This window comes from Cuculus canorus, chromosome W, assembly GCF_017976375.1.
Source record: "Cuculus canorus isolate bCucCan1 chromosome W, bCucCan1.pri, whole genome shotgun sequence".
Lineage (NCBI taxonomy): Eukaryota > Metazoa > Chordata > Aves > Cuculiformes > Cuculidae > Cuculus > Cuculus canorus.
Window position 1 is genome coordinate 4,722,732 of NC_071440.1, and position 144,179 is coordinate 4,866,910.

The 144,179-nt window shown below is 42.4% G+C and overlaps 1 protein-coding gene across 1 annotated transcript; it reads right to left on the reverse strand.

Moving 5' to 3' along the window:
* Positions 1-15,074: 15,074 nt before the first annotated feature.
* On the reverse strand, positions 15,075-110,728 carry LOC128850277 (E3 ubiquitin-protein ligase UHRF2-like). Its single transcript, XM_054053293.1, has 16 exons — positions 110,576-110,728; positions 89,239-89,481; positions 75,181-75,443; positions 63,546-63,764; positions 51,026-51,135; positions 47,341-47,527; positions 43,374-43,497; positions 42,158-42,265; positions 37,576-37,680; positions 27,492-27,598; positions 24,839-25,001; positions 20,290-20,427; positions 19,326-19,449; positions 18,792-18,952; positions 16,535-16,633; positions 15,075-15,221 (listed from the first exon to the last, which is right to left on the reverse strand). The coding sequence occupies exons 1-16, from the start codon at positions 110,726-110,728 to the stop codon at positions 15,075-15,077; spliced, it is 2,451 nt and encodes an 816-aa protein (XP_053909268.1).
* Positions 110,729-144,179: the final 33,451 nt, after the last annotated feature.

Genomic DNA, 144,179 nt, shown 5'->3' on the forward strand with positions numbered 1-144,179 from the left:
GTCCATCCTGTCTTCCTCTATATTAGCAATTTCCTGTTGAATATTGTTCATTGCATGATAGAATCTATCCAGCTCTGCTTTTTATTCACACTCTATTGATTCAATCATAAGTGTCCCTGCCGTTGGCCAGGACATGGTTGGAGCATGAAAAACTGATAAAGAACAAATCCAGCCACTGATTACAGGATATGAGTTAATGTAAGCACTAGCAGTTGACAACCTTATTTTTCCTAAAAGATGAAAAAACAAGTTCTTAGGCCTTTTCTGTAACCCTTTTCAGGACTGAACAGACAGATAGGTAATATACTGGACGGGGAAGATTGTTTAGTTCCTTAGTAGGAACCTTACTTCCTACCTAAAGGAGAGTATCTCATTGTGTTATTGATAGTAGAGGAAAGTGTCACACACAGACATTATGGAATGATCTTAAAAGTTGCACTTTTAGATTCTCTCTGGTTCACAGCCCAAAGGATAGACTTCCTTCCAAAGTTATTGGGATAGAGGTGAGGTGCTTTCCCTGGCTGTCAAGAAAACACTTGAAGAGACAGATGAAGCATCCCAGTGTCACCATATCAGCACCTATTCTTGGAATGATGGCATTGACAGCAACCCAACACTTTCTAATATCTGGTGTAGTTGGCAGGTTCCTGATCCAAAATCGGCACAGAAGGTACAGTTAGGAACAAAGCCTTGGCTGAAAAGGGAAATGGACCTCAGTAGGGGGAAACCTTGGTGCTTGAAATGGGTAGGAAAACTAGTTGGGGGTGTGATAATAAATGGAAGCTTTGGCTGCAGTGTCCATGAACTAGCAGAGCTGAAGCTCCTGAGGGTAATGACTGTATGGACCCGGCATGGCATGGGTTAATGGCTTAAAGCAGGTGATGGGCCCCAGTGGAAAGACTGGAAATGCTGGAGAGCATGAATGGATGTGCCTAGTGGGGAGCATGAGAGAGTGTTACTTGTCCCCCGCACCTGATCTGGTAAGGGGCAGGGACAGAAAGCTTAAAATTCCCGGCGAAAGCCTGCAACCAGGTCTTGTCTTGTGTCTGGTGTCTGGTGTCTGGTGTCTGGTGTCTGTGTCTTGTTGTGTCATGTTGTGTCGTGTTGTGTCGTGTTGTGTTGTGTTGTGCTGTGGTGTGTGTGGACATCCACCACCTTCTGGACATGCTGGACAAAGAAACACGTGTTGTTACATGTGGAGTTCCTAAGGTAGCGACTATCTCTCATCTTTCCTGTTTCTCTTGTAACTATTTGTCTCTTTTCTCTCTCCTTTCTTTTCTCCTTTTCTCCTTTTCTCCCTTTTCTCTTTGCAACACGTGCAGATATAGCGGGCTGTAGTGGGTAGTTTTGTTTTGATTTCGGTTTCGACTTGGCAGCATTAGGGCTCTCCGTGTTGTTCGGTTAAGCAGATTGTTACAATGTTGCCAAGCATTGCTGACTGATGGGCTCTTCTGGTAACTTTGGCTGCTGTGGGTTTTTCTGTTGGTGCTCTGTCGCATAGGGGTTGTTTGATCATTTGAATCCAGTGTTTTGAGGGCATGCATCTTGTTTAGTAAAAAGTATAATTTACTCCTCCTCAGTGATTTTGGATCGCTCTGGCGCTATGCCGGGATAAAGAGCTCACCTTTTTTAAAATGGGCCATGACAATGAGGAGAGCAAGTAAGAGAGTACAGGCCCTGGACTTCGGAAGAGCAGATTTTGGCTTATTCAGGAAACTGGTAGGTGGTAGATAGTGCTGAATGGCGAAGGAGGTCAAGAAAGCTGGAAAGTCTCTAAGGACAGCATTGTCCTAGGAAAAATGTGGTCCATCCCAATACTCAGGAACACAAATAGATGTACCAGGAGACCAACTTGGCTAAGCAGGGAAGTCATAGTAGAGCTCCCATTCAAAAAGATGGCACTGAGTAGGTGGAAGCAAGGACAGGTGCCATAGTTTAACGCCAGCCAGCAGCTGAGCACTGCACAGCCACTCACTCCCCATTGGGTGGGATGGGAAAGAGAATCATAGAATCATAGAATCACAGAATCATAGAATAGTTAGGGTTAGAAGAGACCTTAAAGATCATCTAGTTCCAACTAAACCATCCAGTAAAACAGGCTGCCCAAGGCCTCATCCAACTGGTCATTGAACACCTCCAGGGATGGGGCATCCACAACCACCCTGGGCAACCTGTTCCAGTGTCTCACCACTCTCATGGGGAAGAAATTCTTCCTAATGTCTAGTCTAAATCTGCCCCTCTCCAGTTTATACCTATTCCCCCTGGTCCTATTCCCACAAGCCTTTATGAATAGCCCCTCTCCAGCTTTCCTGTAGGCCCCCTTCAGGTACTGGAAGATCGCTATAAGATCTCCTTGGAGCCTTCTCTTCTCCAATCTGAACAGGCCCAATTCTCTCTGCCTGTCCTCATAGCAGAGGGGCTCCATCCCTCTGATCACCTTGTAGCCCTCATTTGGACCCGTTCCAAAAGTCCCATATCCTTCTTAGGTTGGGGATTCCAGAACTGGACACAATACTGCAGATGAGGTCTGACAAGAGAGGAATAGAGGGGCAGAATCACCTCCCTTGACCTGCTGGCCACACTTCTTTTGATGCAGCCCAGGATACTGTTGGCCTTCTGGGTTGCAAGTGTGCAGTGCAGGCTCATGTAGAGCTTCTCATCAACCAGCACTCACAAGTCCTTCTCTGCAGGGCTGCTGTCAAGCACATCATCCCCCATCGTGTGCTGAAAATGGGGATTGCCCCAACCCAGGAGCAGGACCTTACACTTGGACTTGTTGAACCTCATGAAGTTCTCACAGGCCCACATCTCCAGCCTGTCCAGGTCCCTCTGGAAGACATCCTGTCTTTCCGGTGTGGCAACTGCACCACTCAGCTTGGTGTCATCTGCAAACTTGCTGAGGGTGCACTTGATCTCACTGTCTATATCATTGATAAAGATATTAAACAGCACTGGTCCCAGTACGGACCCCTGAGGGACACCACTCATCGGGGATCTCCATCTGGACTTAGATTCATTGACCAATACTCTTTGAATATGACCATCCAACCAGTTTCTTATCCACCGAACCGTCCACCCATCAAATCCATATCACTCCAATTTAGAGATAAGGATGTTGTGGGGGACCGTGTCAAATGCTTTACAGAAGTCCAGATAGATCACATCTGTCGCTTTACCTGTGTGCACTCCTATGGTTACACCATCATAGAAAGCCACCAAGTTGGTCATACAGGAATTGCCCCTGGTGAAGCTGTGCTGGCTGCCATTAATCACCTCCATGTCCTCCATGTGTCTTTTCTACTCTTTTTAAAAATGAGCACAACATTACCCTTCTTCCAGTCACCAGGGACTTCTCCTGACTGCCATGACTTTTCAAATATCATGGGGAGTGGCTTGGCAACCACATCTGCCAATTCCCTCAGGACTCTGGGATGCATCTCATCAGGTCCCATGGACTTATATATGTTCAGGTTCCTCAGGTGTTCACGAACCTGATCCTCCTCTACTGTGGGAGGGGGTCTACCCCCTTGGTCACCATCTTGCTGTCCCATGACCCAGGAGGGGCGAGGAGAGCGGTTATCGGTGAAGACTGAGGCAAAAATGTTGTTGAGTACCTCAGCCTTTTCCTCATTTGTTGATGCATGATCTCCATTTCCAGTCATCAGTGGGGGTACGCTCTCTTTGATCTTCCTCTTTTGATTGATGCACCTGTAAAAGGCCTTCTTGTTGGTCTTTACTTCCCTTGCCAAGTTCAGCTCCAGCTGTGCCTTGGCCTTCCTGACTTCATCCCTACACAACCAGGCAGCGTCTCTATACATGTCCCAGATTCCCTGTCCCTGCTTGCACTGCAGTTCCTTCTTCTTTTTCAGTTTAACCAGCAGGTCTCGACTCAGCTGTGCCGGTCTCTTCCCTTTCCTGCCTGATTTTCTACATACAGGGACTGAGCATTCTTGCGCCCTGTGGAAAGCTTCCTTAAATATTTTCCAGCTCTGCTCCGCTCCCTTGTCTCAGAGAACCACATCCCAGGGAGTCCTACCAAGTAATTCCTTGAAGAGCTGGAAGTCTGCTTTCCTGAAATTTATGGCCCTGACTATACTCCTCACCTGTCCCATATCCCTCTGGACCTTGAACTCCACCAGTGCATGATCCCTGCAGCCCAGGCTGCCACCGATCCTAATGTCACTGATTAGTTCACTTGCATTGGTGACCATAAGGTCCAGTATTGCTTCTCCTCAGGTGGGAGTCTCTATCAGCTGGACTAAGAAATTATCTTCGATGCACTCCAGGAGTCTCCTGGATTGCCTACAGCTTGCCATGCTACTTCTCCAGCATACGTCTGGGTGTTTGAAGTCCCCGAGTAGGATGAGAGCTTGCGAGCACGAAGCCTCCTGTAGCTGGAGGAAGAAGACTTCATCAGTTGTCTCTCCTTGATCGGGTGGCCTGTAGTATACACCAACCACAAGGTTCCCGTTGATTCTTCCATCTTTAATTTTTACCCACAAGCTTTCAACTTGTTTCTGGCTACTCTTCAGTGACAACTCTTCACTTTCTATCCCTTTCCTGAGATACAGGGCAACGCCTCCACCCCTCCTTCCCAGTCTGTCTCTTCTGAACAGCCTGTAGCCATCAATAGCCACATTCCAGTCATGGGACTCGTCCCACCATGTTTCCATGATGGCAACCAGATCATAGCTTTCAAGTAGCACAGTAGCTTCCAGCTCCTCCCGCTTGTTACCTAAGCTTCGTGCGTTAGTGTAAAGGCACTTCATCTGGGCTGCTGGTTGCATCACCTTCCCAGTGGACCTTCTATTACCTATAATGTGTTTTGGAGAAGTATCCTCCCTAACACCTGACCCCTGACACCCATCCTTCCACCTCTTGTTAAGGGCTAGCTTGATGTTATCCCCCTCCCGCTTCGTATCTTGTTTAAAGCCCTATCTACAAGCCCTGCAAGCTCCCGGGCAAAGATCCTCCTCTCGCTCTGAGAAATGTGGCTCCCATCTGAAGCCTGTAACCCTGGTGCCATGTACGCCATCCTGTTATCAAAAAACCCAACGTTGTTGTGACACCATCCATGGAGCCATGTATTAATAGACTGGACCCATCTGAGCTGTTCTATGTCACCACCTGTTACTGGGAGGAGGGAAGAAAAAATCACCTGGGCTCCTGATTCCCTCAGTAGCCATCCCAAGGCCTTAACATCAATTTTAATCTCCCTTGGGCTTCTTATAGCTGCTTTATCGCCTCCCACATGGAGCAGCAGTAATGGATAATAGTCAGTTGTTCTCACCAGGAAACAGAAAGGCAGAAGTGCAGAAACTCATGAGTTGAGATAAAGGATGTTTAATAGGTAAAGCAAAAGCTGTGCGCACAAGCAAAGCAAAATAAAGAACTCATTCACGACTTCCCATTGACAGGCAGGTGTTCGCCCATTCCCAGGAAAGCAAGGCTCCATCATGCATAAAAGTTACTTGGGAAGACAAACACCATAACTCTGAATGTCCCTGCTTCCTCCTTCTTCCCCCAGCTTTTATTGCTGAGTGTGACATCATAAGGTATGAAATATCCCTTTGGTCAGCTGGGGGTCAGCTGTCCCAGCTGTGTCCCCTCCCAACTTCCTGTGCACCCCCAGCATATTCATTGGCAGGGCAGTGTGAGGAGCAGAAAAGGCCTTAGTGCTGTGTAAGCACTGTTCAGCAATAACAAAAACATCCCTGTATTATCAACACTGTTTCCAGCACAAATGGAAAACACAGCTCCAGACAGGCTACCATAAAAATTAACTCTATCCCAGCCAAAACCAGTACAGACAGGTTACAAAGGAGGAATAAGGAAACACTGCCCAAGCATGTAGGGATGGTGTCAGGAAAGCCAAAGCTCAACTGGAGGACCATCAAGAGCAACAAGAAGAGTTTCTACCTCTACATTACCAATAAATGGTTGAACAAGAAAAATGTGGATCTGTTCTTGAATGGGCCAGGAGATTTAGTAACAACACATCAAGATAAAGCTGAGTTACTTGATGCCTTTGGTGCCTTCGCCTGCAAACTGACTTGACTCACCTTGTCCTTCAGTGGCTTCTGTGACTTGTTATATAAGACTCCACACAGCATCTTTCCATTTCCAATGGATTCCTACCACATGACAGAATCCATCAGTAAACAGGTCATATTGCCATTCATCTTCTATAATTTATTGTATGGTGGTGCCTCTTGCCACTTTCTCAGGCAACACTCCAAAATCTCTGCCTTCTGTACAGTCCATGATCTCTTCTAGGCTCCCTGGGCAGTTGGGATCCCTCATTTGAGCTTGTTGTATGATCAACGCTACCCACTTATTTACCCTCTTATCGTCTGTTGTGTGATGTATAGAGGAGACGTTTCCTTTGAACATCCAGTGTAGCACAGGCAATCACGGTGCCAAGAGGAGCTGTGCTTCTGTACTGACTACTTCTGAAGCATCTTGAACTCCTTCATATGCTGCTAGTATCTCTTTTTCAGTCAGAGAGTAGTGGACTTTTGAAACTTGATACCCTCGGTGCCAAAATCCTAGAGGTCAACCTTGAGTCTCTCCTGATGTTTTCTGCCAGAGGCTCTAGGTGAGACCCTGCTCCCCAGCTGCAGTGTAAAGCACATTTTGCACAGCTGGTCCTCTACAAACAGGACCAAGAGCTATCTCATGAGCTGTCTCTTGTTTGATCTGCTCAAAGGCTTGCTGTTACTCAAGGCCTCACTCAAAATAGAACTTTCAGGTCACTCAATAAAGAGGGATCATAAACTGACTATAACCTGGAATATGCATTCCCTAGGTTAAGACAACCTAAGCCCTCCATCAATTGGCTTCTGTAAGGAAGAAAAGATGGGTTATTTTCATAAGACACTCCCTTCTGAAAGGAACAGAAAGCCTGATCTGCAGACTGGACCCATTGCTGCCTACCTGGGGCCTCAGTTAGAGATGTAGAAAGGAAACTTCCAACCTTGGTCAATCCCACAGATTATTATCCTCTGTTGATTTTCCAAGTAGGCAGGAACAAAATCCCAACAAGAAATCTGAGAGCAATTAAAAGGGACTTCAGGGTCTTGGGACGAATGGTGAAAGGATCAGGTGCACAGGTAGTGTTCAAATCTGTCATTCGAAATACAGAGAATGATGAGGGGAGGTATAGGAAGATCCAGGAAATAAGTACCTGGCTCTGAACTCGGTGTGAGGAGCAAAACTTTGGGGGGTTTGATCATGGGCTGGCTTGCTGACCTTATCCCTGTCTACAACTACCTGAAAGGAGTTTGTAGCGAAGTGGACGTTGGTCTCTTCTCCCAGGTGACAGGAGACAGGATGACAGGAATTGGCCTCAAGTTGAACCAGGGGAGGTTCAGATTAGACAGTAGGAAAAATTTCTTGACCAAAAGGGTGATCAGGCACTGAAACAGGCTGCCCAGGGAGGTGGTTGAGTCACCACCCATGGAGGTATTTAAAAGATGGGTGGATGAATTGCTCAAGGATATGGTTTAGTAGTGGACAGATATGGTTGGACTTGATGATCTCACAGGTCTTTTCAAACCTAGTGATGCTATGATTCTAAAAGCCCACCAGTACCCTTTTGGGTCCATGAAGTACCCTCTCCTGAGGTAGCCTATGCCAAGGATGCAAGGGGCATCTGGGCCAGTCACAATGAGGTGCTTTTGTCTTCTGGGAAGTTCACCTCAGCCTCCAATACAGACAATTTTTGGCACCTCCCTGTCACTCCAGAAATCCAGATGGGTTTTGTGCCCCTATACCCTGATGGTGCTGATATTTGCTGTGCACCAGTGTCTACCAAAGCCTTATATTTCTGTGGCTCTGATGTGCCAGGCCATCTAATCCACACAGTCCAGTATATCCCATCATCCCTTTCCTCCTCCTGCCTGAAGGCAGGGACTCTCCATTCCTGTTCCTTGTCAGAATATTCACTGTCTCACCCTTGCAGTGCCAGACCATATGTCCCTTTACCAGAATCAAAGAAGGTGATCTCAGTTCTTCCTCTATATCTGGGAGATCACTGATGCCTTCTTGGGACTCAACATCAATTAAGCTGACAAACTTCTTGGGTGGCCCCTTCTTAGCAACTGTCTTCCCCCTCAGTTCATGTTCCCGGGCTTCGACCTTAAAGGTAGGTTCACCATCCCACTTCCTCATGTCCTCCCCTGGTCACACAGGAAGAACCAGACTGTGCCATGTGGCATGTGCCTGGGGCTCTCCTTCCCTCTGACCAAGGCATGAGGGGACTGACACTGCAGGGCACCCCTGACAGCCAAGGTTTTGGCCCACAGGGATGAGGAGGGACAGGGATTTTCTTCAAAATTTTGGAGGTGGGAAGACACTCTCTCCATGATTGGTGCATCCATATCTAGGCAATATATCATTCCCAAGCTGTTAGAATACGACGCTGAGGTGTTTTGGACTGCCTTCCTCCACATGACCTGTATGCATGGGACATCATCTGGATCTTGGAGACTTTGTCATTGTCTAGGTTATCGTAGATGACTTCCAGCACTGCTAATTTTCTGAGATACTGGATGCCTTTGTCAGCAGTAGTCCACATTCCTCGGTAATTTGCAAGATCTTCCTTGAACAGATGTCTTGCCCTCACAGTTGAAAGAAGCCACATCCAGAGACTGCAAATTGTTGCTTCTTTTCCAGTTCCTCTGTCAATTCCCTGGTTTCTAGCAAGGGATCCCAGCTGTTTAGCTTCCTTACCTTCCAGTTGCAGAATGTTGGCCCCGCTATCCCAACATCAGAACAACCAGGCAGCAACCTGTTCACCTGACTGGTAGCTGTAATCTTTCCACATGTCTTGGAGTTCATTCGAAGTCAGGGACTGAGCAGCTTCCATCTCTTGTCCGATTTCTCTAATTTCTTCCTTTTTCTTTGCTGAAGAAATGGCTTCCTGATCAGACCCTTCCTCCTCCTTCCTTACTAATCAATGATATGGACCCCTTGACCTCCTTGTCCACTCTTTCTTTTTCACTACTGAGGCAATTACTGTAGTTGACATTTGGGTTCCTTGTCTCAGCTATCATGTTCTTATATGCAGTTTTGGTCCCTGTCCAAACTATTGTGTTCTTACATGTAGTTTTGTATCCTGGTCTCTATCAATCATGGCATTCTCAGAAGTGTTTTGGGTCCCCGTTTTAACCACAGTTCTCTGATATTGCTGAAATGTGACTCGACAGGTACAGTGCTAGAAGCTGCTGGTCATCATTGGGATAGAAAAGGCACTCTTCTATCAGGTGGCATGCCAATTCAACAGGATTACTTGCCTGTTCAAGTGTAAAATCCCCCCCTATGGGAGGGGATAACCACTCCAAGCACCCGCCCAAACCCTTTCACACACACTGTCACCAGGGACTGGCCACTTCAGGGCATGTTTCAGTATCATCTTACCCAAAAGTTGTCTTTCTTATGCTGGGACAACACCAGACTCCACAAAACGGACAATAAGCTGACAGTGTTAATTAGTAGTATTAAGCAGCTTATGTAAGGGTGGACAAGGACCTCAGGAGCCTGCACAATAAAACCACTCACATCAGTCCTGGAGGATGGGATGAGGGAGGTTTATTCCCTCATCCACTCTACAAGACAGCTCCCCCACACAAGGGAGCTGTCAACAACCAGAAGAGACTGTGCTTGTACACAGTTCAAGGAAAAAAAACCCTTTTTTTCATCCTGAGGGAGACTTCTTACTTCATCCCTAAAACCCCGGCCCACGACCACCAGGAGGCACTACGCAGGCGCAAGACTGGAGTGAACTTTCCAGAACTAATTATAATACGAAGCAGGGAAAGGTTATGAATATGTAGTAGGCGCTTATACCTATGCATGTCTTTACACTATAAGTAGCTGCTTGTTAAGCTATACAGTGTGCAAGCTAGGAGGAGAACCCCCTTGCACCCCAGCACTGGAAATAAGAGAGATGGAGTCCAATGATGGGACATCTTTGGTGGTCCTAGATAGCCCTAATTCCATTGCTGTTCTGAATTTCCTTTTACAGCCAGTATTTGTTTTGTCAATATTCTTCTGTTGTTATTTCCAGTAACCACTTTTTATATAAAATACTTTCTTAGCTGAACGGTTTACTAGTATAATCTGTAATTTATAATAACCTTGGGAAAGGTAAGCTGTATGTGGCTCAAGGGGTGGAATGTAACGACCCTGACCAGAAGACCATTGTGCATTGAGGAGTTAGTGATCCATAATACAGTTAACCCGAGGGTTTGGCCACCTCACTGGAGGCATGCAAAAGCATTTTACTTGCAGCTGATGTGTGCCCCGATGCTAATGTAAGCAAACCTGGACAAAATGACCCCCCTTGATTAGAGGTTTTCTGACTCCTTAAGGCTTCACAAAATTTCACAGAGTCAGTTATGGAAAGAGGGTCTGAGAAAAGATGTTCCTCAATATTTAATGGATGACCTGCCCCTATCTGATGTGCATTTGTTGGTAAAAAAGTGGAAGCTCCCCAATAAAAGCCCTTCTTGAGCAAAGGGAGCAACAGTTTCTTCAGCTCCTGTGAGTGAGATTACCAACTCCTCCTGGGCCAAAAACATTCCCAACTACTGGAGAGGTACCTCTTACTCTAAAAACCTGTCTTAATTTGTAAATGTGGGTAGCCACTGATGTGCATGAAAAGGAACATAAAATAAACGCACAGTGGATTGTTCTTTCTTTTTAAAACCAGTCCTGTTTAGACCAAGATTTCTTTTTCTTTATTCTTTTCCAGGGAAAAACAAGAGGATCCATGATGGAGCCACATGGACTGGGGACATGTCCTGCTATGCCCTCTGCTGCTGAAGATGGGCTGAGATGCTTTTTGTCACACCTGTTGATTTGTCTTTTGTGTTTAGCATGACCAATGTAACTGCCTTTACTATCATTGCAGAGGGAGCAATACCTGTGTTACAGATTTTTGGTTTCCCTGATTTTAATGTTTCCTTTCCTAAGGAATTTGTATATTCTCCGTCAATACTATTGTTGCTTCTCAGGAAGCGAGGTCTAGATCCACTGATCTTGATTGGGAGCAAGAAAGTGGTGGTGAAATGTACGCTTTTGAAGACATCATCACCACACAGTTTTGCGAGTTCTATCCTTGGGATCCAAAATTCCATCCTTTGGAGAGACTAGATTATTATGAGACTTCATATGTGATTAAGCTGATTGAGAACTTGTGCCTCAAGCTTCCTAATACTCTGTTTTTAAGCTCCCAAAATTTATCTGATACAGTGTGATTCTGGTGACAAAATTTGACTTTAAAACTTTTGGAAGAACAAGTGGCACCCTTTTGAGCACTCAAAAATTATTGCTTCTGTTCTACGGATTCAGATTGGAGTCATGTGTTTACCAAGGCTACTCATCCAAGGGATAGAAAACCAAGGATAAGAACTGTAGTATCAACTTTCTGAGCTGTTATTTGTGAAAGTATTATTTTTGATTGCTGGATTTATGCTTGTACTGATTCACTTGGCTATTGTTATATTAATCTTGATTCTGGTTTCGTATTTATACTGGTACAGTTAGTTATTGATCCTTGTATGTTCATCAGTGCCATCCTGGTTGTCTTTTCCTTCCCTTCTTTCATCCTCTATCCATTATATCTCTTCCTTCTCTCTCTCTCAGCCTTACTCTCCTTATCCTCTCCCCTTATTCTGTATAAGGGTCACCACCACAGACAACTCGGATTTGAGTTCCGCGACGAATGTTTAAGGCATGTGGTGGAATGTAAAGACCAACTCGTCTATTTGTGTTGTGTCTCAAACATTGTCTGAGGGCTGGCTGGCTGTATGTTGCCTTTGGCGTCGGATTCAATGGGAGGGGAAGGTGTAAGAGCAAGCACCACTCCCCCCTTCCCCCCTCTTCCCCTGGCCAGATGGGCTCACTGTCCTGGGTGGGCTTCTAGAAAGGGGGGAGGAGGCACAGCAGCAGGCACTGCCCCCACCCCCAACTTGAAAGGAGGTACATGGCGCGTACCCACCATTCTCAATTGGACCAGCCTGGAAGAACTACTGGACCACGCAGCCTTGAAGAATTGCTGCTGGAGCTGGTGCTGGATAGACCACATGTCCCCAAGAAACTGCCATAGTCCATTGGAGTGGTGACACCCCCCCTCTTCTTTTTTTTTCTTCCTTTTGCCCACGCTCTCTGTTTCACTTATCTTACTGTGTTTTCTCTCCTTTATTGGCATAGTGGAGTGTGTGTCAGATTAAATCCAAGGTGTCTTTTTTTTGTGACCTTGGTTGTGTTCAAGGTATCCTATTGTAATTGGACCAGATTGAAATCTGTTTCTGCAGCTTTCGGAAGTTGCCTCTTGGAGTGCACCCGAGTTTTTGGTCTGTTATTTTGGCTGTGTCCAAAATAAATGCTGCATTCAATTTTACCCTGAGAGACTTTTTGGCCTCTGAATTGCCAAGCAGATATCAAATGAACCTCCTTTGACTGTGCAGGTTGGAGAAGGCCCGAACACTAGTCATGTCGGGAGTGGGCCCTGACAAACTGGCATCCTATGACCTTATGCCTGGAGAGATGTTGCGTGCACTATCAAGGCCAGAGAACCAAAACTGTCTACATGGACTATTATTCTTGCAGGAGCATTATTGTTTTTAAGTGCACAAGCACACACACATTTGTGGACCCCTTGAGTATTGGCACAGCTCCCTTTGTCCACCTGGTATCCCTGCCAGGATCTCAGGTCCTCTTACCCATTTCACAGGTCCCCTGGTCACTGGCTAGTCCAGCTTGATGCTCAGTGGTGCGCACTCACACACTTGTCTCATAGCCATTCCACACTCACAGATCCCCCTGGGCATATCAGCATAGCCCCTTGCCTGCCTGATACCCCGGCCTGGACCTGAGGCCCCCCGCTACTTGCTGGCTAGTCCAGCTTGAAGTTTGCTGGTGAAAACACACGCGCACACACACACACACACACACACACACAGAGGTTTGCGAAGTTACAGCTACTCATGTCCCGCCCCCCCAGCAGCCAGCTGGTAATCTCTGTAGGAAGGAAACCATCTACAGTTCTCAAACCACATGCTTAATATTAATACGGTTGTTGCATAGAACCTGAAACCTAATTTCCTAGGTAGTATACAAGAAGATTAAAAGTTGAAGCTTTAACTTCTTTTTGAATTGTTCAACAATTCAAATTCAGTATTAAATGATCCAAGATGCTACCAACATTAAAGCGTTAGTACAGTGTAACTGAAATTCTTTAGCTAAAATTAAATGAAAAAAAATAAAAGAAAAAAAAGAGCAATTACATTTATCTGATTCATTATAGAGTCGAAGGCAAGGTTTTGAATCTGTCATACTGCACATACTTCTCAAATATGAATGTACATGTAGATAAGCATTCAAAAGGGGATTATCACTTTACATAAAACTATTAACAAATCAAAGATACCTTACTGATACCTTACTGTAGTACCTTACTGATAGAATGCAACCTCAATCAATATTTAACACTAAACAATAAATGGTATTTCAAAGGTCTGAAATGAGAATTGACACACATGAAAAATATCTAGTTGTTATTTCCCTCCAACTTCATGGCATATCTCCTTTGCAGACTCTACACAGTTGGTACCACCCCATGACTATTTAGACAACCCTTTTACTGATCACTGTGCTGGGATCCCACAGCATACAGTGCTAACAGGAAGGAAAGGCTCTCTCCTGCAGCAGATCCCAGGACTCCCGCTCTGATATGTAAAGCTAGGGCTACTCGTGCTTGTCTCAAGCAGAAGCCTGAATAGCTGCACCTGTAGCACAAACACTGTTGCACAAGAAATATGATATGAAAGGCCCTGAAACATATGAATTATATGAGAAATAAGGCCCTGAATCAGGTTAGAATTTTTTTCTTAAGACATGGTTGGAAGTGGGTGGGCAGCATAGTGGCTTAGAAATTAATTCGAGCAAACATTCTTCTGTTTTCTTGATGAATGACTTCAGGTATACAAAGACTCAAGTTTGAAGAACAAGAAGCCTGCCTAAAGGAAATGTTATGCAGTCTGGAAAAAGTATCTTAATTTTAAATATCATAATTTGACAAGTTTATATAATACAAAACTCACAAAATTAGCAACATTTCTGAATCATAAAATATTTAATAATGTATATTTTGGGGGAACATGTATATAAAATTTCAGGTCACCATATGAAGCAATTTAAACCCTTTTCAAGCTAGCACTGTCTTAAATGCTGTATAGATTTATTGGCACTGATACAAGACCTACTAAAAGCATCCATTTTAAACTAATACAAAAGTGGATTTTTATATGATTTTTTGTACACAACTACTGTCTTGAATATCCGCTAAGTGCAAAAAATCACAATCACTTTATACTACTGTTGCAACAATGCATTCCTATTGTTCATCAGTCCATAGTAGTCAGCTTGCATAAGATACAAGAAAAAGCACAGTGAAGCTCACAAGAACAGACTAAAAGCCTGTTCTTGCAAAAAAAAAATACACCATAATGAAAGACAGACAAAGAAAGGACTATGCACACCACAGATTTTGCTGTTCTTTAATCTAGCTGACTTAAGTGCTGTTTGTTTTTTGTTGTTTTGGTTTGGGTGTTTGGGTTTTTTGGTTTTTTTTTTGTTAAATCAAACCACATAGACTAGACAAAGGTAAAATTAAGAAAGCACTGGGTAGCTATAATTTTATGTACTGATTTTCCTCCCCACAATTTGTTTTCCTCTACCTGAGGTAGTTACAAAAAACAAATCATAACTTAAGCATCAGCTAGGACTCACCACTTAGACCTAAAGCTTCTGGTTTGTTTGGTTAGTTTTTTCTCCCTTTAAAAATTATTTGTCAGCTCACCAAAGCTATCTTTGATATTCAAGACAGCAGAGATTTAGAGTTCTCACTACATGAAGAAAGATGGTGGTGGGGAGGAAGAGGATTAGTTGCTTCAAAATGTGACAATAGATTCAGTTTCATCAAGCTGGCTGGTTCACTGGTTTTAGATGTTTATTCTCCTTTACTGTCTATAAAGTCAATGGGAGAAGTATGAAAGTATTTGAACACATCATCGTCCTTTACTGTAACCAGGGAAGAACTGGTCGAGTAGTGTCTGCAATATCTTGTTAGGAACCATGGTGTAGCTCTTTCCAAGATCATAGCGGCAGGCAGGACAGGTAAAGACTTCAGCTCGAAAAGAGCGCTGTAAACAGCTCTAGGGCATACAAAGACAAAGAAGTAAAAGTGTTACAGCTTTTGCTTTACATTGAAAATTTAGCTAGCAAAAATTAAGCAATTGCTAGGAACCAAAGATGTAGTTTCCCACATTTCCAGAAACAGCAAAATCTTACTGAGTTCTCTTGCCATATTTCTGTCTTTACAACTAAAATGATGTCTGGCAGGGATGAAGGTAATTTTCTTCATAGCAGCCTGTATGGTGCTGTATTTTAGTGCTGATAACACATCAATGTTTTAACTACTGAACAGTGCTTGCACAGAGTCAAAGACCTCTCTGTTTCTCATTCTGCCTTCCCAGTGAGTAGGCCAGGTATGGGCAAGAAGTTGGGAGGGGACACAGCTGGGACAGCTGACCCCCAACTGACCAAAGGGATATTCCATACCATATGATGTCATGCTCAGCAATAAAAACTGGAAGATGGTCTTTCCAAAGTAGCTGGGCATCAGTCTACTTGTAAGGTGGGAAGTGAATTACTTTTTGCATCACTTTTTTTTTTTCCTTTCTCTTATTAAGCTGTCTTTATCTTGACCCATGAATTTTTCTCACTATGCAGAGGACTGAGTGAGTGGTTGGTGGGTGCTTATATGTAGAATAAAATAGGCTTCAAATAGGTTTCAAACTACAGTACCTAAAAGATGATTATGAATGTTACATTTTTGTTTGTTTGTTTGTTTTCCCAGACTGCAGACAGTCCAAACATATAAGGTAAATATGAACATTTTATGAGGGCCAATCTTTGCCCAAACACCACCACTGTCTGTCAGTCTATACCTTAAAACAGTAATTGGATGTTACTTTATAATTAGTCATTGATAGCTTCAGATTCTATATTTTGAAGTTGTTGCCAATAAACAGTCTGCATGTTTTTTCCACCACTCTATATATTAACCCCTCATAATATTTTACCTCTGTGTAGCAAGCAGCTCTTTGAAGGAACAGTCTTGCTCTATTCTCATTTCTTAACTACATAAAATTAACTTAATATTATTTTACCAACATCTAGCTCCTGGAACAAATAAATTCCTAGCATAGCTCCACTAATTACAATGAAATTATAAACTTGATACATCATGCCTATAAGAAATTATACTAAATACTTTTCCACTAATTGTTACATAAAATTAAGATGGATTATATGGCAGCCACACAATTGGAAGCAGGCATGTTACATTTCTTGCTCAGACTGCTAAGCAATAATTATTGTCTTCCTAAAATATATGTTGGTTTTGGTGATCGGTGTTGGTCAAGGCCAAGAACACAGCCCAGAGCAATACAGTGTTTATTCTTACTTTACAGACATTGTGGAGGCACTCTGTTGTCACTGGCTGGTAAACCAGCTCCTGACAGCAAACACACATAAAAGATTGTTCCAATTTCTTCAGGAAATTCTAGTATAGGGCAAAAGAAGAGAAAAGTAGAACTATTAGAGGCACATTCACAAATATGCAAACAAAAGAAGGCATTTTTTATTACCTATATTTAAATTATAAATTCACAGTCAAATTCACAGACCTAAATTGAGCAAAAAATTTGGCCTTCATAGCATTTGGTAAATGCAGAGATACATTCATGAGATACTTGTTTAACATCCTTGTTACTCTTCTCAAACTCACAGTTAGCATGGTCTAATAATGATACGCAATTGCTAGGAGTTGTTAAATTCAGTGTCATAGGACAACTTAACGTTGCAAAGATTGCTTACACTGAAACTTTTCTAGTGCGATCAGGTCTCAGTCCAAGTTACAGATTTCCTTCCAAAGCCTACTGCCATTACTTCTGTATTTATGGACATCATGCCTAAACATACATAAAGACATTCCCACACCATCTGCTATTACCTCTATCTTCTGCTCAGTCCCTATTATCGTTTACAACTTCTTGTTCATTCTTATTCACTCAGAAGTGAACCTCTATTGTGTTCAGTGTAAAGCACACATTTAACAAATTATGTTTATTACATTAAAAATTTTTGGAAGGCTCATCTTATATCCTTCACATCCATGAGAAGTAGTGTGGCTAACAAATTGTTTAGAAAGCAAGTTCATGAATAATTAATTTCCCTGCTTTTCCAGAAGTCAAAGAACTAAGAGGTAAGGTTTTCAAGGTTATTTGTTTGTACTTTATTATCATTAAAAACAAAGCAGCAGGTCCATCAAGCATGATTCTTAGCACAAGTCAGAGGATTTGGAAGCTAATATCTGTATTTAGTGATCATTGCTAGAATTTTCCACATCCATGATGGATAAGTGATTGCTGCTGCTGCTCTGCAAAGGGAGAACAAAGGGCTGTATACTTGTTTCACTGAGAAATTCACCTCTGCATCTGCTGGAGGTATTTAATTGGTTTCTTGAGTTCTCACTCTGAAATACACTGGAACAGGCAAAAGAACCTCCCTGTTTTTCAGTCTTCTCAGAGCAACTCTGAAGAATGTGGGATAAATTTTGTGCCATAGATCTTACACACACAAGCATGCTTAGAGACACATAAATTTCTGGTATTTCAGTAAAGTTATTCAAAATAGAGTTATTTTCAATAATTTTAGTAATATCAGATTAATCTCAACCCAAAACATAATTAAGTGGAAAGATTGTTTCAAGCATTAAATTTATATTTTAACTGCAGCTATCGAATGGTAGTTGTGTGATTCCCATTGAAATTTCTATATGGCTATCATCAAGGGCAATTAAAATTATGGGCAGGAATCTATAGGAAAATAACTTTGTAGCAAATGGATTCCTCATAAGATACTGTTTTCTGTTGCTTTAGAAACACATTATCTACTGTATTTTGTCACATAACTAAGAGACGAAAGTTAATTATTTACAAACATTGGACAACCCACAGATTATTTATAACTTTACAGTATCATCTCCTATACAAGTGCAGTAGCGTTATAGCAATAGTAGTACTGTAATTGGAAGAACAAGGAGTTACTGGATGCTCTTTCTGTCAAAGAAACAAAGTAAATAGCCCATGCCAATTCCCAAATACAGTGCTTTTGTACATTCATTTTTAGGCATCCATTCTCCATCTAATATTTTGTTCTTTCACTGACTTGATAGTGATCTTTACCATTTTGATATCTTGATTTATTTTCTTCTGCAAAACAGCTAAAATAACTATGAATTGGCACATCAATAAAGCTAATTAATATTCAAGGACATAATATTTTGGAGGATATTCCATCAGATACTAATAAAAAAAATTCAACAAGTGTCTTCAGACTTGAACTATCCTTGCTATTTTCTTGACAGCTGAGGAAGTATTTCCTCTTTTTTTTGCTTAAGGTTGTCTCTGTAGTGAGTGGAATAATCTGCTAAACTTGTGTTAAAAATATTTTAATTTGGCTTCTAAGTCTCAATATGATTATATTTCTTCTGTCTCCTTAAGTGAATAAAATTACATGCCCCATCAACTGCTTCTAAACAGATAGTATGTATTCAGCAATTTTAAGCAAGTGAATTAGGTTTTAACAAAGCCTCATTTATCCTAACTCTATATAAAGAAAGGTTCAAAACGAATAATTCAAGCAAGGTGCAAGCATACTGGTCCTTCCTTAAGAGAAGCAAGTACTTCATCCCACAATTTCTGGTTCATACAGTCTTCTTTAATCAGCCACTGCTGTTGCTGGGTCAGTTGGAAAGCCTCTCCTTTCCCTCCATCTCCCATTCTCATGGCTTTGGATGTATTTTTAGTCTCCTCTATACCTGTTTAAAATTAAGACAAGATACAGTAACAGTGGCAGTGTGAAGGGGAAGACAAAATTATTTCTAGAAAGCTAAATCGTGAATCATATCTATGTAATGATTTAATAAAGCTCCAATTCAAATTACCCAGCTTTATTTTGAACTATAGCTCACAACTACATAGAAGATTGTTCATTTTTCTGTGTAGTTTGAGAAAAAGAAACCTTACAAATATGGAATAACACCATAAGATCTCCACCTTCCTACTTTATTACTGAACACTTAACACTGTACATTTGAATTCCAAATGACTTCCTACTTCCTTGTAATTTTCATCCTATTGGCTTACATATAATTTGACAGAGCTCTAACACTAAGAAGTAAAAAGAAATACCATCATCAATTGTCCTTTTCTGGTTTCCATTACTCTGGCTGGTTGGCTCCTTTTTCACAGTTTGCTTCTTAATCTTATCCTTTTTCTCTTTACTAGCCATGGCTTCCAAATAACCTTCTGGATACTAAAAAAAAAAAAAAAAACCACTCAAAAAAACAGATCTAAAACAAAATCCACTAGCATCTGGGAATTCCTTAATGCTGACAAGTCTGTTTTCTGAAAGAATATAAACCCCTATGACTACATACTGAAATAATATAAAAATATTTTTTAAAACCCTATATAAACAGGAAAGCTTTTAAATTAATATATGTTTAGAAAACTGTAGTTAGGACAAAGGCTCTGATCTAGAATAGATTTTTATTAAAAGGCACCTTATATCCATATCTACAACTCCAACTATACAAATCAGAAAGCTAAAGTTGAAGATGATGTCATGTAGCAAAAAAACTCATCCAAAGGAAATGATTGGTTTGCTGAGGAAAAAAAAATACTACTTTGAGTCTTCTCATCTGACACAAATTTCACAATGCCAAATTCCCTGCCTGAAATATGCTATATATAATAGTTCCTCAATCATAAGCTACAATTAGAGAAAAATGCGTAAACCCATATATATTTCTTAAATTCTAAGAAAAGATTCAACTATTACAAGAGTTACTTTTATAAATCTTACGCAGCATAAGGATCATAAAACTGTATTCAAAGTCATAATTTTCTGATCCATATATATAGAGTAATTTCCCGTTAAGGCAGAAAGCTTCATCCACAATTCTTTCTGCTTTACCAATATCATAGTTTTTCAAATTACAGATTCTTTAAAATATTTTTTATGTTAGACCCTGCCTCATTGAAGTATATGAAAAATAGAGTTTAAATTTAATTCACATTCCTAATTTTAAAATTTAATACTCGATTTACTTGAACAGAATATCAGAGCAACTTTATGAACACTGATTCTGACCTGTACACTTAGACCCAGTTTCTTTGATCGTTCCATCCCTTCTGAAGTCCAAGGTGCAGGTTCATTATCATCTCTCCTCAGAAGATAACGCCAAACTAAAAACCCACATTTCCCAATTTCTGGCCAATATTTTACCACCTAAGGATAAATAACAAGAGGTTTATGGTTTTGCTCCTCAGTAGCTCCTCAAATAAAATTTAAGAAATTCTACCCAAAAATTCAACAAATATTCTTCTGGGTAGTCATTATTTTATCACAAGCCAAACACATGCATGGAGTCATATTTTATTGACTCAAGGCAAAGAGGAAATTTGAATGAACATGGAATCATAGAACAGTTTGGGTTGGAAGGGACCTTAAAGATAATCTAGTTCCAACCCCCCTACCATGGGCAGGGATGCCTCCCACTAGATCAGGCTGCCCAGGGCCCCATCCAACCTGGCCTTGAATACCTCCAGGGAGGGGGCATCCACAACTTCCCTGGGCAACCTGTTCCAGTGCCTCACCACTCTCATGGTGAAGAAATTCCTCCTTATACTGAGTCTAAATCTGCCCCTCTCCACTTTATATCCCATTGCCCCTAGTCCTATCACTACAAGCCTTTGTAAACAGTCCCTCCCCAACTTTCTTGTAGGCCCCCTTTAGGTATTGGAAGGTTGCTATGAGATCTCTTCAGAGCCTTCTCTTCTCCAGGCTGAACAAGATATGTATCTTTATTCCAGACACTGAGAAGACATTAAATGTATGAAAAGCCAGAAAGGGAGTTGGAAGAAGTGAAGAAATCAGTTGATTTCCAGGGCTGAATATGACTCAGTGAGCACACAAAAAAATAGCTTACATATTCAACTCAATATATCTTATTATAGACTGTGTTCTACTACCACTGCTCTGAATAGATTAATAGAATCATAGAACAGTTGAGGTTGGAAGGGATGTTGAAAGATCATCTTGTCAAACTTTTGTGGGAAAGGGAGCCTAGATGAGATTATCTAGTACCCTGTCCAATTACATCTTGAACACCTACGGTGATGGGGACCATTGTTCCAGTGACTGATTGTTCTCACTGTAAAAATTTCTTTCTTAGATCAAGATGAAACCTCTCCTGGTGTAACTTGTACTTGTTGCATCTTGTCTTTTCCATGTAGCTCCTTGTGAAGAGATTACGGCTTGACAAGTGTGGAATGGTATGATCATGTCTCCATCTCTGGTAGGAATGCCCCTGAAGATGCAGCCCAAGATCCGATTTGCTTTTGAACTCATGTTCAGCTTGTTGTCCAACAGGACCCCCAGGTCCCTTTCAGCAAGGCTGCTTACCAGCATATCCTAGTCTGTAGTGGTCTCCCATCATCCAGATAATTCATGAAGATGTTTGCATTGGGTCTGGCTGGGATGGAGTTAACTTTCCCCATAGCAGCCCTCATAGTGCTGTGCTTTGCATTTGTTGCTAGAATGGTGGTGTTTTGGCTACTGCTGAGCAGTGCTCCCACAGCATCAAGGCTGTCTTTCCAAATCCCCTGTCCCCAAAGGGAAGTAGCCTGGGGGAGTGAGCAAGAGGTTGGGAGGGCACATAGGACAGCTGACACCAACTGACCATACCATATGACATCCTGCTGAGCAATAAAAGCTAACAGAAAAGAGGAGGAGCAGGGGGCATTCATTTTTAAGTCATTTCTCTTCCTAAGCATCCACTATGAGTACTGAGGTCCTACTTCCCAGGAAGTGGCTGGACATTGCGTGCTGATGGGAAGCAGAGAATATTTTCTTTTGTTTTCTTTTGCTTCCATGCATGATCTTTTCTTTTCTTTACTGAACTGTCTTTATCTCAACCCATGAGTTTTTCATTTTATTTTCTTCCCCCATCCCACTGAGGACAGAAGTGAGAGAGCAGCTTAGTGCACACCTGGCAGCCAGCCAAGGTCAACCCACCACAATGTTGAACAATGTGGGGCCCAGTTTTGATCCCTGGAAGACCCCACTTGTGACAGGCTGCCAGCTCGAGTGAAAACCATTGATCACCACCCTCTGAGGGCAGCCTGTTAGCCAATTTCCTACCCATCTCACAGACCACCCATCCAGTCTGTATCATGCCAGTTTGTCCAGGAGAATGCTATAGGAAACAGTGTTGAACACTTTGCTGAAGTCCAGGTAAACAACATCCACTGCTATCCCCACTTTGACAGAAGGTGTTACTTTGTTGTAGAAGGTGATCAGGTTAGTCTGGCATGATTTGCCTTTGGTAAATCTGTGTTGGCTTTTCCCAATCACCTGCTTCATTAGGTTTGTGATAGTTTCCAGGAGGACTTGTTCCATTACTTTCCCAGGGGCTGAAACAAGACTAATGGGTCAATAGCTTATGGAGTCCTCTTTTGGGCCCTTCTTGTAGATGGGTATGATGTTTGCCCTCTTCCAGTCATCAGGGACATCCCCCGATCTCCACAACTTTTCAAAGCTTATAGACAGTGGCCTTGCAACAATGTCAATCACTTTTCCTAACACCCTGGGGTGGATTCCATCTGGGCCCATAGATTTATGTGGTTTGAGCCCTTGCAAAAGGCTATAGACCAGCCCTTCCACCACTACTTGAGGAATGTTGACACATATGTTGTCATAGTTACTTGATCCTGTGATCTATGGTCCAGCTACTCTGGTAAAGACAGAGGTGAAGAAAGTACTGAGAACCTCTGCCTCATCAGCATTATTAGTGACTTTAAGCACAGCCAAAAGCTGTTTGTTAAGCCACAGTGGTTTCTTGCTCAGCCTTCTTCCTTTCCCTTTGTAGGAGATGGACTGTTCTTGTGCTTCCAGGAGGCTGTTCTTGAATGACTCCTAGCACTCAGAAGTGCCTTTGTCCTCCATGGATGCTTCCCATAGAATCCCTCACAACTGGTCTCTTAGTGTACTGAAGCTTGTTCTTGTGAAATCCAGGGTCTTTGTCGTACTACTAGTCTTTAGCATGCTTGGCAGGATCTTAAACTCCACAATGTTGTGATCACCGTATCCAAGGCTACCACTGGTAGTTATGTTGTCAAGTAAGTCTTCTCAGTTTGCGAGCAGTAAATCTAGCAGTGTGCTGTTCCTAGTTGTCATGTCCAGCATCTGTAGCAGGAAGCAGTCCTCAATGTATTTTGTGGTCTCCATAACTCATCTCCATACATTCAAATTTCTCTTTTACATAAAGTGCAACTCCATCTTCTCTTCTTCCCTTCCTATCTTGCCGAAAGAGCTTGTAGCCATCCATTGCGGTCTTCCAGTCATGTGAGTTTTTCTACCAAGTTTCTGTGATTCCTATTACATCATAACTCTCAGACTGGGCATGGAGCTCCAGTTCCTCCTGTGTGTTGCCCAGACTACTTGCATTGATATACAGGCACTTGAGGTGGCTGGACTTGCATTGGTAATTGCATTGGTGAGCACTTGAGGACTTTGGGTTCTTGCCTTTGGAGAGGGTTGAGAAGCATTCATTACTTCTTGGATCTTGGCTCCTGGCAAGCAGCAAACTTCCCTTGACTGTATATCAGGCCAGCAGATGGGTGCTTCACTGCCTCTCGGCAGAGTTGCCCACTACTAGCACTCGCCACTTCTTTTTGTGACTTTTAGTATGTGCTGCTGATTGGTTTTGTCTGCTGCCAAGACTTTGTATCTGTTGCTGGTTGGTTCATATGAGGAAGGATGGGGTGTGAGGTGTGGGGAAGTGATATCTGGTTGCCACAAATCACCAGCGACCATGGCACCTCCTTCTCCAAGGTGCTGTCTGTTTGCTGCTGAAGCTCTTTGTCCTTGGAGTCTTTTGAGGTCAGTGCCATGGAGCCCTAATATTTCTTCTTGCAATGCCTCAAATAATACCCTATTTCTTGTCCCCTCTCCCTAATACAGCATAACCTGCTGACTTCCTCCTGCAGCTCTGCCACCCGCTGCCAGAGTGACTCCACCAGAGCACACCCAGCACAGCTGGAGCTTGCACTCTCCTCCACCCAGGAGTGTGGAATGCAGTTTTTACAGCCCTTCACCTGGACAGCAGCTTCTGTGGTAGGAAGCTTCGTCTGGGTGGCTGCCTCCACTCATTCCGGGATAGCCTGGCTGGGTAGATGGTTCTCGGCTGCTGCAGAGCACAGCCCTCGACAGGTCTCTGCCTCTATGCTTCCAATGATCCCAAAGCAATGCATAATAAGCCCTTCTAACTCCCTGGAGACCCCAAGCTGCTGGGTAGGCTTGCCCAGCCAACAGCTAATCAGGGTGACCATCAGGGCCACAGCCTAAGCCTGCAGGCGAGCTGAGCAGGCAGCAGCCCGCTAACTGGCAGACTGTGCAGCTCTTCCCGCATGTGCATCTGCATGAACTGCCATGCAATCTGTCACTGCCACAGCTGGAATGGATGGAATGCATCCATTCATTTCACTACAGAACAAAGTAGGCTGAACTGTCTTCATGGTAAGAAAATAATCATTACTTCAAAAGCAGTAATGAAGAGTTTGCTATGTAACACACAGAAGACACTAAAAAAAAATCTTAAGAAAAATGTAATGCTATATATGCAGCTAAATTGTAATACCTTGTAAATGCCATCATATCTGTTGCCTTCTTCTGGGGCATATTTGCTGATCCGTCGTCCTTTTGAACTACGCACTACTCGGACTGGCTTACCAGCTCTCCAGTTCTTAGACTCTGCTCCATTTTTATCATCTAATGGGGCATCACAGTTAAGGGCCAATGCCCTGAAAATCACATTAAATATCTTCATAAAACAGATTGTTTCATACAACGTGCTATTGAAAGTCAGTGTAACAAGATCAAATTTGTTTGCCTTATCCAATTATGTTTACTAAGCAGAAGAAGAATTTGCAGTGAATTCTTCAGTAGACTGAAATACCAATGAAAGCACCAAGAACAACTCTATCGTGTATGAGTATAGGAATACAATATATTTAGTTCCAAACGTTCATGATGAAAATTCATCTAATATAGTTAAACAAAAGAAACCAGTCCCTTAAGGTTCAATATTTTTTCATTTTTGAAAATAATTTTTTCTCAAGTAACATGGAAGGATTTAAAAAAGTTATAACAATGCCAAATTATCTCTCTATCTCTTGCACATTACTGCATATTTTTAGGCTTTTAAAGTGTGCATGAATTGATAAACATTATGAAAAGTAGCATAAGAATAAAGTACATAGTGCCTATCAAAAATAGTAACAAATATTACTCTTATTAGTCCATTAACTACCTAAGTTTACAAATTAAATTCCACAAACTAATTCAGAGACAAGCAAAGCATGTTTTTTTTCTATCTATTTTGATCTAGAAGAGTATAGATGGATCATCAACAGATTCAGAAAAGAATAAATATCAGTAAACACCACAAAAAATGTTCTTCCTTGTTTAGTTGCAGCATGTCCCACATCACATACTAGCTTTAAGAATGGATGAGAATAAGAATTTATATGCATGAGGAGGGAAAAGTATTGGTTTTGGCAGGAAGTGAAAATCTTTATGGATAAATTTTTATCCTTCCAAAAGAAACACAGGGGAATAAATCTCATGGAGAGAGCTGGCATTTCGTGGAGCAACATTATAATAATGTAGAGGAATATTAAGCAACAGTATTTATATTGTCTAAATTTAGCTATTTGCTCTGAGTCTCTCCTTCACTTTTATCCACTATTTATCTAAGTCCTATTCTAGACACTTGGAGTAAGATAGCATGAATCCCTCCCTGACTAAACAGTTTAAACATAAAATATTTTTATAGCCATACACTGATTTGAGTGTGGATGAACAAAAGTCTCTGGAATCAGGTTCAAACACAACCGTGGACCACAAAAGAAACAATGGCACTCAGAAAAATAAGGCAAAATCTACAGCCTGCAATATACAGAAAAGTAAGGAAAGGTGAAGTAATGCAGGTTTAAAAGGTTTTTTTTTTTCTAAAGACAAAATAAGAAAACATTCTGTACAGACAAAAAAACCAATTCTGATTCTGTTACGTGCAACCATATCTCCCTCAATCATCACAAGGGTTAAGAACATTAGACCCAAAGCAAAGACTACCACCAGCCAGTCAAAATAGATAACTGGTAGCACTATGTTATACTCCATGCACCTCAACTACTACGAAGCAAGTAGACACACACTTTGCCAGTGGCTTTCACAACCATTTGCTGAGAGCAGAGGAACAGCAAGGCTAAGGAGCCTAGGTTTTATTCCAGGTTCACTAAAAAGTTTGCTTTAATGATTAAAAAGCCATTATAAACTTGTTGTCTCTCTCCTTTCTTGTTTCTGTTACATCTATTGCCTCCTCTGTCAGTATCCCAGTCAGGCTTGTTCTTTTTCCTCTGAGTACCAGCACAGAGTCTGACAGAATGCCTTCCCACACAATTTTGGTGCTTGACAGAAGCACAGCACATCCAATGTCTGATCTGGTAGAGAAAGTCACAGTCAGCCTTAGTACCCCATAGCCACTGTATGGTTAGTTGCTTTATGTAGATGGTATACATTTAGAAATGTAAAGGTATTGAGAATTCCTAGTGTTTAGGCAGGTTATTTACAGAACATAGATATACCTTAAGCAAATGTCTAATTTATTTTTCAAACCTTTTTTTTTTCTTCAGTCAATTGTTTTTGACTAGAATTTGGCCAAAAAATAGGCCAACTTTTATCAAGGACATCAAAACACACAACCTAAAGGCAAAGCAATACTAATTCTTTGTTCTTCATACAAAGTATAAAAGCACTAAAGGTTATAAAAAATATAGAAGATTATTTTAGTATTGGCAAACAAACACACTTTCTTCACACCTAGCTTTAATTACTTGTTAAACCATTTAAGAAGAAACTTTGTAAGAACAATCTGAGGTAAACACTCAACACAGAAAATTTCAGCTTAAGAGGTTTAAGTTTGGCAAATTTCTAATCAACTGAAAATCAAGTCTTTTCATAAGAAGTGTTGGACAATTTCAACTAGATACATAGCTACCAGCTGAACCTGTAATACAGCAATATATTTTTGTCAGTTACAAATAATTCTTTAAATCATTGTAACACCATGTTTGACAAAATGCCTCTGCACAGCAGGAGGCAGCAATGTTTACAGTAGCAGAAGGTATATAAGAGGAAACAAATTTTGCAAAATATAATTTTTAAATTAAAGGAATAAAACTCAACTCTGCGGTCTGGAATGTTTTTTAAATTTAGTCTTAAAATCTTACCTGTTCATGTGTGTTAATGTTTGATCAAATGAATGTTCTCCAATTCTTTTATTTCCAGAAAGATCTCTACCTCCACTCCCAGTGTAAGTGAATTCATCTCCTCGGTCCTGTGTAAGAAGATTATCCTCCATTTTAGCATTCTGTATTAAAGCATCTGAACTGAAAACCTGCTCTTTCATTGGTTATATTTACTCAAACAAGAACAATTGCCTGAGGCAAAGAAAGGTATATGCTCAGTTTTAGCATTGTTCTCCTTTCAGAGTAACCATGACAACAAAAATCAATTGGTTCAGATGCAACATATTAATCAGAAATTGATTACAAAAAAATATACCCACCTTAAAAAGTTCTTTAAACTCCTCAAACATTAATGCTTAGTCACACAAATATTTCTGATAGAGGGAATGCATTCTAGCTAGTGTTTACTCATTCTCTAAATTAACAGCTTACAAGAAAATCCCATTTGAAAAATATGCAATACCTCACTCGGAGGCCTCGCTTCTGCTTGTTCATGGGACTGAGGACCAATATGGCAAAGCACTTTGTACTTAAATACAAGAACTTTACTTCAATAACACTATACTTATTTACTATCAAGTAAAAAAAAAAAATCATGAAAAAAAATTTTTTCACATTGCAGATGTTGCCCCTACCTTGATTTCAGTTGCTTTGAACTGCTAAGAGCTTAGAAGGCTCATTCAGACACAAATTTTGTGAACTGACATAATTCTGTAGTAGTCTATATTTGCTAATGAAGAAGTGAAATTGAATGAAGGTTGATCAAAAATTCCTTTAAAACAAAATTTAAAAATAATGAAAATATACATAGCACTTAAATTTAGCCACTATTGTTATTTTTTCTTTAATCTGTCACAAATTCAGAATACTCATAGCAAATCCAAGTATTTTAGAAATTACACATATATTTATAATAATCTCTCTCTTTTAAAATGCGAATATTTTACAAAGCATGAAGCACTGATGCAAAATGAATACTTAGCAAATTATTATTTTTTATATGAAATTTCAGAGCAAAAAACCTAAACATACTGGTATGTTCATTAATATCAACTGCTATTAAATGTTTGACATCAGCATGGAACCAATACCCACCCATTACAAGATTATTACAGCTATTTCATGACTGGCAATAACAGAGCAAGACAAGTGTCATGACACATAAATGTTGGTTGTATAGGGCCATAAAGTAATGCTGTTTACTTTACACTATGTAGAAAAATCTTAATATATTCAGCAACAGACCTACTAGAATATTTATCTTTCCTTTTTATTTAGATACAATAAAAAGAAAAAACACTAGAAGGTGAAAAAACACTAGAAGATTAAAAAAAACTGAACTGGAAAAAAAACCCTGAAAATAGAATATTTAAGGAAATGGTAGTAATCAGAAACTGGGAGGTAGTTTTACCTCTTTTACAGCACTGTTGAAACAACTATTGGAATAGCATGTTTAAAAGGATGTTAAAAAAACTGGATGGAAAAAAAAACCCCAAAGAAATGAACAAGACTGGAGAAACTCACAAGAGACAAAGGGTACAGTCTGCTTAGTTTAGCAAAAAAGATTATATACAAGTCTCAGCCTAGTGGTCCAGCCTGTTCAGATCTCTTTGGAGAGCCTCCCTACTCTCAAGCAGATCAACATTTCCACCCAGCTTAGTGTCATCTGCAAACTTGCTAAAGGTGCACTCAATGCCTTCATCCAGGTCATTGATAAAGACATTGAACAGGGCTGGACCCAGTACCGAGCCCTGGGGAACCCCACTTGTGACTGGCCTCCAGCTGGAGTTAACTACATTGACCACCACTCTCTAGGCCCAACCAACCAACCAGTTTTCAACCCAGGAGAGTGTACGCCTGTCCAGGCCAGAGGCTGACAGTTTCCTAAGCAGAATGCTGTGAGAAACTGTGTCAAAGGCTTTACTGAAGTCCAAGAAGACTACATGCACAGCCTTTCCCTCATCCAGTAAGTGGGTCACCTTGTCATAGAAGGCAATCAGGTTAGTTTGGCTGAACCTGCCTTTCATGAAACTCTGCTGAGTGGGCCTGATCACTCGGTTCTCTTGCATGTGCTGTATGATAGCACTCAAGATGACCTGTTCCATTACCTTCCCCAGCACTGAGGTCAGACTGACAGGCCTGGAGTTTCCTGGATCCTCCCTCTGACCTTTCTTGTAAATGGATATAACATCAGCCAGCCTCCAGTCAAGTGGAACTTCCCCAGTCAGTCAGGACTGCTGGTAGATGATTGAAAGGGGTTTGGTAAGCATATCTGCCAGCTCCCTCAATACCCTTGGGTGGATCCCATCTGGCCCCATAGACTTGTGACTGTCTAATTGGCCAAGCAAGTCTCTAACCACCTCCTCTTGGATCATGGGAGCTTTGTTCTGCTCTTCTAGCTCCTGGGGGTGTACACACAGAGAACAACTTTCCTTACTGTTAAAGACTGAAGCAAAGAAGGCATTAAGTGCCTCAGCCTTGTCCTCATCCTTTGTCACAGTTGTTCCCTTTACATCCAGTAAAGACTGAATATTCTCCCTGGTCCTCCTTTTACTGTTGATATATTTGTAGAAAGATTGTTTTTTATTATCTTTCACAGAATTGGCCAGTCTGAGCTCTAGTTGGGCTTTAGCCCTCCTGATTTATCCTCTGCATGATCTCACTTCCTCCCTGTAGTCTACCCAAGACGCCTGTCCCTTCTTCCAAAGTTCATAGACATTCCTCTTCTTTTTGATGTACACCCATATCTCCCTGCTCAAACAAGCTGGTTTTTATTAATATCTTTATTGACCTGGACAAGGGGATCAAGTGCACCCTTAGTAACACTAAGCTGGGAGGAAGTGTTGATCTGCTGGAGGGTAGGGAGGCCCTACAGAGGGATCTGAACAGGCTGGATCAGTGGTCTGAGGCCAATGAGATGACGTTTAACAAGGCAGAGTTCTGCACTTGGGATACAAAAACCCTGTGCAGCGCTACACGCTTGGGGAAGAATGGCTTGAAAGCTGCCTGGCAGAGAAGGACCTAGGGGTATTGGTCAACAGCCGACTGAACATGAGCCAGCAGTATGCCCAGGGGGCCAAGAAGGCCAATTGCATCTTGGCTTGTATCAGAAATCGTGTGGCCAGCTGGAATAGGGAAGTGATTGTGCCTCTGTACTCAGCACTGGTGAGGCTGCACCTCAAATCCTGTGTTCAGTTTTAGGTCCCTCACTACAAGAAAGACATTGAGGTCCTGGAGCTTGTCCAGAGAAGAGCGATGAAACTGTTAAAGGGGCTGGAGAACAAGCCTTACAAGGAGCAGCTGAGGGAACTGGAGTTATTTATCCTGGAGAAGTCTGAGTGGAGACCTTATTGGTCTCTACAACTACCTGAAAGGAGATTGTAGGCAGGTGAGTGTTGGTCTCTTCTCCCAAGTGATAGGTGATAGGACGAGAGAGAATGGCCTCAAGCTGCGTCAGGGGAGGCTCAGATCGGACATTAGGAAAAACTTCTTCACCGAAAGAGTTATCAAGCACTGGCACAAGCTGCCCAGGGAGGTGGTTGAGGTATTTAAAAGGCGGGTGGATGAGGTGCTTGGGGATATGATTTAGTAGTGGACTGGTATGATTGGACTTGATAATCTCAAAAGTCTTTTCCAACCTAGGGATTCTATGATTCTATAATAGTATCTATAAAAATGGATAGCAAGTGTCAAGTTTTCAGCTCCATAGTCAGTTCTGATGACTCACATCAGACAGATTCTCAGTGTAATGACTGTAATGAGTTTCTGATATTGGATCCTCAGCAATATAAACAGAAATTCGAACATCTCAAAGGATCTGTGCCTTTAGCAACAGAGACAGTAGGGCATATTTCAAGGCATTTATATGTGATACAGCATTTCCTTTGTACCTAGCTGTATCAGAGATAATAAATAATGGTCTGTTGTGGGACATGATATATATATATATACACAAATGATATAGATAGATATATATATCATTAAAGTATTGTACACTCAAATTTTAAAGTAGTGAATTAGCTTAAGCAACAATTCTTAGCCAGCTTGGTTGAGAAAGTATGTGACTACTTAACTAGGCAGATAACAGGCAGGGAATCAGAGAAAAAAAGTAGAAAAGTGGTTGGAACTGACTGGTATTTACAAGACCTTGAAGCAGAGCCCAAGGACCATGAGTAGCTGGGAAAGGTGTTATGAGAACAGGGTATGGTGTCATAATTACTGTTAGTGTGGAACAAACAAGTTGGCACTCAGCTGCACACACGCTGGCCATGTGAGGGGCGGGTGATGTTGCTAACCCTTTTCCAGTCTTCAAGAGGAAGATAAAAGTAGCTTGGCTGGACAGGTGAGAGTGGAGAAGGTCTATATGCATGCCTTTTACCAGGGGACACCCTGAAGGTGCAGTACCTATCGACTTTGACCGTCTGAGCACCATGTTCCATCTCCTTCTCTGGCTCAGTGAGATGGCACCAATTCATGAGTCAGTAAGCTGATAAGTTTTTATGTAGCCAGGTGTAATAGATTAAGGTGTAATAGCTTATTTGAACAATAAAACATATTTGATTCAATTTTGATTTAGTGGTCCTGTCTTTGCACACTGAGATCTATAGATGAACCTACACTAGCACATCAGTAACAGTTCTCATACTGGATGATGTAGGTATCTAGCTAGCATAGATATAGATCATACATACCATTTTGACTAGCAGTTTACCCAGACATTTGGATATAACAAGTGTTAACTCAAATCTGAAGCTCTTATTGGCACTTCATTTGTGTCAATTTCTGTGAGCAATTAATCAGTCTTGGCAATGCATCTTTGGCACTGGTAGAACTGATCTAGCATTTCATTAAGGAATAAACATTAAGCAATGGTTCAGAGGTACTGGATCTTCATCATAAGCAAATCTAGAGAGCTAAATATTATTAATGCTGCAACTGTACAATTTCAAAGAAGTAGAACACAACCATACTGACACCTTGGAACCCAAACCACAAGATTGATGTGGATACACAAATTATCCAAAAAGGACAGTGGACTGTTTCATAAAGCAGTTTATTAATGCCACATTCTAGGCACTGGATTTGAATGACCTAGATTAAAGAAAGAGTCCAAGCAACAAGTATACTAGGGTGGAGTCACATTTGAGTCACTAGAACTACCCTGTAAATAAATAAATAAATAAATAAAGTAAATGTTTATATACCTTCAGAATCTTATGCAAGAGTATGACTGATCACAACAGATACTATTCTCCAAGATATTCTAAACCTCAATGTTAAGAGGCACCATATGATTCTATTTGCAAAAGTATCTTAATGAAGAAATAAACTTTGTTAATATGAACAATACTGAATGAAAATTAACACCTTAATAACACTACTACTACTACAACAACAATACTAATGTCAGTGACATTAGGATATGAGGCAGCCTGGGCTGCAGTGATCATGCACTGGTGGAGTTCCAGGTCTGGAGGGATATGGGACAGGTGAGGAGTATAGTCAGGACCATAAATTTCAGGAAAGCAGACTTCCAGTTCTTCAAGGAGTTACTCAGTAGGACCCCCTGGGACACGGTGCTCGGGGACAAGGGAGCAGAACAGAGTTGGCAAATATTTAAAGGTGTTTTCCATGAAGTGCAAGAGTGCTCAGTGCCCGTATATAGAAAATCAGGGAGGAAAGGGAAGAGACCGGCATGGCTGAGTAGAGACCTTCTGGTTAAACTAAAGATGAAGAGGGAACTGAACAGGCAGTGCAAGCAGGGACAGGGAATCTGGGAAGAGGACAGGGACACTGCATGGTTGTGTAGGGATGAGGTCAGCAAGGCCAAAGCGCAACTGGAGCTGAACTTCGCAAGGGAAATAAAGACTAACAAGAAGGGCTTCTACAGGTAAGTCAATCAGAAAAGAAAGGTTAAAGACAACGTACCCCCACTGATGGTTGGGAATGGTGACTTCATATCAACAGATGAGGAGAAGGATGCAGTATTCAACAAATTCTTTGCCTCATTCTTCACTGATAACCACTCTCCTCACCCCTCCTGGGTCATGGCACAGCAAGATGGTGACCAGGGGGTAAAGCGCCTCCCACAGTAGAGGAGGATCAGGTTTGTGACCACCTGAGGAACCTGAACATATATAAGTCCATGGGACCTGATGAGCTGCATCCCAGGGTCCTGAGGGAATTGGCTGATGTGGTGGCCAAGCCACTCTCCATGATATCTGAAAAGTCATGGCAATCAGGAGAAGTCCCTGGTGACTGGAAGAAGGGTAACTTTGTGCCCATTTTTAAAAAGGGTAGAAAAGATGACCCTGGGAACTACCAACCTGTCAGCCTCACCTCTGTGCCTGGGAAGATCATGGAACAGCTCCTCCTAGAAGCTATGCTAAAGCATGTGGAGGACATGGAGGTGATTAAAGGCAGACAGCATAGCTTCACCAGGGGCAAATCCTGTATGACCAACTTGGTGGTTTTCTATAATGGGGTAACCGCAGCAATGGACACATGATGGATGTGATCTATCTGGACTTCTATAAAGCCTTTGACACAGTCCCCACAACATCCTTCTCTCTAAATTGGAGAGATATGGATTCGATGGGTAGACAGTACAGTGGATAAGAAACTGGTTGGATGGTCGTATTCAAAGAGTAGTGGTCAATGGCTCAAAGTCTAGATGGAGATCTGTGACGAGTGCTGTCCCTCAGGGGTCTGTACTGGGACTGGTGCTGTTTAATATCAATTATATTGACAGTGAGATTGAGTGCACCCTCACCAAGCTGAGTGGTGCAGTTGCCACAGTGACAGGACGGGATGTTATTCACAGGGACCTGGACAAGCTGGAGAAGTGGGCCTGTGTGAACCTCTAGAGGTTCAACAAGTCCAAGTGCAAGGTCCTACACCTGGGCCAGAGCAATCCCCGTTTTCAGCACACGGTGGGGAATGTCATGATTGAGAGCTGCCTGCAGAGGACTTGGGGATGCTGGTTGATGAGAAGCTCGACATGAGCCGGCAATATGTGCTCGCAGCCCAGAAGGCCAAATGTATCCTGGGCTGTATCAAATGAAGCGTGGCCAGCAGGTCAAGGGAGGTTATTCTGCCCCTGTATTCCTCTCTTGTGAGACCTCATCTGGAGTCTGTGTCCATTTCTGGGATCCCTAACATAAGAAGGATATGGAGCTGTTGGAAGGGGTCCAGAGGAGGGCTACAAAGATGATCAGAGGGCTGAAGCACCTCCCATACGAGGACAGGCTGAGAGAGTTCGGCTTGTTCAGCCTGGAGAAGAGAAGGCTCCGAGGAAACCTTATAGCAATCTTCCAGTACCTGAAAGGGGCCTACAAAGAAGTTGGAGAGGGGCTATTCATAAAGGCTAGTGGTGATAGGACGAGGGGGAACCAGTGTAAACTGAAGAGGGGCAGATTTAGGCTTGATATAAGGAAGAAATTCTTCATGATGAGGGTGGTGAGACACTGGAACAGATTTTTACTGCAACTCAAAAACAGTGACAAATGGGATATCAATTTTACAACTCAAGGAAGAAGTAAAATATCTTCAGCTGCTTCATTTGATGAATAAATACTTCACAATCATTTAACCATGCAGTTTCTGATCATATATTTCACGGTAGATCAAAGTAACTAATATCTGAGTTACAAATGTAAAATCATTCTGAAAAAATTTCTTACTTTCAAATTCACAAAATAGTTCTTGCTATTTTACAGCTAATATGCCCATTATAGCTATTATCAACAACAGTACCACTAAAGGATTTGCAGTTTTAACAAAACCGACACTGAATCTAACCACTGTAGTTAAAGCATCTTAAATCAGGTAATTGAAGTAGTTCAAGTCCTTATCACTAAAATCCTAGCCTAAACATTCACAAGAGACATTAACATATCGACTTTTCAATGTATGTAAGAATACTTTACATATGAAGCTAAATTTTATTTGGCCTAATGTTCATTTTGCAAAGTATAGCCATATTCCTTTTCAATTTTGAGGCCAAATCCTACATTGAGGCAACTTGTTATTACCAAGCATTCCAAACCCTCAGGTGAGCAAAGTCCCTCATTAGTCTATGTTTTCAGGATCATGAGATTACAAATGTGAATCATAAAAAGACAAAACCTGAAAGTCAAACAGTGAACTCTATTTCCTGCAGTATATTTTTTGTAACTACTCTTAACCTAATGGTAAACTGTTCATTCAGAGTCAAAAAGAGACCATTAAAGAGGTAGCATGTTGACAGTGAGTATAAAAAGTCTGAAAGAGATTATAAATATATAGTAAAATCACCTCCAAAATATGTTTATTTCATAGAGTTATCAAATTATTTAGGTTGGAAGGGATCTCTTAAGGTTTCCAAGTCCAACTCTCTGAAAACAGATCCAGTTAGAGTGGGTTGCTCAGGGCTTTGTCCAGTCAAGGTTTGGATATCTCCAGGGAGATATCCTATAAATTCTTTGGATCCCTGTTCCAGTGTTTGATTACCTGTATGAGGATTTTTTTTCTTATACCTAACTGGAATATCCCATGTTCCAACTTGTCTCCATTGCCTCTCATCCTTCCACTGTGCACCTCTAACAGTCTAGCTCTGTTTTCTCTGTGTGCTCCCATTACGTAGCTGAAGACAGCAGCAAGATCTTCCCAAGCCTTCTCTTCTTACAGCTGAACAAACTCAGTTCTTTCCATGTACGTCATGTGTTCCAACCTCCTGATCAGCTTGGTGACCCTCCACTGGACTTACTACATTATGTCTGTCTTGTATGTCCAAGACACAGGCATTTTTTTCCCTGCCCTCTCTAAAACTGAAATGTGATGTATTTAATTTTAGAGGTATAATGACTCCAAAAGAGGAGGCATCTATCTGTTTAACTTGACAACAGTAAAAGCAATGACCAGGACAGAACTTGAAGTACACCACTTGATATATTGGAGGGTTGTGCTGCCATTCAGAAGGATCTCAACAGACTTGAGAAATGGGCTGAGAGGAATCTCATGCAGTTCAAAAAAAGGAAATGTCAAGTCTTGCACCCAGAGCAAAATAACCCCAAGCACACTGAGTACACATTGAGGGTCCACCATCTGGAAAGCAGCTTGGCAGGAAAGGCCCTTGGAGTCCTGGTGATCAAGTTGAACATGAGGTAGCAATGTGCCTTTGTGGCAAAAAAGGCTAACAATATCCTGGGCTGCATAATATTGCTAGCAGATGAAGGGAGGTGATCCCTCCCCACTACTCAGCACTGGTGAGGCCTGTGTCCAGTTCTGGAGCCCTGTGTCCAGTTCTGAGCTCTCCAGTACAAGAGAGATGTGGATATGCTGGAGAGAGTCTACTAAGATGATTAGGAGACTATAGCATCTCACATATGAGGAAAGGCTGAGAGAGCTGGGACTGTTTAGCCTGGAGAAGAGAAGGCTCAGGGGATGATCTCATCAATGTGTACAAATACCTGAAGGGAAGATGCAAAGAGGATGAAGCCAGGCTCTTTTCAGTAGTGCCCAGTGAAAGGACAAGAGGCACAAATGGAAATGCAGGCAGTTCTGTCTAATCGTAAGGAAACACTATTTACTGTGAGGGTGGTTGAAAACTGTAACAGGCTGTCCAGACAGACTGTGGAGTCTCTATACATAGAGATATTCAAAAGTTGACTGTACACATTCCTGCTCTGGCCAACTCTGCTTGAGCAGGGATGTTGGACTAGACCCACTCAACAGGTCCCTTCCAACCTCAATGACTCTGTTATTCTGTGACTTGTAAAATATAAGATTTTAAATGGTAAATTGTAATTTTAAATTCAGACTACATAAGCACATTAAAACTTGGCTTCCAAAGACATTCTAAAATTTAAATGTAAAATAATTAATATGAGACTAAGAATATTCTTTAAGAAAAATTTATTGAAATATTTATTCTAAAAATAGTAACACAGAAAATTAGACATTGGGTAGTAGTAATTTTTGCATACTCATATTTTCATAAGTACTAATTTTAGGATCAGTAACAGAGACACTTTTCATCTTTATAAACTTTAAAATAGCACATTAGTGATTTGACTAAATGGCATACCACTTCATCTTCAAATCCTCCAGCTAGTACAAGTGAATAAGCTCCATCATTACTGCGTCCATGAATTCCACCAACATGGGGTCTGTGAACACCTGCTTCGCTCACCTTCAGTATTAAAAAAGAACAAATTTTAAAATAACATTTTGAAACTGCCCTTCGGAAATAATTTTTTTTGCTTAAAATTTATTTACATAAGTATGTTTGTGTAACAGGATTGCCATTAAAGGAAACAATTTTCTGAACTTTTAAGATTTTTTTTTAAGGAAAAAAGAAAACACAAAAGAAAAGACAATATAAAACAGTGGTGACACAAAGATGAATAGGTACATTCTGCCCCTTAGGAAAAGTCTTCATGATTCTTGCCATAAGCAACATTAAAGACCAGATTCATGATTGCTTAGACCAAGTCAAAGAAGAAATATATTATTCTTCTAATTCAGTAGTATTTTAAACTTGTGTAAATAATTATGCAAGAAAGATCATAGTGAGTCAATTTTCTTTGGTGAAAATTATGTTAAGTATCATTAAAAGTTGACCAACTTAGGAAAATGCAATCACATTTACAGCCTTCCTTAATCTCTGATCATTTTCTCTTTTTCCAGTTCTGCCCAACTCCTGTACTCCTCTCCCTTTATGCAATTTTATAAGATTTTGCATTGTTTTACTGTTGTCATAAGGATATAACAGTCATCAAACTGCATCAAACTGGAGTTCCAGCTAGCCAGATATCCTGTCTTTGACAACAAATGAAAACAGATAGCTGGTCAGTGTGAAAACTTAGATTTTCCTGAGCCAAAGGCATAATCTTTGCATTTCATGGAAGAAAAGTGACCTAATGGTTATTAATTTATTAATTTATCTAATTGAGTTCTCTTAGCTTCCACAATATCCTACAGGAAAGAGTTCACAGTATTGCTGCATATGGCATGAATTAGTACTGCTTCCACTCATTCTTAATCCAGCCCTTGATCATTTCATTTGATGCCCCCTACTTTTACATCAAAAAAGAACAGTTGTTCCCTATTCAACTTCTTCAATTTTAATAGACCTCTGTAGCCAGCTTTCACAGAATTTTTGTATGAAAGCAATTCCATACCTATAACTATCCTTGTTCTTCATAGTTATAGTTATTCCTCTTCCTTTCTTAATAACTCCTAACACTTGATTTACATCTCTAACCATTACTGAGCACAAAGATGACATATTTAAAAAATTATCTATTACAAGTTGTCTTTCCTAAATGATAATAATTAACTGAAAGCCCTTTATCAGCTATGAAAAGTTATGATTCCCCCCCCCCATCTTTACCATCCAAGACAACTTAGCATTATCACTTAACTGTCAGTTATTTGTCAACTTTTCCAGAACACTTAAGAACACGTTGAACAGCACAGGACTCACTACCACTCTCTTCTCTCCCATTCCACTAAAGGTCATTTCATTTATTCCTCTCTCCCTTCTTTCATTTTCATGAGGTATCCAGAATTTTATTTAAAATTTAGATTTCTGCCCATTGGATGCTGTTCTAAGTCAATTTCTTTCTAGGAAAAAAGAGATCTGTAAGCCTTCAATCTACATGACTCATAATATATATAAAATACATCAAATTTAAATATACTTAAGAAGTTTCTTGCATGAAAAAAGGAAGAAAACTATGAGAGAGCATTTACAGCATTTTCCTTCTAAATTATCATAAATCTGTTAAGAACCATTTTCATACAAAAGAACAGTTGAATCAGAAATAAAAGTATAACTTTTTATGTGGAAAAACACTGGTCTTCTTCAAAAGTATGCAGTTAATACGTAGCCATTATTAACTAATCATGTACAAATGATAACTCTTCTTTGAATATTTACACCTTACATTGTAAGTCTTAACTGCTTAATTTTCTGAGAGAAAACAAACCTTTTTACTTATTTTCCTGTTTACAATCAGCATTTGAAAGTTCTGGGATCTATTTGAGCTTGTATGTGATCAATGAAATCCTTAGAGAGATGAAATCCTAACTTTTGTTCTTGTGATACTGGCTGATCCAGTAACAATAAAATTTGATTCAGAGATCTTGAGTTTGCAGAACTGATTTTTAAAAACTTCTCCTATCTAAGAAAATATAGTTTGGGAACTAATTTAAAGATTTATCATTACAGAAGTACTTATTCAGAATATAAATATGTTTTGAAGTATTTATTTTAGTTTACTTCACAGAAAAATTTCTTTGACTATGGTAGGGATAAATCAAAATATCACAAAAGCATAAGAATAGACATTTTTCTCAACCAAGTAGTTGTGTGTAAAAGCAACGAATAATTGACATTAACACTGCAATTTTTCATTAGAAAATTAATTTGCTTTACTTTTTTTTAATACTTGTATTGATGGTAGTGCTTGCATTAGCACCAAAGTCAGAGAAGATTCAAGGACCTTGTTTAGAAGTCACCTGTTTCACTGTGATTTCTATTAAGGGGAGAAACTGAAAAACATTGCTAAGGGATAAAACCTCTGCTGTTGACCTTTTTAGCCTGAAGACTTGCATGTCATAACAAACCCAAAATTATTCAGACACTCATTTTCCATAAGAAAAGCAGGTTTGGGTTTTTTATAAGGACACCCTCTGGAGGCAATGGGTGGGATGAATACTTCAGAAAACATTAGAAGTGGCTTTTGGTTCTAGCCATGTACTTCCTCCCCAAGGGGAAGAAAAAAAATCTCTGGCCGTTCCTCAGGCTATGGTAGGAATACTCCTGAAATATGATGTTGTTCCCCACACTGTTCATTCCTGCCCCCTTTGTGCTGACACAGTATTTGTATAAAGAAAAAGTAAAATGGATTGGGGAAATGACCCTCCCCCCCAAAGGATGGATTTTCTGCCAGATTATGTTCCAGTATAGTTTATTATATGGCCTGAGAAATATTTGTGACAGAAAACAGAAGGGACAGTGCAATTGGACATGGCTTGGTGGACTACTTCTTTCAATTGTCAGTGCTGGCTTATACTACTTTAAAACATTCATCAGCCTAAAGGAAGGTGCTGGTGCCAGTTGTGTATGATCCAAAAGGAACAGGTAATCAATTTATAGTGATACAATAAGAGGTGGCTCTTACCCTGGGGACAGAGGGTTCCATCCCTACCAGAACTTCAGAACCCTCACTAAAATCTTATTTCTTTCCTGTGCTAAGTATGGATAACATGCACACTAGCACCAAGCCTGTCACCACAACACATTGGAAGAAAAGTATGCACTGAAACAAGAACTATATTGCACCTGCATAGTAGCCCTCAATGGGGATCCCAACCAGTTAATAAGCGTTAAAGACACCACTGGATATAGTCAAATATTTTCTGAATTCTATAAGTTATATTTGTAAGTAGGATGGATTGGTTCATGATCCTTAGCAGTAGACTTCAGAAAATATTCAACTTCCTCTTACTTCAATTGGGAGTTTAACATGCGAGATATAAGTCCATCCTAATTATAGCAGTTTCCCCTTTAAAAATAGTAAGTACAAACATCAGAAGGATGGAATGCCATCCAGAGAGACCTGGACAAGCTGGAGAAGTGGGCCTGTGTGAACCTGAGATTCAACAAAGCCACGTGCAAGGTCCTACACCTGGAGCCCCTCTGCTATGAGGACAGGCTGAGAGAATTGGGAGTTATTCAGCCTGGAGAAGAGAAGGCTCTAGGGAGAACTTACAGCGGCCTTCCAGTACCTGAAGGGAGCATACAAGAAAGCTAGGGAGTGACTTTTTACAAAGGCATGTAGTGATAGGACTAGGGGGAATGGCTATAAATTGGAGAAGGGCAGATTTAGACTAGGTATATGACGGAGTCGACGGGAGACAAGCACATCCGATGATGATCAACAAGTCTCGAATTATTGATATGATAGGCATGCTTTTATAATAGCAGTAATAAGGCTCATACATATTACAAAAGTAAGGCTCATCATTGGTCCGATACAGAGTGTCAGCCCTGCCTCTATTGCTACATTCCTAGGATGTTTGTGGTTTTTCTAGGTCCTGTTTTTATCTCCTGTTATCGCCTAACTTCTTGCTCAGGGAGACTGTGGCCTTGTATGAGGCTGTTATTATTTCACCAGCTGTATTTTCTCACGTCTCTTCTCCTCAAGCCATGTCTCTACAAAAACTCTCCACAGGTATAAGGAAGAATTTCTTCACGATGAGGGTGGTGAGAAACTGTAACAGGTTGCCCAGGGAAGTTGTGGATGCCCCATCCCTGGAGTTGTTCAAGGCCAGGTTGGATGGGACCTTGAGCAGCCTGTTCTGGTGGGAGGTGTCCCTGCCCATGGCAGGGGGATTGGAACTGGATGATCTTTAAGGTCCCTTCCAACCCAAACCATTCTATGATACTATTTTATTTTTACGACTGCAATTAAGTTATATTTTCAAATCAGTATACTTCAAATTAAAATATAGTTGTCAGTATTTTCAATATTAGAATTAAAATACACTGTCTTATATTTATTTCTAGTGAAGAAGACAATTATCAATCAAAAATCATTTTTGTGCCTAAACTATAATTATTATTCAGATTGATTTCAATTACAAATCTAAAAACATACCTGAACTCTGAATTTCCAGGTTGTCCCAACGGGGACACCAGGTATAGGACCATAGTGATTAGAAGGGACAATAGTGCATTCCTTAGTGCGACCAACACAAGCCATGCCCTAAAAAACACGTCAGAGAGAATGAATTTAAAAGAATTTATAAAAGCTGATGCAGATACCAAGGCATCCAACCATTATAGTAAAACTTCAAAACGTACTAAAATAAAAATTGTCAACAGAAGTTTTATTTACCTCTAGTCATCTTAATAATTCTTCAGATGTTTTAACTTTCAGTAGGTAGTGTGCAGGATTCACCATTGCTTTAAAGTCTGTTCAATCCTGCACTGTATTTCGTGCAATGCATATATAAAAGTAGTTAAAGATATAACACAGTTGTGGTTTGAGCTAAAGCAGAGCCAGTTCTCTAATCTTCAGCTAAGTCTCTTTTAAGTAGCTTCAGTTTCTGAAAGTTATCAACACATTTTTTCAGACAGTATCTGCCTTTAGTAGTGATAACACCTGATGTTTACCACCAAGGTAATGGGGCATTGGTATGTAGAGAGGTCATTGCTCACACCAGGTCCAGCACAAAAACAATGGAGACTAACCCTGTAGCTTGGGAACCATGTCATTGTGCAAGAGTGAACAGCGAGTTGACATCAAGTTTCTGAAGAAAATCGCAATGGAAACTTTTTAATTATTGACTGAGGCATATGGTGAAGAGATCCCAAAGATCAAGTTGATGCTCAAAGGAACTCATTTTTTGCCAGTAGAAGATGTGAAAGCAAGAACATTGGAGATCCTCAACAGCCTTTCAGAAAATGATCTACAGAATTGCTTTGAATATTGGCAGCATCATGTGCAGCCGTGTGTCACCTCAGAAGGGAACTATTTTGAAGTTGATGGTAGTTGATTTTGTTAATTGTTAAATAAAAAGTTACAGGCACATTCTTGGGGTTTTTTTGTGTTGGATGTCATATATTTTATTATTTTCTTATTAATATTATTTTGCTTTTCATTATTATTGTTTCATTAAAGATGTTTTAGTTTTAATTTCCAACCTGCATGTCTCTGTTTCTCTCATTTCCTTTTCCCCTTTCCCTGTGTGTATGTGGGGAACTGAGTTACAGCTGCCTGGTTTAGCTGCTGATCAAGCCGGAGGGGGAGTGCTAAACCAGGACAAGCACACACATGAACAGTGAGCTATTTTCAGATTAAAATACACTACCTTTCCCCAGTCTCTCTGGCTCTCAGTACTGGCAGATGGCATCTTTGCTTTCTTTTTACTCTGCTTGAGTTTTTCTCCAGCCTTTACAACTTCATTAGAATCATTTTTGCATGAAGGACAATACCTAAAATAAAAGTTTCAATAAATTCTTTATTACTTAGTTATAATACATTTCTTCTAAGCAAAATAGTGTCAAGTGTGTTCATTCTGACTAAATATTTTGAAGACAGCATATAGACAGCTTTTAAAAGCTGAAGACTGAGACTGAAAAAATAAACACAAGAACAAATACTGTCCACTTCTAAAACAAGACTTTTTTTGAAGTAGGATAGTAGAGGTGAAACATTTCGCTCTTCTTTTCTCATGTGATGTCCGAGAAGTCCCCACATTTCCTGTATTTCCTCCTCATTTTCTCTTCCTTTGCTTGCTTGTTCAGATCACATAGGGGAGAGGAGAAATGAGATTAGAGCATACTGCTGACTAATGCTCATGTTTAATTTCCACATCCTGCCCAGTCATCATCTGCTTTTCTGCACCAAAAACTCGCTTCAGATAGCTGGATGTGGAACAGCCCTAGGGTACCAAAACCCATGCATATATGTACACAAGCATCCTTATCCTCCCACACCATGCCTAAGGCATCAGGAATGTGACTCAGTACTCAACAAATGGGAAGAGTTTAAAGTCCATTCCTATATATTTCTTTGCCTCATTTGGCACTGGGTCTCATTCCACCCACCATAAAACCACTGCAGTAGAAAAAGGATAGGATAGGATAGGATAGGATAGGATAGGATAGGATAGGATAGGATAGGATAGGATAGGATAGGATAGGATAGGATATTGTAGGAAACAGTGGCTAAGGCAAAAGGAAGAAAGGAACACATAGATCCTTTTATTGCTTCTAATAGCACTTTTTCCCACTCCAGGAGTGCCAAGGCGAAGGCAACTGCCATTGCTTCTGACTTCCATGGACTGAGTTTGGTCCAAAAGTCACTAGCGGAAGAAGTCTGATCATGAAGTACAACAAGGCCAAGTGCAAGGTCCTGCACCTGGATTGGGGCAATCTCAAGCAGAAATACAGGCTGGGCAGAGAATGAATTGAGAGTAACCCTGAAGAAAAGGACTTGGGGGTGCTGGTGGATGAGAAGCTGAACATGAGCCAGAAACGTGCAGTGTGGTCAACAGGTTGAGGGAGGTGATTCTCCCCATCTACTCCGCTCTTGTGAGACCCCACCTGCAGTACCGCATCCAGCTCTGGCATCTCCAAGATAAGAAGGACATGGACCTGGTGGAGTGAGTCCAGAGGAGGGCCACGAAGATGATCAGAGGGCTGGAACACCTCTCCTATGAAGACAGGCTGAGAGAATTGGGGTTGTTCAGCCTGGAGAAGAGAAGGCTCCGGGGAGATCTTATAGCAGCCTTCCAGTAATTAAAGGGGGCCTACAGGAAAGATGGAGAGGGACTTTTTACAAGGGCATGTAGTGATAGGATGAGGGGTAAAGGTTTTAAGCTGCAAGAGGGGAGATTTAGATTAGATATTAGGAAGACATTTTTTACTGTGAGGATAGTGAGGCACCGGCACAGGTTGCCCAGAGAAGTTGTGGATGCCCCCTCCCTGGAGGTGTTCCAGGCCAGGTTGGATGAGGCTTTGAGCAGCCTGGTCTGGTGGAAGGTGTCCCTGCCCAGGGCAGGGGTGTTGGAACTGGATGATCTTTAAGGTCCCTTCCAACTCAAACTATTCTATGATTTGATGATTCTATAATAATTACAACAATTTATTTATGTTACTACTACTACTACTGCCTTACTTTTACTGTATACTTTCTGTCTTTGAGTATAAACAGAAGAATTAGTTACCACAGGGTAACAAGTCACTGTGTACAGATATTTCACTAGAATTCCCTGTGTACATTCTCTAAACCCTCTAAGAAGATGGGAGCTACCTCAAATTATATTTTTAATTGCAACCTAGAATTCATACAGATACTTATTGCAGAACACAGTCACAATTCACATTTCAGTTTAACACTTGGGGTCTTGGTACTCCTAAAGAAGTTTATTAAACCAAAACCAAGAAACAATGGAAAAGTATTCTACATGTCAAAAAACTGAAAAACATGGACTAAAACAATCTTTTCCATATCATATCTGTTCAATTTAAAGGTAAAGAAGAAAGTTTCTGCTAGGGAAACTCCACTTGAACATTGACATTCAGGCTATGTTCTCTCCTATTCAAACACATTTTGAGGGTTGTTCTTTTTTAAAAAAATAAATTTGGAGCATGTATATTTTCTTTTTTGTAACCTTGTTGTGATCGATATTGGAACATAAAATTACTTTTTACTGCTGGAGTACTGGTATAGAGTCTTTTAGGAGTAAGGGAACCTGAAGAAGAATGGATCAGAGGACAGATCTTAAATATTTCTTTAATATTCTGGATGACTGTAGTCAAGAAACTTCTCAATTCTTATACCTGAAAATCAAGCACAGTCACAAAAGAACACTGTTTAAGGGCTGTGACCAGCTCTGAAGCACTATAAGAGAGAACACTTTCCAACACATGATTAGGAAGCACCAAGATCTTCCACTCACTTCCATAAGCAATCGCTCGGAAGTTAGTAGGAAGAAGGGTTGGTGCAGATTATACTTCTGGGCACAAAACCGGAAAATCTGGGGATAGCTGAGCACATGCTGCCCAACAAAGACTGCTGAATAAAGACTATATATACCTGTATACACAATCATTTTGCATATACAAGAAATGGAAAGCACACAGACAATAATTGCTATATTTAGTCCAAACAACTCATATGTATTTGCAATATGTATTGAAAATAGTGTTCAAATTCAGCAGTTTCTCTAGAGCAAATATGAATAAAATTATTTTTAGTTCAAGATATTCAAAAGGAAATGTCTGTTTCCTTCTAAATCAGCAGAAGCATCTCAGTGTGCACATATACACAATGAAAAAACCCTCACCAAATGTCATAATTGAAGTTGCACATAGATATAAATATAACTGAACTATAAACAAACTTACTCAATATAAGGCAACGGATATAATATAGTAAACTAAGTTATTTACTTTCATAGAATGTTAAAACTTCTAAAGTACTTAAAATATTTTATTTTACGTGTGTTGTTCCACTAAAATCTGTCACAAAGTGCAATTCAAAGTTTTTCTTTAAAACATGTCTATACATATCTATTGATGCATTCAGAATGGAAAACTTAATTCTAAAGTTCTAAAGTTCTATTTATAAGCCACTTATAGAAGACTAGCATTTAATATAGTTTACTAGCAGGTTATAAGTTTAAATGGTATGAGCTGCACATAACTAATACAGATCAGATGTGACATGGAGCTCAGGATGATAAACTTCAATGGCTGATGCTGGCTCCATGCAGAGTCAGCTCAGAATGGAGTTAGCTGAGTCCACCAAGGCCTACGCGTTTGGTTTTCTTGCTGGTGGTACTAGAGTTACTGGAAATGGAGAGCAGTAAGGTAGTGGTTTTCTAACAGCAGAAAAAAATCACTCAGGCAGCTATAGGATAAGGGAAGGGCAAGGAAACAGCAACAAGGGTTGAGATTGAGGGGAAAGAAAAGGATTAAAGGAGAAGCAACAATGAAGACCAAATAAAACAAACAAACGGTTGGGGAAGCACCACTGTAGATGGTGATAATTGCATCTAATAACATCAGTTAATGTCACAGAGGTCATAAACTGAATAAGTTGATTTCTGAAATTCTGTAATGAACAATAAGGCTTAATACCAATTGTTTATGAATTATATTTATAAATATAATCTTAACATAAATTGTAAAAATGTTTACATGCAGTGCAAGGATGAAAAATATACCAGAAATATAAAAGCTCTTCAGTAATTCCTCTAGTTGCAAATAAAAAGAGGTACCTTGTGTAGAATGGAAATATACATAAGTAAATCATCCTTGTATATTTACCAATCCTCATCTTCTGGTATCTTGCTTAAGGGAGGGTTAAGGCAGTATATATGATAAGCCATATTACATTCATCACACAGCAGTTGCATGTGAGCATCCTGTTTTCCACCACACAAGTAACAGGAGCAAAAGCGACATTCCTTATCTGGGTCAGCTCTGCAGTGCTTGCATTCAGGGCCACTCTTTCCTATCAAAAAAGAAAAAAAGACACAGGTCTTAAAAAAAATATTTCAGATTTATAAGTAAAACATAATAGCAGAAGAATATGTATGTGTACCCACATGAACATGCCATGGATGTAGTAGCTTTACTATTACAATTAAGTCTAAGTTTCAAAAGACCAAGCCACCCATTTTATACCTCTGTAACACTTATGCATTGCTACATGACTAAGCAGCTACTGTCAATATCAACTTGTGTTCTTCAGCCTAACATTTATGAAAAGGTCATTGTCATTTTCCATATTAGGTTGCAACCTATCCTGTTGCTCTGCTACCCTGGCCATCAGGGGATGGGGACGTGGGGGATGTAAAAAGGAAACAAAACAGCTCTACACACTCAAACTGTGGCAACATAATTCACAGGCAGCTTGACTGCACTGAGCCCATTATAATAAGTGACTAACAATTACAATAACTGACTGGGGATGTGGTGTACCTGGACTATAGTAAAGCCTTTGACACAGTATCTCTCAGTCTCCTACTTGAGAAACTGCCACTGGCCTGGACAGGCACACCCTCTGCTGGGTTGAAAACTGGTTGGATGGCCGGGCCCAAAGAGTGGTGGTAAATGGAGTTAAATCCAGCTGGAGGCCAGTCACAAGTGGTGTTGCCTGGGCTCAGTGCTGGGTCCAGTCCTGTTCAACATCTTTATCAATGACGTGAATGAGGGGATCAAGTGTACCTTTAGCAAGTTTGTGGATGACACTAAACTGGGAGGAAGTGTTGATCTTCTGGAGGGTAGGGAAGCTCTACAGACAGATCTGAAAAGGCTGGATCTGTGGGCTGAGGCCAATGGGATGAGGTTTAACAAGGCCAAGTGCAGAGTCTAAACTTGGGACACAAAAATCCTGTGCAGCGCTACAGGCTTGGGGAAGAATGGCTTGAAAGCTGCCTGGCGAAGAAAGACCTGGGGGTGTTGGTCAACAGCCGACTGAACATGAGCCAGCAGTGTGCCCAGGTGGCCAAGAAGGCAAATAACATCTTGGCTTGTATCAGAAACAGTGTGGCCCACAGGACCAGGGAAGCAATTCTCCCCCTATACTCTGCACTTGTGAGGCCACAAGTTTTGTTCAGTTTTGGGCCCCTCACGACAAGAAAGACATTGAGGTCCTAGACCGTGTCCAGAGAAGAGCAACAAAGCTGGTGAACGGGCTGGAGCACAAGTCTTACAAGGAGCGGCTGAGGGGACTGGGGTTGTTTAGCCTGGGGAAGAAAAGGCTGAGGTGAGACCTTATCACTGTGTACAACTACCTGAAAGGAGGTTGTAGACAGGTGGGTGTTGGTCTCTTCTCTCAAGTGATAGGTGATAGGATGAGAGGGGATGGCCTCAAGCTGCACCAGGGGAAGTTTAGATTGGACATTAGGAAAAATTTCTTCACAGAAAGGGTTATCAAGCCCTGGAACAGGCTGCCCAGGGAGGTGATTGAGTCACCATCCCTGGAGGTGTTTAAAAGGCGAGTAGATGAGGTGCTTGGGGATATGATTTAGTAGTGGACAGGTACAGTTGGAGTTGATGATCTCAATGGTCTTTTCCAACCTGATGATTCTATAATTTCATCATTCTGATTTTATGAAGACTTAACACTTCATTAATGTGAATTAATAGAATCATTTTGATGGACTGGGTCATGAGAAGATATTGTTCTGCAAGTTGCCTTGGCAGGATTGTCTGTAGAAGGACTTGGACAGAACTGTGAAATTTCAGTCCTTTACAGTGTTGCAATTGAAAAGAAAAAAAAAAAAAAAAGCACAGGGTTGATAAATAAAGAATAATACAGTTTTATTCTAATTTATTCTGAAGATTATCCAATTCCAGATAATTTTTTTTAAATCTGAAAAAATAGCAAGTTTAATTTTTATTCTTAGTAATAATTTTTTTTCCTCTTAATTCAAACAGCTAAATGAAAGAATACATTTAATTATGTTGGTTTACTGAAACTTAAGCACTTGAATCAGCCTACATTAGTGTTGCAAAATGACCAGATTACTGTTTTTATGCATTTCTACATCAATAGGACTCAATTCTTTACATATATGAGCACTGTCCATATTTGAAAATGGTGCTTTTATAATGAGGCATTTAACACCATGGACTAATTGAATTTCTTCTGCCGTGCGTACAAGCAAAAATGAAAATGACCAATCAGCAGCTTCTCTGATTCCTCACCACCAGTACTCCACCTGTACACTCTATGTGCAGATCAGATCTTGGCACATTCTTCAACAGGAATTTTCTTAAATGTAGATAATAATAAATTCTAAATGGTTAGCTTAAGACCTATGAAGAGCAAATTACAACTCAGAAAAACTCCATTCCACTAAAAAAATATTATCCAGATGTAGATAAGAATTATTTATCAAGGATGACAGATCAACAGTTTTCATACAGTTTCTTTTTACAGAAATGGAATTAATGCTATCCTTCTGTCTCTGCTCATTTGGGAATTTGGACCAATGTATCCTTCATATAATAACAGCACAGATACTGGTTCCTCAGCTAAAGTAAGAAATGCCTTTAAATAAAAAAAGAGAACATTTAGTAGTCTTATTTTAGATGCAAAGGAAAGTATATATATAAATTGAATATGTATAGCAGAATCAAATATTACAGAAAGTGCCTGAAGCAAGTATAAGTTCAGAAGGAAGAGAAGATTTAGAGCACTTGACTACAGCTCAAAGAACTATAGCATTAAAGGAAAACAATTCTGGAGCGAGTATTTCTGTGTGAAAACCATCAAGAAAGAATACGGGAGTGAATCTGACAAACTAAATCACGATAATGTAATACAGGATATAACAATAATACCAACTAAGTAATGTGATGACCAGAGCACTTCCAGGAGGCTGAAAGAACATTTTTCTTATTTCAGTAAAGAAATGAGCCTTGAATCAGAAGACGAGGAGGAAGTGGAATGATCATTTGAGAGTTTGGGAAGCAGAAAGCTAGAGCAGTGATCTCTAAATTTTTTTGTTTGCACACTCCATCAGTAAAAAATTTTTGAGCATGCACACTCAATATATGTTTATTTATTTAGAAATTATATTCATGTACTACTCTACTAATATATTATGTACATTACAAAATATACACAAAAAAATTAAAAGGATGAGATAAAGATGAAATAAACACTATTTTAAACTTTATTCTAGTATATTTTATTTTTTAATGGGACCAAAATTATTTTCTTCCTGCACCCCAATGGATTGTCTTGCACACCCCTGGGGGTGCGTGCACCCCACTTTGGCATCCACTGAGCTAGAGAACCAAGATACCTTTGATAATAATGGACAAATGAGTAGTATGAGTCAAAGTTTAAATTAGCTTCTTTTTTCCCCATATGCATTTTCTTCAATCATCCTATGAAGTTCACAACTTGATCTTCTGGTTATCTGGAACTACTGCAATATTTATATCATTCAAATATTTAACTAACAGTCTTACTCATACAATTAAAAAAGCATACTTTTGAAATCTCCATCTCCAAATGTCAGTGGATAAGCTCCTGGCTTTTCAATCTTGTACATTTCCTCTGTAAAAAGGATTCTGCAGTCATTTATTGCATCTTCTGGGCCTCTGTAAAATAAAAATATAATAAAGTACATTGAACTCTTTCTCAGTCTTAGCGTCTATAATTGGCAAACCCTAAGCAAAGTAATATAGTTAATTGGCATATGTTTTATCAATGCCAAAGAGAAAACCCAGAAATATAAATATAACTTAAACTTTAGACAGATCTATATGGAAAAGTCAAAATAGACACAAATTCAATAAATTGTTGACTATTAGTAAGCATACTGTATTAAACTAGTAACTTAAAATTTTGTTGAGAAATAAAGCATATTGACAGTTTCAGTATAAATCTGGCATTTCAGCTGCAAATGAGACTATCCCTAGTAGCCAGTAAAATGGAATTTTTGTCTGGAGGAGAGAAGAGAAAGAAGAAAGAGGGGGCAAGAAAAGGATGTCTTTAGTAACAGGTTAGACAAATGCCTTTCTGAAATAACAACAGGTACAGCATATATTAAAGAATGGTCTAAGAGGAACTAATTCAGTCCCTTCCAGCCTTGCTCTTTGTGATTACTTAGATGCTGAATTTAGCTACTGTATCTCAACTAGGACCTTGGGACAGGGGACAAGCACAATGATGACTAGTTTTAAATCACATCAATCAAGGATTCCATTTAAGAAGCTTTGTTACCTATAGGGAAATAAACTACATGTGTGTGCAAGAAGTCTATAGACAGATTTTTTTTTTTTTGACAAGTGAACTTTAAAAGAGCTGAAAATTTCAGCAAATTGTTAGACCACATGCCACTATGTTATGAGAACTATTTTGAGAAATGAACCAGAAGTAACATTCCACATCTCAACAAAAAACGTGTCTTCAAAGCTCAAGCAGCAAGTACCAAGGGTGTTAGATGAAAAAAAAAAATTATCTTGGATATGGAATGATATCACATGAATATATATGAACATCAGTAAGAGATAGGGACTGAAATTCCAAGTCTAAATAGAAAAAAATATAGCATTAGGGCTGCATTAGTGTACACCGAAACAATATGATAATAGCAACTACAAGATGTTGAAGGCCATCAGACATACTGAGAAGAAAGGAAAAATAACAGTACCAGATCAGGTATGAGACCCGATGTCAAGATTAAATTTTTAGACACTGTCAATGATGATTCCTTGGAGCAGCTAGCTGGGAATCCACAAAAGCTTGAAGAACTCTTGACTTGGTCCTGAGTGACTTGATCCACTGTGCAAGACCTGGTTCATTGCATTTTTCTGTTGCTGTGTAATGATGTGCTTAAATTCAGTATATTTGCAAAATCAAGAAAAGCTAAATTACGTTCAATTTAAAAAAGGAAAATTAAATAGAAATACAAAAGCTTCCTCAAAAAATAAATAATTAAGAGTAAAATCTGTACAGGCAGTGTGAAGACAACTTGGTCAACATACTGGACAGTGAGAATAAATGTACACCACCTATATCAAGAGTGAGTAAAAGGAATCCAAGCAAGGCTAAGCAGCAGGGAAATGTAAATGACAAGAAGCAAGAAAGCATCTTACATCAAGCAGACGTTGTGTCTAAATGAGGAAGACAGAAAGGCTCAAAATCCATTAGGTTAAATATAGCAGCTTCTCACAGAAGTCACCCCTGTAGCCACCACTCCACTCCCTGCCAAACCTTGCCATGCAAACTCAATGCACCTTGCATTAATCTAAAGAGTTAAATAAGACAAATCATGGCACTGAGAGAGGCCCTTGCTAAATTCAAATATTCAAATGCCTTAAAATATTAACTGAATGAAGAAAAAGTGAGAGTTCATCAACCCTGAAGTCTAGCAAATGAAAAAGACAAAACAGCATTTTAACTTTTTTGGTACTGTGACTCTCATTATCAGCCAGCTATAGAAGTCTGGGAAAAATATGAGAGGTTTGTTTCACAGTGACCCTCCATCAACAGGTGCATTTATGCTTCCTTGAAAATACGGAGAGAAAAATAATAATATCCTAATTATGAATAATTGCTTTGATTGTGAAAGAAATACTTCCCAAAGAATGAAAAAAATATGTGAATTTCAGAAATTCTCTAAACTGAATTGGCAAGTTCTCTGGGGTATCGGATCACCAGGAATGATTGCTCTGAACTGAAAATAATGATCAGTCATGAAAGTCCTACAGTCTTGGGAAGACTTGATCTGTGCTTACCGCATCACAGCTTTGCTGATATTTGTATTTAAGCTGCATTAACTCCAGTTTGGATAGGCTTTAGAAACACTACAATGTCAACCTTTAATTGCAGTGAGTGCAGATGAAGAACAAATAGGAATTATTGATATATGGTTCGATCTACTGTTGCAACGGGGTTTTTTTGTCTTTGTTCAGTCTTGCTCTACTCTTTGATAATGTTCTCTAATTTATCTTGGTCTCCAAAAAAACGAAGTAATGATGACAATTTTTTCAAGACTTTTCCACTAGGAATTGACTGAGAAATTAGTAAAGAAATACCACATAAAAGATATGCACATAAAAAAATACAGTAAAAACTATATTTTCCTTAACACAAGTTTTATTGACTCTACACCATCACCATATACAGAGTAAGCATACTTGCCCTTGTTATTTCCTGTCACTGTGCCAGCAACTCAGTGACAATGTTGTCAAAAGCAATAAATATCAATAAAAATTTGTATTGTTTTGAATCAAATATTCAAGCCTTGTTAAACATAATATTGAAGAGAGAAAGAGTCAGTGAATGGAACAACTGCAAGTGTTCTGCCTCCCTTCACTGTCTGCCAAGGTTTTTTCTTAAGCATTTAACAAATAATTAATTACCTAAAAATAAGTCTCTCAAGATAAATTACAATTTTTATTGAAAATAATTAATAACTAATACTAACACTAAAGGACTGATTTTACAAACCCAAATAATTGAAATCAGGTAATTCCTGTTGAAGCATATTCTTTACACAGGTTTATAAATTCCAGGAAGTTTATCTTGCACTTTTACCATTAATTGATATGAATGACTGGGGTAACTCAAGTGACTCAGAATCTGGATGAATCATAAGAAACATCAGGGCTCAGAAAATTTCACTTTCTGCATACTGTCTTGATTGACCACATGTATAAACAATTAACATACCAATGGAGCATGAACACTTGGGCAGAATACTCATTGAAATAGAATCATAGAATGGTTTGGATTGGAAGGGACCTTAAAGATCATCCAGTTCCAACCACCCTGCAATAGCCATGGACACCTCCCACTAGATCAGGTTGTCCAAGGCCCCATCCAACCTGGCCTTGAACACCTCCAGGGATCCACAACTTCCCTGGGCAACCTGTTCCAGTGCCTCACCACTCTCATGACGAAGAAGTTCCTCCTTATGTTTAAGTCTAAATCTTCCCCCTTCCAATTTATAGCCATTGCCTCTAGTCCTATCACTACATGCCTTTGTAAAAAGTCCCTCCCCAGCTTTCTTGAAGGCCCCATTCAGGTACTGGAAGGTCACTATAAGGTCTCCTTGGAGCCTTCATTTCTCCAAGTTGAACAACCCCAACTCTCTCAGCCTGTCCTCGTATGGGAGGTGCTTCAGCCCTCTAATCATCCTTCTAGCCCTCCTCTGGACCTGTTCCAACAGTTCCATATCCTTCTTATGTTGAGGATTCCAGAAATGGACACAATACTCCAGATAAGGTCTCACAAGAGAGGAACAGAGGGGCAGAATAACCTCCCTCGACCTGCTGGCCACGCTTCATTTGATGCAGCCCAGTTTACGCTTGGCCTTCAGGGCTGCGAGCGCACATTGCCGGCTCATGTTGAGCTTCTCATCAATCAGCACCCTCAAGTCCTTCCCCACGGGGCTGCTCTCAATCACATCATCCCCCATCCTGTATTGAAATCGGGGATTGCCCCAACCCAGGTGTAGGACCTTGCACTTGGCCTTGTTGAACCTCATGAGGTTCTCAGAGGCCCACTTCTCCAGCTTGTCCAGGTCTCTCTGGATGACATCCAGAGATGCAGTGGCAACTGCATCACTCAGCTTGGTGTCATCTGCAAACTCGCTGAGTGTGCACTCGATCTTGCTGTCTATATCACTGATGAAAATATTAAAACAGCACTGGTCCCAGTACAGACCCCTGAGGGACACCATTTGTCACCGATCTCCATCTGGACAGCGAGCCGTTGACTTTACAGAAGTCCAGATAGATCACATCCATTGATTTTCCCATGTCCACTGCTGTGGTTATCCCATCATAGAAAGCCACTAGGTTGGTCATACAGGACTTGCCCCTGGTGAAGCCATGCTGGCTGCCACAAATCACCTCCCTGTCCACCATGTGGATCACCAGGGGCTTCTCCTGGTTGCCATGAATTTTCAAATATTATGGAGACTGTCTTGGTCACCACATCCCTCAGGACTCTGGTATGCATTTCATCAGGTCCTATAGACTTATATATGTTCAGGTTCCTCAGGTAGTCACAAATCTGATCCTCCTCTACAGTGGGAGAGGTTTTATCCCCTCATTGTCCCATGACTCAGGAGGAGTGAGGAGAGCAGTTATCAGTGAAGACTGAGGCAAAGAAGTTGTTGAGTACCTCAGCCTTCTCCTCGTCTGTTGATATGAGGTCACCATTTTCATGCATCAGTGGGGGTATATTCTCTTTAACCTTCCTTTTCTGATTGACTTACCTGTAGAAGCCCTTCTTGTTAGTCTTTATTTCCCTTGCGAAGTTCAGCTCCAGTTGTGCTTTGGCCTTGCTGACCTCATCCCTACACAACCACGCAGTGTCCCTGTCCTCTTCCCAGATTCCCTGTCCCTGCTTGCACTGCCTGTGCAGTTCCCCCTTGCTCTTCAGTTTGACAGCAGGTCTCGACTCATCCACTCTGGTCTCTTACCTTCCCTGCCTGATTTCCTACATCTGGCCACAGAGCCATGTATTAATAGACTGGGCCCGTAACTGGAAGGAGGGAAGAAAAAAATCACCCAGGCCCCAGATTCCCTCACTAGCCATCCCAAGGCCCTAAAATCTCTTTTAATCACCCTTGGGCTACGTACTGCAGCAGTAACAGATAGTAGTCTGAGGGCCTTACCAGATTGGGAAGTTTCCTAGCAATATCCCTTACCCGGGCACCTGGGAGGCAGCAGACTTCCATGTGAGTTGGGTCTGCTCGACATATTGGACCCTCTGTTCCCCTCAGCAGAGTCTCCTACAACTACGACTTGCCTTTTCATCCTCGTGGCATTTGTAGTAATATCGGGGGGGGGGGTATTGTTCCGGTCTCAATCCTTGCTCTGATGTAGATGAGTCATCCCCCACATTTTCCTCTGGTCCATCTTCCACATCTAGAGCCTCGTATCTGCTGTGCAGAGACACTTGGGGAAGCGTGGGCAAGAAGGGGGTTCGTTTTCTGCCCTGTTGATGGACTTGCTTCCACTCACTATATCCCTTTAAGCTCCTGCCTACATCCTGGTGGAGGGAGGATACCAGATCCCTGTGGTCAGGGTTTTTTTCCGGTGGCTGATTCTGCTCCTGTATCCTGGAGCTCAGGGTGTGGTTCCACTAGACTATCTCTACCTCAGACTCCCTGATGCTCCTTAGCCTGTCTGCTTCCTCTTGTAGCTCTGCTACGGAGCTTAGGAGATCATCCACCTGCTCACACCTCACACAGCTGTTGACCCTGCTGCCCCCTGTTTCCAGTGCAAGCTTGTGGCACTCAATGCAGCCAGAGACCTGGACAGCTGCATGTTTTCCTGGGAGCTCAGTCTAGGCTGACGTGTCCCTTCTGGCAGGTGCAGAGGATGCAGCCACCCGCCAGATGGACACCATGGCTGGGGTCCCTTTCACTGACTGAACTCACCTCTTAAGATTCTACTTAGAAAATGGACTTAATTTGGCCAAATAAATTCACCATGCTCTGTCCTGGTTTTGGCTGGGATAGAGATACTTTTCTTCCCAGTAGCTGCTATGTTTTGGATTTAATATGATAATAATGTTGATAACACATATTGTTTTAGTTGCTGCCATCCTGGAATACAATATTTCTCTGTTGTGGCTTTTTCAAATTTCTTCCAGAAGGTAGTGAAATAAGAATACTATGGGGAGTTATACCTACTTACCATCTTCAAAATTTAAACATAACTATCAGGTTACTTAGGCTCAAAAAAACATTAAAAATTAACTCATAAAATTTCTAATTAAAACAAAGAGTTTTTATTAGATAAAACTCCATCTGAAATATCTAACTGGTTTTGCCAATATAAAGCATATTTTTGTTTGGGGTGGGATGACAAAAGAATCTTTGCCACAAAAATGGCACCCCAAAGAGCAGTTTTAAAAACATTATCAATAATCAGAGGTTCATACCCAAGGTTCATATAAATCAATCTCTGGATAGTTTTGTTTTGCAGAAGGTCGTGAAGTCTATTTCTGCATTTCACCAAATGTCATACACATTAAATGCATTACAATAAATATTATGAAAAAAACACATAAGGACAGTCAAGCAGTGGAGCAGGCATCCAGAGAGGCTGTGCAGCCTCCATTCTTGGAGGTTTTCAAGACCAGACTGAATAAAGCCCTGAGCAACCTGGTCTGACATCATAGCTGACCCTGCTTTAAGAAGGAAGATGGACTAGAGATCTCTTGAGGCTCCTTCCAACCTGAATTATCCTATGATCTTGAAATCTCTTGACTGTTTTTTCTTTTAAAAAATATTTCTCCCTTGCTAAGTTTGTTGTTAATAATTCAAACTTCCTATTCAAAGTCTTGTTTTAGATTTGAGGGTGTTTTGCATAAGCTTGCAAAAGCTACCACCTCAACATCTTTCACATTTTAAAAATGCAACTGTTTCTGGTATGTAAGCAAAGTATTAAATTGAGGCTCATCATAAAAATATTCTGCCATTCTCTCCCAATCATGTCCTACATTAGAAATGTTTATAAAAATTCATCATTTCTCCATTCTTACAATAAAAAGCATTCTGAAATGAGAATGTTTAAAATCATTTTAAGGAAAATATTTATAGACTTACAGTATTGTTTGTGGTGGTGAAATTTAGGTGTCACCACTAAAGCAAACTTTTTCTTAGCTAAAAGAAGTGTTCACTTCAAGTTACACTGTAACAACAATTTCACCCTTCGTAACACATGCATCCCCATCCTTCTACAGAGTTGGAGACAACAGAGTGAATCCAACTGCCTTCACTTCCTTTGTGAATATGATATGTTAAGCAAAGGACTCTGTGTCAAAGGAACAAAGAAAGCTAGCAAGAGAGAAGGCTACCAGTGAATTCTTGAAGGAAACTGTAAAGTCTGCATTCTTTAAGATGGGGAAAACAAGCAATGTCACAGTCTATTTAGAGCTGACGTAGATTTTTGCAAAAACCTGCTGAATTTCTGAAGGACTATACCCAAGTTCCTAAAATTAAACAAGTGCACTGGCACTGCCTGGGATGGAGTTAATTTCGTTCATAGCAGCCCACATGGTGCTGTGCTTTGGATTTCTGACTAAAAAAGAATTGATAACACCAGAGTTTTGGCTGTTGCTCAGTAGTGCTTATATAGCATCAAAGCTTTCTTTGTCCTATGAGGAGTGGCTGAGGACTCTGGGTTTGTCTAGTTTGGAGAGAAGGACGCTGAGGGGCAACCTCATTGCTCTCTACAGCTTCCTGAGGAGGGGAAGGAGAGAGGGAGGTGCTGAGCTGTCCAGTGACAGAACACATGGGAATGGTTCAAAGCTGCACCAGGGACTGGACATGAGGAAGCATTTCTTTACCAAGAGGGTGATCAGATATTGGAACAGGCTTCCTAGAGAGGGAGTTGATTCCTCATGCCTGTCACTGTTTCAGAGGCATTTGGAAAATACCCTTAATAACATGCTCTGACTTTTGGTCAGTCTCTTCCAACTGAAATATTTTTCCTTTCCTTTCCCTTTCCTTTCCTTTCCTTTCCTTTCCTTTCCTTTCCTTTCCTTTCCTTTCCTTTCCTTTCCTTTCCTTTCCTTTCCTTTCCTTTCCTTTCCTTTCCTTTCCTTTCCTTTCCTTTCCTTTCCTTTCCTTTCCTTTCCTTTCCTTTCCTTTCCTTTCCTTTCCTTTCCTTTCCTCTCCTTTCCTCTCCTCTCCTCTCCTCTCCTCTCCTCTCCTCTCCTCTCCTCTCCTCTCCTCTCCTCTCCTCTCCTCTCCTCTCCTCTCCTCTCCTCTCCTCTCCTCTCCTCTCCTCTCCTCTCCTCTCCTCTCCTCTCCTCTCCTCTCCTCTCCTCTCCTCTCCTCTCCCCTCCCCTCCCCTCCCCTCCCCTCCCCTCCCCTCCCCTCCCCTCCCCTCCCCTCCCCTCCCCTCCCCTCCCCTCCCCTCCCCTCCCCTCCCCCCCCTCCCCTCCCCTCCCCTCCCCTCCCCTCCCCTCCCCTCCCCTCCTCTCCTCTCCTCTCCTCTCCCTAAACTGTTTTAGTTTAAGAGGTTGTATTTCTGTCTTTTTTTAGCAATTCATCTTCCTTTTCCTGCAATTATTTCAGTGTCCACCTTGCACAGTTTTTCCAGCACACAGGGAGGCTGTGCAAACTCTACAGTCACTGCAAAATGGCTTTAAACTGAGAATTTAAGACTATGTTGTTAAACAGAGTTGTCATCTCTACAACCTTAAGCACCTCTTTTCTTTTCTTTTCTTTTCTTTTCTTTTCTTTTCTTTTCTTTTCTTTTCTTTTCTTTTCTTTTCTTTTCTTTTCTTTTCTTTTCTTTTCTTTTCTTTTCTTTTCTTTTCTTTTCTTTTCTTTTCTTTTCTTTTCCCTTGCCTTTTGCCTTACCCTTTCTGATATTTACAAATTCCTTGGGGATCGCACCCTTAAGCTTAAGGTTTTACATCTTACTCTTCACAATGTCCTTTGTAACCATAGAATCATAGAATCACCAGGTTGGAAGGGAACCACTGGGTCATCGAGTCCAACTATTCCGAACACTCCCTAAACCATGCCCCTCAGCACCTCATCCACCCATCCCTTAAACACCTCCAGGGAAGGTGACTCAACCACCTCCCTGGGCAGACTGTTCCAGTGCCCAATGAGCCTTTCCGTGAAAAATTTCTTCCTGATGTCCAACCTGAACCTCCCCTGGCAGAGCTTGAGGCCATTCCCCCTTGTCCTGTCCCCTGTCACTTGGGAGAAGAGGCCAGCTCCCTCCTCTCCACAACCTCCTTTCAGGTAGTTGTAGAGAGCAATAAGGTCTCCCCTCAGCCTCCTCTTCTCCAGGCTAAACAACCCCAGCTCTCTCAGCCGCTCCTCAGAAGACTTGTTCTCCAGCCCCCTCACCAGCTTTGTTGCTTTTCTCTGGACACGCTCCAGAGCCTCAACATCCTTCTTGTGGTGAGGGGTCCAGAACTGAACACAGTACTCAAGGTGCGGTCTCACCAGTGCCGAGTACAGACACTGTAACCTCCCTGGACCTGCTGGTCACGTTGTTTCTGATACAAGTCAAGATGCCATTGGCCTTCTTGGCCACCTGGGCACACTGCTGGCTCATGTTCAGTCGGCTGTCAATCAACATGCCCAGGTCCTTCTCCTCCAGGCAGCTTTCTAGCCAGACTTCTCCTAGTCTGTAGCACTGCATAGGGTTGTTGTGGCCCAAGTGCAGGACCCAGCATTTGGCCTTGTTAAACCTCATGCCATTGGTCTCAGCCCAGCGGTCCAGCCTGTTCAGATCCCTCTGCAGAGCCTCCCTACCCTCCAGCATATCCATGCTTCCACCTAGCTTAGTGTCATCTGCAAACTTGCTAAGGGTGCACTCAATGCCTTCATCCAGGTCATTGATAAAGACATTGAACAGGGCTGGATCCAGTACCGAGCCCTGGGGAACCCCACTTGTAACTGGCCCCCAGCTGGAGTTAACTCCATTTAGCACCACTCTCTGGGCTCAGCCATCCAACCAGTTTTCAACCCAGGAGAGGGTGCGCCTGTCCAGGCCAGAGGCTGACAGTTTCTGAAGCAGAATACTGTGAGAAACTGCATCAAAGGCTCTACTGAAGTCCAAGAACACTACATCCACAGCCTTTCCCTCATTCAGTAGTTGAGTCACTTTGTCATAGAAGGCGATCAGATTAGTTTGGCAAGACTTGCCTTTCATGAACCCATGTTGACTGGGCCTGATCACCCGGTTCTCTTGCATGTGCTTCATGATAGCACTCAAGATCACCTGTTCCATGACATTCCCCAGCACTGAGGTCAGACTGACAGGCCTGTAGTTCCCTGGATCCTCCCTGCAACCCTTCTTGTAGATGGGCACAACATCAGCCAGCCTCCAGTCCAGTGGAACTTCCCCAGTCAGCCAGGAATGCTGGAAGATGATGGAAAGGGGTTTGGAAAGTATATCCGCCAGCTCCTTTAATACTCTTGGGTGGATCCCATCCAGCCCCATAGACTTGTGGATGTTTAGCTGTGCAAGCAAGTCTCTAACCTCCTCCTCTTGGATCATGGGAGCCTCATTCTGCTCCTCTAACTCCTGGGTTTGTACACAGAGGGAACAACTTCCCTTACTATTAAAGACTGAGGCAAAGAAGGCATTAAGTACCTCAGCCTTGTCCTCATCCCTTGTCACTGTTGTTCCTTCTGCATCCAATAGGGACTGAATATTCTCCCTAGTCCTTCTTTTCTTGTTAATGTATTTGTAGAAAGATTTTTTATTATCTTTCACAGACTTAGCCAATTTGATTTCTAGTTGGGCCTTAGCCGTCCTGATTTTTTCCCTGCACGATCTCACTTCCTCCCTGTAGTCCACCCAAGACGCCCATCCCTTCTTCCAAAGCTCATAGACATTCCTTCTCTTTTTGATGTCTCTCAAGATCTCCTTACTCAACCAAGCTGGGTTTTTCCCCCACCGGTTCCTTTCCCGAAGGACGTTCACAATCCATTACTGTTCAGCATTGAGTTCTTGGTATCTCCGCTATCATTGACAGAGTGTAACCTTGAGGCCCCAACCATTTTATTCTCACCTCTCTCCTTTCCCTATCCTGTAGCTACCAATGATCCCTCCAACTCACCTATTACAGAAGCCTCTCCTCACAAGACCTTGTAGGGACTATAGTGCGAGCCCATATTCCCCTTACCAACACAGTCACCACAGCTCTAATTACAGGGGTACTAAGACCAAATTTGTATGAAGGAATTCTGAAAGGAGGAACTCAAATAACTACCTCCTGCTTTGCTTGTAGCTTAGACAGGATGCATTTTGTTCTTTTCTTAGGTTGCCTTCTTTGACATTCTACTAATCTGAAGAAGAAATCCCAGTTCCCCATGACTCTTGGCTTACTAGATTTTCAGTACAAATGGGAAAATCTGGCTCATGGAATCTGCTATTTTAATATTGCCAGATCTGTGATCTATCTTGTGGATCATCGACAATGGAGCTGGCAAGGACTGGCAGGATGACAATTGGTAGATGTTGAAGCTTGCATCCTTGAGCCAGATCTGAAGTTCATATGTGAAAGAAATTATTTAATGCTCATAGCAGATTCTGTCATTTCTCAGTAGACCCCAGTGAACTGAGATGATACGTGTCTATATCTGGAACAGCTGTGAATTTTTACGAACTTCATGTCCTTCTGTGTATATTTACTCTACATATAACCATACTTTATGTTAGTTAATCTATGTACCTGTTATTTTACAACCCTATGTGGATGCCATTTTAACTATACTGCCCCAATTATCACTTATCATGTACTGTCACTAACTATACCCTCTACCACCACATCACCTCTACCCCTATTGGTATGAATTTATCTCTGACTGAATGGGTTTTGCCACATGAAGACTTACATCGACTCTTGAAATATGCAAATGAGCAGGCATGACAAACTTTCCACTGTTCCATCACAGAGACCAAAGAAATCCTGGAATGTGTTCAAAGAATAGTCAAATACAGTTGGTGGGAGTCCCTTCTAGGGTGGTCTGCCACAGCTATGGGGATGTCACACTTCATTCCCCTAGTTTTCATACTTATTTTGAGTGGTTTCTTACTTGTTCTAGTCATCATATTATATATTTGTACTTGCCTTCTGGTTCGCGTTATTCTGATGATGTCTCCATGCACCACCTTATTGACTGCTTTGACTCGAATCCTTCATCACTCCATGACCAAACTCCTCTCCACACCTGACACCCTTGGGTAGGTGGGAGGCGTTGACATCAGTCTTGGCCTTATGTCACCATAACAAGTTGACCACCTTTCCCCCACTGAGTTGCATAAGCAAGGGCTATCATTGCCTTATATGGCATTTTTGGGTCCCATGCACACCAAGGATGGAACCGACATAGAGGGGGAAGCAGATATGGGATGTGATGATTGGTTAACAAGTCCAGATAGTGCTTCCATAGCTCAGCAATAAAAGAGGACAGCCTGATCAGGCGAGTACCTAAAAGCTTTAGGTTTTGTTTACTTGTTTAAGAATGTAAATAGACTTTCCATATTAGCCAAAGAAATCTTACCCCAGCATAATTTTAGCATGAACCTCTTTGTTAGTCCTTGAAATTTCTCTTAGAGAGGTAATTTCTGCATCAAACCAGAATCCTCTTTCTTCTGGAGCCTCAACATTGTAGTTAACCATCACCACATCACCCACTTTTAGTTCACTCCACTTCAGAATGGTTCTTGCTCGTGGTCGAAGATTTTTGGTGTCCATTTCTACAATGCCATTCTCTGGATACCTTGAGGCAAAACCGAACAGATGTGGCAATTAGTACTCCTAAAGTAGTAAATAGTAAGTTAAAGATAACATTTTTCAGAAGCACAATTTTCAACATAACTTATGTAAGTATTGATGCTTAACACTGTTTAAAAGTTTGATCTAGTATGTTTTTTCTAAATTTTATATTAGTCTAAATGCAGACTAGTGACTTGACTAATCTCATAGTGGAAAAAGCATCCAGCAGTCCAAAGAAAAAAAAATCCATAGGCATTTGATGATTTCTTTTTTTAACTTCAAGTTTCTACATAGACACAGATTAAATTTGTTCTCAGTAAAGTCAAAGGATCCAATTAAGCCAACAGTGAAAAAGCAACAAAGACTAAAACTCGAATCTTCGTAACTGCTCAATTATAGTTTAACTTGGCTTTCATACATTTGTAACATTTCCATCATTTTCAATAACAACATAGATTGCATAAGTCCACATTCCATTTACCAAACAACAGTTAAAAATATGGCTAACTGCAGAAACCCATAACCGAAATCAGGACTACTTCCAAAACTTCCTAATAGACATGACAGCTAAGAGTTTTAAAGTATTTTCTCTCTTTAGTTATAAAATCAAAACTCTATTATGTTAAATCAGAGAAGCATTACTTCAGGATTTCTCTTAAAGAGATACAGTAAGAGTTGTCAAATTATAATAAATAAAGAATAGGCAGAAAGAAAAAAGTTAGTGTACTAAAAGACATTTATGAGATTTTGGGTGCTTTAGCAGTTAGTTTCTTTTAAACTAGAAACTTGATTATTCCTCCCTTCAATCTCAACTATATTATGAATAATTTCTAATGACCTCTATTCCCTTTTCAAACTGAGAGGCATTAATTTAAAAAAAATAAAATAGGACTATTATGTGGGACTGTACTACAACTAAAGAGGAAAAAAAAAAAAGAGGTGCTTAAGGTTGTGGAGATGACAACTCTGTTTAACAACATAGTCTTAAATTCTCAGTTTAAAGCCATTTTGTAGTGACTGTAGAGTTTGCACAGCCTCCCTGTGTGCTGGAAAAACTGTGCAAGGTGGACACTGAAATAATTGCAGGAAAAGGAAGATGAATTGCTAAAAAAAGACAGAAATACAACCTCTTAAACTAAAACAGTTTAGGGAGAGGAGAGGAGAGGAGAGGAGAGGAGAGGAGAGGAGAGGAGAGGAGAGGAGAGGAGAGGAGAGGAGAGGAGAGGAGAGGAGAGGAAAGGAGAGGAAAGGAGAGGAGAGGAGAGGAGAGGAGAGGAGAGGAGAGGAGAGGAGAGGAAAGGAGAGGAAAGGAAAGGAAAGGAAAGGAAAGGAAAGGAAAGGAAAGGAAAGGAAAGGAAAGGAAAGGAAAGGAAAGGAAAGGAAAGGAAAGGAAAGGAAAGGAAAGGAAAGGAAAGGAAAGGAAAGGAAAGGAAAGGAAAGGAAAGGAAAGGAAAGGAAAGGAAAGGAAAGGAAAGGAAAGGAAAGGAAAGGAAAGGAAAGGAAAGGAAAGGAAAGGAAAGGAAAGGAAAGGAAAAATATTTCAGTTGGAAGAGACTGACCAAAAGTCAGAGCATGTTATTAAGGGTATTTTCCAAATGCCTCTGAAACAGTGACAGGCATGAGGAATCAACTCCCTCTCTAGGAAGCCTGTTCCAATATCTGATCACCCTCTTGGTAAAGAAATGCTTCCTCATGTCCAGTCCCTGGTGCAGCTTTGAACCATTCCCATGTGTTCTGTCACTGGACAGCTCAGCACCTCCCTCTCCCCTTCCCCTCCTCAGGAAGCTGTAGAGAGCAATGAGGTTGCCCCTCAGCGTCCTTCTCTCCAAACTAGACAAACCCAGAGTCCTCAGCCACTCCTCATAGGACATGCTTTGCAACCTTTTCACCAGCTTTGCTGCCCTCATCTGTATGCATTCAAGTGTCTTCATATCCTTCTTAAATCACACAGTACTCAAGGCAAGGCTGCACCAATGCTGAATACAGAGGGGTAATCGTCTCTTTTGACTAGCTGTTAGGTTATGCTGTGTTTGATGCACCCCAGGATGTGGTTTGCCCTCTTGGCTGCCAGGGCACACTGCTGGCTCATACTGAGCCTGCTGTCATCCAGCACCTCCAGATCCCTTTCTGCAGGGCTGCTCTCCAGCCACTCCTCTCCCAATTTATACTTGTGCTCAGCATTACTCCGTCCTAGGTGGAGAATCTGGCATCTCTTCTTGTTGAATTTCGTGCCACTGATGATTGCTCAATGCTCCAATCTATCTAGATTCCTCTGCAAGGCCTCTTGTCTCATGAGAGAATCAACAGCAACTCCCGGGTTAGTGTCATCAGCAAATCTGCTAATGGTGTTTTAAACTCCTGCATCCAGATCATTGATAAAAATATTAAACAGTACTGACCATAGAATTGAGCCCTGAGCAACACCACTGGTGAGTAGTCACCAGCCAGATGTAGCCTCATTCACTACAATCCTTTGAGCCCTGCCATTCAGTTCTTCACCCAGCACATTGTGTACCTGCTCATCGCACAGTTGGAAAACTTGTCCAGAAGGATGCTGTTGAGGGACAGCATCAAAAGCCTTACTAAAATCCAGAAAAACTACATTCACTACCTTCCCTTCATCTACTAGGCAGGTGACCTTATCATAGAAAGATATCAAATTAGTTAAACAAGACTTTCCCTTTGTGAACCCACGTTGACTATGCCTGATGATTGCATTGTTCTTTAAATGCCTTTCAGTACCACTCAGTGTGATCTTCTCTGCAATTTTTCCAGGTATTGAGGTTAGACTAAGAGAGCTGTAGTTTCCTGGATCTTCCCTCATGCCCTTGTGGATTGGAATACCATTGGCTAGCTTCAAGTCAACGGAGACCTCCCCAGACTCCCAATATCTTTGGTAGATGATCGAGAGGGGTCCCGCCGTAACATCTGCTAGCTCCTTCAGTACTCTGGGATCCATCCCATCAGGCTCCACAGACTTACAAACATTTAGCTGATACAGCTGGCCCCTTACAATTGCAGTGTCCACAAATGGAAAGTCACTGTTCCCACAGTCGTGGTCCTCCGACTCAGGGGACCGGGCAGCCCAAGGTCTATCAGCATTATTAAATGCCTCTGCTTTTTCTTCATCCCTATTAGTCAGGTGACATTCTTCAACAAGTATTGGTCTAATGTTTTCCTTAGACCTCCTCTTGCTATTATGGTACGTTAAAAAGCCTTTCTTGTTGTCTGACACAACCCTGGCCAGTTTCAACTCTAGTAGCTTTAGCTGAGCTTCAGCCTTTCATGTCTTCTCCCTGTACATACGAACCACAGCTCTGTAATCTTCTTGTGAAGCCTGACCTTGCTTCCAGAGATGCTATGATTTCTTTTTCCGCCTGAGTTCCAAGAGGAGTCCCCTATTCAGCTAAGTTGGTCTTCCACCCCATTTGCTTGACTTACAACACACTGGAACTGCCTGCTCCAGTGCTACTAACAGGTGGTTCTTAAAGACTGACCAGCACTCGTGGACTCCTAAGTCCTCAAAGGCAGATTCCCAGAGGGCACTGCTAAATAGCTCTCTGAATAGATTAAAGTTTGTTCTCTTGAAATCCAAGGTAGCAACTTTGCTGTCCTCTTTTCTCATTACAGTGAAGATTTTAATCTCAAACATTTTGTTATTCCTGCGGCCAAGACAGTCACCTACCACCACATCTCCCACGAATCCTTCTCTGTTCACAAACAAATCCAGGAGGGCATCTTTCCTAGTTGGCTCACAGAGTACTCATGACAAGAAGTTATCATCTCCCACAAACTTCAGGAATTTCCCAGACTTGCTCGTCTCAGCAGTATGGTATTTCCAGTTGATGTCTGGGAAGTCAAAGTCTCCCATAAGTACAAGGGCTACCGATCCAGAGATTTCTCCTAATTGCCTATAGAATAACTCATCGGTGGTGTCATCCTGTCTGGGCGATCGGCAGTAGACACCCACTACAACATCTCCTTTGTTTTCCTTCCCCCTAATGCTCACTCATAGGTTCTCAATCACATCACCCCTAACTGTAATGGGCTATACAGTCAAGCCTCTCCCTCACATACAGTGCAATTCCTCCACCTCACCTGCCCTGTTATCCCGCCTGAATAGCCCTCCATCCCAGCACTCCAGTCATGGAACTCATTCCACCAAGTCTTACTAATACCAACAATATCATAGAATCATAGAAACATAAAATCAGTAGGTTGGAAAAGACCTTTGAGATCATCAAGTCCAACCATACCTGTCCACTACTAAACCATATCCGTAAGTACTTCGTTTACCCATATCTTAAATGCCTCCAGGAATGGAGACTCAACCACCTCCCTGGGCAGCCTGTGCCAGGGCTTGATAATCCTTTCTGTGAAGAAATTTTTCCTAATGTCCAATTTGAACCTCCCCTGGCACAGCTTGAGGCCATTCCCTCTCATCCTACCGCCTACCACTTGGGAGAAGAGACCAACACCCATCTCTCTACAATCCCCTTTCAGGTAGTTGTAGACAGTGATAAGGTCTCCCCTCAGCCTTTTCTTCTCCAGGCTAAACAACCTCAGTTCCCTCAGCTGCTCCTTGTAAGACTTGTTCTCCAGCCCCTTCAACAGCTTTGTTGGACATGTCCCAGGACCGCAATATCTTTCTTGGAGCCTAAGGCTTTCTCAGGAGCCTAAAACTGAACACAGTATTTGAGGTGCAGCCACACCAGTGCTGAGTACAGAGGCACGATCACTTCACTGGTCCTACTGGTCACGCTGTTTTTGATACAGGCCAAGATGCTATTGCTTTTCTTGGCCACCTGGGCACACTGCTGGCTCATGTTCAGTTGTCTATTGACCAACATACCAGGTCTTTCTCTGCTAGGCAGCTTTCAAGCCATTCTTCCCCAAGCCTCTAGAACTGCACAGGGTTTTTGTGTCCTGAGTGCAGGACTCTGCACTTGGCCTTGTTAAACCTCATCCCATTGGTCACAGCCCATTGATCCAGCCTGTTCAAATCTGTCTGTAGAGCCTCCCCGTCCTCCAGCAGATTGACGCTTCCTTCCAGCTAAACATGCATTCTATCCCCTCATCCAGGTCATTGATAAAGTTATTGAACAGAACTGGACCCAGCACTGAGCCCTGGGGGACACTACTTGTGACTGTCCTCCAGCTGGACTGAACTCCATTTACTACCACTCTTTAGGCCCAGCCATCCAGCCAGTTTTTAACCCAGCAGAGGGTGTGTCTATCCAGGCCAGTGGTAGCCAGTTTATCAAGTGGGAGACTGTGAGAAACAGTGTCAAAGGCTTTACTAAAGTCCATGTACACTACATCCACAGCCTTTCCCTCATCCATCAAGCGGGTCACCTTGTCATAGAAGGCAATCAGGTTAGTCCAGCAGGACCTGCCTTTCATAAACCCATGTTTATTGGGCCTGATCACCCAGTTGTCTTGTGTGTGTTGTGTGATAGCACTCAGGATGACCTGCTCCGTGACCTTCCCTGGCACTGAGGTCAGACTGACAGGCCTGGAGTTTCCTGGATCCTCTCTCTGGCCCTTCTTGTAAATGGGTATAACATCTGCCAGCTTCCACTCAAGTGGAACTTCCCTAGTAAGCCAGGAGTGCTCGTAGATGATGGAAAGAGGTTTGGCAAGCACCTCCAACATCTCCCTTAATACCCGCGGGTGGATCCCATCCAGCCCCATAGACTTATGAATGTCTAATTTGCCTAGCAGGTCTCTAACCATTTCCTCTTGGATCAAGAGAGCTTTGTTCTGCTCTTCCTCCCTGTCTACTGGCTCGTGAAGTTGAGTATCCAGGGAACATCTCACCTTTCTATTAAAGACTGAGGCAAAGAAGGCATGAAGCACCTCAGCCTTATCCTCATCCTTTGTCACTGTTGTTCCCCCTGCATCCAGTAAAGGATAGAGATTATCCTTGGTCCTTCTTTTGTTGTTGATATATTTGTAGAAGGATTTTTTATTATCTTTCACAGAATGGGCCAATCTAAGTTCTAATTGGTCCTTAACCCTTCTGATTTTCTCTCTACAAGATCTCACTTCATCTCTGTAGTCCTCTCAAGTTACCTGCCCTTTCTTCCAGAGTTCGTATATTTTCGTCTTTTTCCTGATTTCCATCCAGACCTATTTACTCAGCCAGCCCAGTTTTCTTCTGGCTCATTTTCCAGCACACGGGGATGGATTGCTCTTCTGCTGCCAGGAATTCCTTCTTAAAGAGCATCCAGCCCTTGTGAGCTCCTTTGCTCTTAAAGACTGTCTCCCATGGAAATTTATCAGCCAGCTTTCTAAACAGTCCAAAGTCTGCCCTCTGGAAGTCCAAGGTGGTCGTTCTACTGAGCCCCCTGCCTTGCTTCTCCGAGAACTGAGAATTCTATCATCTCATGATTGCTGTGCCCTAGGCATCCTCCAACTGTCACATCTCCCACAAATCCTTCTCTGTTCACGAACAGCAGGTCCAGCAGGACACCTTCCCTAGTCGTCTCGCTCACCAGTTGTGTCAGGAAGTTGTCTTCCACACACTCCAGGAATCTCTTAAACTGTTTCCTCTCTGTTGTATTGTAATTCCAGCAGAAATTTGGTAAGCTGAAGTCTCCCACAAGGACAAGGGCTAACGATCATGAGACTTCTCCCAGTTGTTTATAGAATAACTCGTCAGCCTCCTCATCCTGTCTGGGTGGTCTATAGCAGAGTCCCACCATGATATCTGCCTTATTAGGTGCTCTGGTGATTTTTATCCATAGACATTCAACCCTACCATCACCATCAATGGGTTCGAGGCTGTCGAAACTCTCTCTAACATTGAGGGCTACCCTACCACCTCTCCTTCCTCACCTATTCCACCTGAAGAGTCTGTAGCCTTCATAGCAACATTCCAGTTATCATAGAATCATAGAATGGTTTGGTTTGGAAGGGACCTTAAAGAACATCCAGTTCCAATCCTCCTGCGATAGGCATGGACACCTTCCACTAGATCAGGCTGTCCAAGGCCCCATCCAACCTGGCCTTGAACACTTCCTGGGAGGAGGCATCCACAACTTCCCTGGGCAACCCGTTCCAGTGCCTCACCACTCTCATGGCGAAGAAGTTCCTCCTTATGTTTAAGTCTAAATCTTCCCCCTTCCAATTTATAGCCATTGCCTCTAGTCCTATCACTACATGCCTTTGTAAAAAGTCCCTCCCCAGCTTTCTTGAAGGCCCCATTCAGGTACTGGAAGGTCACTATAAGGTCTCCTTGGAGCCTTCATTTCTCCAAGTTGAACAACCCCAACTCTCTCAGCCTGTCCTCGTATGGGAGGTGCTTCAGCCCTCTAATCATCCTTCTAGCCCTCCTCTGGACCTGTTCCAACAGTTCCATATCCTTCTTATGTTGAGGATTCCAGAAATGGACACAATACTCCAGATAAGGTCTCACAAGAGAGGAACAGAGGGGCAGAATAACCTCCCTCGACCTGCTGGCCACGCTTCATTTGATGCAGCCCAGTTTACGCTTGGCCTTCAGGGCTGCGAGCGCATATTGCCGGCTCATGTTGAGCTTCTCATCAATCAGCACCCTCAAGTCCTTCCCCACGGGGCTGCTCTCAATCACATCATCCCCCATCCTGTATTGAAATCGGGGATTGCCCCAACCCAGGTGTAGGACTTTGCACTTGGCCTTGTTGAACCTCATGAGGTTCTCAGAGGCCCACTTCTCCAGTCTGTCCAGGTCTCTCTGGATGACATCCTCTCCTTCCGGTGTGGCAACTGCATCACTCAGCTTGGTGTCATCTGCAAACTTGCTGAGGGTGCACTCAATCTTGCTGTCTATATCACTGATGAAAATATTAAACAGCACTGGTCCCAGTACAGACCCCTGAGGGACACCATTTGTCACCGATCTCCATCTGGACATCGAGCTGTTGACCACCACTCTCTGAATGCAACCATCCAACCAATTTCTTATCCACCGAACTGTCCATCCATCAAATCCATCTCTCTCCAATTAAGAGAGAAGAATATCATGGGGGACCGTGCCAAAGGCTTTACAGAAGTCCAGGTAGATCACATCTGTTTTTCCCATGTCCACTGCTGTGGTTGCCCCATCATAGAAAGCCACTAGGCTGGTCATACAGGACTTGCCCCTGGTGAAGCCATGCTGGCTGCCACTAAACATCTCCCTGTCCATGTGCTTTAGCATAGCTTCTAGGAGGATCTGTTCCATGATCTTCCCAGGCACAGAGGTGAGGCTGACAGGTCAGTAGTTCCCAGGGTCGTCTTTTCTAGCCTTTTTAAAAAAGGGCCCAATGTTATCCTTCTTCCAGTCACCAGGGACTTCTCCTGATTGCCATGACTTTTCAAATATCATGGAGAGTGGCTTGGCCACCACATCAGCCAATTCCCTCAGGACTCTGGGATGCATCTCATCAGGTCCTATAGACTTATATATGTTCAGGTTCTTCAGATGGTTACAAATCTGATCCTCCTCTGGTGACCAATGATAGGACCCGAGGGAATGGCAGGAAGATGTGCCAAGGGAGGGTTAGATTGGATATTAGGAAAAGGTTCTTCACCCAGAGGGTGGCAGAGCACTGGAACAGGCTCCCCAGTGATGTAGTCATGGCACCAAGCCTGAGAATATTCAAGAAGACAACACCCTCAGACATATGGTGTGAATGTTGGGGTTGTCCTATGCAGGGACAGGAGTTGGACTCAATGATCCTTGTGGGTTCCTTCCAACTGAGGACATTCTATGACATGAATTGAAACATTCTCTTTTAACTAAAAGGGGTTTATCTTTAGATATCTTATATTAAATCATACAACCTGGTTTTTTTTACTGCATAGATGAGTTAGGGAAACAGAACTAATACTCTGTCTCTAGTATTGTTTGCCTTCTACTGGACAGCTACACAGAATTTGTCTTGAATTTGTTGAAACAGTGTTCAGGTTTATTTGGGTGTGTGCGGGAATCCCACCATACCAGGGATCACAATAATTTAAATGGGTCGGTATCTTTCTAAAAATCAGTGTCCCAATAATAAACACGTCTATCCTTAATAACAAAGCTAAAGCAAAAATGTGTTTCCCTACCATTTACTGCTTCTTTCTAACTTATCAAACTGTAGGATATGAATAATAACATCATAAAAAAGGTACAAAGGGTATTTGCAGTAGAGCTGCTATTCAAATCTAGATCTCCATTTAAGTGGAGACCTGATGGATCTTTGGGGTTTGAAGACAGCTAGGAGAAATAGACCTGTACTAGGAAGCTTGATCCAAAGAACTAGATCTATGACGCTGGAGGTCTTCATGTTGAGATCAAGGGTGAATAGCTTTCCAGTATCTCTTGAATAAACATCACTGAGTAGTCTGTTCCAGATGTAAACAGAAAGAAAATGAATGCTTGATTCCCCCCTTCCCCCTCTTTTTGTGCGTGTGCATTGTCAGGCTGGACATGCCACAACAGCTGGGTATCAAACAATCTTTGCCATAACACGAAGTCTCAGAGACAAAGTGTAGGTCTACTCCATGTTCCCAACCCCATCTCAAAACATGACAACAGACTTGTCCTTCAGCTGTAGCCTTCTTGGTGTACAGTTTTTCTAGACTGGATAATAAAACAAGCAGCGAAGGAGAACCAGTCTAGATACTGAGATGATCTCAGTGAGGATCTGAGCAGCTGTCGGTGTAAGTCAGAGGCAAACCCCGTAGTATCTCAATGATACTGGGTGACTAAAGTTGTGAGAAAGTTCTGAATTTAGGTATTTCGATAACTTTTTAAGTAAATTTTTGCTTTCAGCACTGTAGCCATTTATTTATTTGTATTTGTGTGTGTGGACAAACATAACTGTGGATAAAAAAAATGATGGTTGTAGATATAAAACTGCATTTGAACTCCACGTTCAGACAAAAGCTATGTTATCCTCCAAGGTAAGTATAAAGTATATAAAGAGAAGTTGTATCTAATATTGCCACGAGCAGCTAAAAGATGTTCAGCTTCAGTCTTCAACATTCTTGTTTTTTTTTCCCTAGAAAGCTGGTTTAAATTGTAATTATTAAATCCAAGAAAACTTGAAATCGATACTTAAAAAAATATTTTGAAAACCTGAATTTATCCTCAACAAGCCTAATACTGAGTATGCTTCTGTGCAAAGTAAACATATGTTCCTTTACCTTTAATCTCACATGCCAAAGTGCAATAGTGTCCAGGGAAGGGCAACAAAGCTGATGAAGGGGCTGGAGCACAAGTCTTACGAGGAGCGGCTGAAGGAACTGGGGCTGTTTAGCCTGGAGAAAAGGAGGCTGAGGGGAGACCTCATCACTGCCTACAACTACTGAAAGGAAGTTGTAGCGAGGTGGGTGTTGGTCTCTTCTCCCAAGTAACAAGTGGCAGGACGAGAGGGAATGGCCTCCAGTTGCAACAAGGGAGGTTCAGATTAGACATCAGGAAAAAAATTCTTCACTGAAAGGGTTATCGGGCTACTCAGGGAGGTGGTTGAGTCCCCATCCGCGGAGGTATTTAAAAGATGGGTAGACGAGGTGCTCAGGGACATGGTTCAGTAGTGGACAGGTATGGTTGGACTTGATCTCAAAGATCTTTTCTAACCAAACAATTCTATGGTACTTTTGTAGTTCTCTGTAATAAAAACATCTCATTGGTGCCATTGGATTAGAAGCTTAGTTAGCTGCTTCAGCCAATTGAGGCATCATTAAAAAAGCTAGGATCCAATTTATGCGAGTGCATCGGTGGAAATGCTGGTGATGAGAAATCCCTGCAAATCTCACTGAGTTTATGGCACAAAGCCTCTACTTCAGCATATCTGTCATAGGTTCTGAAAGTTGCTTGTACCACAGATTTAAAAACTAAAAATAAAAAATCCCTTTGTACCCTCACTCCAGCTCGGAACTGATTTTATGTTCCCACTCACTAGATTTTCTACAAGAAACCTCTACGTGAAGTGCAGACCTGTCATCTCATGCATAAATATTACTTTTAAAACAAAATTTAAACAATTCAAGCACCAGAATTTGCTCCCATGAAACACTTGTTTAGATTTCAATGGAAGGAACCGAATATGAGCAGAGTAGTTTCTAAAGAAAATTTTAACTTATATTTTACATAGAAAAACAAGTACAGAAAAATCCAATGCATAGTTTCCCTTCCTTAGAGATAGGGATTCCGAGTTTCATAAAGTCAAGACAACATTAATACTTCACAGGAACTGGTGAATAAAAGGGAAAAAACCCCACCCTCATTACTCTCAGGATATTCATTATATCTGACTGAAAGAGGTCATGCTTTTTAATATTTCTTTTCCTTGGTTGCGATACTGAACTTGCTCTCTTTAATTCCAAGTTTCTTCAACAAAATTCTTTGTTTATACACACCAAATCATAACATATGATGTCCTCAAAACAATACCGGAAGCACTTACTCATCATACTTGATATGATAAATAGCTTCTTCATCAGTGTCCCTGCAGTCTGAGGAAGATGTGGATGGCGTACTGTCCAAATAATTTGCGTTCTCTCTAGAATGATCTTGACTTAAGTTTCCATTAGTCCTTTTGTAAGAATTGCCACTCTTTACTTGAGCTTTACCATTCTTATGTCCTTTTGTTGCTCGAGTAACGTTTTCTATATGAGCTTCAAACCAGGCTCCAATGCTGACATCACGGGCATCCACCAATTCGTTTATCTAAAAGGAAAATTTGATAATGAGTATTTACTTTCTATAATCCTGGTTAAGAACAGAAAGGAAAACTGACTAAACTCCTTAACTGTCAGTGGAAAAAAATTCTACACTGCTAGTTTCGGCTGGTTTGGGCTTGGGTAAGTTAGAGCAATGTTCAGTCATTCAAGCGTTGTGCTCTTAATAAGATCTGTTATGAAGACAATTTGTAAAAAATATATTTTTAAAAATTGAGGCTGATTTTTGTGTTTTCAACCTGCAAATTAGCTTAATGTCTCTTTCCATTGAACTTTTTCTTGCTTCGTGGTATTGTTCCTTATGACTGAAATAAGCAGGTATACCTAAAATATTAGCCCACAACCAAATTTTAAGATTTCCCTGGACTTCCATATTGGAATGATTACTTAACCCTGATTCTTTTTGACCTGCACTGCTGCTGAATCCTTCGATGTTTGAGAAAGGAAGGGGGAGGGAAGATGGGCTCGTCAAGTCTAACAAGGCTGCTGTCATAACCAGTCCAGACTGGTGCTTCCATAAATATTTCAACTGTAAGAAACAGAAGTCTCTCATGACTTTTCTCCTTTCCGTGCTCACAACAGTGCTGGTAGTAAGTGATGAAACTACTCTGTAGTAGAGCATGTTTCATTCGTTCATTATCCTAACACTTTGACTAATTAAATACACGTTACTTCAACAATACAAGGTTTTTCCTGTGATTCGAGTTAAACCTCTGAGGTATACATCACTTTGGTTATGCAGGCAGTCCTTTAAAAACTGTAGCGTGTAAACAGTATTTCTTTGAAATATTAACTGGATTAAAATAGTATCAAAAAGCCCCACTTAAGGAACACCTTTGTACACTGTACACCAAGTAGAAGAAAACATTATTGCAATAGAACTGCTATGGAGCCATACCAAGGGAAGAAGATAAGGCATATGGAAGAGGACTCCAAGATGAAAAGTTTAAAGTAAATTCTAAAAATGTTCAGCCCAGGTTCAATTGCTGTAAAATCAAATTGGGGAAACTACTTTTCACTCTCACTTTGGAAATAATATTTTAACAGGAATGTTTCACAGATATATTTTTAGTTTTACTTTATTTGCAAAGCATCCTTTTCTAATTCTATATATTTTTTTTTTCATACGGAAGGGAATTTACCTTCTAAAAAACCCAAATGCAAACAAACTACAAACAAAAAAAACCACAGAAAATCTGAGCCCAAAAGATAACACATTAACATAGCAGCCAATCTCGGGACATGAACAAACTTGTTTTAACACACGATGATGCATGCAAGAGAATTGTGCGTTTCCAAAATGTTTAATTAGCAGGCTCTGTACTGATACATAATTAGAACAATTATAAAACTCATTTTTCTGGGATACATTTATAAGGCCGAATAGCTTCAGGGGCTGTATTATGTGTTTAGAGTTTTTTTCAAATGAGGGCAGTTTAGTTTGCCACAGATGTGTATGGTTTAACTTATATCCTTAATCAGGCAGTAGGACAGTGACAGAGATGGATATTTTTTCTTACTGTGCCCAAAGACCAGCATCTATAAAGAAAACAACACGAACTTGTACAGCGGTGTGCAGTCTGTAAGCTTAAAAGTTGCCTCAGCAGCTTTATGGGCAGATTCAACGAGGCCCTGTTCCTGGCAAATAGATTACATTGGGTTGTTATCAAAAGTTGTTACAGTGCATTAAAATCAAACCAAACCAACCCAAAACTTTCTTACCTGAACGGTTTACTAGTATAATCTGTAATTTATAATAACCTTGGGAAAGGTAAGCTGCGTGTAGCTCAAGGGGTGGAATGTAGTAGTGACCCTGACCAGAGGACCATTGTACATTGAGGTGTTAGTGATCCATAGTACAGCTAACCTGAGTTGACCCAAACCTGTGCTGTGCCGCGCTGCACAAATCCCTTGGTCACAGGAAAAACTCGGCCAGCTCATTGTAACAGAGGAGCCCGCAGGCAGCTCCCACCTGGTATCAGTGATTAAGCCATCTGCATGGCCTTGCCTTTATCTAACAGTGCAGCGAGGAGTTCTCATGCAAACATCGTAGAAACGATAAACAGGTTTGTTTTCTTGCAAGAGAATCCTATAATAGCTTGAATGACCAAAAGGGGAGAATCTCTTTTGTGGATGGGGTCTGTCCAGCATGCTGTACGTGGGTTGGAGGCCCGTTCAACGCTACAACCGCTCGGGGTTCCCAACATCTAAAGGGACATTAGAGTGTCTGTGCTGTTCTCTCCTTATAGTGTTAGCTCTAATAAATAGCATTCTAAAGTGATACTTTACAGAGTCCGAGTGCCTTTCTTACTGGGATCATAATGGACCGGCACCTCCTGGTGCAAAACACTGAGGTATCAGAGATACAGTATGTAAGACAGAGTACAGAAATAGCACTGAAATTGCTCAGAAGCATGTCAGTTTGCAATAAGCGTGTATTATTTCACTAGCTTCCTTGTTGCTTCTTTCATCGTTGACTAGGAAGCCTGGTAAAGGCTGAGGGACTTGCATATCACCAGAAGATGGGAGGAGAGACTGTCCATACAGAGCAACGCGTGGCAAGATTGAAAGATGTGCATGTAGGAATGTATTAATGTCCGACATTCCAAGTGCCTAGGATGTTGGTTAAGGAGAGCAGTACTGACAAAGAGACAGACAGAATTTAATGAAAATGCCGAAGCAATCCTGGTCATCCAAGCTCAACAAATTTTGAAATAATGTTTTCGGTATTAAAACAAGTAATAAAACTGTAAATTGAGAAAAGTGAAAAGCGAGGACAGAAAGGATTTGCCTAAAGCGAGGACAGAAAGCATTTGCCTTAAACCACTCCTGATTTTATGGTTAGGGTGGCTCACTTTTTGTTCCCCAAGAATGGTGTCAGCTGCTACTAGACGCAGCTCTACAGTTACTTGATAGGACCTAGGTCTTCTCCACTACGGTAGATTAGGCAGTGCCTTCCTGGAACAAATTTGCTACTTTCAAATTCAGTAGGAACCCCATATGTTTCTGAGCCAATGCAGACCTATAGAGTCAACAAGTACTATAAGAAAATTTGACCTTTATTGGCCAGGAAACTTAGGCTAGTGAAATAACAGAATGCACTAGCAGTGACACAATGTTCTGAGAATGCCGGGCCTGATCAATCACTTCTTTATTCCCGTTTCACATTGATGACGTTCTTCTGAAATATCTGGGGTTTAGCAGTTGTTTCTGTGAGGCTTTCTTTCCATCCCCTCTGTTCAGGGTGAGCAGAAACTCTGTACATAAAGTGAAAAATGCTAAGGCATGCAGGCAGATGACTAGGCCCTGGCCTGAGGTTCAGCTAACTGAACAGGACATGGGAAAATAATGTGACATGAGAAATTGCTGGACGTGACAGATAAGAGCGTGAGAAGTTTGTTGCCTACCAGGCAGCCTCTCAGTCACGATGTCACTGAGAGGCTGCCGAGTCTGACAAACCCTACATATTATCATCTGTTCCTACTATTCCAAGCAGGGTCTAATGATACCGTGGCAACTAAGAACCATCAAAAGAGACTCTATGTCCCTCAGAGCAATGTTAAAAGGATCTGGAGCACCGATGGTGTTCTCTATCCTCCCAGTCAGAGGAAGGGTTCAGAAAGGAGAAATGAATTGAACAGGTGAGTGCTTGGCTGTGTGGCTGGTGCCATACTCAAGGTTTTGGCTTCTGTGATCATGGATCCACCTTTGAGAAGCTGGGTCTGTTGGGAGTTCATGGGATTCACCTGACCAAGTGGGGCAAGAAGGTCTTTGCCAACAAGCTGGCCAGGTTTATAAGGAGAGCTTTAAACTAGATTTAGTGGGGGAAGAGGATGCAGTTTTGAGCAACAGAGAAGAGCCAAGGGCTGCTGATGTATTAGGAACCAAGAGGGAAACCCCTGTGAAATGCCTCAAAGGAATTAGAGCTCGTGCCTCTATAAAAGTGACAAGGTAGGTAGCCCAGCTGAAGTGCCTCAATAGCAATGCATGCAGCATGGGTGACAAGCAGGAGGGGCTGGAAGCCACTGCAGCTAGAAAGCTATGATCTGATCACTACCACTGAAACGCGGTGGGACGAATCGCACTACTGGAGCTCTGCAACTGGGGAGGTCGCAGTTGACCGGAGTTTAGGAAATGTGACGCCCATATACTAGAAGGGCCGGAAAGAGGATCTAGGGAACTACGGGCCTGTCAGCCTGACCTCGGTGCCGGGGAAGCTTAGGGAGCAGATCATCTTGAGTGCCATCACATAGCACATACAGGACAACAGGACCCCACTTGGTGGCTGAGGGAAAGGCTGTGAATGTTGTTTACCTGGACTTTAGTAAAGCCTTTGACACCGTTTCCCACAGCATTCTCCTGGAGAAACTGGATGCTCGTGGCTTGGACAGGCAAACTCTTTGCTGGGTGAAAAACTGCCTGGATGGCCGGGCCCAAAGACTTGTGGTAAATGGAGTTAAATCCAGTTGGCGGCCGGACACAAGCAGTGCTCCCCAGGGCTGAGTTTTGCGCCAGTTTTGTTTCGATATCTTTGTCAGTGATCTGGACGAGGGGATCGAGTGTACCCTCAGCAAGTTTGCAGACGACACCAAGTTGGGTGGGAGTGTTGATCTGCTGGAGGGAAGGAAGGCTCTGCAGAGGGATCTGGACAGGCTGGATCGATGGCCCGAGGCCAACTGTATGAGATTCAACAAGGCCAAGTGCCGGGTCCTGCACCTGGGTCACAACAACCCCATGCAACGCTACAGGCTTGGGACAGCATGGTTGGAAAGCTGTCTGGTGGGAAAGGACCTGAGCCTGGGGGGTGCTGGTCGACAGCTGGCTGAACATGAGCCAGCAGTGTGCCCAGGTGGCCAAGGAGGACTAAAGCATCCTGGCTTGTATCAGAAATGGTGTGGCCAGCAGGACCAGGGAAGCGATCGTCCCCCTGTACTTGGCACTGGTGAGGTGGCACCTCGAATCCTGTGTTCAGTTTTGGGCCCCTCACTCCAAGAAAGACACTGAGGTGCTGGAGCGTGTCCAAAGAAGGGTAACGGAGCTGGTGAAGGGAATGGAGAACAAGAACTCTGAGGAGCGCCTGAGGGAACTGGGCCTGTTTAGTCTGGAGGACTAAAAGAAGGCCGAGGGGAGACCTTATTGCTCTCTACAACTGCCTGAAAGGAGGTCCTAGTGAGGTGGAGGTTGGTCTTTTTTCCCCGAGTAGGAAGTGATAGGGCCAGAGGAAATGGCCTCAAGTTGCGCCAGGGGAGGTTTTGAGTGGATATTAGGGAAAATGCCTTCACCGAAAGGGTTGTCAAGCATTGGAACAAGCTACCCAGGGAAGTGGTTTGGTCACCATCCCTGGAGGTATTCAAAAGACCTGTAGAGGGGGTGCTTAGGGCTTAGTGGTGGACTTGGCAGTGTTAGGTTTGCAGTTGGACTCGATGATGTTAAGGGTCCTTTCCAACCGAAATGATTCTATGATTTGGTGACATGCAGAAATGACCCAGTTTGGGGGAATAATATTGCAAGGTAGACAATGTCACAGACCCAAGGAATGTGATCGATAAGATAACAGCTATGTCTCCTGCAGCCAACAAAAAAGATAAACAAGCTTCCGTAGGTGTCGTGGGTTCTGGAGAGTGCATATTCCAGGTTAGCGTCCGATCGTAAGCCCTCTCTATCAAGTGACCCAGAAGAAGAACAGTTTTGAGTGGAGCCCTGAGCATTAACAAGCCTTTGAAGAAACGAAACAGGGGACAGTTCGTGCGGTAGCCCTTGGGCCAGACCGGACAGGACCAGCTATGCAAAATGTGCTCTACACCACAGCCAGGCAGCATGGCCCCAACCTGGAGCCCCCGTTGGAAAGCACCTGGAGACACTCAAGGTCGACGTCTAGAGTTTTGGAGCTGGTGATATAGAGGATCTGAGGCTCTATACACTCAAAAAAAGAGAGATTTAGCAGCACGTGAAGGGGTTTGAGGCACTTTCAGAAGAAGTTGGTGCTGAAGCACAGCTCCTCTTGGTACCTTGACTGCCTGTGCTGGGATGGATGTTCAAAGGGAGTGGGGGTGTCGTGTGTGTGTCCCTCCCCTGCATCATGCAACTGACACTACATGGAGTAAGTAGGCAGCACTGGTCACAGAAAGGGCTCAAATGGGAAACCCCAGCTGCCCAGGATTCCTGGAAGAGATCGTGGGCTGGCCAGAAGGCAGAAATTTCGGAGCATTGCCTGAGGAGGTGACCTGTGCTGAAGAGGGCCCACTGTATAATAAGTTACCAGAAAATGAGAAGCAATACGCTCTTTACCGCTGGGTCCTATCATACTGTGGGAAACTATCAGAAGTGGAAAGCTACTGTATGGAGTCCCACACAACAAGCCGCAGAAACCATCGAAGGAAAAAGGTGAATTGAGTCAGTTTGTAGAAGTGAAAGCCATCCAACTGGCCCTAGAGACTGCTGAATGAGCAATCTATACTGACTGGTGGCAAATGCCCCACGGAGTGGCTACAGCAATGGAAACAGACCAACTGGTTCCTCTCCTTGAGAAACACATCGGGGATTGCTGCTGGTGAGGCGGTGTGAGGAGCAGAAAAGGCCTTGAGTCTGTGTAAGCACTGCTCAGCAATAACTAAAATATCCCTGTGTTATCAACACCGTTTCCAGCGCAAATCCAAAACACAGCACCATACAAGTTACTATGAAGAAATTTAACTCTATCCCAACCAAAACCAGTACAGACAGGAAGCGGGAGGGGTGCGGTGGGGGTGGTTAACGAGGATGTATTGAATTGTGTAGGACCTGAGCATGACGTACATGGTATGGAATAAGGGGTGGAGATTGTACTGGGTCTGGATGGGATGGGGTTAACTTTCTTCCTAGCAGCCCATATGGTGCTGTGGTTTGGATTTGTGACTAAAACAGTCCTGATAATGCACTAATGTTTTTTCTATTGCTCAGCAGTACTTGTACAGTGTAAAGTCTCTCTTTTTCCCACTCTGCTCACCCGCAGGAGGTAGGCTGGGGGTGGGCAAGAAGTTGGCTGGGGGAACAGCCTGGATAGCTGACCCAAATTGGCCAAAAGGTATGCCATATAGCATAATGTTTAGTCATAACAATTGATGGGAGGCAGGTTTGGTCAGGCACATAGCCATTTTTCAGAGATTGGCTGGGCATCATTCTGCTTGGGGGAAGTAGTGCATGACTGCATTTGCATCACTTGTTTTTTCATTTGGTTGGGTTTTTTCCTTTCTTCTTCCTCTTTCCCTTCTTATTAAACTACTTTTATCTCGACCCATGAGTTTTCTCACTTTTGTTCTTCTTGTTCTTTTCTCCATCCCAGGGCAGGGGGGGTGTCTAGCTGCTGGCCGGGGTCAATCTACCACAATATCTTATTTTGACGTAACTGGACTTTTATTGGCTTCTGGACTCTTTCCTGTAGTCTGGTTAGGGAAACTAAGACTGGTTTCCTACATTGTTTTATTTGACTTTTTTCTTAATTTAATTTTCATACCTTTGTAATTTTTTTGTAGACAGAAGGTAGTCATGGTAGGAAAGAAAGTGATGCCTCAAGCACATTGGTTAGAAGGGGTCTCCTGACAAACAGTGCGATTATTGTGGTCAGAGTCCTCTGTTCTTTTAAAATCCAGTCCATTCTTTAGTGCCCAGTGTGTCGGTTTTCTTCATAGTATATATCCTTGAGCCCTAATTCTCCAGCTTGAAGATATTTCTGTATGATTGCCTGGTAGTAGTTCTAACTGGAAGACTATTGTACACTGGGGAGTTAGTGATCCACATAACAGTTGACCTGAGTAGGCGCAGGGCTGTGCTGTGCTGTGCGTATTCCTTGGCCGCAGGATAAACCTAGCCGACTAATTGTAATGGAGAAGTCTGTAGGTGGCTCCCACTCAGTACCTGGTGATGACACCGGCAGTGTGTCTTTGTCTTTATCTTGAAGTGATGCAGCACGTTCCTGTGTGAACATCCTTTTGCTTGAACAGTAGAAATGATTAATAGAATTGTTTACTTCTAAGAAAATCCTGTAAGATGGGATCTGCACAGCATGCCATGCCCTGGTGGGAGGTCATTTTAATCAATACCTTATGGAGTCTGAGTGCCTTTCTTACTGGGATCTATAACAAACACTTGCACCCACGCATTACATCTGACACAGTCTGCAGGAGAAATGCCTTTTTGGAAAAAGGGTAGTGAGGAGAAGACAGAATGGGTGCCCGGCTGGCTCCACGTGCAGCCACGAGGGACAGTCATGCAGTGTTTGGCCTGGGTGACCTCCTCAATGAGCTGGAAATCAGAGAAAGTGTTACTTGGATGTCCCACCTCAGTTGAAATATTAACTTGTCTCCAAAAGCAATGGGCGGGAAAAGGAAAAAAACCATCAGGATTTGCGTCTTATTAGGGTGTTACTAACATACTTGAAATGGGTGTGGGAATATTTTGACTAGACAGAAGAGTTACAGAAAACTAATAAGATACGGTAAGAACTAGTTCAGGTATTCCAGCAACAAGAAACATTAGCCTTGAAGGAACACGCTGCTTGTCATGCTGTTTGGGGACAGGATGGGCAGCATGTGATTTGTAAGCAGCAGGTACAAGGAAAGGCTGGGATCCTGGAATGTGGAATCCTTGGTTATGAACAAAGCAAAGGCCCTCCTCTGGGCAGCCTCAATGCAAGTTTACACCCAGGGAGAATTGTAGACCATTGCTGAAACTTATTGGCAAAAAACAGAGGAGAGACTAGGGCAGTGGCTAATGTGACCATGTAAGATAATCAAGGAGGGTAAAGGCTCTAATGCTATTAAGGGTCGAGGGGATGGGCTTCAGGAGGAGAATATATGTGTGTGTGTCAGTGTGCTGCATTATAAAGCTGACGACCGTTACGCTTCAGGGCAGAAGATGCATGGATCGGCTGATCGTCTGAATGGTTGAGGTCTCCCATGATGGGAGATCCAGAGCACTTGTAACACTTATGCCTTCAGGCAGTAAGCACACAGCTCCACCTGCTGGTTGGGATCTGTTGTGGTGGCGAGGTTTCACTGCGGCTTTAGGGTGCACGTAAATGTACCCATTACACTTAAACCTCACACCATGGTTAGGATTCGACCCTTGGCCAACTTGCAGACCAGTTTGAACCTGACCAAGATGTTTAAATGGAAAGACAGCAGTGGCTCGCGAGAGTCGGGTGGAAGGGTGTTCCCCTGCATCCTGCAGTCCTCCCCACCTAATCGCTCTGTAACAGTTCAGCAGTGAGTATTCCTGAATCCTTGGGAACAGAGCCCCTGTGTTGAGGGGATGGAGGATTCATCCTTTTCCAAATATACCCAAGGTGTTACAGTTGGTGATCAAACTATATAACTCTGAAGGAGCATATCCAGGAACACCCCAACTATTGAACCAGCAAATGGTATCGGCCACGGAGCAGACAAAGGCCCAAGAAAACAGGCTAACCCTCTATACTCTGCTCCTTAGAAGTTGTAAAAAGAGTTACATATGACATAAACAATTGCAAAAGGATTTCCTCACTTAAAAAGGAAAGTCAACCTATATGGGGCAAGACATCAGACCTCCCAGTTCTATTGAAAACCAAGCCTTAGGGAGAGAAAAAGTACCAATCCTAGCTCTACTACACTGTGAAAGAAGATAACACGCATGTCATGGCTTAACCTTGGTAGGCAGCTAAGCCCCACACAGCCGCTCACTCGCTTGCTCCCCCACAGTGGAATGGGGGAGAGATTCGGAAGAGTAAAAGCGAGAAAACTCGTGGGTTGAGATAAAGATGGTTTTATAGATGAGGCAAAAGCTGTGCACGTAAGCAAAGCAAAATAAGGAACTCATTCACGACCTCCCATTGGCAGGCAGGTGTTCAGCCATTCCCAGGAACGCAAGGCTCCATCACGCATAACGGTTACTTGGGAAGACAAATGCTATAACTCTGAATGCCCCCGCTTCCTCCTTCTTCCCCCAGCTTTTATTGCTGAGCGTGACATCATACGGTATGAAATATCCCTTTGGTCAGACGGGGGTCAGCTGTCCCGGCTGTGTCCCCTCCTAACTTCCTGTGCACCCCCAGCCTATTTGCTGGCAGGGCGGTGTGAAAAAACAAAGGCGGCCTTGGTGCTGTGTTAGCACTGTTTGGCAGTAACTAAAACATCCCTGTGTTATCAAAACTGTTTTCAGCACAAATCCAAACCAGCACCATACAAGCTACTGTGAAGAAATTTAATTCTGTCCCAGCCAAAACAAAGTACAATGCTTTACCCAGGGGGTTTGTAAGCAGCAGGTATGAGGAAAGGCTAGGATCCTGGAATGTGGAATCCTGTGTTCAGTTTTGGGCCCCTCACTCCAAGAAAGATGCTGAGGTGCTGAAGCGTGTCCAAAGAAGGGTAATGGAGCTGGTGAAGGGAATGGAGAACAAGACCTCTGAGGAGCGCCTGAGGGAACTGAGCCTTTTTAGTCTGGAGGACTAAAAGGAGGCCGAGGGGAGACCTTATTGCTCTCTGCAACTGCCTGAAAGGAGGTCCTAGCAAGGTGGGGATTGGTCTCTTCTCCCATGTAACGAGATGAAAAGGCGTCAGGTTGAGCCAGGGGAGGTTTTGAGTGGATATTAGGGAAAATGCCTTCACCGAAAGGGTTGTCAAGCATTGGAACAGGCTGCCCAGAGAAGTGGTTGAGTTGCCACCCCTGGAGGTACTTAGAAGACGTGTAGAGGTGGTTCTTAGGGACATGGTTTAGTGGTGGACTTGGCAGTGTTAGGTTTGCGATTGGACTCGATGATCTTAAGGGTCCTTTCCAACCTAGATGATTCTATGATTTGGTGACGTGCAGAAATGACCCAGTTTGATTCTAAGGCAAAACTGGATGAATCAAGGCTTGAGATGCAGTAGCTGAAGGGAACGTTTTAGGATTCTAGGAGCTTTAAACATAAATATGAACCATATCTGGAGCACTACATGCAATGTTAAGCTTTAAAATACATTTATGCTAGATCACCACCCTCATCATAAAGCATTTCTTCCTTATGTCCAACCCAAATCTACCCTCCTTCAGTTTAAAACCGCTGCCCCTTGTCCTGTCCCTACAGGCCCTGGTGAAAAGTCTCTCTTCATCTTTCTTAGAAGCCCCCTTTAAGTACTGGAAGGCAGCAATAAGGTCTCCCTGGAGCCTTCTCTTCTCCAGGCTTAACAACCCCAACTCCCTCAGCCTTTCCTCATAGGAGTGGTGTTCCAGGCCTCTGATCATCTTCCTAGCCCTCCTCTGGACTCGTTATAACAGATCCATGTCCTTCCCGTGCCGAAGACTCCAGAACTGAACGCAGCACTCCAGGTGAGGTTTCATGAGAGCAGAATAGAGGGGCAGAATCACCTCCCTCAACCTGCTGGCCACGCTGCTTCTGATGCAGCCCAGGATGTGATTGGCTTTCTGGTCTGCAAGCACACATTGCCGACTCGTGTCCAATTTTTCATCCACCAGCACCCCCAAGTCCTTCTCTTTAGGGCTGCTCTCAATCCATTCTCCACCCAGCCTGTATTTGCGCTTGGGATTGCCCCCATCCATGTGCAGGACCTTGCACTTGGCCTTGTTGAACTTCATGAGGTTTGCATGGGCCCATTCCTCAAGCCTGTCAAGGTCCCTCTGGATGGCATCCCTTCCCTTGAGCACCACTCAGCTTGGTGTCATCTGCAAACTTGCTGAGGGTGCACGCAATCCCAATGTCCGAGTGGCAGTGAGTTGTGTCAGTCATCTCACCAAGTTCCAGTGATAGTGATCAGACCATAGCTGCACAGCTGAAAGCTGCACAGTGGCTTCCAGCTCCTCCTGTTTGTTACTTGAGTACACAAGTATCACGGCATCCACATCTTTAACATCCATCAGTCTCTTACAAATATTAATTAAAGCAAAGTTTTAGCTTCCTGAGGTGAAACAAACTTGAAAGAATTATCACAAAACTGCACAAACTGAAGTCTCAAACCTGACTTTTCCTATGATTGGTGGGACTTCATTACCCCAGTGCCTGCCTTGAGATCCAGGGACTTGAGAGATGTGGGAAGAGCCAAGGGAAAACTGAGGCAAACCAATTGTTGAGTACCTCTGCCTTCTCCATGTCAGCTGTCACAAATCCCCTGGCCTATTTATCAGGGGGGATACAATTTCTTTTGTCTTTCTTTTATGGCCAATGTACCTGTAGAAGCCCTTGTGAAACTGAAGAAATCCGCGATGGAAACTTTTTAATTATTGACTGAGGCTTATGGTGAAGAGATCCCAAAGATCAAGTCAGTGCTCAAAGGAACCTGGTTTTTGCTAGTAGATGCTGTTTAATATCTTTATCAATGATATCAACAGCGAGATTGAGTGCACCCTCAGCAAGTTTGCGGAAGACACCAAGCTGAGTGGTGCAGTTGCCACACCAGAAGGACAGGATGTCATCCAGAGGGACCTGGACAGGCTGGAGAAGTGGGCCTCTGAGAACCTCATGAGGTTCAACAAGGCCAAGTGTAAGGTCCTGCACCTGGGTCGGGGCAATCCCTGTTTTCAGTGCACGATGGGGTATGACGGGATTGAGAGCAGCCCTGCAGAGAAGGACTTGGGGGTGCTGGTCAATGAGAAGCTCGACATGAGCCAGCAATGTGCGCTTGCAGCCCAGAAGGGGCTGCATCCAAAGAAGCATGGCCAGCAGGTTGAGGGAAGTGATTCTGCCCCTCTATTCCTCTCTTGTGAGACCTCATCTGGAATACTGTGTCCAGTTCTGGAATCCTCAACGTAAGAAGGATATGGAGTTGTTGGAACAGGTCCAGAGGAGGGCTAAAAAGATGATTGGAGGGCTGGAGCACCTTCCCTACGAGGACAGGCTGAGAGAGTTGGGCTTGTTCAGCCTGGAGAAGAGAAGACTCCGAGGAGATGTTATAGCAACCTTCCAGTACCTGAAGGGGGCCTACAGGAAAGCTGGAGAGGGGCTATTCGTAAAGGCTTGTGGGGATAGGACAAGGGGGAATGGGTATAAATTGGAAAGGGGCAGTTTCAAGGAGGTGTTCGAGGCCAGGTTGGTGGGGCCTGGAGGTATTCAAGGCCAGGTTGGATGGGGCCTTGGGCAGCCTGCTTTAGTGGGATGTCCCTGCCCATGGCAGGGGTTTGGAACTAGGTGATCTTTAAGGTCCCTTCCAACCCTAACTATACTATGATACTATGATGTGAAAACAAAAATGCCAGTGGTCCTCAACAGCCTTTCAGAAAATCTGTGGAATTGCTTTGAATGTTGGCAGCATCATATGCAGCTGTGTGTCAACTCAGAAGGGAACTATTTTGAAGGTGATCGTAGTTGATTTTGTTAATTTGTTAAATAAATGAGTTATAGGCACAGTCTCATTTTTTTGTGTCAGACCTCGTATATCAACTTGCTGATGGTAGTGTTCCTCTCTTTAAAGCAAGCTGTCTCTAAAAGGGTAGACATTTTTGAAACCTATTTTAAAGACTTGGTAGAGATTATGTTGAATATTATAGATGAAATCATCACTGTTTTAGTTACCCTGCAAGAATTTTAAACAAATCACCTCCTTAGGTCCTTAGGGGCATCCTTTTCCAGTGTTCAACCAATTTTAGCTTCTAACTAAATGATTTGTTAACTCAGTTTAAGTATTATTTTAATCTGCATGGTGCAAACTAATCTCGACTCTCTCAGTCCCACTGACATAAAGCTGGTCATGAAAGAAAACTGAAAATGCAGGTCTGTATAAGCAATAAAATTGAAGTGATAGATGAAAGATAAGCCCTCCCCTTCCAAAACTTGCACATACCTTGTACAATCCAATGCCAGGATCTATAAGAAACAAATGAGCTGATGTAGATGGCTGATTTGGTGATCTGCTGCTTGCTGCTCTTTTGACTTTGTTTTTACAGTTGGAAACAACACAGGAATTGACCTCTCCAGTGTGATTTGTCACAGAAGTGGTAGAAGCTTCAGATTCAGAGCGTATCAAAAGCTGAACTATGTCATTTAGTCCAACATCATAGTCAAATAAAGTGTGTCCATCTTCCAGCTGTCAAGAAAAAAATAGAATATTGGTAAAGTTCCAGCCTGATATTAGTATGTAGCCCTCCTCTTAGAGAGGATAATTTAAAAAAACAAATATTTGCTTCAAAGTTGAAGAGACACAAGACGTATTTAAGGTAAATCTATAAAATCATGTAACCCGAGTTAACTCAGCAGCAACTCATCAAGTACAGTGGACTCGTGATTTCTGCCCAATGACATCTCTTGAATACACGAGACTTTACAGACTCAAGATGGCTTAATCAGGGGACTGGACTTTAAAGAACCACAAGTATTTTCTACTCAGATCACACACAGGAAATGCATTGTCTCTTATACCATTATGGAATAAATATAGGCAAACATGATTTTTAAAATATATTTAGTAATGATTATATTGTATATATTATAGATAAGTAATTACGCAACTTGTTCTTATATAAAACAAATTGTTTGTTACTTGTTTGATATTGGCATGTCTAAACAAATGGAAGACAGGGAGGTGATTAGAGACAGACAACATGGTTCACCAAGAGAAAATCGTGTCAGACTAATTTGGTAGCCTCCCTCACAAATTTGATACCATCCCTCACAAAATTCTTATTGGAATCCTTAAACATTACTGTTGTTTAACCCCGGCTGGAAGCTAAGTCCCACACAGCCACTCACAGATTCTCCACCCAGTGGGATCGGAGGAGAATCAGAAGGGTAAGAGTGAGAAAACTCGTGGGTTGAGATAAAGAAAGTTTAATAGGAAAAGCAAAAGCTGTGCATGCAAGCAAAAAGCAAAATAAGGAATTCATTCACGACTTCCCATTGGCAGGCTGGTGTTCAGCCATTTCCAGGAAAGCAGGGCTCCATCATGCATAACAGTTACTTGGGAAGAAATATCCTATAATTCCAAATGCCTCTCCTTCCTCCTTCTTCCCTCAGCATTTTATTGCCAAGCGTGACATCATATGGTATGGAGTATCCCTTCAGTCAGTCGGGATCAGCTGTCCCGGCTGTGTCCCCTACCAACTTCCTGCGCACCCTCAGCCTACATGCTGGCAGGGTGATGTGGGACCTCGTAGGGAAGGTGCTCCAGCCCTCCAATCATCTTTTTAGCCCTCCTCTGGACCTGTTCCAACAACTCCATATCCTTCTTACGTTGAGGATTCCAGAACTGGACACAGTATTCCAGATGAGGTCTCACAAGAGAGGAATAGAGGGGCAGAATCACTTCCCTCAACCTGCTGGCCATGCTTCTTTGGATGCAGCCCCTTCTGGGCTGCAAGCGCACATTGCTGGCTCATGTCGAGCTTCTCATTGACCAGCACCCCCAAGTCCTTCTCTGCAGGGCTGCTCTCAATCCCGTCATACCCCATCGTGCACTGAAAACAGGGATTGCCCCGACCCAGGTGCAGGACCTTACACTTGGCCTTGTTGAACCTCATGAGGTTCTCAGAGGCCCACTTCTCCAGCCTGTCCAGGTCCCTCTGGATGACATCCTGTCCTTCTGGTGTGGCAACTGCACCACTCAGCTTGGTGTCTTCCGCAAACTTGCTGAGGGTGCACTCAATCTCGCTGTTGATATCATTGATAAAGATATTAAACAGCATCTACTAGCAAAAACCAGGTTCCTTTGAGCACTGACTTGATCTTTGGGATCTCTTCACCATAAGCCTCAGTCAATAATTAAAAAGTTTCCATCGCGGATTTCTTCAGTTTCACAAGGGCTTCTACAGGTACATTGGCCATAAAAGAAAGACAAAAGAAATTGTATCCCCCCTGATAAATAGGCCAGGGGATTTGTGACAGCTGACATGGAGAAGGCAGAGGTACTCAACAATTGGTTTGCCTCAGTTTTCCCTTGGCTCTTCCCACATCTCTCAAGTCCCTGGATCTCAAGGCAGGCACTGGGGTAATGAAGTCCCACCAATCATAGGAAAAGTCAGGTTTGAGACTTCAGTTTGTGCAGTTTTGTGATAATTCTTTCAAGTTTGTTTCACCTCAGGAAGCTAAAACTTTGCTTTAATTAATATTTGTAAGAGACTGATGGATGTTAAAGATGTGGATGCCGTGATACTTGTGTACTCAAGTAACAAACAGGAGGAGCTGGAAGCCACTGTGCAGCTTTCAGCTGTGCAGCTATGGTCTGATCACTATCACTGGAACTTGGTGAGATGACTGACACAACTCACTGCCACTCGGACATTGGGATTGCGTGCACCCTCAGCAAGTTTGCAGATGACACCAAGCTGAGTGGTGCTCAAGGGAAGGGATGCCATCCAGAGGGACCTTGACAGGCTTGAGGAATGGGCCCATGCAAACCTCATGAAGTTCAACAAGGCCAAGTGCAAGGTCCTGCACATGGATGGGGGCAATCCCAAGCGCAAATACAGGCTGGGTGGAGAATGGATTGAGAGCAGCCCTAAAGAGAAGGACTTGGGGGTGCTGGTGGATGAAAAATTGGACACGAGTCGGCAATGTGTGCTTGCAGACCAGAAAGCCAATCACATCCTGGGCTGCATCAGAAGCAGCGTGGCCAGCAGGTTGAGGGAGGTGATTCTGCCCCTCTATTCTGCTCTCATGAAACCTCACCTGGAGTGCTGCGTTCAGTTCTGGAGTCTTCGGCACGGGAAGGACATGGATCTGTTATAACGAGTCCAGAGGAGGGCTAGGAAGATGATCAGAGGCCTGGAACACCACTCCTATGAGGAAAGGCTGAGGGAGTTGGGGTTGTTAAGCCTGGAGAAGAGAAGGCTCCAGGGAGACCTTATTGCTGCCTTCCAGTACTTAAAGGGGGCTTCTAAGAAAGATGAAGAGAGACTTTTCACCAGGGCCTGTAGGGACAGGACAAGGGGCAGCGGTTTTAAACTGAAGGAGGGTAGATTTGGGTTGGACATAAGGAAGAAATGCTTTATGATGAGGGTGGTGATCTAGCATAAATGTATTTTAAAGCTTAACATTGCATGTAGTGCTCCAGATATGGTTCATATTTATGTTTAAAGCTCCTAGAATCCTAAAACGTTCCCTTCAGCTACTGCATCTCAAGCCTTGATTCATCCAGTTTTGCCTTAGAATCAAACTGGGTCATTTCTGCACGTCACCAAATCATAGAATCATCTAGGTTGGAAAGGACCCTTAAGATCATCGAGTCCAATCGCAAACCTAACACTGCCAAGTCCACCACTAAACCATGTCCCTAAGAACCACCTCTACACGTCTTCTAAGTACCTCCAGGGGTGGCAACTCAACCACTTCTCTGGGCAGCCTGTTCCAATGCTTGACAACCCTTTCGGTGAAGGCATTTTCCCTAATATCCACTCAAAACCTCCCCTGGCTCAACCTGACGCCTTTTCATCTCGTTACATGGGAGAAGAGACCAATCCCCACCTTGCTAGGACCTCCTTTCAGGCAGTTGCAGAGAGCAATAAGGTCTCCCCTCGGCCTCCTTTTAGTCCTCCAGACTAAAAAGGCTCAGTTCCCTCAGGCGCTCCTCAGAGGTCTTGTTCTCCATTCCCTTCACCAGCTCCATTACCCTTCTTTGGACACGCTTCAGCACCTCAGCATCTTTCTTGGAGTGAGGGGCCCAAAACTGAACACAGGATTCCACATTCCAGGATCCTAGCCTTTCCTCATACCTGCTGCTTACAAACCCCCTGGGTAAAGCATTGTACTTTGTTTTGGCTGGGACAGAATTAAATTTCTTCACAGTAGCTTGTATGGTGCTGGTTTGGATTTGTGCTGAAAACAGTTTTGATAACACAGGGATGTTTTAGTTACTGCCAAACAGTGCTAACACAGCACCAAGGCCGCCTTTGTTTTTTCACACCGCCCTGCCAGCAAATAGGCTGGGGGTGCACAGGAAGTTAGGAGGGGACACAGCCGGGACAGCTGACCCCCGTCTGACCAAAGGGATATTTCATACCGTATGATGTCACGCTCAGCAATAAAAGCTGGGGGAAGAAGGAGGAAGCGGGGGCATTCAGAGTTATAGCATTTGTCTTCCCAAGTAACCGTTATGCGTGATGGAGCCTTGCGTTCCTGGGAATGGCTGAACACCTGCCTGCCAATGGGAGGTCGTGAATGAGTTCCTTATTTTGCTTTGCTTACGTGCACAGCTTTTGCCTCATCTATAAAACCATCTTTATCTCAACCCACGAGTTTTCTCGCTTTTACTCTTCCGAATCTCTCCCCCATTCCACTGTGGGGGAGCAAGCGAGTGAGCGGCTGTGTGGGGCTTAGCTGCCTACCAAGGTTAAGCCATGACATGCGTGTTATCTTCTTTCACAGTGTAGTAGAGCTAGGATTGGTACTTTTTCTCTCCCTAAGGCTTGGTTTTCAATAGAACTGGGAGGTCTGATGTCTTGCCCCATATAGGTTGACTTTCCTTTTTAAGTGAGGAAATCCTTTTGCAATTGTTTATGTCATATGTAACTCTTTTTACAACTTCTAAGGAGCAGAGTATAGAGGGTTAGCCTGTTTTCTTGGGCCTTTGTCTGCTCCGTGGCCGATACCATTTGCTGGTTCAATAGTTGGGGTGTTCCTGGATATGCTCCTTCAGAGTTATATAGTTTGATCACCAACTGTAACACCTTGGGTATATTTGGAAAAGGATGAATCCTCCATCCCCTCAACACAGGGGCTCTGTTCCCAAGGATTCAGGAATACTCACTGCTGAACTGTTACAGAGCGATTAGGTGGGGAGGACTGCAGGATGCAGGGGAACACCCTTCCACCCGACTCTCGCGAGCCACTGCTGTCTTTCCATTTAAACATCTTGGTCAGGTTCAAACTGGTCTGCAAGTTGGCCAAGGGTCGAATCCTAACCATGGTGTGAGGTTTAAGTGTAATGGGTACATTTACGTGCACCCTAAAGCCGCAGTGAAACCTCGCCACCACAACAGATCCCAACCAGCAGGTGGAGCTGTGTGCTTACTGCCTGAAGGCATAAGTGTTACAAGTGCTCTGGATCTCCCATCATGGGAGACCTCAACCATTCAGACGATCAGCCGATCCATGCATCTTCTGCCCTGAAGCGTAACGGTCGTCAGCTTTATAATGCAGCACACTGACACACACACATATATTCTCCTCCTGAAGCCCATCCCCTCGACCCTTAATAGCATTAGAGCCTTTACCCTCCTTGATTATCTTACATGGTCACATTAGCCACTGCCCTAGTCTCTCCTCTGTTTTTTGCCAATAAGTTTCAGCAATGGTCTACAATTCTCCCTGGGTGTAAACTTGCATTGAGGCTGCCCAGAGGAGGGCCTTTGCTTTGTTCATAACCAAGGATTCCACATTCCAGGATCCCAGCCTTTCCTTGTACCTGCTGCTTACAAATCACATGCTGCCCATCCTGTCCCCAAACAGCATGACAAGCAGCGTGTTCCTTCAAGGCTAATGTTTCTTGTTGCTGGAATACCTGAACTAGTTCTTACCGTATCTTATTAGTTTTCTGTAACTCTTCTGTCTAGTCAAAATATTCCCACACCCATTTCAAGTATGTTAGTAACACCCTAATAAGACGCAAATCCTGATGGTTTTTTTCCTTTTCCCGCCCATTGCTTTTGGAGACAAGTTAATATTTCAACTGAGGTGGGACATCCAAGTAACACTTTCTCTGATTTCCAGCTCATTGAGGAGGTCACCCAGGCCAAACACTGCATGACTGTCCCTCGTGGCTGCACGTGGAGCCAGCCGGGCACCCATTCTGTCTTCTCCTCACTACCCTTTTTCCAAAAAGGCATTTCTCCTGCAGACTGTGTCAGATGTAATGCGTGGGTGCAAGTGTTTGTTATAGATCCCAGTAAGAAAGGCACTCAGACTCCATAAGGTATTGATTAAAATGACCTCCCACCAGGGCATGGCATGCTGTGCAGATCCCATCTTACAGGATTTTCTTAGAAGTAAACAATTCTATTAATCATTTCTACTGTTCAAGCAAAAGGATGTTCACACAGGAACGTGCTGCATCACTTCAAGATAAAGACAAAGACACACTGCCGGTGTCATCACCAGGTACTGAGTGGGAGCCACCTACAGACTTCTCCATTACAATTAGTCGGCTAGGTTTATCCTGCGGCCAAGGAATACGCACAGCACAGCACAGCCCTGCGCCTACTCAGGTCAACTGTTATGTGGATCACTAACTCCCCAGTGTACAATAGTCTTCCAGTTAGAACTACTACCAGGCAATCATACAGAAATATCTTCAAGCTGGAGAATTAGGGCTCAAGGATATATACTATGAAGAAAACCGACACACTGGGCACTAAAGAATGGACTGGATTTTAAAAGAACAGAGGACTCTGACCACAATAATCGCACTGTTTGTCAGGAGACCCCTTCTAACCAATGTGCTTGAGGCATCACTTTCTTTCCTACCATGACTACCTTCTGTCTACAAAAAAATTACAAAGGTATGAAAATTAAATTAAGAAAAAAGTCAAATAAAACAATGTAGGAAACCAGTCTTAGTTTCCCTAACCAGACTACAGGAAAGAGTCCAGAAGCCAATAAAAGTCCAGTTACGTCAAAATAAGATATTGTGGTAGATTGACCCCGGCCAGCAGCTAGACACCCCCCCTGCCCTGGGATGGAGAAAAGAACAAGAAGAACAAAAGTGAGAAAACTCATGGGTCGAGATAAAAGTAGTTTAATAAGAAGGGAAAGAGGAAGAAGAAAGGAAAAAACCCAACCAAATGAAAAAACAAGTGATGCAAATGCAGTCATGCACTACTTCCCCCAAGCAGAATGATGCCCAGCCAATCTCTGAAAAATGGCTATGTGCCTGACCAAACCTGCCTCCCATCAATTGTTATGACTAAACATTATGCTATATGGCATACCTTTTGGCCAATTTGGGTCAGCTATCCAGGCTGTTCCCCCAGCCAACTTCTTGCCCACCCCCAGCCTACCTCCTGCGGGTGAGCAGAGTGGGAAAAAGAGAGACTTTACACTGTACAAGTACTGCTGAGCAATAGAAAAAACATTAGTGCATTATCAGGACTGTTTTAGTCACAAATCCAAACCACAGCACCATATGGGCTGCTAGGAAGAAAGTTAACCCCATCCCATCCAGACCCAGTACAATCTCCACCCCTTATTCCATACCATGTACGTCATGCTCAGGTCCTACACAATTCAATACATCCTCGTTAACCACCCCCACCGCACCCCTCCCGCTTCCTGTCTGTACTGGTTTTGGTTGGGATAGAGTTAAATTTCTTCATAGTAACTTGTATGGTGCTGTGTTTTGGATTTGCGCTGGAAACGGTGTTGATAACACAGGGATATTTTAGTTATTGCTGAGCAGTGCTTACACAGACTCAAGGCCTTTTCTGCTCCTCACACCGCCTCACCAGCAGCAATCCCCGATGTGTTTCTCAAGGAGAGGAACCAGTTGGTCTGTTTCCATTGCTGTAGCCACTCCGTGGGGCATTTGCCACCAGTCAGTATAGATTGCTCATTCAGCAGTCTCTAGGGCCAGTTGGATGGCTTTCACTTCTACAAACTGACTCAATTCACCTTTTTCCTTCGATGGTTTCTGCGGCTTGTTGTGTGGGACTCCATACAGTAGCTTTCCACTTCTGATAGTTTCCCACAGTATGATAGGACCCAGCGGTAAAGAGCGTATTGCTTCTCATTTTCTGGTAACTTATTATACAGTGGGCCCTCTTCAGCACAGGTCACCTCCTCAGGCAATGCTCCGAAATTTCTGCCTTCTGGCCAGCCCACGATCTCTTCCAGGAATCCTGGGCAGCTGGGGTTTCCCATTTGAGCCCTTTCTGTGACCAGTGCTGCCTACTTACTCCATGTAGTGTCAGTTGCATGATGCAGGGGAGGGACACACACACGACACCCCCACTCCCTTTGAACATCCATCCCAGCACAGGCAGTCAAGGTACCAAGAGGAGCTGTGCTTCAGCACCAACTTCTTCTGAAAGTGCCTCAAACCCCTTCACGTGCTGCTAAATCTCTCTTTTTTTGAGTGTATAGAGCCTCAGATCCTCTATATCACCAGCTCCAAAACTCTAGACGTCGACCTTGAGTGTCTCCAGGTGCTTTCCAACGGGGGCTCCAGGTTGGGGCCATGCTGCCTGGCTGTGGTGTAGAGCACATTTTGCATAGCTGGTCCTGTCCGGTCTGGCCCAAGGGCTACCGCACGAACTGTCCCCTGTTTCGTTTCTTCAAAGGCTTGTTAATGCTCAGGGCTCCACTCAAAACTGTTCTTCTTCTGGGTCACTTGATAGAGAGGGCTTACGATCGGACGCTAACCTGGAATATGCACTCTCCAGAACCCACGACACCTACGGAAGCTTGTTTATCTTTTTTGTTGGCTGCAGGAGACATAGCTGTTATCTTATCGATCACATTCCTTGGGTCTGTGACATTGTCTACCTTGCAATATTATTCCCCCAAACTGGGTCATTTCTGCATGTCACCAAATCATAGAATCATTTCGGTTGGAAAGGACCCTTAACATCATCGAGTCCAACTGCAAACCTAACACTGCCAAGTCCACCACTAAGCCCTAAGCACCCCCTCTACAGGTCTTTTGAATACCTCCAGGGATGGTGACCAAACCACTTCCCTGGGTAGCTTGTTCCAATGCTTGACAACCCTTTCGGTGAAGGCATTTTCCCTAATATCCACTCAAAACCTCCCCTGGCGCAACTTGAGGCCATTTCCTCTGGCCCTATCACTTCCTACTCGGGGAAAAAAGACCAACCTCCACCTCACTAGGACCTCCTTTCAGGCAGTTGTAGAGAGCAATAAGGTCTCCCCTCGGCCTTCTTTTAGTCCTCCAGACTAAACAGGCCCAGTTCCCTCAGGCGCTCCTCAGAGTTCTTGTTCTCCATTCCCTTCACCAGCTCCGTTACCCTTCTTTGGACACGCTCCAGCACCTCAGTGTCTTTCTTGGAGTGAGGGGCCCAAAACTGAACACAGGATTCGAGGTGCCACCTCACCAGTGCCAAGTACAGGGGGACGATCGCTTCCCTGGTCCTGCTGGCCACACCATTTCTGATACAAGCCAGGATGCTTTAGTCCTCCTTGGCCACCTGGGCACACTGCTGGCTCATGTTCAGCCAGCTGTCGACCAGCACCCCCCAGGCTCAGGTCCTTTCCCACCAGACAGCTTTCCAACCATGCTGTCCCAAGCCTGTAGCGTTGCATGGGGTTGTTGTGACCCAGGTGCAGGACCCGGCACTTGGCCTTGTTGAATCTCATACAGTTGGCCTCGGGCCATCGATCCAGCCTGTCCAGATCCCTCTGCAGAGCCTTCCTTCCCTCCAGCAGATCAACACTCCCACCCAACTTGGTGTCGTCTGCAAACTTGCTGAGGGTACACTCGATCCCCTCGTCCAGATCACTGACAAAGATATCGAAACAAAACTGGCGCAAAACTCAGCCCTGGGGAGCACTGCTTGTGTCCGGCCGCCAACTGGATTTAACTCCATTTACCACAAGTCTTTGGGCCCGGCCATCCAGGCAGTTTTTCACCCAGCAAAGAGTTTGCCTGTCCAAGCCACGAGCATCCAGTTTCTCCAGGAGAATGCTGTGGGAAACGGTGTCAAAGGCTTTACTAAAGTCCAGGTAAACAACATTCACAGCCTTTCCCTCAGCCACCAAGTGGGGTCCTGTTGTCCTGTATGTGCTATGTGATGGCACTCAAGATGATCTGCTCCCTAAGCTTCCCCGGCACCGAGGTCAGGCTGACAGGCCCGTAGTTCCCTAGATCCTCTTTCCGGCCCTTCTAGTATATGGGCGTCACATTTCCTAAACTCCGGTCAACTGCGACCTCCCCAGTTGCAGAGCTCCAGTAGTGCGATTCGTCCCACCGCGTTTCAGTGGTAGTGATCAGATCATAGCTTTCTAGCTGCAGTGGCTTCCAGCCCCTCCTGCTTGTCACCCATGCTGCATGCATTGCTATTGAGGCACTTCAGCTGGGCTACCTACCTTGTCACTTTTATAGAGGCACGAGCTCTAATTCCTTTGAGGCATTTCACAGGGGTTTCCCTCTTGGTTCCTAATACATCAGCAGCCCTTGGCTCTTCTCTGTTGCTCAAAACTGCATCCTCTTCCCCCACTAAATCTAGTTTAAAGCTCTCCTTATAAACCTGGCCAGCTTGTTGGCAAAGACCTTCTTGCCCCACTTGGTCAGGTGAATCCCATGAACTCCCAACAGACCCAGCTTCTCAAAGGTGGATCCATGATCACAGAAGCCAAAACCTTGAGTATGGCACCAGCCACACAGCCAAGCACTCACCTGTTCAATTCATTTCTCCTTTCTGAACCCTTCCTCTGACTGGGAGGATAGAGAACACCATCGGTGCTCCAGATCCTTTTAACATTGCTCTGAGGGACATAGAGTCTCTTTTGATGGTTCTTAGTTGCCACGGTATCATTAGACCCTGCTTGGAATAGTAGGAACAGATGATAATATGTAGGGTTTGTCAGACTCGGCAGCCTCTCAGTGACATCGTGACTGAGAGGCTGCCTGGTAGGCAACAAACTTCTCACGCTCTTATCTGTCACGTCCAGCAATTTCTCATGTCACATTATTTTCCCATGTCCTGTTCAGTTAGCTGAACCTCAGGCCAGGGCCTAGTCATCTGCCTGCATGCCTTAGCATTTTTCACTTTATGTACAGAGTTTCTGCTCACCCTGAACAGAGGGGATGGAAAGAAAGCCTCACAGAAACAACTGCTAAACCCCAGATATTTCAGAAGAACGTCATCAATGTGAAACGGGAATAAAGAAGTGATTGATCAGGCCCGGCATTCTCAGAACATTGTGTCACTGCTAGTGCATTCTGTTATTTCACTAGCCTAAGTTTCCTGGCCAATAAAGGTCAAATTTTCTTATAGTACTTGTTGACTCTATAGGTCTGCATTGGCTCAGAAACATATGGGGTTCCTACTGAATTTGAAAGTAGCAAATTTGTTCCAGGAAGGCACTGCCTAATCTACCGTAGTGGAGAAGACCTAGGTCCTATCAAGTAACTGTAGAGCTGCGTCTAGTAGCAGCTGACACCATTCTTGGGGAACAAAAAGTGAGCCACCCTAACCATAAAATCAGGAGTGGTTTAAGGCAAATGCTTTCTGTCCTCGCTTTAGGCAAATCCTTTCTGTCCTCGCTTTTCACTTTTCTCAATTTACAGTTTTATTACTTGTTTTAATACCGAAAACATTATTTCAAAATTTGTTGAGCTTGGATGACCAGGATTGCTTCGGCATTTTCATTAAATTCTGTCTGTCTCTTTGTCAGTACTGCTCTCCTTAACCAACATCCTAGGCACTTGGAATGTCGGACATTAATACATTCCTACATGCACATCTTTCAATCTTGCCACGCGTTGCTCTGTATGGACAGTCTCTCCTCCCATCTTCTGGTGATATGCAAGTCCCTCAGCCTTTACCAGGCTTCCTAGTCAACGATGAAAGAAGCAACAAGGAAGCTAGTGAAATAATACACGCTTATTGCAAACTGACATGCTTCTGAGCAATTTCAGTGCTATTTCTGTACTCTGTCTTACATACTGTATCTCTGATACCTCAGTGTTTTGCACCAGGAGGTGCCGGTCCATTATGATCCCAGTAAGAAAGGCACTCGGACTCTGTAAAGTATCACTTTAGAATGCTATTTATTAGAGCTAACACTATAAGGAGAGAACAGCACAGACACTCTAATGTCCCTTTAGATGTTGGGAACCCCGAGCGGTTGTAGCGTTGAACGGGCCTCCAACCCACGTACAGCATGCTGGACAGACCCCATCCACAAAAGAGATTCTCCCCTTTTGGTCATTCAAGCTATTATAGGATTCTCTTGCAAGAAAACAAACCTGTTTATCGTTTCTACGATGTTTGCATGAGAACTCCTCGCTGCACTGTTAGATAAAGGCAAGGCCATGCAGATGGCTTAATCACTGATACCAGGTGGGAGCTGCCTGCGGGCTCCTCTGTTACAATGAGCTGGCCGAGTTTTTCCTGTGACCAAGGGATTTGTGCAGCGCGGCACAGCACAGGTTTGGGTCAACTCAGGTTAGCTGTACTATGGATCACTAACACCTCAATGTACAATGGTCCTCTGGTCAGGGTCACTACTACATTCCACCCCTTGAGCTACACGCAGCTTACCTTTCCCAAGGTTATTATAAATTACAGATTATACTAGTAAACCGTTCAGGTAAGAAAGTTTTGGGTTGGTTTGGTTTGATTTTAATGCACTGTAACAACTTTTGATAACAACCCAATGTAATCTATTTGCCAGGAACAGGGCCTCGTTGAATCTGCCCATAAAGCTGCTGAGGCAACTTTTAAGCTTACAGACTGCACACCGCTGTACAAGTTCGTGTTGTTTTCTTTATAGATGCTGGTCTTTGGGCACAGTAAGAAAAAATATCCATCTCTGTCACTGTCCTACTGCCTGATTAAGGATATAAGTTAAACCATACACATCTGTGGCAAACTAAACTGCCCTCATTTGAAAAAAACTCTAAACACATAATACAGCCCCTGAAGCTATTCGGCCTTATAAATGTATCCCAGAAAAATGAGTTTTATAATTGTTCTAATTATGTATCAGTACAGAGCCTGCTAATTAAACATTTTGGAAACGCACAATTCTCTTGCATGCATCATCGTGTGTTAAAACAAGTTTGTTCATGTCCCGAGATTGGCTGCTATGTTAATGTGTTATCTTTTGGGCTCAGATTTTCTGTGGTTTTTTTTGTTTGTAGTTTGTTTGCATTTGGGTTTTTTAGAAGGTAAATTCCCTTCCGTATGAAAAAAAAAATATATAGAATTAGAAAAGGATGCTTTGCAAATAAAGTAAAACTAAAAATATATCTGTGAAACATTCCTGTTAAAATATTATTTCCAAAGTGAGAGTGAAAAGTAGTTTCCCCAATTTGATTTTACAGCAATTGAACCTGGGCTGAACATTTTTAGAATTTACTTTAAACTTTTCATCTTGGAGTCCTCTTCCATATGCCTTATCTTCTTCCCTTGGTATGGCTCCATAGCAGTTCTATTGCAATAATGTTTTCTTCTACTTGGTGTACAGTGTACAAAGGTGTTCCTTAAGTGGGGCTTTTTGATACTATTTTAATCCAGTTAATATTTCAAAGAAATACTGTTTACACGCTACAGTTTTTAAAGGACTGCCTGCATAACCAAAGTGATGTATACCTCAGAGGTTTAACTCGAATCACAGGAAAAACCTTGTATTGTTGAAGTAACGTGTATTTAATTAGTCAAAGTGTTAGGATAATGAACGAATGAAACATGCTCTACTACAGAGTAGTTTCATCACTTACTACCAGCACTGTTGTGAGCACGGAAAGGAGAAAAGTCATGAGAGACTTCTGTTTCTTACAGTTGAAATATTTATGGAAGCACCAGTCTGGACTGGTTATGACAGCAGCCTTGTTAGACTTGACGAGCCCATCTTCCCTCCCCCTTCCTTTCTCAAACATCGAAGGATTCAGCAGCAGTGCAGGTCAAAAAGAATCAGGGTTAAGTAATCATTCCAATATGGAAGTCCAGGGAAATCTTAAAATTTGGTTGTGGGCTAATATTTTAGGTATACCTGCTTATTTCAGTCATAAGGAACAATACCACGAAGCAAGAAAAAGTTCAATGGAAAGAGACATTAAGCTAATTTGCAGGTTGAAAACACAAAAATCAGCCTCAATTTTTAAAAATATATTTTTTACAAATTGTCTTCATAACAGATCTTATTAAGAGCACAACGCTTGAATGACTGAACATTGCTCTAACTTACCCAAGCCCAAACCAGCCGAAACTAGCAGTGTAGAATTTTTTTCCACTGACAGTTAAGGAGTTTAGTCAGTTTTCCTTTCTGTTCTTAACCAGGATTATAGAAAGTAAATACTCATTATCAAATTTTCCTTTTAGATAAACGAATTGGTGGATGCCCGTGATGTCAGCATTGGAGCCTGGTTTGAAGCTCATATAGAAAACGTTACTCGAGCAACAAAAGGACATAAGAATGGTAAAGCTCAAGTAAAGAGTGGCAATTCTTACAAAAGGACTAATGGAAACTTAAGTCAAGATCATTCTAGAGAGAACGCAAATTATTTGGACAGTACGCCATCCACATCTTCCTCAGACTGCAGGGACACTGATGAAGAAGCTATTTATCATATCAAGTATGATGAGTAAGTGCTTCCGGTATTGTTTTGAGGACATCATATGTTATGATTTGGTGTGTATAAACAAAGAATTTTGTTGAAGAAACTTGGAATTAAAGAGAGCAAGTTCAGTATCGCAACCAAGGAAAAGAAATATTAAAAAGCATGACCTCTTTCAGTCAGATATAATGAATATCCTGAGAGTAATGAGGGTGGGGTTTTTTCCCTTTTATTCACCAGTTCCTGTGAAGTATTAATGTTGTCTTGACTTTATGAAACTCGGAATCCCTATCTCTAAGGAAGGGAAACTATGCATTGGATTTTTCTGTACTTGTTTTTCTATGTAAAATATAAGTTAAAATTTTCTTTAGAAACTACTCTGCTCATATTCGGTTCCTTCCATTGAAATCTAAACAAGTGTTTCATGGGAGCAAATTCTGGTGCTTGAATTGTTTAAATTTTGTTTTAAAAGTAATATTTATGCATGAGATGACAGGTCTGCACTTCACGTAGAGGTTTCTTGTAGAAAATCTAGTGAGTGGGAACATAAAATCAGTTCCGAGCTGGAGTGAGGGTACAAAGGGATTTTTTATTTTTAGTTTTTAAATCTGTGGTACAAGCAACTTTCAGAACCTATGACAGATATGCTGAAGTAGAGGCTTTGTGCCATAAACTCAGTGAGATTTGCAGGGATTTCTCATCACCAGCATTTCCACCGATGCACTCGCATAAATTGGATCCTAGCTTTTTAATGATGCCTCAATTGGCTGAAGCAGCTAACTAAGCTTCTAATCCAATGGCACCAATGAGATGTTTTTATTACAGAGAACTACAAAAGTACCATAGAATTGTTTGGTTAGAAAAGATCTTTGAGATCAAGTCCAACCATACCTGTCCACTACTGAACCATGTCCCTGAGCACCTCGTCTACCCATCTTTTAAATACCTCCGCGGATGGGGACTCAACCACCTCCCTGAGTAGCCCGATAACCCTTTCAGTGAAGAATTTTTTTCCTGATGTCTAATCTGAACCTCCCTTGTTGCAACTGGAGGCCATTCCCTCTCGTCCTGCCACTTGTTACTTGGGAGAAGAGACCAACACCCACCTCGCTACAACTTCCTTTCAGTAGTTGTAGGCAGTGATGAGGTCTCCCCTCAGCCTCCTTTTCTCCAGGCTAAACAGCCCCAGTTCCTTCAGCCGCTCCTCGTAAGACTTGTGCTCCAGCCCCTTCATCAGCTTTGTTGCCCTTCCCTGGACACTATTGCACTTTGGCATGTGAGATTAAAGGTAAAGGAACATATGTTTACTTTGCACAGAAGCATACTCAGTATTAGGCTTGTTGAGGATAAATTCAGGTTTTCAAAATATTTTTTTAAGTATCGATTTCAAGTTTTCTTGGATTTAATAATTACAATTTAAACCAGCTTTCTAGGGAAAAAAAACAAGAATGTTGAAGACTGAAGCTGAACATCTTTTAGCTGCTCGTGGCAATATTAGATACAACTTCTCTTTATATACTTTATACTTACCTTGGAGGATAACATAGCTTTTGTCTGAACGTGGAGTTCAAATGCAGTTTTATATCTACAACCATCATTTTTTTTATCCACAGTTATGTTTGTCCACACACACAAATACAAATAAATAAATGGCTACAGTGCTGAAAGCAAAAATTTACTTAAAAAGTTATCGAAATACCTAAATTCAGAACTTTCTCACAACTTTAGTCACCCAGTATCATTGAGATACTACGGGGTTTGCCTCTGACTTACACCGACAGCTGCTCAGATCCTCACTGAGATCATCTCAGTATCTAGACTGGTTCTCCTTCGCTGCTTGTTTTATTATCCAGTCTAGAAAAACTGTACACCAAGAAGGCTACAGCTGAAGGACAAGTCTGTTGTCATGTTTTGAGATGGGGTTGGGAACATGGAGTAGACCTACACTTTGTCTCTGAGACTTCGTGTTATGGCAAAGATTGTTTGATACCCAGCTGTTGTGGCATGTCCAGCCTGACAATGCACAAGCACAAAAAGAGGGGGAAGGGGGGAATCAAGCATTCATTTTCTTTCTGTTTACATCTGGAACAGACTACTCAGTGATGTTTATTCAAGAGATACTGGAAAGCTATTCACCCTTGATCTCAACATGAAGACCTCCAGCGTCATAGATCTAGTTCTTTGGATCAAGCTTCCTAGTACAGGTCTATTTCTCCTAGCTGTCTTCAAACCCCAAAGATCCATCAGGTCTCCACTTAAATGGAGATCTAGAGCTGAGGGGTTTGGTTTGGGTTTAGGTTGGTTTTTTTTTTTTTTTTTCCATTTGTCCCACCAGTGTTGACACTGGTCGATTCAAGAGGAAGTCGAATGTTGTCTGACATAATATATCTCACATAATATATCTCCATAGTCAAAAACCTTAACCAGCTTTATTTATACTGGAGCATGATTGTGTTTTTCTTAGTGGGGGGGCAAAGTGAGAAACAGAAGGCCTAATGCTGCACAATACTGCAAATATTGACATAATATATAGTAAAAAACCTTAACCGGCTTTATTGCTTTATTTATACTGGAGCCAGATTGTGTTTTTCTTGGGGGGGGGGGAAGAGAAGATCATACTAAGAGGTCCTACCACCGTTTTCGATTTCATTACAAGTTCTTTTGTGATTTTAGAAGACACCATCCTTTTTGAGGGACTTAGCGAAATACTTTCCTGTTTCTATTTGGTGTCTGATTTTGTTTTGCTACCAGTCACTATAACTTTCTGCTGAATTCTGACAACACCATAAGAAGCATCTCAGCATTATACAGGCTATGACACCTAAGATTATCAATATAAGAATTCCTACAAAGATTTGTTTGAGCCATTTCATATCTGGCAACCAGGATGTAAGCTTTTCCCAGATTTTCTGAAATCCATGAGGTGTCGTCCAGCGAGATCCTATACCTTATATCAGTTCTTTTCCAAATTTCACCCAAGTCTGTTTCTATTCGCTTTTCCTTGTTAATACAAGAGCAGCAACTAGCATTTATTACTACACAAACACCACCTTCTTTGGCAGTTAGGAGATGTAGTACCATTCAATTTTCTAATACAACTTTACTAAGGGAGGATACTTATATTTGCAAGTGACGTATGGCATCTATTGTTTTCAATTTGTTCTGTAGTGGCTGAGATGTTAACAATTGCCTTTTCCAATTCACTTACTCCCAATTGAGGGAAGAACCATCTAACAAAACTATGATATCCTGTGGGCTGTTCGATTAATGGGTTCTTTATGCTGTAAACATTTGTTTGAGCCATTTCATATCTGGCAACCAGGATGTAAGCTTTTCCCAAATTTCCTGAAATCCATGTAAGGTGATATCAGTTTTATTTATACTGGAGCATGATTATGTTTCTCTTGGGAGGGAAGAAGATCATACTAAGAGGTCCTACCAACCTCCTTGTAGGCACTGAATGGCTGCTATTAACTGCCACCACCACATCCCCCCACCAAGTTCTTCCTTTGCCCAACTGAACAAGCCCAGGCCCCCAGACTCTCCTCACTGACCACATCTTGACAACCGTCTTGCCAGCCCACATTCAGCTTGCTGTTCACCAGGACCCTGAGGTCCTTTTCTGCAGAGCTGCTACCCAGTCAGTCACCCCACAGCCTGTATTGTCACCGGGGGTATAGTGGGTTAATCCTGACCAGCAACCAAGTACCCACACAGCCACTCGCTCACTCCCCTCTCCCACAGGACACAGAGAAAGTAGAAGGAAGGCGAGAAACTTGTGCGTTGAGATACAGTTTAAAAGGTGAAGCAAAAGCTGCATGCTCAAGTCAAGCAAAAAGAGGAATTCATTCGCTATTTCCCATCAGCAGGCAGATATCCGGTCACTTCTTGGAAAGGAGGGCCTCAGCACACAGTAACGGTCACTTGGGAAGACAAATTTCATAAGCATGAACAACCCTCCCTCCCCTTTCCCTGAGCTTTTATTGGTGAGCATGATGTCACATGGCATGGGACATCCCTTTGGTCAGTTTGAGTCAGCTCTCCCAGCAGTGTCTCCTCCCAACTGCTTGCACACATCCAGCCTACTCACTGCAGGGGCAGAGTGAGAAACAGAAGGCCTTGATGCTTGTACCTGTACGCCTCCCCCCGCAACCGGACCTTTTCCTGTAACACTGATTAAGGGATAACCACCAGTGGCGGTCATGATTGATGTGACTGGTCTGATGGCTGCAGCCAGATCAAGGTGGATTTGGGGAGACAGGTAACAACACAATAGCCAAGGGCTAATCTACAGCATTGAATCTTGTTAAACCACTGTCATATTTACTAATCAGACTTTGTTAAATTGCTGGTTTATATAAATGAAAATACTTCTGCTTCTCTCTTGTGACTGAAGTGCATCACTCCATTTGAGACCATGCTGCACAATTACTGTTCAGCAACAGCCAGAATACTGGTGTGTTATCAACACTGTTTTGGTCACAAATCCTGAACACAGTACCATATGGGCCCGCTATGAAGAAAGTTAACTCCACCCCAGCCAGACCCAATACAGGGGAGTTAAAATGTGAGGGGTTAGTCCTGACGTGGACTTATTTCTTTAGCACAATACACTGCTTTCTGTTTACCTCCCATTTAGTTACAGCACCTGTATCTCTATCACATCCCTAAGACTCTTACAGCAGTGATTTACATATTGCTCTGATAATATTTTATCTACATCCAGCTGGATGGGAGCAATCCTTCTCAGTTTCCCTCTTCTAGTTAATAGTACCATGAGATCGACTGCTGGATCAATCAAACCCTATCAAGAAAGCTTTCAAACTCATTATGAAGGTTACAAAAAAAAAAATAAAATTACATAACAAGTGAAACTTTATGAAGACTCTACAACTCTTGCTTCACTGATGATTCCCAGCTGTGCCCTAAACGATCACCCATCCATGTGGACAAATTCAGCTATAAGATCTTGTTATTTGATGTTTTAAATTAAGACACACCATACTAACATAATGGCTGAAATACAGATACTCTAATTAGTTTGACCATTGACAGACTTACTTCAAGAATCACTACTTACTACAGGCTCATTTTCTCTGCTTCTCAGGGAAACTGTTTTCCACAAATAGCCAGAGCAGAGACCTAGTAAGTTCACAGAAGTAGAAGCATGCTAAGCAGGATTTGATTAGTATCAACTTGTTTTTAACTCAAACATAAGCACAGTGATGCAGTGTAACTGATAAAGATATAAGCATTTTTGTGCCCAGGAAGAACATTATTGCATTGTTAGTAACAGACCACATGCCTCATGTTAACTGTGCAAGATCATACAGTTAGGCTAGTTATCAACTTACTATAAGAAATAGCTGTGTGAACCAGAGCTTGACATTAGCTTAAGACCAATGCTGTTTGCATCTGGCTTCATCACAGCAACATAGGTTTGTCTACAGCCATCTCTTTCAACACGCCCTCACAAAACCTGGCTTTCATATGTATTGTGGAGCAGTAACATGATTGCTCAAAATGCAACCAGCACGCAACAAAACCTATTTGTTTCCTTTTGGGTTTAAGTACATTTCAGATTGCAAGTTTACACTCTAGTTGTGAATGATCACCCCTTGGTGATAGTAAACATTTCTCATGGTTGTTCCTCTTCATACAGGTATATGCTTCATGTGCTATAGGGCAGAAATCTTGCTCCATCTTACATTACTCAGCTTAAGCTAGCATTGCCATGCTCATTTGTGGTAATAAGACCCATTTTAAGACTCAAGCTCCCTAAAAATACAACATAACTGATACTGCTTTTTTTCCTCCATATAACATTTATACCTCACTCTAATACTCAAGCACTGTACATACCTCATTTATGTAAAGCAGCTTAAAAGAAGTTACACCTTTCATCAGCAAAAATACAGCCCAAAGCAATCTCTTTGGATAAATACGTGCCCCAGACTGATGAGAGGAAAAAGCATCAACTCACAGGAAAACTTTTAACCAGTGGGCCCCAGGTGTAGATTAAGAAATTCTTGAGATATCAGCTATAACTGACATCCTTCTCTGTAAAAAGCTGTTTGCAGCACATAAAAGGACTAGGACAATAAATTCACGCACAGCTCCAATACAAGGGAGTAAGGAAGTACGGGAAGATGCAGGCTTCCGGGGCGCCCCCGCCCCACCCCCGCATATTCGCATATGAAACTCCAGGAAGGATTCTAACGAGTCCTCTGTCTCTTTTCTTCTGGTGGATGGAAAGAGTTCCGAGTCCACAGTCTCTGAAAACCCTTAGTCTATGATGTGGCACCTAGGCCTTGGAAACCACTTGCAGTGCACACACAGAAAATGTTTTCCTTTCCCCAGATGGAGCACCAAGAGGGCAGGAACTCAGAGAAAACACCTGTATTCTCTTGCCTGGTCGAAGAAGCAAAGCTGAGGATTTCCTCCCGCTCACACCCCACTGTCTGCTCTGTCACTTAGGTGCGATAAGCTGAAGGAGCGTCCCTCGGTTTCAGTGACAAAAAAGAAAAACACAAAGGGACCTCATTAGTACCCACTCACTACTGCTGGGAGGAGGGGAGGAAAAGTATAGAAAGAAGCCAGAGTTTGGCCCAGAGCCTTTTATCATGCCGGGTAGCTTGTTTTCCCTCCTTGCCCCTCACTATCTCCGAGGCTCAGTGAGAGGAGAGAAAACAAAAGCCAGAGATCCCAGTATGGGAGGGGACAAGGAGCTTTGCATCCAGTTGTTACGTCCTGACCGCCCACCCCACAAGTCGAAGAGGGGGCGGGCGTCCGCTGGAAAACAGTGGTTTAAGACAAAATATGAGGAACCGTTTATCTGCAGTTTACAGCACAGTCCTTGACATCAGTCACTGAGAGCAGAACATAATGAAGGGGAAGAGAAAATAAAAAGAGAAGCTCCCCTCCACCCCTACCCTCCAGGTCTCCACCTCACCTGTTTGCCCCGGTAGAAGAGGCGCTGACGGTCGGGGCTCACACAGAAGGTCTTCTGGATCTTGTCCCGCAAACATTCAATCTTGGTGAGACGGCTCAGATCATCAATAGTATGGGTCTCAGTGCCGTCTATGGTACGAACTTGGATCCACATAGTGTGCACCTTCCGCTATCTCAGCCACCCGCGGTGAAGGGAAGGCCTTGTTCTCCGAGTGCGTGATAATAGAAGACAGAACAGGCGTTTCCCTCACTTTGTTCAGCTCAATGGTAGCAGGTTTTTTGAATCTCGCCAAACAAACACGAACCTCCCTGCCCACAGACCTTACTCAGAAGGGCACGGAGAGTAAAGGAGACCTGACTCAGTCCTCGTCTACTCCCCAAGCAAACCCCGTAATCACACAAACAGAACCGTAAGCTCTCCAAGCCAGCACAGCACGAGGCAAAATCTGGCAAGAATCGCTACAGGCAGATCTAACAAACATCCCTAGGAACCACCATCAACCTTCAAGAGAGTGTTTACTAGCCGCTACCGGTCTCATACAGAGGTCACAGCGCCAATAGCGATCTCGCGAGATCTCTCAGCCGTAAAGAAACGACATTGGGAAGTGGGGGGAGGATAGATAGCATCATCCCCTCTCCTTCCGCATTCGGCTTTACACAAAGTCACGCCCAGCCCCGCCCCGCCCTTTGAGCATTCTCAGTCCGGCATCTTTTTTCCTCCTGCTCGGTAGTTGTATCAAGGACTTGGGGGAAGGGGGAACGGTTTCGTGCGCGCGTAGAGAAGCGGCCATTATAGTTCCGTAGATCCTATAGGAGCCGGGTGGAACGTCTTCTCATTTCCTCACAGGGCAAAGCGTCTCTAGTCTCAGGCCTGCATATTATACCGATGACGTAGGAAGTGATTCTCTGCTTCCACCTTTCCCTTTCAGACACACACAGATTCAGTACCCAGCATGTTATGTGTCACAGTGACACAAAAGCATAGACCTGACATGGCATAAATAAAAAGCAAGTAAAACTGCTTTGCATCCACTGATGAAATCTAGGCCCCAATGTTTCCCAGTACAAAAATGCCATCAAAACCTCAGTTCAGCCAGATTTAGTTCTGCCTAATAAACCCAGAATAGATCTGTCTGCTCTTATCGTATCAGGAAAGTGCAGGTGTGGGCCAGGACAAAAACATCAAGCCTCCTTTTTTAACACAGATCAGATGTGTGGGTTTTATTAGCTACATTTTTGCTGAAGGCTGAGTAACACTGAAAAAATCTGGACTTTTCATGTATACTGGTAAAATGGTACTGTAAAAACATCTCTGATGCTATACTCGGCGAGATCCAGCTTATGGATATAGGTCTCTGTGATACACTACCTGGGAGCATTGAATCCTATGGTTTTGGGCGGAGTTTGCAGCAGCTTTGTTGTCTTGAGTATTACTACTGAGACCGAGATAACAGACTATTAGAGACTACATTAGAGACTGAGATAACAAACTAACAGTTTCCAGATGACAGAGATGTGTCCTTGTGACTTTTTTTGTATCAGGATGATATCAAAGATCCCTGCATATTAATTTTAGATCTGACATAATTTCCATTGGGGCCTTGGTTAAGTTACTTTTAAGGCCTGATTTATGAGTATTGAGTACTTGCAAAGGCAGCTGAAATAAATGAGAGTTGCTTAATCTTCCCAGAAATCTGTTCCATGCCTTTTTATCTCCATTGTTCCATCTCTGTTCTTAAGATAACACACACCTTCCCGTAACTATGCCTACTACAACAGGGCACCTGAGTGTCAACATTTAAAACATTTAAAGATAACCAAAGCAGAGGAATACAGTAGGAATGTGGTGTCTTCGGCTTTGCCATAGTTCCACTCTATCACCACAGTAAAGGGAACAGAGTTTCAATATAATCCATAATAATTTGCCAATCTATATAATTTGCCAATCACAATCTTCCTCATGAAGCTACTGCTAACAACAGAATGTGTCTCTTTTCTAGAATGGGGAGAAAAAAAGTTCTGGAGGGAATCTGAAATGGGGTCAGTGTTAATGGGTTAGAAGAAAAAGAGTCAGTATTTTATGGGAGCCTATGTAGAAAGCACAGAATCAGCTTTCTGGAATAGGAAAACACCTTGTGCTTGAGAGACAGAGACTGAAAGAGGATCAACCTGCTACAAAACTGTATCTGGAAATCCATTACCTGATTGGGGATGTAAAGAAACAGAGATCAGGCACAGGGGTTACTGATTAGAAAGATCATGTTGCTATGGATTGATAGTAGGTGGGCTGCTTTGTAACATGCAAAGTGGAACTAGAGACTAGAATATAAAGGGAAAGACAAAAGGTAGAAAGTATTTGACTGGTAGTCTGTGAGAGGATGTGAAAAGGGGAAGTTAGTGGGGAGGTTAGAGGAAAAAATTAGCTAGCTCTTTAGCAGGTGATAATGTCCTGATGGAGTATGCTAGTGAGAAAATTATATACTGATTAAAGAGAAATTAATTGAGCAGCATAGAATGCATTATGGTCTGGAATAAGAGTAGCAGACACTAATATATTAGCAGAGAAATTACAGGATGGGCAGATGAGATGGCTGAACCATCTGATGTATTAAGCGGTATTGCAGTTAGGTAGCAGCAAAGATGAAGTTTGAGACAGTAGAAATAATTAATAGAGTTGTTTTCTTGCAAGAAAATCTTACAATACAAGTTCCAACACACAAAAAAACAAGACTAACCCTATAGCTCAGGAACCATGAGTGGGAGGAGAGAGACAGAGATGGTTTTAGAACATGTTCTAACCTGTCACAGTGAGACAAGGCTCAACTCAATCGCTTCACTCAGTACAAGTGGACGCGTGTTCAAATATAGATGTTTTCTTACCCTCAGTCAGAAAAGGTCAGTGTGCAAGAGTGAACAGTAAGTTAACATCAAATTTCATGTGAAACTGAAGAAATCTGCAATGGAAACTTTTTTAATTATTGACTGAGGCTTACGGTGAAGAGATCCCAAAGATCAAGTCAGTGCTCAAAGGAACGTGATTTTTGCCAGTAGAAGATGTGAAAACACAGAACGCCAAACATCCTCAACAGCCTTTCTGAAAATGATCTGTAGAATTGCTTTGAATGTTGACAGCAACATCGTGCAGCTGTGTGTCAAATCAGAAGGGAACTATTTTGAAGGTGATCGCAGCTGATTTTGTTAATTTGTTAAATGAGTTACAGGCACAGTCTCATTTTTTTTGTATTGGACCTTGTAGCTTGAATAACTGAAGAGGGGGACCCTCTTTTGCAGATAGAATCATAGAATCACTAGGTTGGAAAGGAACCACTGGATCATCAAGTCCAACCAATCCTATCAATCCCTAAACCATGCCCCTCAGCACCTCATCCACCCGTCCCTTAAACACCTCCAGGGAAGGTGACTCAACCACCTTCCTGGGCAGCCTGTTTCAGTGCCCAATGGCCCTTTCCGTGAAAAATTTCTTCCTGATGTCCAGCCTGAACCTCCCCTGGCAGAGCTTGAGGCCATTCCCCCTTGTCCTGTCCCCTGTCACTTGGGAGAAGAGGCCAGCTCCCTCCTTTCCACAACCTCCTTTCAGGTAGTTGTAGAGAGCAATAAGGTCTCCCCTCAGCCTCCTCTTCTCCAGGCTAAACAACCCCAACTCTCTCAGCCACTCCTCGTAAGACTTGTTCTCCAGCCCCCTCACCAGCTTCACCTCTTCTCTGGACACACTCCAGAGCCTCGAAATCCTTCTTGTGGTGAGGGGCCCAGAAGAGAACACAGTACTCAAGGTGCGGTCTCACCAGTGCCGAGTACAGAGGGAGAATAACCGCCCTGGACCTGCTGGTCATGTTGTTTCTGATACAAGACAAGATGCCATTGGCCTTCTTGGCCACCTGGGCACACTGCTGGGTCATGTTCAGTCGGCTGTCAACCAACATCCCCAGGTCCTTCTCCTCCAGGCAGCTTTCCAGCCAGACTTCTCCTAGTCTGTAGCACTGCATAGGGTTGTTGTGGCCCAAGTGCAGGACCCAGCATTTGGCCTTGTTAAACCTCATGCCATTGTTCTCAGCCCCGCGGCCCAGCCTGTTCAGATCCCTTTGCAGAGCCTCCCTACCCTCCATCAGATCCATGCTTCCACCCAGCTTAGTGTCATCTGCAAACTTGCTAAGGGTGCACTCAATGCCTTCATCCAGGTCATTGATAAAGACATTGAACAGGGCTGGACCCAGTACCGAGCCCTGAGGAATCCCACTTGTAACTGGCCTCCAGCTGGAGTTAACTCCATTGACCACCACTCTCTGGGCCCGACCATCCAACCAGTTTTCAACCCAGGAGAGTGTGCGCCTGTCCAGGCCAGAGGCTGACAGTTTCTGAAGCAGAATGTTGTGAGAAACTGTGTCAAAGGCTTTACTGAAGTCCAAGAAGACTACATCCACAGCCTTTCCCTCATCCAGTAGTTGAGTCACTTTGTCATAGAAGGCGATCAGGTTAGTTTGGCAAGACCTGCCTTTCATGAACCCATGTTGACTGGGCCTGATCACCCGGTTCTCTTGCATGTGCTGTATGATAGCACTCAAGATCACCAGTTCCATGACTTTCCCTGGCACTGAGGTCAGACTGACAGACCTGTAGTTCCCTGGATCCTCCCTGCAACCCTTCTTGTAGATGGGCACAACATCAGCCAGCCTCTAGTCCAGTGGAACTTCCCCAGTCAGCTAGGAACACTGGAAGATGATGGAAAGGGGTTTGGAAAGCATATCCACCAGTTCCTTCAATATTCTTGGGTGGATCCCATCCGGCCCCATAGACTTGTGGGAGTCTAGCTGGGCAAGCAAGTCTCTAACCTCCTCCTCTTGGATCATGGGAGACTCATTCTGTTCCTCTAACTCCTGGGTTTGTACACAGGGGGAGCAACTTCCCTTACTATTAAAGACTGAGGCAAAGAAGGCATTAAGTACCTCGGCCTTGTCCTCATCCCTTGTCACTGTTGTTCCTTCTCCATCCAATAGGGACTGAATATTCTCCCTAGTCCTTCTTTTCTTGTTAATGTATTTGTAGAAAGATTTTTTATTATCATTCACAGACTTAGCCAATTTGATTTCTAGTTGGGCCTTAGCCCTCCTGATTTTTTCCCTGCACGATCTCACTTCCTCCCTGTAGTCCACCCAAGACGCCTGTCCCTTCTTCCAAAGCTCATAGACATTCCTCTTCTTTTTGATGTCTCTCAAGATCTCCCTACTCAACCAAGCTGATTTTTTCTCCCCCGCCAGCTCCTTTTCCGGAACATGGGGATGGCTTGCTCCTGAGCTGCTAGGATTTCATTTTTTAAGAGCACCCAGCCCTTGTGGGCTCCGTTGCCCTTAAGGACTCTCTCTCATTGGACTTTGCCAACCAGCCTTCTGAACAGTCCAAAGTCTGCCCCTGGAAGTTTAATGTGATTGTTTTGCTAATCTCCTTCTTCATCTCATGGAGAACTGAAAACCCTACCATCTCATGATCGCTTTGTCCCAGGCGTCCTCCAACCGTCACATCCCCCACAAGGCCTTCTCTGTTCACAAACAGCAGGTCCAGGAGGGCACCCTTGTTGGCTCAGATGGGGTGTGCATGGAATGCTGCACATGTGTCAGAGTCCTGTTTGATGCTACACAGATAGTAAATGGTTTGGGATATCTGGCTCTTACAACAAGGGTCCTAATTATGTCAGGCAGTGTATGAGAAAGACATTACCCACTTCTGCTTACGTTTCCTTCTTAGATGCTGGCCAGTTTTACCATTGGTTCCTAATATAATATTGCCTTAACTTTATTATAATGGATATATGTATGTATGTCTCTGTATTTGCACATAGCAGATAATTTTTAGGCTTTAGAAACATCAATATCTTCTGTATATGTATCATAACACTGGGTTTCTATTCATAAACTGCTCATGTTATATACGAATACAACTTTCATTCCTGTTATAAATTAGCAATACTGACACTTTCTGTTTTCAGCATTTTATTTTTTCCCATATTAGAAATACTTCAAAAGAAGAAAATTCACCTTGCAATACCTTAGTTTCCTGTATACTTGTCATAATTTTTATTCTATTAAATTTTGAGTAATATTAATTTAGTTCATAAATATATAAAAACCCTCTAATGTATTAGCTAAAGGATTTTTATTCCTAAAAAAAGTTCAGTTTCTAGAAGAAAATAAAGTTTTGATAAGCAGGTAACAATTATAGTTTTCAACTTTTCCCCACATTTCAGTTTTAAAGAAAAAATATTTGTTTTCTTTTTCCCCCCTATTTCCACATTCATTGAAAAGGTATATCTAGACTAAGTTCAGTCATCATCATTTGCGTTTTCTCTGTCTAACATAGATCTGCTAACAACTGTTTCAGGGATGCTAGCTGTGGTATAATTTTTTTGGTAGATATCGGAGTAGCCCATCTGAGATAGGTGAAGACATCCATAAGAAATAAAATACTCCCTGAAAAACTATAATTCTCTGTCTTTTTATTTATTTCTTCTTACTTTTTAACTTTGTTTTCCCCCTTTTTATAGACAAAGAATGTAGACATCTCAATAACTCAAATGGAAATGAAAATTACCTCCTTTTCAAGTATGTAAAATATCTCCTGTAAGCTGAAAATATTTTTTATTTATTTTTATTATACTGCTGTCAGCATTTCATAAAGATTGAGAATCCAGATTGGGAATTATTTACCGATGGGAACAGTTTTGTGGGAGCAGGAAAAAGGTTGTCAGGGTATGTAGTTACCACAATAAGCTCTGTAGTAGAAGCTCGTGCTTTACCATCAACAACCTCTGCTAAGAAAGCTGAACTAGTGGCCCTAACCAGGGCCTTGGGTTTGAGTTAAGGCAAGAGAGTCAATATATGGACAGATTCTAAATATACCTTTGGAGTTGTGCATGCCCATGGAGCCATATGGAAAGAGAGGGAGCTTTTAACAGTACAAGGGACTGGGATCAAGCATACAGAACAAATTCAAAAATTACTAGCCAGCATTCAGAAACCTACAGAAGTGGCTGTTATGCATTGTAAGGCACATCGAATATTGGATTAGGAAATCAATTGGTTGATAAAGCTGCTAAAGAGGCTGAAGAAACAGGCATCATTGCTTTTGTGCCAGAGAAAGAGATACGGTTGCCAGAAACAACTCCTAGATATGATAATAAGGACCTTAGATTGATTAAGGTATTGCAGGCAAAAGAACAAAATTGTGGGTGTTTTGTCATACCCACCGGGCAGGCAGTAATACCTCCTTTTCTTTTTATTTCTCCCCTGAGCTGGTGCTTTAAATGGGGAAAGAAAAGTAAATTTTATTACCGCAAATTGTCTTGGAACTGTACACAAAAAATCACATGTAATTTTAGCAGGGGCAGATGTAATAACAACAGCCTCCCCTTAATTATAAAAAGAGCATGAGAATTACAAGAAGCCCGGATCAACACTTCCAGCTGTTCACAGGCCCAAGCACCAGCCCCCGAGTACAGCGTATGGGTATTGGGAAGTGGGCTTTGGAGTACCAGATTATCTTTTACTGAAGAAAATACACCTGTAACCTTAGGCCTCGTGACACTGTGCCCTATTTGGAAGCAAAGCCCCATAAACCCTCGGTATTGGGGAAAAACCAAAAGAGCCACTGATGAGGATAACTGGCAAGGGCCGAGCACATCCACCGAGGTAGGATTGGGATTACAGAGTTTTCTACTCCTGGGCTTAACTGCACTGGAAAATCGGACTCTAATTGAAAATCTTACCTGGCAAGTGGAAACAATGACCAGTTCTGTTGCTAAAGGATTCGAATTGATCAGTCAGCAGGTACAGGCCAATATGAAGGCAGTATTACAACACCGCCTGATTTTAGATTTATTGCTGGCCAAAGAGCATGGAGTCTGTGGGGATCTGAAACTGAATACAGATCATTGTTGCATCCATAGCTCAAATGTAACAGAAGATCTTAACAAGCAGCTAGAGTGAATTCAGGCTATTGCCCAACAGGCTCGGGATCTTAGAGAGAATGCAGAAAACAATTGGCTGAACAAATTCGTAAACCATGTAGGTGGAATATCACTGACTGGGTAGCTGGCTTCCTTATTACAAACTTGAGTGTTAATCATTGTCATAATACGGATAATCTTCTCAGTATTAAATTGTGTAAAACGCATAGTTTTGAAAAGGATTCTGTTTCTAGAATAGAGATAGATAAACAATGTAGATGTTATTCTGCTTTTGCTTATTATCTTGTAAGAAAAAGATGATGTGGACCTTTGGATGAGGATCAAAGGTCCACAAAGAAAAGGAGGGATTTGATACAAAAAGTGGAATATATTGATGTAGGCTAGGGTATAGTTAAGTTTTGTCTAAGCTGTTGTGGTTTTTGAAAGTTAAACAGAATGTCCCTCTGATAGCATGTTTTCTTTCTCTGAGAGTATGTTCTCTTAGACAGTTTCTTTCCTAGACATGGTCCATTCTCTGAAGATGATAATGCCTTGTGTGAGGCACGATTTGTGCTGAGCAGATGTCTCTTCTTCTTCTGTAATCACCTCTGTTTGGAATCCTTACTAATCTGAAAGGCAAGGTCAGGTAGAGAACAAGAGTTTTGACCATTGTGAAGATTCATAATAGCATTAGAATTAGACCTTGGAAAGTACTAGAATATGCATAAGATTTCTGGGAAAATTTATACATATACATGTAAGTGGGAAATATATTCTGTAACCAAATTTTGTCTCATTGCACATGATTGATGGAGCTCACTCCTGCATGTTCCCAGGCCTGATTAAAGGATGCTTGCTTTCTAAAACTCCAAAACGAGTCTTAGAGAGTTTTATTTGCTGGCATTTTCAGTATCAGGATGGGTCCTTCCCCTGAACGGATTGCTGCGGGAGCAGACAAGGACCATCTCCTGGAAAGGTATTCTTTAAATTCTTATTCTTGGACCTGTAATGGGGAAGACCAGTAAGCTGTGAGGAGACGTCCTACGCAGGACGCTATATGACTGATTGCAGAACCCTTTGTGTATTCTTGTGCTAAGAGTTATGTACAATTGTACCTGGAATTTTGTGGAAGCCTAGGTTTTGACGTCAGGGTTTGAGTTCCCACTGTCTTGGTTTTGGTACAGGGGTTCTGGATCTCCATTGATAATTGGTATAAGAATTGTGCACCATTTTGGTTTTGAACTTGGACAGTATTGATAACTGATTTTAACTTTGGTATATTTCATAACTCTGTGTGTGTGTGTGCCTGAGACGCAGCACAGCTATGAAGTGAGTACGGAGTCCTGATTCATGTTTCCAATATCCCACAAGGGGTACGGCCAGAGACAGACAAAGTGATTGCAATTTTCAGCTAAAATTGATGGGAGGAGAAGTACAGGTTGGGAATGTAGAGAAAACTACTCAGAATAATAATCCCTCGGTTTATTTGTGTTCATATTGTAAGCACTGTCATTTGTGTCTGTTTATCAAGTGTCCATATGTTTGCTAAATAATTTCCCAAGTGAATTGAATTTAAGGGAAAGCTTTCATTCCAGCTGTCAGTGTTGCGGAAGGACACTATTAGTTTTGAAAAAACCCAGTAATAGACCAATGTGGCTTTGCAAGGGAGATAGATTCCAGTAGTCACAACGTGAGGAGAAATAATTGTATAGCAATAAAAAGAGTAACTGTTTGAAGTTAATAGGATTAGGCAGATGGTAGGATGGGAAGGGGTCAGAGTAAAGAAGTTCCCTATGAAGAGTCATTTAGGGTGCATACTAGCACATTGGAAAAATATAGGAGGACCACCGGGAGGAACCATGAATAAGAGTACATTAATTAAGTATTGTAACCAGTGGTGGCCTTTGTATAAATTGGATGATGGGTAGAATTTAAGGGGATGTTAAATTATAACACTATATTACAGCTGGTGTTATTTTTAAGAAGGGAAGGAAAATGAGATGAAGCAACATATGCAGATATGTTTTTCATTTTAAGAAATCATCCGGAATGGCAATGGGGCTGTGGGCTTAACATCCCTTTGCAGGATCTCTTAGTTCTGTCCCTACAAAAAGAAAGGGGAGGGAAAATGAAAAGATGCTGTTCGGACCCATTGAATATTCCCTAACAACGTTTGAACATCTTTAACAGTTCATAAACTGGTCGTCAATTCGATTTTCTTTGGTGGGATTTGGGCATCAGAAATGGACCAGCCCAAATACTTCCCCAGAGCTGACCTTTGTACTTTTTCAGGTGCAACAACAAGTCCTTTATCTCTCAGCATATCCCTCAATGTCTGCAGTGCCAGTTCATCAAATGGTTCTTATAAGGGACACTGGAATGCAGAGTGTTCTTCATAAATTGTTTCTCCCCTAGAGAGAGATAAGGACTGCCAAGCTGAAACAAAACAAAAAACCTTCAGGAGTAAGGGCGGGGAGGAATGGGGGGGAAAAAAACCTCACACACAGCCACAGGGCTGGGGGGCGGAATAGGGTGGAGGGAAACACACACAGCCACAGGGCTGGGTTTTTTTCCATTTTCTTTTTCTATTCTCTATGTTCTTTTTGTATTTTTTTTTTTTCAGTTTGAAATTGTGTCCTCTGCAGCCTTTCACTTCAAAGGTCCCAGGTAAATCTACCTGTTTGCCGGCTTAGTGGACGTTTAAGATTGAAAGGTCTCAGAGTTGTATTTTTAAGATTAATCAAAACAAACAGAGGCTCAAGCTCCTATAACCAAAACCCAATTTGCAAATCTTACAAACGTTTAAAGTGCTTTAAACACACACACGCATACACACACAGAACCACTATTTGAGAGCTGGCTTAATATGCCTATACGATATTGTTTACGACCGGTCAATAAGAAGAGCACGATGGTATGAATATTTAAACTATACACGGTACCGAACACATACAACAATTACAATATGCACATATATTATAAGATAAGGTTTGTATCAATTGTTTAACAGGTAACAGTCCTTAGTTGTTACAGCATTTTCGTGGCATCTTCTTCCTCCTCTGATTCCTCGCTAGCCCGACAGCTTAGTCCGCCCCGCACTTTATCAGCGCAGCCGGCTACTGTGGGCACTTCCGGTTTCTGTGTCATTGCACTTCCGCCCTCTGATGGGTGAACATCGGGCGCCTCCGGCGCACTGGGGCCGTCTATGTCCTCAGACGCATTCCCCTTTTTTAGAGCTGGATTTAGGAGCTCGCAGACGCTGGCACAGACTTTCCCAGTCATTCTTTTCATTGGGTAATTCTGGCTCACCCCAAAGAAAGCACTCATACGACTCGTCGTGGTAGGATGAGTTTCAGCCGGGGGATTGGGGGAGGCTATGGCGCGCACAGCGGCAGCGGCAACTTTTGACTCCGCCTTCAGCGCTTATAAAGTATTAACGACAGTTCGCCAAGTTTCCCCACAGCCCTGAAAAGATGCTTTGCCCTTTTTCGTGATCGTGCAGTCTCCCCGAACAGCTTTAACTTCCTTTTCATCCTTGTCTGTTCCTGATATAGTCTTTTGCCACAACGTTTCTCCATAATCTCGCCACTCCGTAACAAAAAACATCGTGTGCGGATCAGTAAAGTGTCCCCATTTTCTACCTAAATGTAGAAGTTTTATCAGCAGTTTTGCGGGCAGTTCATGCCCTCTCTCAGAGAGGATTCCCGCAAGTAGCGTTGCCGCAGCTTCTGTTTCCATAATTATCCCTAAGGGGCGAGGAGCGACCTCACACCAGCTGTCTACCTTGACTATGCACAGGCAGCGCTTCCCTTAGCCGCAGTTTCCCACTCCCCTCCTCTAGCTGCTTACCGCAGTCTCGGAGAAGTCAAAGGCGTCCTGTAACCATCCTCTGCTACCAGATGTCGGAGTGGGAGGCGGACCCAGAGTAACGATGGAGTCTCAATATGAGTATGATCGTTCTCATTTATTCATACACCTTACACTTCTTATATACTTATCCTAATAATGCACACGCTAACAAAACAAATCCTAATTGGTTATGTCCCACTGTTCACGCACCTTGTGCTGTCACACAACTGGCCAGACACTCTTGAGCACGCAAAAGGGGCAGATACAAAGTTCTCATCACGACTCTTCGGGACTTTCCCGCACTAGATTCCACATTCTTGTATTCTACTCCCTTTTATCTTATCTCAAGGTCAGGCCTAGCTACAGACAGCAAAACCTGGATTGTTCACTGCTATTAAATCATGCCCTCATTCACCGAGCCATTCTTCCGCATCCCGGGATGATCCCTCTGAAGTGGCTAAGTGGTTTGAGCTGACTGTTAAAAATCAGGATCTGGATTGGGGAGGTGTCGATTTAATTTTAGGACAGATGACAGAAACAGAGAAACAATTGATACTAAAAACTGCTCGAACCCATGTACAGGCTCAAATTACTGGGGATACTTTATAGGGAAATATAGACGAATACATCCCGCTGATGGATCCCCATGGGGATCCTAATGATAATCATGATTACCGAATGTTGAGACGATATCGGGACTGGATAAAGTTAGGGCTGGAGAGTGCTATTCCAAAGGCAGTGAATCAGTCAGCATTATACGCTGTAAAACAGGGACAAAAGGAAACACTGACAGAACTTTCAGATCAATTAAGGGAAGCCATGAGGAAGTACACTACCCCGAATCTCTCCTTGGATGTAGGGGAACAACAGCTTGTTTCTTTGTTTTTGGGCCAGTTGGCGACTGACATTAGAAGAAAACTTCAGAAGCTGAGAGAGACGGAGATTAGAAACTTGGACAAATTGTTGGAGGAAGCTTGGAGAGTTTTTAGGAATAGAGAAGATGCAGAGAGAGGAAAATTGACCAGAGCGATGGCAACAGCTACGGTTGCAGCACTGGAGCAGAGGGAATGAGGTAGAGGGAGATTCATGAGTAGTAGGGGAGGAGAAGGAAATAGATCGGGATTAAACCAACGTGCTTATTGTAAGAAAGAGGGACACTGGAAGAAGAAGTCTCTGGAACTTCAAAAGAGATCCCAGGTAGTGATAGCAGTGATGAATATAGGGAAATCCCCTCCTGGAAATGGGACTCTCTTGCAGTATGTAGATGACTTGCTGATAGCAACAGAAACAAAATCTGAGTGCATTCAATGGACTGTAAGTTTGTTGAATTTCCTTGGACTAAATGGATATCGAGTCTCTCAACAGAAAATGGTGCAAGAATGAGTGACGGTACTTAGAATATGGGCTGCCTGGGGGACAATGAGAACTGAGAACTGAATGAAAAGAAGCCATCTGTCATGATGGGGGGGTGGATGTTGGAAATGTTCACTGCTGCTTGCCTTGAAGACCTTGGAAGGTGACAACAAAGGAGCCAGATAGCAGAAGTTTAGTGATAAGTGGGCATTGGAATGCAGAAAGCTGGAAAACAACCACAGTTCAAGGGGAAAAACTTTTTTTCATCCTGAGGAAGACTTCTTACTTCATCCCTAAGACCCCGGCCCACAACCACCAGGAGGCACTACGCAAGCGCAAGACTGGAGCGAACCTTCCAGAACTAATTATAATATGAAGGAAAGGTTATGAATATGTAGTAGGCGTTTATAACTAAGCATGTCTTTACACTATAAGTAGCTGCTTGTTAAGTTATATGGTGTGCAAGCTAGGAGGAGAACCCCCTTGCACCCCAGCGCTGGAAATAAACATACCTGCTTTATAACTCATTTTGGGTTATAGGATTTGATTCCGCAAAACAATCAGACTCCACTCCCACAAATGGTAAAAGAACTCAGGACCTTTCTAGGGATGACAGGTTGGTGCCGTTTATGGATTTACAATTATGGGGTGTTGGTAAAGACGTTATATGAACTTTTAAAAACCAACTCTCCCCAACTGGTATGGTCTAAGGGGGGTAAAAATGCATTTGAGATGCTTAAAAAGGAACTTATGAGAACTCCAGTTTTTGGTCTACCGGACACGACCTAGGCCTTTTGGCTTTTCTCTCACGAAAAGCAGAGAATAGCTTTAGGGGTCCTGGCTCAATGGTTGGGACCTATAAGAGGGCTGTATCTTACCTCTCCAAACAATTGGATGAAGTAAGTAAAGGATGGCCAGAATGCTTACGAGCAGTGACCGCTGTAATACTCAACATTGAAGAAGTCCGAAAATTCACTTTGGGCCACAAGATGATGGTATTGGTCTCACATACAGTATCTGCTGTGTTGGAACAAAAAGGAAATCACTGGCCAGTCGCAACTGGCTTTCCCCATCTAGGTTTTTGAAAGCCATCCTGGTAGAGTCAGATGATATCGAAATTGAAGTAGCTAACAGTGTGAACCCAGCTTCTTTTTTCAGTGGAGCAACGACCCAACTGCCAATACATGATTGTCTTGAAACAATAGTAGCTGTGTATTCCAGCAGACCGGATCTGAAGGAAGAATCTCTGGAGGATGCATAAGATTCCTGGTTTACAGATGGAAGTAGCTTTGTCCAACAAGGTACCTGTAAAGCTGGTTATGCAGTAACTCCTAAGGACAAGGTAACTGAATCCCAACCATTACCTGCCGGGACTTCGTCTCAAAAGGCTGAAATTATTGCCTTGACTGGAGCCTTAGAACTGGCAAAAGGGAAAAAGATAAATACACGGACAGATTCTAAATATGTCTTTGGAGTTGTTCATGCTCAGGGAGCGAATTGGAAGGAACGAGAGTTATTGACCACACAAAGAAAACAGATCAAACATGCTGAGGAAATACTTCACCTATTAGAGGCAGTACAATTACCAGCTAAAGTCTTCATCATGCCCTGCCAATGGCACCTGAGAGGTAACACCGACCAGGAAATAGGTAATAGATTGGCTGATTGTGAGGCAAAACGGGCAGCAGAAAGAATGCAAGAAGAGCAAATTTTAGCTCTAATCCCAGATAACAGAGATGAAAACTTGGAAAATCAGAAAGATATTAGATACTCCAAGTCTGATTGGGGATTAATACAGGAACTTGGGGGACAGGGGACAGGTCCCTTCCCAGGGGTGGGAACAATTAAAAGACGGCAGAACTATTGTACCTGCCAGCTTGGTTTGGGAACTTGTCAAGAGGAAACATAATAAAACCCATTGGGGAGCAGACCCCTTAAAGAAATTCCTAAGGCAGAAACGGATAGGGAGGAATTTATATACCACGCTTCAGCAAGTGACTCAACAGAGTGAAATATGTTTAAAGAATAATCATAATACAGGATATCAGATACAATTAGGAGTAATTACCTTTTCTGGATGGCCAGAGGCCTTTCCTTGCAGGACAAATAAGGCAAGGGAAGTGACAAAGGTTTTGTTAAATGAGATAATACCCCGATTTGGAGTACCCATGATTATTTCATCAGACAGACACTCATTTTTGTGCACAAGTAGTACAACAAGTTAGTAGAGCTCTAGGGATCGATTGGCAATTGCACTCTCCATATAAACCCCAGGCAAGTGAGCAAGCAGAGAAAATGAATCACGTAATAAACCAACAAAAAGCTAAAATATGTCAAGAAGCAAATTTGTATTGGTATCAGGTTTTACCCATAGCCCTACTCAGGCTACGTGTAAAGCCAAGAGCGAAAGAAAATCTGAGTCCTTTCGAAATTTTATATGGGAGACCATATCAGACAAGGTATAAAGAAGAAGATTTAAGCCAATTAGGAAATTCTTATCTCCAACAATATGTCTTTTCTCTAGGAAAACAACTGGAGAAAATAGATAAAGTTGTGTTGGGGACAAAGGCTAAAGGACTAGACCATCCCATCCACCCGTTTAGCCCTGGGGACTGGATTTATGTTAAGAATTGTTCAGGTGACCCACTTGAGGGGAAGTGGAATGGACTATATTGAGTATTATTGACCACCTTCACTGCAATCAAGATTAAAGAACAACCCACTTGGATCTACTATTCCCGAGCCAAGAAGGCCCTGGGAAAACCTTGGACTTCTAAACCTCTAGGGCCTTTGAAGCTGAGACTACAACGACAATAGGATGAAGAATCCACAAGTGTTGATTCTAATAGCTGGTATTGTCGGTATTGTAATTGCTGGGGATCAAAATATGTATCTGTGATTGGTACAAGAAGTGAGTAATAGTCTTAACTTGTCAGATTGCTAGGTATGTACAGCTCTTTCCAGAGGAAACATGCAGTTCCCTCTATTTGGGATTCCGATAAGTTATGGTAATTGGAGTTGGCCATTTAGTGGCATGGGCTACGGATGTCGGCAAAAGGGAAATTATACCAAAGGCCCTCAATTTGAATTGCAAAGCCTGGGAAATGCCACCTTTATAAGGAAAACAATTCTGATGCCTTAGAAGTAGGGAATTTTCAAGTAAATTACGCTTCCTTAAACTGGACCATATGTTCAGTCGACCAGTTCAATTGCTTGAATGGATGTAGGCTCCAGGATGTAGGCTACAACTAATTACAGGACTTAGAGGAAATTATTCTGGCAGTTGTTTACCCGAAGGATTACGGTGGTTGTGTCGTGATGGGTATGCTATGAAAGAGTTACCAACACATTGGAATGGCACATGTACTATTGGTTATCTGGTATCCCAAGACCGAATTTATAACCACTCTCATACCCCTCCGTGAGTATTATGCACCCCCTGGAAAAGAATTGGCCACAGCGTAAAGAACTCATTAAACGAACGGCCCACAGGATATCATAGTTTTGTTAGGTGGTTCTTCCCTCAATTGGGAGTAAGTGAATTGGAAAAGGCAATTGTTAACATCTCAGCCACTACAGAACAAATTGAAAACAATAGATGCCATACGTCACTTGCAAATATAAGTATCCTCCCTTAGTAAAGTTGTATTAGAAAATTGAATGGTACTACATCTCCTAACTGCCAAAGAAGGTGGTGTTTGTGTAGTAATAAATGCTAGTTGCTGCTCTTGTATTAACAAGGAAAAGCGAATAGAAACAGACTTGGGTGAAATTTGGAAATGAACTGATATAAGGTATAGGATCTCGCTGGACGACACCTCATATGGATTTCAGAAAATCTGGGAAAAGCTTACATCCTGGTTGCCAGATATGAAATGGCTCAAACAAATCTTTGTAGGAATTCTTATATTGATAATCTTAGGTGTCATAGCCTGTATAACGCTGAGATGCTTCTTATGGTGTTGTCAGAATTCAGCAGAAAGTTATAGTGACTGGTAGCAAAACAAAATCAGACACCAAATAGAAACAGGAAAGTATTTCGCTAAGTCCCTCAAAAAGGATGGTGTCTTCTAAAATCACAAAAGAACTTGTAATGAATTTGAAAACAGGGGTAGAACCTCTTAGTATGATCTTCTTCCCCCCCCCCAGAAAAACACAATCATGCTCCAGTATAAATAATCGTTTGTGCTTGACTTCTGAACTTCCAGAAGAATTCTAAAGGAACAATATTCATCCTTATTTCTCCATGCTTTTTCTGGATGCCAAATTAGTCCTGAAGTCATTATATAAGAAGTTAGTAATTTTTTTTTACCTTCCTCTCTTCCAGCACAGACAAACATCTGATCTCAGATAGCATTATCAATTTAAAAACTAAAAGTCCCAACTTTTCAAAAAAGGAAAATTTCAAAGTGACATTTTGGAGGAAAGTATAATTGTAATATTTTCTTTAGAAGAAAACTCACGTGTAACCTTTTAACCATTCACCTCATTAAATTAAAAAGCCAGTCGACTTGAATGATCAAGACATTCATCTGGTTTTAGTCTAAATCAATGCCTCTGTTACCTAGAAGCTGGATAAAGGATAATAACCAAGGATGTTCATATGTACTGCAAAAAAAATCACTGTTCACATGACTTCTCCATCTCTCTATTTATTCTACAATTTTTAGTAATGGCATGGTCTGAATTTATAGATATGATGGCACAAAGTGTGTAAACTGAATATATCTTCCCCCTCTAGGTCTCACAATATCTGCTTGACATGCAAGAAGATTCATTATTAAAATACTACCAGATGCAGAGGCTTTTACAGTAGTTACCACTCACCTTAAACCTGGTCTAAGGACTCCTTTCAATAGGCCAAGGCACACCACTTTTTATATTCAATGGGACACAGGAAACAACTAGCTGGCATTCATATTTGTCCATACCCAACGACACAGACTGAATGTCAAGATACTTTTTTATAACTGGAAAACCATTTGTCACACGTCCTCGAGACTGAATCTAATTCACATTTTTGAAATCTTGTCTAAGTACGGTAAGCACTATAACACTGTTCCTCATTATATCATGTAAGGAATAAATCGTACTTTTACAGTAAACCGATGTCCTCAGATATGTCTAATACTGTAATTCTGAAAAAAATAGTGTATTTTTCATCTTATTACCTCCATCACCTAGATTATTTCTCTCCTTCCCTTTCATTTGTCCTAAATAAAAAACCAAAATAAGCACAGAGAAAATACATTCAATTTAGGTAGTGCTACTTACTCCTACATTTAAACATATTATTTATTTGAATCACAACACTGTTAAATTAAGACCTAAACTCTCAAATATAAAAGAGGAATATGTATGTAACTAAGGTAGCAGAAAATGGGAATATACGGGACTATGTAAATCAAGCTAATACAAGAGAAAAAATCATACTCTTGAAAGGGCTCAAGAACTAAGAAAATACTGTAAAATTTTCTCACTTTCATTAAAGAATTCATGTCAGTAAAGCCTCAATAAAAACATATTGCTAGATGCAATCATGGTTAGTAAAAGTGATGTCTTATTGTCTTTCCTTTAAAATCCTATGGTGATCCTCAAGTGACAATAGAAGTTACTTGCAGTATTGCGCAGCATTAGGCCTTCTGTTTCTCACTCTGCCCCCCCACTAAGAAAAACACAATCATGCTCCAGTATAAATAAAGCTGGTTAAGGTTTTTGACTATGGAGATATATTATGTGAGATATATTATGTCAGACAACATTCGACTTCCTCTTGAATCGACCAGTGTCAACACTGGTGGGACAAATGGAAAAAAAAAAAAAAAAACAACCTAAACCCAAACCAAACCCCTCAGTTCTAGATCTCCATTTAAGTGGAGACCTGATGGATCTTTGGGGTTTGAAGACAGCTAGGAGAAATAGACCTGTACTAGGAAGCTTGATCCAAAGAACTAGATCTATGACGCTGGAGGTCTTCATGTTGAGATCAAGGGTGAATAGCTTTCCAGTATCTCTTGAATAAACATCACTGAGTAGTCTGTTCCAGATGTAAACAGAAAGAAAATTAATGCTTGATTCCCCCCTTCCCCCTCTTAATTAAGGCTTTTATTTGTTTATGTATGAATTCTGAATGATCTGCCAGATCCATACAACACATGCCTTCAAAATCTTCACACCCATGGCTGTGTTAATACTAAAGATCTATTGCAGCTCTATTTTGTAATGTAACATGCCTAACACTATTAACATCAGCTAACAAGCCACTCAAAGCCATTGAAGTAGCATTGGTCTGCTTACTCAACCAACATCACAAATTTGTCAGCTTTGTCAAGGCTGCTGCAGTTGCTACCCCAGGAGCTAATGCTGAGGCAGCTACAATTTCTCCAGATTCCCAGAAAGGTGACTGTACTCTCACAGTCAGCCCCAAATTGATGGATAGATCGTTTATTTTGTTTACTTCATTTCTTGTTATAAATCATAGTGAGATTGGGAGTTAGTAACGTAAGCTATCCAAGGCTACCTAGCCTGCAAATAAATTTTGACAATATCCCTCCGCACACTTTACCTCCATTAATCAGACAAAAAATTTCTACAGGCAAAGCAACTGGAAAAGAAAAAGAACATGATACTGTAGGAGAGATATGACTATACAAGGCTGTAGCGTTTCTATACACAGGTAAAGTAGCATTTACATTCTGACCTTTTTGAGTGATGTTATAGGTACAATTATACATTACACAAGCATCCATTACTACTGACCTATTTCGGTGGAACCTATCTTGGACCGCTGTCTGTAATGACACAAACATAACCTCTTCCTGTCATTTTTAGCTCAACAGGTCCTTCCCATTCGCCTGAGTCCCAGTTTTTGTATAGTACTTTGATACCTTGCTGGTCCTGGTTATTCAGTCCTGACTCTAGCAATCGGTGATGGATTACAATAGGAGGACTAGTTCTATTTCCAGTTAAACGTAAAAAGTTCAACACATAAGTCTCCTTTGCAATTATTTCACTAGGAGGTAACATTTCTCCCCCCCCCTTTTTTTTTTCTTTTTTGCAAAAGTGACTTTAAGGTTGCATGAGAGTGTTCTACAATTGCTTGACCTGTTGGTGAATGGGGAATGCCAATAAGGTGTTGCACTCCCATCTGTAAAAACTGTCAGCCCATTTACCAGTGTGGTATTACACTTAGATTTTTCCTCTACACATTCTTGTTGCAAAAAGGCCATCAACCAATGGCCTGGATGATGAACTCCAATTTGTCCACTAAAGTACGCCAAGGCCGCTTGTAATTCTAAACTGTTCTGCATACTCCATTGTAAATATTGTTCTGTCATCGGAATGACTATTGTTTCAGGCTCTTTCCCATTCAATTCATCTATCTGATCTTGACCTTTCATGATTAAACTGCAAACATTTCTACTCTTGTTACAATCGTCTTTGATGGCTGATTAGACAAGAACTGCCATTATATAATTTTTAATTTGTCCAAATCGGTTTCAACCCATTGCATTATTAACCCAACAGGCTGAGAAAGCGTTATGGATGATCAAAAAATTGTCAGGCCACCTATATGCTACGCAATGTGCTTGTCTATTGCTTACTGGATTATTTTTTTTTTTTCTTTTCAGTTTGGGGAGCTTTACTTTTAAAAGGTACTAATTGTGCTATTAGACCAAATGCCTGACACAGAATAACAAAAACATACATATTGGATGACCATCAAGTCGTCTATGGGCTTTTCTCTGAGTAATGGCTTTTTCAATTTTGCCCAAACTTTGTTGTGCATCACTCGTAAAAGTACGAGGTGCTGTTAAAGCCATGTCCTCCCTTAAGAAGATCAAGTAGTGGACTTAGTTCTGCATTAGTTATACCCAAATAAGGTTTAACTTGATTGATTGTTCCTAGGAGCTTTTGTAAATTGTTTTAACTACTATTTGCAATTTGGCTTGCTGGGGTTCAATTGTGGCATTCAAAATTTTCCACTCAAGGTATTTCCAGGTTTGAATTTTTTCAGGTGCGACTTGAAGGCCTATTTTCTCTAATACAATCTTTGAAATGGTATTAATTGAGTAACACAACTGCTGTGGGTGATATACACAGGTGGGAAAGGAATATAAACCATAGCTTGTATTTGTCCAGTAAAATCAGAATTAATAACACCAGGTTACACAAAAAGACTTTGCAAAGTGACACTCGAATGACCTACTAACCAAAGCACTTAAACCGTTACCAATAGGACCAAAAGCTTGGAGCGAAACCATGTGAGCGTTTCAATCCCTTATTATTGAGGAGGCTGTGGAGAAGATCCAAGCAGGAGCATTTACTGTTGTCACACGTCTCCGCTGCATGCTGGGTTGCTGGTTTCTTTGGTTCTTTAATGTTAACGGTTTACCCCCTGGCCTCTTTTGTCTGTTTTTACCTGTATGGGAATTCTCAAGGCTGCAAATGCATTAACTTTTCTATTCCTTTGCAGTTTTTTACTCTCAGAGGATACTCCTTTTGGGGTCTTAAATCATGTATTCATTACTGTCTGGCTAAAATTCCCTTTATGGCTGTCTGCACTAGGACCCAGCAGTTGCTGATCTGATAAGGGACACTGGAATGCAGAGTGTTCTTCATAAATTGTTATTCCCCTAGAGAGAGATAAGGACTCCCAAGCTGAAACAAAACAAAAAACCTTCACTTTCAAACAAAATCAGGAGTAAGGGGGGGGAGATGGGGGGGGGGGGGGCGGGAAGCTCACACACAGCCACAAGGCTGGGGGTTTTTTTCTTTTTTTTTTTTTGTTTGGTTTGTTTTGTTTTCTACGTTCTTTTTTCTATTTTTCTATTTTTTCTTTTTCTGTTTTCTTTTCTGTTTTTCTTTCTGTATTTCCCATTTTCTTTCCTTTTTCTATTTTTTTTTCTTTCTAGGTATTTCAAAATCCTGTCATCTGCAGCCTTTCACCTCAAAGGTCCCAGAAGCTGGGTCTGTTGGGAGTTCATGGGATTCACCTGACCAAGTGGGGCAAGAAGGTCTTTGCCAACAAGCTGGCCAGGTTTATAAGGAGAGCTTTAAACTAGATTTAGTGGGGGAAGAGGATGCAGTTTTGAGCAACAGAGAAGAGCCAAGGGCTGCTGATGTATTAGGAACCAAGAGGGAAACCCCTGTGAAATGCCTCAAAGGAATTAGAGCTCGTGCCTCTATAAAAGTGACAAGGTAGGTAGCCCAGCTGAAGTGCCTCAATAGCAATGCATGCAGCATGGGTGACAAGCAGGAGGAGCTGGAAGCCACTGCAGCTAGAAAGCTATGATCTGATCACTACCACTGAAACGCGGTGGGACGAATCGCACTACTGGAGCTCTGCAACCGGGGAGGTCGCAGTTGACCGGAGTTTAGGAAATGTGACGCCCATATACTAGAAGGGCCGGAAAGAGGATCTAGGGAACTACGGGCCTGTCAGCCTGACCTCGGTGCCGGGGAAGCTTAGGGAGCAGATCATCTTGAGTGCCATCACATAGCACATACAGGACAAGTTCTGGGTCCTACTCTGTCTAGATTAGCGGACTTTGTGTTCGTTAAAAGGGGAAATATACCCCAGTTCTACTGCGCTGCTTTATTGAGACCATGCTTATTTAATTGGGCATCACTCTAGGTGTAATTTCAACCCCTGAGGGTTGTTGGAATGCAAGGGGGATTGCACCTAGCCAAACTGGTCTGGTCAGTATTTACTCGACCAAACTCGACTGTATTTACACCTTTTCTGTTAAGCGGAGTCTTCACCAGCAGTCCCGGGAGACCAACCTCTTAAGCAGTCTGCAGTGTCACTAGACACGCTCTTGGAAAAATTCAAATGTAAACCCTCCCCTCAAGGGAGAGATTGGGCAAAAAATAACTGGAAAAATGAAGACAAAATTGTCTCACGCATTGAGCGACTTCACCAGGAAAACGAAGCTAAGAAAGGAAAAGGTAAAAAAGTTATTTGTGCAGTTAGGAGCCTGTTTGTCTTGTGCTCAGAAGGAGGCTCAAGCTTTTGAAAAAACAACCCCTCATATAAGGATTTACAAGAGGACTTGGATAAAACAGTGTTGAATCATTTAAAGGAGGAACTAGAATTGGAAAAGCAGAGCTGCAAATTATAAACAGGAATCTGAGAATTTAAGGCAGCAAGCTACTAGCTTGGAGAGTACTCTCAGAAACTGTAATTGGGAACTTGCAAATATCCAGTAGGAGAAGGAAAAGTTAGCAGAAGATTTGTGGCAAGCTGAGCTTAGAGAGCAAGCCTTAGAAACTAAGTTAAATTTGTTGTTATCCCAACTACCGCTCTCTAATGCCTCAAAGAAAATACAGAAGTTGGTGGTGGCAGCTGATCCTGAAACATGAGATGGAGATATCTGGAATTCAGATAGTGAGGACAATCATAGTGATGTAACTAATAGCACAGTGTCACTGAGGCCTATTATCAAAACGGAGACAACTACCGATCCGTCAGCAGATGGCACCGGAGAGAAAACTGTAGTTGGGGTTAGAACAGCTCCTTGGTCATCGGCTGAATTAGCCAATCTACAGGAGAAGTTTGCAAGGAAACCCCCAAGAATCAGAGACTGAGTATGTGTGGAGAGTTGCTGACAGCCCGTGCAGCTTATTGGGCTGGAGGTATTGATCCGCAGGAGTGTGGGGATCCCTTAGTAATCAAGATCCCATGTTTTTCTGATTTATCGACATCCGTACAGAAAGCTGCATGTATTCAAGATATGTATGAGCGGGGGCTAATACATAATTCTACCATGCTGGCCCCAGTGGATCCAGATAGACTGGCCCCACTGGTAAGAGGGTTACCAGATAGTCTGAAATCATACGTGGCAGGCATTCAGGATCGAATACGGCAGGCGGTGCAAGCTAGGGAATTTGGTAGGAATGCTCAGCAACGACGAGCTCAGGCCATTCCTACATGGAATGCGATAATCCAGGAAATCATAAGCTATGGTAGGAGAATGGGGTGGTAGATCACTAGTTCTCAGCCTCATGAGCCCAGGGAATCTTATTGGAGGATACGATTCCTGGATACTAATGCTGCTAGAGGCTCCAATTGATCCCTTCAAGGGAATCATCAGTGGCACCATAGAGCCCCTGCAGCTACTAATGGTAATAAAGCTGGTTTGGAATGGAATTATCTTTATCGGCAGGTGGTCAGTGCAGGCATACCAAAAACTATGCTGCAACAGGCTTCTGTGGCAGAATTAACACAACTACTACGGGCTGTGATGGGACAGTCTCCCAAATCCCCTGACTTTTGCCCTCTGTTCCCCACTGCTCCTTCTCTCCCAAGGCAAGCAGAAGAACAAGGGAATTTGATCCAGTTGGAGGACTCTAATCAAAAAAACTCCACTTCCCCAGCCAGGCAGTGAGCCATCCTGAAGCTCAGGTTCTGGCCATACAATGGCTCACGAGACCAGTATGTGGTACTAAGAGTCTTTTAAATACTCCTTCCTCCACTATTGTTTTACCTGTCAGTAGGCAGAAAACTTGTGTTGAATTTCTGATACGGGCGCACAAGTATCAGTGTTGTCACAGAAGACGGCTAAATTATTAGGCATAAAAGGCGGCTGACCTTACATTGAAGTTATGGGAATTGATAATATAAAACATCAATGTCCCACGGCCCTTGTTGGAATTGGCTTATCAGGACAAATGGAACTGTGCCTTACACGGGTTCTGATTGGTGCCATTCATGTAAACATTTTAGGTTTTGATTTGTTACAGGGGAGACAGTGGATACTCCCTGACGGTACAGTCTGGAGTTTCGCTCATAACACAAATCCCTTAGAATTTTCCCCTGAACCTCAGGTGAACCAGGCATCTGTGAAAAATATTTCCTTGCTGGAGGTTTCAATTCCTCTTCCCTATTCTAAATTAACTAATGTAAAACAGTATCCACTTCCACCTGCGGCGATAAATGGAATTGATGGAGTGGTGCAGGATTTGTAAAGCCGAGGCATAATATCGCAAACACACTCCGCATACAATTCACCCATTTGGCCAGTAAAAAAGCCAAATGGGGATTGGAGATTGACAGTAGATTTTAGATGGCTAAATGCTAATACTGATCCCTTGACAGCTGCAGTACCAAGTATCGCCGAGATAATTGTTCAAATACAAAGCCACAACCAACAGTGGATGGCTACGTTGGATGTTAAGGATATGGTTTTTATGATTCCTCTGCGAGAAGAGAATAAAGCTCATTTTGCATTTACGTGGAAAGGAGTTCAGTATTCCTTTAACAGACTACCTCAAGGATATAAACATTCCTCAACTATCACTCACAAAATGCTAGCAAAATATTACAGGAACTTAGCTACCCCAAAGGTGTAGAGATGTATCAGTATATTGATGATATTCTAATAGCTGGAAACAATGAACAGCAGGTGTCAGCGGCAATGCAGACAATAGTGGATAAGATAGAATCTTTAGGGCTAGACATTCCCCCCTCAAAAAGACAAAATCCAAGTGGAGAAGTTAAGTTCTTGGGAGTGTGGTGGATTAAGGGAATGGTAACAATCCCTTCAGATACATTGCAACAGATAGAGGAAGGTCAGACTCCCACATCTTTCACAGCATTCTGCTTCAGAAACTGTCAGCCTCTGGCCTGGACAGGCGCACACTCTCATGGGTTGAAAACTGGTTGGATGGTCGGGCCCAGAGAGTGGTGGTAAATGGAGTTAACTCCAGCTGGAGGCCAATTACAAGTGGGATTCCTCAGGGCTCGGTACTGGATCCAGCCCTGTTCAATGTCTTTATCAATGACCTGGATGAAGGCATTGAGTGCACCCTTAGCAAGTTTGCAGATGACACTAAGCTGGGTGGAAGCATGGATCTGATGGAGGGTAGGGAGACTTTGCAAAGGGACCTGAACAGGCTGGACCACTGGGCTGAGGCCAATGGCATGAGGTTTAACAAGGCCAAATGCCGGGTCCTGCATTTGGGGCACAACAACCCTATGCAGTGCTACAGACTAGGAGAAGTCTGGCTAGAAAGCCGCCTAGAGGAGAAGGACCTGGGGGTGTTGGTTGACAGCCAACTGAACACGAGCCAACAGTGTGCCCAGGTGGCCAAGAAGGCCAACGGCATCTTGGCTTGTATCAGAAACGGCGTGGCCAGCAGGTCCAGGGAGGTTATTCTCCCTCTGTACTCGGCACTGGTGAGACCGCACCTTGAGTACTGTGTTCTCTTCTGGGCCCCTCAGCACAAGAAGGATGTCGAGGCTCTGGAGCGTGTCCAGAGAAAAGCAACGAAGCTGGTGAGGGGGCTGGAGAACAAGTCTTATGAGGAGCGGCTGAGAGAGCTGGGGTTGTTTAGCCTGGGGAAGAGGAGGCTGAGGGGAGACCTTATTGCTCTCTACAACTACCTGAAAGGAGGTTGTGGAGAGGAGGGAACCGGCCTCTTCTCCTAAGTGACAGGGGACAGGACAAGGGGGAATGGCCTCAAGCTCCGCCAGGGGAGGTTCAGGCTGGACATCAGGAAGAAATTTTTCACAGAAAGGGTCATTGGACACTGGAACAGTCTGCCCAGGGAGGTGGTTGAGTCACCTTCCCTGGAGGTGTTTAAGGGACTGGTGGATGAGGTGCTGAAGGGCATGGTTTAGGGAGTGTTCGGAATGGTTGGACTCGATGACCCAGTGGGTCCCTTCCAACCTAGTGATTCTATGATTCTATGATCTAGGAAGGATTTGTAACAGCTGCTAGGAACCTTAGGGTACTGGAGGAAGCACATACCTGGGTTTTCTATCATTGCTCGACCATTATATAATCTTTTAAGGAAAACAAGCAAATGGGAATGGACTGCTGTCCATCAACATGCCCTGGACTCGTTGGTAGAGGTACTTAAGGTTTTTCAACAGTTAGGTCCTATACATCCAACAGACCCTCTACAGTTGGAGTGGGGATATAGTGAACATGGATCTCGCTGCAACCTGTGGCAGAAGGGACCAGATGGACCTCACCAGCCTGTGGCTTTTTATTCTCAATCTTTTAACAATACTGAGGGTCGCTATACTGATTTGGAAAAGGGATTTTTATCGCTGGTAAGGGCTTTGCAGCAGACAGAGTGTTTATGTACAACTCAGAAGGTAATAGTTAGAGGACCTTTTAGATTGTTAAATGCTGTTAAGGAAGGAAAAACTCCTCCTGAAGGCATAGCTCAGAAGCCCACTGTGAGGAAGTGGTATGCCTATCTCACTGGAATAGGAGACATTCTAACTTTAGAAGAGGGAAGTGTAAAAAACTCAAAGTTTCAAAAGGATGTAAATCCTGTGGCTATGTTTAAGGCACAGACTCCTAATCCATCCTAAATCAAAGAAGCCTCTCCTTTGATGGAAGACAGAAATTTAGATGGTGTGTGGTTTACTGATGCCTCATCTCACAGAGAAGGAGGATCTCGGAAATACAGGGCTGTAGCTCTGGAGGTTAATACCAACCAAACACAGCTAGTGGAAGGGGATGGTAGTGCTCAAATAGGGGAGTTATGAGCTGTGCTGCTGTCTGCCCGAAATGGAGCCACTTATATTTATACTGATTCATATGCAGTATATAAGGGAGCCACGGAGTGGATAAGCCACTGGGAAACAAATGACTGGGTGGTAAATAGAAATCCAGTATGGCAAGCAGAGTTATGGAAGCAACTGTTAAAAATTGGGAACGAGCGATTGATACATGTAGGTTGGGTGAAAGGACATGATTCTTCTAAAACTATCCAGGCCAGGTTTAATAATCAAGTAGATGATTTAACCCATTTAAATACAGTTCTGGGTCCTACTGTCTCCCTCGGGGTGTGACAATAATATAATACAGTACAATACAATATAAACCAACTTGCTACATACACCATTTTACTTAGATCTTTATCAACGACTTCACAAAGACAAATAACCTTGTCTAGCCCATTGAGTTTGGATTAAAAAAATCCCTTAAAACTCTTTTAGTATACAAACAAGTCGATTTTATTAAAAATAACCTTAATAAGGTTTGGTAGTGGCTTCAGAGAAGATACTGTTTGCGAAAATACATTGAACAACCCTATATATGCCCTGACACCCAAACACATACAAGAACATGACAAGCAACGATATATAGCAATAACATCCAGATGTAAGTAAAGATAACATATAGGTAGAAGATATATAGTTACGGTTAAAGTACAAAGAGATACTAATAATTAGCTTGATGTTAAGATGTATATTTAGTGTGCATAACACAAAGTTCTCACCCCGATTGAATCCGGGGGGGATGGGGGTAGGGGGGGTGTGTAATGGGGGATGGAGATCAGCCCATCAGCTGATCCCTAGAGTTTTGGTGACATTGTACCCTCCCAAACTTTTTCCTTTGTTCTAAACTATAGTAACTTGCAGCCTTGGGGTGGAGTCTAGGTGGAGCTTGAGTGTCTGAAGTCACTACATCAGGCTCTGCTGATTGGTGGAGAAAGAATTCTCACTTCTCGTGCCAAAACTTAACTGTGCACGCCCAATAGGTGTGGCCATGGGGAGTGGTTTGTCTCAGAGGCAGGGAGGAGGCGGGTAGCCTTAGGTGTGGAGGTGTGTTTTAGTATTATAATGATGAGCACAGGTCCATCCATTTTCCTAGAAAATAATTAGGCTCCTGTCCTTGCAAGGGCCTTGCTGACAAGCAGGAAGTGACTATGCCTACTTCTAGGCATCTCATCCCCCACTTACTGATGCATCCTTGATGCTATTCCTTTCTGTTGAAAGCATTGTGTTCAGCCCATGGCAAGCAGCGGGGAGGGAGAGGGAAGCACCCAGTCCCGTTTCTCCCCAAATTTAGCCCCATTCCCACAGTCTCTCACTACATGAGACTTATCAGGTAGGGTACCGATATCCACATTCTGCAAAACAAATGAAATTCACTATTTAATGTCTATTAAATGTTGCAGAACATATTTAGGAATATCAGTAGAATGTTCTGAAATTATGAATATAGCCCCCACTCTGGGACCAAGATCTCAGCAGGGACTAGTGATCATATCATCCACACGCAGAGAAATATTGCAATCTTCCAATTCATGGGCTGCCAGACCATGTCACATGGTATCCCTGGGGCAGAACTGTGAAGCTATACTGCTGACCCTCCCATGGGAATGCAAATTGCTTCTGTGATTCATTAGCAATTGGAATGCTGATGAAAGCATTAGCTAGATCTAACACAGCATGCCAGCCTCAGATTCAATTTGCTCAAGGAGAGTTATAATGTCAGACACTACAGCCGTGAGTGGGGGACAGCTTTATTTATCAATTGATAATCAACTGTCATTCTCCAGGAGTCTTCAATTGTTAGCTGGTTTTTTGGGTTTGTTTGTTTGGGTTTTTTTTTGGGGGGGGGTGGTGCTGTTGAAGGTTCAATGAGCTCCCAGAATAATTATAGCCTCCAGAAGCTGTTTAATTGCTTGGGTGATTTCCGCATAGCCTTTGGGCAGCCTGTACTGCTTGGATGCAACTGGTTTGTGGGGACAATCCAAAACAACAGGTTCCTAACAACTTTTTCCACAATGTTTGTATGAATCAGAAAAAAGTATTTGCCCTCCATTGTCATTAAAGTTTTGCCTGCTAACATTTTACACCCAATAATGTTTGGATATTTTAGTTATCCATACCTTTGCCATGAAGGGCAGGTAGGAAATCAGTCGCAGTATTAAAGAGAGAATAAATCACATTTCTGTTTGCCTGGGCTCCTTTTAAGCGCTGCATCGCCATTGGATTTTGGGGAACTGCTCCCAGATACACCACTTTTTGGGCACCAATCTGGCATGCATTTGGGCTTTTCTTGCTCTCTACTATTCCTCTTCCAAAATGACATTTCTTATTAAGATCCTGTCTGTGATGCCAAATGTTCCGTGCTGGAGTGGATGTATATGTGAGGAAGAGACAGTGAAGGGTTCTTTCTCAATCTCAGTAAGAAAGGCCAAATAACAAATGGCATAGTAAAATAGCTGTTTTAATAAGATAGATAGAATAAAAAGAGGAATATTGATAGTGAGTAAATCCTATGTCCCTTCAGGTGCTGGGAACTGTGCGTTCATGGAGCACTGGACGGACCCTGAATGGATTTTCCCTGGCACACTGTGCAGATCCCATCTGTGAAGAGGCTCCTCCTCCCTCCCATGTTGTGGTGCCTTTTATTTTCTGTAGCAATTAGAATCACATATCTTCTCCATCAAGACTGGAATATCTCTGTCATAACACCCACCAGTGCACAGCACAGGCTGGCATAGAGCATTCCAGAAGATTCCCTTACAGCGGCTACTCATGCTAAGATAGGGGATTCTCAAGCCTTAAGTACAAGGCCCAATAGAGCAGACACGGTCTGCTCAAGATCACTAACTCTTTGACGTCAATGCCTTCCGCAAGGCTCCCAATACAAGAGATGAGACTTTTTAACTATAAGAAATATTGATATAAGGTGTAGTTACTGTTGTAGCTGTGAACTCACTATCACCGTCTTTATTTAAAAACAAGTTAGACCATTATCTGTCAGAACAGGTTCAAGTATACTTGGCTCTACAAAAAGACACCAAAGTGGATTAGATGTTTCAAAGTAGTCCTTCCCAATGTATTTCCAAAGTGTTTTTACTGATGATGCTTGGGGATACGCTACCTTTGTCTCACATGGAAGTCATTGCACGAAGGAAATTCTTTAGTTGGGCTGATTGGAACATATTTTTGGTATATGATCATCATAATAGAAGGATGATTCTCACTGATTACAGTAATTGTTTAACATGGATTAGGGCAACATTTGACATTAGAAATTATATTTTCACATTTAAAGCACTGCACAGCTATCCTCATGGAAACATAAAATGACTGGAATGGAGGGCACCAACTGAATTATTAAGGCCATCACCTTGCTATTGAAGCATGATTAAGTTGCTATAATTCCATAAATACATTTTCCAAGTCTCAGGTTAGTTGGACATTTTTTTGTTTCCTTCATAATTTCTATAAGATCACCATTCCAGAACAGGATTTCCGTTATTATCTTCAAATTTCTAGTTTAAGTTTATTCACAGCTGGTTTGTGTTCATGATCTTATGTACAAAGCTTTTCCTTTCACTTACGTGGCTTTCTTTACTCCTCCTTCCCTCTACCCTCATGTATTTCCAGAGAGTAATCATGTTCTCTCACTGCAATGATTTTGTTAGGCAAAAAAGGTTTATTTGAAGATATTCCTTCTGGAGCTTTGCATATTCATCACTTCTGGAAGCAGAATGCTAGGTATACTAGACAAATCAGCAGAAACAATAAAACATCCAAGGTGTATGTAAAATATACGCAGAGCATATCTTCTGAAACGTACAATTTTTAAAGTCTATGCTGGCATAAGACTCAATATGACAAGTCTGATACTCCATGATAGTTCTGCAGAAAATAGAATTAAATTTAATTGTTTTCTGAAATTCATGGTCTTAGAGTCCTTACATAACTGTGAGAGTACCTGAACCAGAGAGGAATAATATCAGAACATTAAAGAAAAACTACTTCTTCAAATGAATTGACATTTTAGGTTTGGATTTAAAGAGAATAAACATGATGATAAGGATTTTGAAACCTTTACTTCTAAGCTACAGTAACCCAGCAAGAAGGTTTTATTTTAAAATGACATAGCAATGAAATAATGACATCTTAAGGCCTGTGCCTGTGTATATGTGGCTATTTTCTGCAGTTTTCTTCATTATGTTACAGTTTAAGTGAGGGCCTATAGGAAATGACTAAGGTTTGTTCCCCATCCACACCTTCAGAAGCAGATATTTCTAAAGGCTGGGGGGGAGAACCTTATGCCATGTCTCAACAATAGTCTTTTTTAATATCCTTATCTTCTGCAGCAGCCCTGGCTCCATGCTCCTATTATTGCATACTTACTTCTTTGTGTACTCTCGCTCATGACTGGGGATGCCAATTGTTCCAGATTAGTGGACAGTGATATTTGCTGTCCCTGGGTAGTTTGGAAGAGACATAGATATATCCTCACAGTTCACAATCTTTTGCTCCCCGTGTGAGCTTCATTGGCACCTTTTCATCCATCCTCTGTACAGCTTGCAGGGGACAATATTCAATATGCTTTTGTCATTGCCGCCACTGAGTATTTGAGAGGACAGGGTTGGAAAGAAAAACAGATTAATCCAAGCCCCCACAAGGCCCTGAAGAATATCAAAGTAGTGGAGAAGAAGAGCAGGAACCAGTGCTACCATAGTATCAACAAATGTGATTTTTTTTTCCCCTCAGCTTTCAGATGGTCCTTGTTCTTGCTGTGCTAAGGATATCAGGGAGATGTCTTTCCTTCTGACATTGCTCACTGTGAATTTGACTGGTTCTCCTTTCAGCTCTGTCTCCTCCCTGACCAGGTCATTCTATTTCTTCTCTTTTATCTGGTTGGAGATTTCTAATCTGTAAAAGCTCTTTGCCACTGTGGGAATATTCGGTTCTGGAGTCCTCAGCACAGGACAGACATAGATCTGTTAGAGTGAGTCCAGAGGAGGGCCACAAAAGCGATCAGAGGGCTGGAACACCTCCCATATGAGGACAGGCTGAGAGAATTGGGGATGTTTAGCCTAGAGAAGAGGAAACTCCGGGGAGACCTTATAGCAACCTTCCAGTACTTAAAGGAAAGCTGAGGAGGGGCTCTTTATCAGAGAGTGTAGTGATAGAACAAGAGATAACAGTTTTAAGCTCAAAGAGGGGAGATTTAGATTAGACATCTGGAAGAAATATTTTACTGTGAAGGTGATGAGGCACTGGAACAGGTTGCCCAGAGAAGTTGTGGCTGCCCCATCCCTGGAAGTGTTCAAGGCCAGGCTGGATGAGGCTTTGAGCAACCTGGTTTAGTGGAAGGTGTCCCTGCCCATGGCGGGGGGGGGGGGGGGGTGGAACACGATGATCTTTAAGGTCAAAGATGTCTTCTGACTAAACCCTCCTCAGTTCTTTTCTCTCTGATACCACTAGATACTGTAGATATCTGTAGATTTTCAAAAGCAGATTCTGAAGTGATATAAATGTGTCCTTTGTTCTTCATTATTTTTTTTTGGTTTATGGGGTCCATGCAAAATGTGAAATGTTGGAAGGTGGCTCTGACTTGGCCACTGTCTATAGTATTGTTGCCCATTAAGTCTGTCTTTATTAAGGGATCTTTCAGGAGGTTTCTACCATAATACTTTCATTCATCATTCCTGCCTTCGTCTTGACTTGACTGTAGAAAATTGTGCAACAATGGCTATTTCCGCTTTTTGATGTATCTGTGAAAAGGAGCCTGAGCCCAAAACCTTTTTAACTTTCCCAACAGTATCTGCTGTTGGTCAAAGAAGAGATTTTTCCCTTTTCCTATAGCCCTTGCATTTCTACATTAGAAAATGCACTTCATGGATATCATACAATGATGTTCCAGTTGTGTCAAGTATGCATTAAGTT

Bases quoted from the DNA above. Each gene is read 5' to 3' on its own strand.
- LOC128850277 (XM_054053293.1), bottom strand. From the start codon at position 110,728: ATGTGGATCCAAGTTCGTACCATAGACGGCACTGAGACCCATACTATT. The intron at 75,444-89,238 runs GTATGTGCAAGT...TTTTCCTTTTAG, and splicing joins CTGGCATTGGATTGTACAAG to ATAAACGAATTGGTGGATGC. The intron at 43,498-47,340 runs GTAAATATACAA...CTTTTATTTTAG, and splicing joins ATACCAGAAGATGAGGATTG to GTATTGTCCTTCATGCAAAA.